Below are 144,179 nucleotides of genomic sequence, written 5' to 3' on the forward strand. Positions count from 1 at the left end.
AGTTTCCATTTAAGATTTCAAAGTTACCCCCCACCCCACCTCTAGGGAATGGAGTGGGGGATCTTATTTGATGGCATTGGATAGATTTTTAAAAATTATTGAAAACGTATTTTTCAGTTTTTCGATCCGATGTTTAGTTCGCGAAATATTCGACCGTTCCACTACTTTTGGGACACCCTATATGTGTATCATATGTTTAACGTAAAATTGTGGCCGCCAAAAATGTCAGGGGACTACGCTAGGTGTCGCGTCAGTCATGCATTGAGCGAATACTATTTACTTCAATTTCATTAACAATAATTTTTAATTATTTTCATTATTTAAAATATACGTTTATCGGGTTTTCACCGACTTTAACAATCTTTATTTTTAGGATTTACCCCAGGCTGTGGGTGAAAACTAGGTCGATTTCAGGATATAGTTCAGGAATTTTTGAAACCTATCAAGTGTTGTAAAGGACGATGCCAGGAATAACTTCTACTAAAATGTAACCAAAAATATTGTGCGCTTTTTTTTATATTGCGATTTTCATTTGTTAAATTTGCAATGTTTAAAGATTTTTAATTTTGCAGCTTAGGATATTGATTTTAGAGAAAAACTTTTTAATAGAAAGTTGTAGTAAATTAAAAAACCTACAATTTGAGCTATGGTAAGTTTAATTTCGTTTATTGGTTATTGCAAAACAGCCTGCGAAAGGTCCAATATGGCCGTTTTTTACAATTGCATTATTTATTGTACAAATAATTTTTTTTTATTTTTTAAAGCTTTAAAATGAAGATCTTTCAATTCCAAATATAAAAAAGTTGTAAAACCAGATTAACGAATTTGTTGCTTAGATATTATAAATTGTTTATCCCAAGAGGTCAAATGTCGAAGGCTATAACTTTTTGAAAAAAAAAATCGTAGGGAGTTGGTGAAACTTCCAATCTCCTTCTAAAGAGTTATATTTTCATATTCTGATGTAAATAAATGCGTAAAACATTTTTAAACCTCTAATTTTTGGGTTTGACAATAAGGGGGCAAATTTCGTTATAAACGTTTAGAGCTGAAGCGGCCCTGTACATCCTATGAGTTTTTAACTTACAGATTATTGTTGCTGAAGACGAAACGAAGATTTATAAAAAAAATAAAAAAAATCTACGACCAACTGAAGCCGAGATAATTTTTGGGTTTGAAAATAAGGGGGCAAATTTCGTTATAAACATTTAGACCTGAAGCGGCCCTGTACATCCTATGAGTTTCTAACTTACAGATTAAAGTTGCTGAAGACGAAACGAAGATTTATAAAAAAATAAAAATTTTTGTACAACCAGCTGAAGCCGAGTTAATTGTTTTTTTTTCCTTAAATCGTAGTGCTTTTATTTATAACAATTAAGAAATTATTTTACAGTCATTGATTAAAGAAGGACATATGTTATCTTAAAATAAAAATTATTATAAAATATAATTACATTTAATTATTAAAAATTCTTTTTAAAATCGGTGCTTTTGCGAACGGTCGATTTTGCAAATCGCTCGGCTCGCTTCAAATCCGCGCGCTCGGAAAATTTTTACGTAACTTGTATTAAATTTTGACAGAAAACAATTTAGTAATATTACCATTATAATATACAGTCTGTTTACCACTGTATTTGTTTTTCTTGATAAACTTTTATATGTGAAATCTCATTTCTGAAGAAATAATATTACAAAAATTATATATATACAGCCTACAGTGTCTACTTGAGTTGGAAACATATGGGAAACTTTTTTATTATTAATTTTACGAAAAAAAGTTATTCTTTATAAAAAGTTCTGCATGCCCCAAAACCTAAGATTCAATCATCAGATGTCAAATTTTCTGAATATTATACGAGGTATGTCAAAAAATATGAACTTCGTTCAAGAGTAAAGTACCTTTATTTCTCTCAATATCGAAAATGCTTATTCTGAAAAGTTGTTTGGAAATAAAAACTAAGCTCAAATATGCAATTACATGCTTCTAATTGGAAAAAAATATTTTCCAAATTTTTCTCAAATTTATTGATACTAACTTCGTTTTGATTCATTACACATACGATAACTCTTTTATTATTACTTTTACGAAAAAAAGGTATTCTTTATAAAAAGCTCTGTAGGTCATAAGGCCGAAGATGCAACCAACAGATATCACATTTTATTAATTTTATACGAGTTATGTCAAAAAATATGAATTTCACTCAAGAGTAAAGTACCTTTATTTTTCACAATATTGAAAACAGAAAACAGTTATTAAAAAAGTTGTTTAGAACTAAAAACTATGTGTCAATATGCAATTACATCCTTCTAATTGAAATACTGTGAAATATAAAGGTGCTATAATATTGAGCGAATTTCATATTTTTTGACACACCTCGTACAAAATTAATAAAAGTTGATATATCATGGTTGTGTCTTAGATTTTAGACCATGCAAAGCTTTTTACGAAGAATAACTTTTTTTCGAAAAATGAATAATAAACGAGTTATCATATTTGTAATAATTAAAAACAATGTTGGGTATCCTTCAATTTGAGAAAAAATTTTTTTTTCAATAAGAAGCATGTATTTGCATATTTGATCTTAGTTTTTAATTCCAAACAACTTTTTATCATAAGAATTTTCGATATTGAGAGAAATAAAGGTACTTTACCCTTTACCGAAATTCATATTATTTGACATACCTCGTATAATATTCAGAAAATTTGATATCTGATGATTGAATCTTAGGTTTTGGGGCATGCAGAACTTTTTATAAAGAATAACTTTTTTTCGTAAAATTAATAATAAAAAAGTTTCCCATATGTTTCCAACTCAAGTAGACAGGCTGTATATGAAATATATAACTATATTTTTAATTTTCTCATTGGTATATAAATATAATAATAATAATGTTACTTCTTATTATACAATATAAAACTTTTGCTTTTTTTAGTGACTATCCGTTTTGGATGTTCGCCAACGGATAGTCACTACAAGAAGAAAAATTTTATATTGTATAATATCCTTATTCTACAATATAAAACTTTTTCTTCTTGTAGTGACTATCCGTTTTGGATGTTGGCGAACATTAAAAACGGATAGTCACTACAAGAAGAAGAAGTTTTATATTGTATAATAAGAAGTAACATTATTATTCAGTGGCGGCTCGTGACCTCAGTATGCGGGTAGGCAACACACACATATATGTATATATATATATATATATATATATATAAATAAATAATAAATAAGCAAAATCATTGGCTAATACTCGTAAAGTGAATGTGAATTTAGTTGGAAATATATAAAATGATGAAGGGTCATCATTCCATACATTTCTGTGCAACTATATACACCGGTGTTTCGGCCTATTATATATATATATATATATATATATATATATATATATATATATATCAAACAAATGAAATAGAGAATGTGGAAAAATCCCCTTACGAACAATTCACACATTCACCATTTCAGTATGTGAATTGTTCGTAAGGGGATTTTTCCACATTCTCTATTTCATTTGTTTGATTTAGTTACGTTTGGTCGGTAAACCAATAACTTAGATCTTTTGATCACTGAGTGTGTTTCAAAGATTTACATCTTTTATATATATATATATATATATATATATATATATATATATATATATATATATATATATAGTTTTACTAAGTTTTATTATATTATATATACATTTTTCTTAGGTTCTATGTACATTTAAAAAAACGCTGATTTAAAGGACTTACTTCTTGACAAAACTCGGAAGTGAACCAGTTCGCGTGGTGATGTATATATTGTGTTTAGCGAAATGACATACACACCCCCGGGACAATCCCGGTCCCTGCCAAATCGACCCCCGACACTATTCGTCCGAAAACTAGAGTGCCACGAGTAGATTCGGGAAGAACCCTTCCTTACCACCCCCTGGCTCATCCGCCAGGTCGTCACTCGATCTCGCGTCACCCGAACGTCTAGTTTCCTTATCCCATGATTACATTTGGTGAAGGAAACTATTCAATTCGCGCTACTCAGAAGAATAGGGCATTTAAGAAGCCCCTCTATCCTCTGTCACTAAAATTCGAATTCGCTGGTGTGTATCCTGACCGCAGTATCCCACAGCCCTTCGGCGGATTGTGAGATAAACCATCAACCAGATGTCAATACCTATATTATTATGTTCGAAAAGTTTAGGACCCTGGCCGATCTGAAAGGTGAAAAGCTGAAAAAAAAACATTTTTTTGGGGGTATCGAAGTACCATTTTTTGTTTTTATATATATTTTTTGTATTTTTATATTTTATTATTTCAAACCAAAATGCCTTATTTAAAAATAGTTTTATTACCTACGATAGATTAAATTAATGCGCCTGTCTTTGGTAGAAGAAAACTTATTTATGATTATGTCGTAAAATTGTTCGTTTTTAGACAAAATCGAAAGGAAATCTTTTTCAATTGACAGTAAAGACAAAGCTGTCAGTCGATTTTGTGACATAGCATTTCTTAGATAGGTTTTAATTCTTTTTAAACAAGAAAAATTGCGTTCAACGGAAACGGAAGTTGCGGGTATAGTAGCAATTAAAACAAATAATTTATATGCTTCAGGAAATATTTCAATTAAGTCATTCTCGTTAAAATATTGCAAAATTTTAAAAACATTTAATGTATAAAATTCTTTATCTTCGTAAATGACACATAGCTCATTAATTAATTTTTGTTTATTAAATATTCCAAAATATTGTGTTATTAAACTATTTATTAAATTACGTGGAAAACTTTTTGAAAAATTTTGAAAATGTGAAGAATTTGCAAGGCTAAAAAAATGTAATTCTTTTAAATCTCTAAAGCGAACTTCAAGTTGCATAATAATATTATCTATAATTTCAAAATATAAAGCTCTATATTTTGTCGTCCGGTCAACATCGGACGACTGTTTTATTCTTTTAGGCGGGTTTAAGTTAAATTCTGATACCCTTGTTTCAGCCACAGAAAATAAATTATTAAAATCCTGATCATTACGAAGTTGTCTTATTCTTCCCAAGGCTATATCTATTTCTTTTTGACAGAAATTTATATCTAAGCATTTCAGTTGTAAAATTTTGTACAATATGTCAGTTATATTAAATATTTTATTATAAAGGCACAGAAGAAAAGCAAACTCAAAATTTTTTAAATTTTGCAAATATCCTCGAGCACTATTTATAGATTCGGCTCCCGAATTTTCGTCTTCAATAATTTTATTAAACACTGAAATTAACTCATTCTATTTTGAATTAAGAACGTTTACAATTTTCGACTTTGAAGTCCATCTAGTTTCAGAGTTTGTTGGAATACTTCGATTTAGAATTGAATTCAGAATAAAGGTTCTCTTCGCCGAATGATTAAAAAAACCAGGAATTGATGTAACCGTTGCAAAAAATATCCTACAATTTCTAATACATTTTGAGCCGTCTTGCAATACTAAATTTAATCTATGAGCGCAACAATGTGTAAAAATTTCTTTTGGAGCATCTACTTTAATTTTTGATTGTAATCCGTTTAAAGAGCCGGCCATTACACTTGCACCATCGTAACATTGAGCAATTAATTTATTTTTGTAATCATATGGCTCAAGCACGTTTGAAATTAAACTATATAGAGCGCCTGCAGATCTATTCTCGCTAATATCAAAAAACCCTAAAAATCTTTCTGTTACCTGACCAACTTTGTTAACAAAACGGATTGTTAAAGTACACTGTGATTTTTCGGTTATATCAGTAGTATCGTCCGCTAGTATAGAAAAAAATTGACTTTCATTAATTTCTCTTGAAATTTCATTTTTTACGTAATCGGCAAGACAATCTATTAAATCATTTTGTATTGTTTTTGACAAACCCGTGAACGCCCCTTCTATTTTTTTAACATGATCCTGGATTTCCTGATCGCGTTTAACTACTAAATTAAAAATTTCTTTAAAATTACCCATGTTTGAAGAATTATGGCTCTCATCAACTCATCACGACCGCGAAATGTAAGTTCTTGTTTTGCTAACAGAATTGTAACATCAATTAAATATGTTAATAAAATTCTATTTTTTCTAACTTCTTCATTATATATCTTATTAGAGAGAGAAATATGTCCAGCTAAAGCACTGTCAATAGTTTGTTTATTTTTTTCTAACCGTTTTAAACCTAAGCAATTGTTTAAATGTTCTTTCGAAGATTCATGTTTTTTTACACTAGCTGATAAATTTTTCAGATCTGAATATCCCTGACTCACCCAAACATTTTGCTTCATATTTGAGAGCAACAGACAAGGCCAACAAAAAAGTGAATTTTTAAAATAACTTCCGCTTAGCCATTTATGGTTTTCATACCATATTGTTTTAAACGATCTCGAAAATGGTCGATTGTCTTTTGTCTTATCTGTTGATAAAATTGTTAAATTTGGTAAAGGCCGGCCCATTGAAATAATTTCTGATCTTTCTTGATTTTGGCGCCTTGAAAAAGGCGTCTCGATCAAACTGCATATTACATCGTTTAAAATATTCATATTCAATGACTAATGTTATTCCACCAATAAAACTAACACACCTACGTTTCCACAACGTCAAATATTACTTATTTTATTTATGTATGAAATAATAACTTACTCTTCGAATAAATTGATAAGTTAACAATTAACCTCGCTTTAAATTATTAATTATCTATATAATCTAATAACACAATTCGTCAGTTTAACTTTAAATTATCCAAATTGTATTGAAACACAATACAAATATAATGGATGACTGACAAATAACTATTCACATATTTATTTGTCGTTAATATATTAATATAAAATTAAAATGCCCTTCAATAGACCGATCTCAAATTTACCTGTTTATTATTCAGTTTTCATAAACAAATTTAAATTGTCCTACCTATTTTTGTTGAATACTTAACCTACTAATAACAGCCAAATTCAAAAAAAAATTTTTAAAACAGTTTCACAACACACCATGGAAGCAACTGATAAAGTTTTGTAGGTTCGGCTACAAGATTCTGTGCCTATCCACTTTCAAAATTCGTAGAAATCGGGCCCGTACCAGGCCTTTAGTTCGTGTAAACAAAGAGAGATCGCACGTCAATTCGATGTTGGCGTCGTTCTATTTCAGGCTACGTTCAGGAGTGCCTGACCAAGGAATAATAATGCACTTACTGATACTACAAGGAGCGTACAATAATTATAACTTCGGATACATTTTTTTTGGATATTTTTAAAAATAATTTGTATAATTTTTGCTTTTTTATTGTAGGTATTGTGTCAAAATTTATAAATTGCAATTTTGATATAAGTAATTTATATTAATAATTTATATTACTGTACTACATTTGAAGAGGGTAGGCGGCGCCTACTTTGCCTACCCCGACGGGCCGCCCCTGTTATTATTATTATATTTATATAACAATGAAAAAATTAAAAATGTAGTTATATATTTCATATTTATATTATTATATGTATCATTTTTGTAATATTATTTCTTCAGAAATGAGATTTCACATATAAAAGTTTATCAAGAAAAACAAATACAGTGGTAAACAGACTGTATATTATAATGGTAATATTATTAAATTGTTTTCTGTCAAAATTTAATACAAGTTACGTAAAAATTTTCCGAGCGCGCGGATTTGAAGCGAGCCGGGCGATTTGCAAAATTCGGCCGCTCGCAAAAGCACCGATTTTAAAAATAATTTTTAATGATTAAATATAATTATATTTTATAATAATTTTTATTTTAAGATAACATATGTCCTTCTTTAATCAATGACTGTAAAATAATTTCTTAATTGTTATAAATAAAAGCACTACGATTTAAGAAAAAAAAAATTATCTCGGCTTCAGTTAGTTGTAGAAAATTTTTATTTTTTTATAAATCTTCGTTTCGTCTTCAGCAACTTTAATCTGTAAGTTAGAAACTCATAGGATGTACATGACCGCTTCAGCTTTAAATGTTTATAACGAAATTTGCCCTCTTATTTTCAAACCCAAAAATTATCTCGGCTTCAGTTGGTCGTAGAATTCTTTTATTTTCTTATAAATCTGCGTTTCGTCTTCAGCAACAATAATCTGTAAGTTAAAAACTCATAGGATGTACAGGGCCGCTTCAGCTCTAAATGTTTATAACGAAATTTGCCCCCTTTATTTTCAAACCCAAAAATTAGAGGTTTACAAATATTTTACGCATTTATTTACATCAGAATATGAAAACACAACTCTTTAGAAGGAGATTGGATGTTTCACCAACTCTCTACGATTTTTTTTCAAAAAGCTATAGCCTTCGACATTTAACCTCTTGGGATAAACAATTTATAATATCTAAGCAACAAATTCGTTAATCTAGTTTTACAACTTTTTTATGTTTGGAATTGAAAGATCTTCATTTTAAAGCTTTAAAAAATATAAAAAATGATTTGTACAATAAATAATGCAATTTTAAAAACGGCCATTTTGGACCTTTCGCAATAACCAATAAACGAAATTAAACTTACCATAGCTCAAATTGTAAGTTTTTTAATTCACTACAACTTTCTATTAAAAAGTTTTTCTCGAAAATGAATATCCTAAGCTGCAAAATTAAAAATCTTTAAAAATTGCAAATTTAACAAATGAAAATCGCAATATAAAAAAAGCGCACAATATGTTTGGTTACATTTTAGTAGAAGTTATTCCTGGCATCGTCCTTACAACACCTGATGGGTTTCAAAAATCCCTGAATTATATCACGTTTTTTCACCCACAGCCTGGTGTATTGGATCGATTACCACCCCGCGTATCAGCCATGCTAGCTACGCCACTGCATATTATTATATGTTTAATGCTTACTAAAATATTTAACCCAGCGATGGCTCCATTTTACAAATTCGTTATATTCTTCTGGTTTGCCATAGATTGAAAAGTCAAGCAAAGTATCTAAAAGCTGTTCCCAGTCTTTGTATAGATAGGTCATCTGGGCTACAATAAACAGCGTGCCTAATCCTGCAGTAAAAACAACGATATCTTCACTAGTATCTATTTCTTTAATTTGATCTAAAATTGCAAAACCGTGGTAAATTGTTAATACACTAAGCATCAAAATTAACGCACAACCTTAAAACTGGGACATTTTTGATGTCTCGTATTTCCTAAACCTGTTGTCCGATTTTATTGATTTTTTTAAAATGTTATAGCTTTATTCTTCAAGAATATCTATGTAATAATATTGTTGCTAAACAGATAAGTGTCATTGTATACCGGGTGTAACAATGATAGTGTGTTTTTTCCTTAAAGTTTGGAACACCCTGTGGAATATTCTAGCGTATATAAAATATTAAAATTAAAACTCAACTGTAACCTTAGGCTTTCTTAACATTTTTCTTTTTGATTTATTCTCTTATGTTGGATAATAAAAAAGTTAGGTACTTTAACAACTAGGAATGTTATTTATCAATACAGGGTGTTTTTAAATAAGTGCGACAAACTTTAAGGGGTAATTCTTCATGAAAAAATAATGACCGTTTTCTTTATAAACATATGTCCGCAAATGCTTCGTTTCCGAGATACAGGATGTTGAATTTTTTCTTACAAACTGACGATTTATTTATTGCTCTAAAAAACCGGTTGAGATATGCAAATGAAATTTAGTAGGTTTTAAGAGGTAGTTGTTGCGCATTATTTTACATACAATTAAGAATTTTATAACGGGATCCGTACAGTGGAGCCCCGATAAGTCGGCCTCCGATAACCCGGACCGATTTTCATCAGACAAAACAAACATTTTTCAGTTTGACTGAGTTTTTTACCAAGAAATAAACAATACTATAGTGTACAACTTACGTAATTTAGATGTACTCTGCATATGTATTTCATGTTTTTGCAATTATTATAATTGAGTTTATCTCGAAGTATAGTGTATTTTCTTAATTCGTACCATATTCTCCGGCTAACCCGGATCGGCCGCGGTCCCGATTAATCCGACTTATCGAGGTTCCACTGTAGTAGTAGTAGTAATAGTAGAGTGAGATTATAGTAAAGTTACATTATTTTGAGAATTTTTAAACCATCTGGTAAAAGTTACCGCCATAGAATTGAGTCTGACCTGACAGTATTAATTAAAATTTTTAATTATATTTTTTAAAACATACGTAAAAAGAATCACTGTATAATACTTTCCAGCAGCTTACAAACATTATTGAACTGTATTCTCTCAGTATTACATATAGTGGAGTCACTGAAGGTTTTCACCTCCGATTTCGTTGAAGGTTCATCGATTTTCATGAAAATTGGTGAGTAGTTATAAGATACTTCAAGGAACAAAGGTGACATGATGCCAACTTGCGCTTTTACCCTGGGGGTGGATGCCACCCATTCTCGGGGGTGAAATTTTTTTCATTAAAAATAATACCAGAAATCGATAGAGGGTCAACTCCTAAGCAAAATTTGTTATATAAAGTTATCAACATAAATCAATACTTTTGAGTTATTAAATATCAAAGATTTTATTTTATCTTGAAAAAAATGCATGTTTTAAAGCTGTTTTTCACGTATTACTCAAAAACTATAAGCTTTTGTAAAAAAGTTATTATAACCAAAATTAAAGATAATAAAAAATGTAATCTTCCACTTAAAGAACTAAACTAATGTTATTTCAAACTGAGTTATAGGTAATTGATGTATATTTTTTTCGACGAGTACTCAAATCTAAGTATTCAAGCTTACATAACGGGAAAACGATGCATTTTATAGAATATACTTGTAAAACACTTCTCAAAGTACTTCGGAATACCTATCAAATGAGCTCCAGTAGAAGTTAATATCATCAAAATTAAGCAAGTTGTGATGAAAATAAGAGAACCCTTTCGATTTTTTTAGGAAAAGGTGAAAAATAAAACATACGCCATTTCCACAAAAATTAAAATTTGTAGTAATCCTCACAAGAATTTCTTTAGGTTAACATAGTTAATAATTTCAACAATTTTGACCGGTTTAGAATGCATATTTTTGAAAAAAAAAAGATATAATTTAAAAAATCAGAATTTTTAAAATTATCGTACTTTTCATTTTCTTTTGAAAATAACTCCAAAAATACTCAATATACGTAAAAAATGATATTTAACTAAATTTTAGTTTTTTCTGTTCCAAATACTCTACCCATTTTACTATTTCCATAGAGTAAAAAATAACCGAGATAGAAACGTTCAAAATTTGAATTTTGCTGCGATAACCATGTAACCGGGGCCATTTAACATTTTATTTTTAAAAAAGTAAGAGATTTAAAAGACTACATTTGACGTTTTTTAATAGCTCTTGGAATCAACTTTTAATTAGTTTTTAGGTGGAGCTGATATCTTAAAAATTAACGGAGTTATTTACAAAAAAAGAACAATAACATTTTTTGGATAAATTTTTAAAAGATAAATTAGTATGGTATAGTTAGATCCAAACCCAGACATCCAAAGTGAAAGTTATCCTCCAAAACCAAATTGTTCTATATGGTCCACATAATGTTGTTCTGAAGCTATTTATGTCCACATAATGCAGTGGATGTGGTTACCCATATTAAAGGAGGAAGTCAATAGAAAGAAAATACCACAATTAGTAAATCAGTAACATATCGAGTTAGTACATATTTAGTATTTTAGTATTATTTAAAATTTAAAATATCAAGTCAGAATTTGGTATTAGTTTTGAGAGTAAACTAAATGTAAACCCAAATACTTACGATGTCGGGATAGTATCACGAGGTTTTTTTCCTGGTTTTCCCTCGTGATTTACTATGGAATCTCTAACGCGAGAATTTCAGTGCCACCGTTGCATTTGGTTGTCTTTTTAAAGACAGATCACATGCTATGATTTTTTGTGGCGGATATTCTTGAGTTGGGATTGATTTCATGTAATCGAATGAACTATCTTTTAGTAAAGTCGTCCCAGGAACGCAACTCATCAATATTGGCAATATCATTTTAAAGTCATCTACTTTAAAATGTATAATACGTGTCTGAATTGCCGATATAAATGAGTCAGATTAAATAAATTATTAGCAGAATTTTTTACTAATCAACAACATTTTTGTTTATTTAGTATTATTTTGTATTTTGACAACGACACCCGACTTGGCCGTCGAAACGTTATTAAAATCATTTTTAGGTAAAATTGTGGCTTATTTCCCATTTGAATATACTTGGTCCACATTATGTTCAGAAAAAAGTCACACCATTTTGAGCGTCGGGTTTGGGGGGGGGGGGGAGGGGGGAGAAATCTGCAAATTCGTAGTTTTTTACGTTTTTCGTCAATATTTCTAAAACTAAGCGGTTTAGCATGAACAACCCTCGACTCAAAATTGTTCTACATTAAATTTTAAATAAAAAAGGCCCAATGCATAACCCTTCTAAAATGAACGGTTCCAAAGTTACGGAGGTAGTATAGTATAATTGGTCCAAAAAAAGGCCTAACCCAGACATCCAAAGTAAAAGTTTTCCTTCAACACCAAATTGTTCTATATGGTCCACATATTATTCAGTAAAAAGTTACACCATTTTGAGCGTCCGGTTTGGGGGGGGGGGGGAGATGGGGGAGAAGTCGGTAAATTAGTAGTTTTTTTAGGTTTTTCGTCAATATTTCTAAAACTATGCTTTAGCGTAAGGAATGTTCTATACAAAAATGTTCTACATAAAATTTAAAACAAAAAAGGTTGTATACATAATTGTTATAAAATCAACGGTTCCAAGGTTACGGAGGGTGAAAAGTGGAGGTTTTCGATACTTTTTATATTTACCAATTTCTCCCCCCTCCCCCCCCCCCCCAAACCCGACGCTCAAAATGGTGTGACTTTTTTCTGAACATTATGTGGACCATATAGAACAATTTGGTGTCGGAGCATAACTTTCACTTTGGATGTCTGGGTTTTTGGTATAGTTATATCATAAATATTGCCCAAAAAATATAAAAAGTATTGAAAACCTCGACTTTTCACCCTCTGTAACTCTGGAACCGTTGATTTTATAACAATTATGTATAGAACATTTTTTGTTTTAAATATCATGTAGAACATTTTTGTATATAACATTGTATACGCTAAAGCATAGTTTTAGAAATATTGACGAAAAACTTAAAAAAACTACTAATTTACCGGCTTTTCCCCCATCTCCCTCCCAAACCGAACGCTCAAAATGGTGTAACTTTTTACTGAACAATAAGTGAACCATATAGAACATTTTGGTGTTGGAGGAAAACTTTTACTTTGGATGTTTGGGTTAGGCCTTTTTTTGGACCAGTTATACTATAATACCTCCGTAACTTTGGAACCATTCATTTTAGAAAGATTATGCATAGGGCCTTTTTTATTTCAAATTTAATGTATAACAATTTTGTGTAGAAGGTTGTTTATGCTAAACCGCATAGTTTTAGAAATATTGGCGAAAAACTTAAAAAACTACGAATTTACCGATTTCTCTCCCCTCTCCCCCCAAACCCGACGCTCAAAATGGTGTGACTTTTTTCTGGACATTGTGTAGACCATATAGAACAATTTGGTGTTGAAGGATAACTTTCACTTTGGATGTCTGGGTTATGCCATCATTTGGATCAACTATACTATACTAAATAGTGAAACATTTTTGGTGCATAAATTTTAATGCTATCAACTTGTTCAAGGGCTTTATTTGATAGATATTTTTAAGAACTTTGACAAATTTTTAATAAGTTTATGTTATAAAATGCATCATTCTCCCGGTATTTAAGCTTGAATACTTAGATTTGGGTACTCGATGAAAGAAATATTCATTCAATTACCTGTAACTCGCTTTTACTTAACATTGAAAGGGTTTTCTAGTAAGGAGGTTATTTAACTTTTATTTAACCTCAATTTTGATAATTATAACTTTTTTGTAAAAACTTATAATTTTTGAGTTATTTATGAAAAATCGGTTAAAAACATGCATTTTTCTCACGAAAAATTAAAATCTTTGATCTTTAATAATTCAAAAAGTTTTGATTTATTTTAATAACTTTATATAACAAATTTTGCTTATAATTTGTCCCTCTATCGAATTGTGGGGTTATTTTTAATAAAATAATTTTCACCCCCGAGGAGGGGTGGCATCCACCCCCAGGGTAAAAGCGCAAGTTGACACCATGTCACCTTTGTTCCTTGAGATATCCTCTAACCACTCACCAATTTTCATGCAAATCGATGAAGGTTCAACGAAATCGGAGGTAATAGCTCATATCCAACTTCAGTGACTGCACTAATATAAAAATTAAGAGGGTGATTTTAAGAGGCTACAGTAGCGCGTCATCAAAATGGAAAACCCGTTCCAAGATTTATTTCCCCGTTCTTTAATTTTGAATATTTTGTCGATATATTTGGCACACATATTCGTAATATAGTAAAGAATGTCGGTACAGAGCCCAATTTGAGAAATATGTTAGTATGAGGAAATTACTCTATAACTTCTTCTTCTCTTCTTCTTCACGCGACTAGGATTACTCCTGTTTGTCTGCCTCTTATTCTGTTTCAGTTGTTGTTGACTGTACATTGTCTTTCCACCTTTTCGGCGGCCTTCCAACGGGTCTTCTGCTATACCACTTGTTGTTTTTATAGATTTTCGCTAATCTATCTGGTTCCATCCGGTTTACATGTTCGTTCCAGTTTTTCTTTCTTGTTTTTATCCAACTGTTAATATTTTGAATTTTGCATCGTTCTCGTATACTTCTGTTGCTTTGTCTGTCTCTTAATGATATGCCCGCTATTGATCTTAATACTTTCATTTCGATATTGTTAATTTGTTGTTTCGTCTTTCTTGTATCGGTCCTTGTCTCCGCTGCATATGTTAGGATAGGTCTTACTGTGGTCTTGTATACTTTTATTTTGCTGTCCGTGGTCAGATATTTGTTTCTCCATATGGTTTCTCCTCGGAGGCAACCACTTACTCTTGCCACTTTTGTTGCTTGTGTTGTGGTCTCTGTTCTCTGTTCTCTACTCTATAACTAAAGTACAATATTAAAAAAACGAGCCTGTACCGTCATTAAGAAGAACAAAAAAATACATTTTCTTCAAATAAACTTTTTTATCCCATGCCTAGATTTTGTGTTATCTTGGAACTACTACTAAAATTTTTTATCTCTAACAAGAAATATAATATATTCTAACTGAATGACTAATTAGGCAATATAGTCTAGGCGCCAAATAGAGGTCACCGTGTCCTTTTCAATTCTGATGGACAAACTCAACGGTTTCTTATGGATTTTTGGCTGCTGATTACGAATTTCGAGGGTGGATTTCGATCCGAGTGGTCAAAAAATTGTTATAAACAATTTAATTGTTTATAAATTGTTTATAAGGCTCTGGCTCGTAAACTAAAAGAGATAAAAAAGAATCTTTCAAATAAAATTTGTTCGTTAATAAAAACCGAAGAAAATAACGTTTACCAAACTTAAATCAAACAATTAGAACTCAAGATGTTGTAAAATTAGTGCACAATGCAAATTGCAAATTGCAAAATAAGTATTTTTCGAAGCTTTATCGATAGTAACTCGGCTTCTACGCACGCAAATGAGCCTTAGAAGGTCTCATTTTAAAGCCTCATTAATAGGCCTCCAAACAAAGTTTGTTAGATTACTTGATCTTCATTTGTTTTAAAGTTATACCCATTTGAAGTAATAATTTTCTTAAAAACATTGTACATTAATTTGTTTATAAGGGTTTCAAGCAAATTTATGCTATAAACATTTATACTTTAATTAACAATAATGATAGAAGAACTCAAAAGAAACATTTTGAGCTTAGAAAATGTTTGTAAGTTTATTTTTGGCCAAGATATCGATATTTTAATAGTGCGCTCTGAGGCGCCAGATCGGCTCACCGCGTAAAGGTTCACGTGCTAACTTCTCGATGCAAATTATAATTTCTATGTATATATACGTTATCTATATTTTTCATTTTTGCAGATCCTAATAAAATGTTATCATATAATTCTTATAATTAAATCATCATACTGTACCTCGTATCACCTTTCATTCTATTTACTGTCTTCTATGTTTTGTACTAAATGAGAAAAAAAACATTAGGGAGTTTTTGTTGTTACGTAACGTACGCATCTCCGTATACGTAAAACAACTAACGTGTCGTAGAGGATGAATGTTAAAATAGGTAGTTTTTGTAACTGCCTTAACGTAACGTAAAGCAAATCGTAAAGTCATTTTTAAATTCCGTTGACATTTAAAAAAATAAAACAATGTTCACACAATATACAATTAATATACAAATGTAAAAAAAGATAAACGAATGATGAAATTGTATGGTTTTAATTGCTTCTATTTAAATATAAAAATATTATTTTTCCTTAGGTTAAAATTGTTTTATTTTTGTTTATACCTACTTTTTAGTTGTAAATTATTGTATACCTACATCAGAATTCCAGTAGGTATAATGTAAATAGTGTGGTAATATTTATTTGAAAATTTTACTGAAACTAGGTCATTTGTTTATCTAGTTATTAATTGTGGTGATCACTGTATTTCTTAAATTAATACAAGATTTGTTTGTTTTGCTTTATTAATAGACAACTTAAAAACAATAAAATTTTAAATCTATTATGAAGCTCCAATTTCCAATTACAAACACAGAATAATTTTACTCAAATAGACTAAACCAATAACCAATATAACCTTAAAATGTTTATAAACAGGTAGTACGCTGATGAAATGTTCATTTGGTAGGTAATCGGGCAAGATCCTCGTGTGCATTCGGTGATTTTCGGCTCGATAGGGATGCGTATGAACCTAACGTACCAGCCCGTAACCTTAGGTAATACGCAGTAATACGTATCGCGATACGGGAGTTCAACCATTAATGCGCAAGCGTATATGTCAAAAAGATGCGTTACGTTTACGTATTTGTGTGCACAAAAACTCCCTATTGAAAACTAATATTTCAGAAATAGAACTTAAAAGTAAGTTGATATTATTTATTAATACTATTTTTACAAACTTTTTGTTTCATGCATCTGAATCGAGATATACAGGGAATCTCAGCTTTTTACATCTGCATAAGTTCTGAGAGCAATTTTTACAGTTGCATGGTGGTACTAAGTCTGTTCTTGTAGGCAGTAAAACTAAAACTTTCTGGTGCTTCAGAGTCTAATTATCTATATTATGATATAGATATAATCTATATCATATAGATATCCAGTGGATAGTGGATAGTATCCACATAAAGTGGATTCACGTCTTTGCAGCATCATCAAGGCACGTCAATTGTGTGTATGCCGCCACAACATAAATGCTCGTTTTATATGCAATGATGATGCTGCAAAATAACTCGATCCATTTTTATATGGACATCACATATTGGCTCATTTGCATGCGTAGAAGCCGAGTTACGATCGATAAAACGTCGAAAAATACTTGACTGTGAGCCGATTGCGCCTCATAGCGCGCCATTAAAATATCGATATCTTGACCAAAAATAAACTTACGGGCATTTTCTGAAGCTCAAATTATTCATTTTGAGTTTTTCTATCATTATTGTTAATTAAAGTATAAATGTTTATAGCTCAAATTTACTTGAAACCCTTAAAAACAAATTACAAATGTACAATTTTTTTAAGAAAATTATAACTTCAAAAGGGTAACACTTTAAAACAAATGAAGATAAAGTAATTTAACAAACTTTGTTTGGAATGCAATTAATGAAGCTTTGAAATGAGACATTCTAAGGCTCATTTGCATGTGCAGAATGCGATGCTGTGGAAACCGCGTAAAATAAAAATAGTCATATTTTCAACGTATTAAAAAAATCATTAAAAAAATCATTTTTATCATTCCGAAAACATTTTACTAAAGTGGAGTCATTTTTGGCTTATAAACAATTTGAATAACTTTTTTAATATTAGCTCTACACTAAAACAACTTTAAAATAATAGATTAAAACCTATTCTCAGTCCTACAGGATATACGTGTAAAATTTAATAAAAATCGGTCAAACCGTTTCGGAGAAGTATGGTAACGAACACTGTTACAGGAGAATTTTATGTATATAGAAGTAGAAGTAACTGTGAAATAAATAATAAAAGTGGCAACATTGACAGCAATTAACATAGACGAAAAGTTGTTTTTTAAAAGTTCGTGTAAAAATACCAGCTTTTGAAATCCCAAAGTAGATTTACTCTACAGTCAATATTAACAAAGCTATTCAAATTATTTTTAAGGCAAAAATGATTTTACTTTACTAAAATGTTTTCGTAGTGATAAAAATGACTTTTTTCGATTTTCTTAAATGATTTGAAAATATAAGGGTTCTTTTTCATGTGGTTTCCAGAGAATTGCTGTATAATTATTTTTTCTGAACAATAATATTGCAAAAAAAACCTCATTGAGATAAACAAATTGAATAAAATTTAAACTTATTGACGAATCGTCTTGAAATTTTTTGTGAATAATATTTACTGGTTGTCTCAATAGGCCTGGATCCCGCGTACCAAAAAAAAGTTGATTAATAGCAACCTGAAAATTTGTTAATAGCTTAACGGTGTCTAGGCGGACAAATTTTGATGTACGGGAACACTGGAACAGGGGAAGTTTTAATTGTGGAACAGTTTAAAAATTTGGAACATCAGGTTACGAAAACGTCCCATATATTTTGTCGGACAGAACATCCAATTGATTTGTTACCCTTTCATTAAACTCTCAGGCAAAAATCAGACTGCTTTTACTAACCAACATGATTCCTGTCATTTGACATGTTCTTCGTGTTCCACTCACTAAAATGCCCAGTTGGTGATAAATACCAGTCTGATTTTTGTATGAGAATTTAATGAAATGGTAATAAATCAATTGGAAATTCTGTCCGACAAAATACATGGGACGTTTTCGTAGTCTGACGTTCCAAATTTTTAACCTGTTCCACAATTAAAACTTCTCCTGTTCCAGTGTTCCTATACATCAGAGTTTGTCCGACTAGAAACCGTTAAGCTATTAACAAATTTTCAACTTGCTATTAATAAACTTTTTTTGGTACGCGCGATCCAGGTCTTACAACTTTTCATGCAATATGAGCATGCAATAATGCATATATACAATATTTTCGCAAAAGTTATAGCAAATATTTTACTTTCAAAATTTTAGTCCTATTTTGCAATTAGCGAAGCAACAACCCATATAGCACAGCTCATCTTTCTTCTTCTAAAAGTGCCTATCTTCTGGAGATGTTGGCGACCACATTGACCCATCTTATTCTATTTACGGCAGCTTGAAATAGATCAGTTGACGTTAGACCAGTCCACTTCCTAAGATTGGCCAGCCAGGATATACGTCTACGTCCAGGGCCTCTCCTGCCCTCAATCTTGCCTTGTAGAATCAACTGCAGCAGTCGGTATTTTTCATTACGCATAATGTGGCCGAAGTAAACCAATTTTCTGTTCTTTACGGTGTTAATTATTTCTTTGTCTTTTCCTAGCCTCTGGAGAGTAGTTATATTAGTTGTGTGGTGTATATATGAGACCCTCAACATACGTCGGTAGCACCACATTTCAAACGCCTCTAACCGTTTTATGGCATCTTCTGTCAGGCTCCAGCTTTCAACTCCGTATAGGAGGACACTAAAGACGTAACATCTAAGAATTCTTATGCCTATATTGATACTAAAAGACAAGTTGCAGAGAATTTTCTTAAGACTGTTAAAAGAGCTTCTGGCTTTTTCAATACGAGTTTTTATTTCGTAGCTATGATCCCAAGTATCCTTAATGTATCCTCATCCTTAATGTAGCTCATATTTAAGATATCTTATTTACAACCAAATATGGTCTTAATTTCTTGAGACTTTTAAAAGATATCTTTAAAACGCCAAATTTAAGATATCTTTTAAACATCATATTAAGACATTTTCTCTTAAAAATAGGGTATAATTACGAATTTATAAGTTATGTTAGGTTAGTAAAACATTTAAGACAAGAGCTGGTAGGTTATAATTAAGAAAAAAATCTTACAAATAGGTTATAATTACGAACTTAAAAGTTAGGTTAGGTTAGTAAAACATTTAAGACAAGAGCTGGTAGCTAAAAGACAAACTCCAAATAAAAGCTTTTTCACATCAGTGACTTCAGTGGTAGGTATTTCCCATATCTTGTGATGAAGATATGGTTTTATTTGAGGGATATTTAGAAGACTCTATAGATTTTAATATTGCAGTAAGTTTAGATTTAGATTGTTATATTATTAAAGTAAAAAATTTACTTTGTTATCAAGTGTAAATGCATGTCTCCTAATTCAACAGCTTACCTTAACAATATGCTCTTAAAAATATATTTTTTAGGTAGGTATCGGAGCTTGTTAAAGTAGGAGGATCAAAATCCTATGATTTTGTATCAAGAGTTGGAAAATTAATTATTAACAATGAGCAAGCTTTAAGTACAGTTGGCTGGGATAAAAAGGCAAACAAAAGTTTTGTGATACCAGAATTGCAAATCTGATAATTGGTGAAGCTTATTCTACATGTACATGTAAAATTTTAAAAGCAATAAACGTATTTTTAGAACCTAATTATTTTTATTAAAAGTTTATTTAAAATATTTCATAAAAAATGTAAAGAAAGCTATCCTAAACACCTTAATAATAGACAAAAAAGACATCTTTAAGATGTAAGAATTTGTAACATCCGTACATCTTTAAGACGTCGTAATATCTTTACGGAAATACCAGACATCTTTAAGACGTCTAAAACATCTTTAATGAGTTATCTTTTAGATTTCTTTAAGATGTCTTTGTGTTATTTGGGAAATGATCGAATCAAAATTAAAAAACTGCCATTTTGAACCTTTGCTGATTTACTAAAAGATGAATGCTATAAATAAGATATTTAATTACTGTATTTTACCTGTAGCGATTTAAACGAAAAAACTGCCATTTTTGACACTTATTTGTTAATAACTAAAATTCTCGTCCGAACTGTGACGGGGGCATTTTTGTGTTTATGATGTATTAGGTATATGGTACCCAAAAAACCCATTTGCAACATGGCTGCTCAAGTGTCCCGACAAAAACGTTATTTCTCTGGACTAATGTGTACCGACTTTTAAATATCAACTCACCGTATGTAATTTTGTAGAAATGACTCAAAGCTCCAAAAATAACGAATACTGTTGTCAACCTTACTAGGATACAGCGATAATAAAAAGTTTGCAAATCTTTTTTGTCTTCAAAAGTAGGAACAATCGAAGCAAAAAATAAACAATCTAATGCTGCTTGGAACGGTTTACAACTTTTTTCAGTCATAATGTTTTCACTTTTCACAATCAATGAGTCTCAGTCCTTTATATTTTTCTGATACAAAAAGAATATTTTATTATAATGTTTTTGAGAACAGTGTCACTACTAGGTACCTTAATATTTTATGTTGTGTTCAGGTTTTTTCTTTAGAAAATATCTTTGCGGAAATTGTCTCATTGTACTTACAACCTGTTTATGATTACAAGGTATTTTATGCTCTTTTATTAAAGAGAAAACTCATCTAACAGAGTTGTTTTCCAAGTTATACCATTATGTTGTCATTCACTTTAATTAAAGAGAAAACAAATAATACACAGTCCAAGTTTTATTATATTTAATAAAAGAATTCTAAAGACTTCAATTGCAAAAGTTTAGAACAACAATTTTAGGAAAAGAAGTAAGTACATTATTTTTTTTTTGTTTTTAAACATAATCACCAATCGATAGAGGTGATTTAGGATTTTGAATTGGCTTTTAAACTCGATGTTAACACATTGACAGACAGTGGGAACAAGTCGCCGTTCCGTAATAGAAATGACGTAACTGCAAAATTGTCAATTCCTGTTTATTGCGTAATATTAACTTCTAAAATACTGTATACAGATGATACAAAAGCGACAGAACTGTAACTATGTGCTGAGCCACCAGAGGGTAGTTGCGTCGTTATTGAAATATGCACCATTTTAGACCTTGTTTCAGATGAAGAATGACGCAACTGCAAAAAGGGTTGAATGGGGGGATTAAATTAAGATAATGAAATTCGAACGATTAAGGATAAAAATAAAAGCCATCATTGTAACAATAAACGCCATATCAATGCTCCTGGAAGATTACTCCTCATTTAATCCCTATTTCAAATATTTAAAAATCGTTTTTTGCTCTCCTGAAAAATTTTGTTATTTCCAGTTACGTCATTCTTATTCCGTACCGGCCGTGATGTTCGAAAATTAACACTAACGTATGTCCCTAAAGTTTTCGGAAAGTTTTAGATTTAAAAGTATTATTGATAGGAAGCATTGGATCAAGTTGCCATTGGAAACCAATGTTGGTAAACAACTTGAAAGATATGAACAATGTCAGTTTTGACAAATACGGTGCGTTAAGATGTCACACAAACTTAATATTATTAAGTTTGTGTGACATGTTTATTAAGTATTTATCCTTTAGTTGGACATGTACCAAACGCAATATTGTAAAAATTTTTAGTTCTCAAAATATTTTTGCGTCAACGATTTTCCAGAAAATTAAAGAATGCGAAAATGATATACCATGCCTTAATTTGCTCAAAAATGGAACACCAAAAGTTATAACTCCTGCTCGGGAACAGAGATTAATTCAGAGTATGGAGAACCAATTAGGAAAGTCTATGCGAAATGTTGGCCGAAGTTATGATGTTTCACGAATGACTGTAAGTAGAACAATTTCTAGAAATAATTTAAAACGATATAAAAGAAAAAAGGTCGTAAGTACACACCACCCCAGTTAGAAAAAATTCCTAGATGTGGCCGTGCACTGAGACGTATTCATTTGCCTGGTAAAATGCTCATTATGGATTATGGAAAGTATTTTACTTTATCCAATTTCGAAATGACGGGCAACGACGGATTTTATATACGCAATGTACAAGATGCACCTGACGAAGTTAGGTTTAGGGGAAAAGTGAAATTTCCCGATAAAATTTTGGTATGGTGTGCCATCTCAAAAGCTGGTATGTTTACAACAACCCTCCAAATGTGCCTCAGGTGAGGCCTATAGAAGAGTTTTGGGCTGTTTTGAATCGAATGGTGTATAATAATGGCTGGGAAGCCCAAAATGAAGATCAGCTAAGGCGAAGAATACACACTATCAATATTTTTGAGAACATACACCTGTTGGCCGGTTTGACCATATAAATATTTGCCAGAATAATAATATTTACAATATTTTAAGGAACAAATAAATATACCAATGACATCAAATATTTATATTTACGTCGTTGAAAAATACTAACCTAGAATTACAATTGTCATTTTACCCGTTAACATTGTGAAAGTACTGTCATGATACATTACTTTTGTGTGAAAATATCTTTTGTGTGAAAATATCTATTCGCATTTTACGTAACGTCAACGTTCCGTCAATTATAAATCTATAAGTTTAAGTCGCTTTAATATGGAAGTACCCGTCAACAAATACATAATTTTCGAAGTTCTATGTATAATAACCATGGACGTACGTTTACTTCTATCACTTCGAGCTTAATGTGTTAGAGCGAATTCGACAAACTATAACGCAATGAAAGAAGGGTTTGGGATAAACTACAATTCGTAGGAAATTACAAAACATAAAACAGTTATTATATTTAGTTATTATTCTTTCTTTAATGTTTATTGTCTATTGTTTTTAAATAATGTAATACATGCATTTCTTACTGCACTTTTCTCTTCTTTTGTTTCACGTCGAGTTATTTAAAAGCGTCAAATAAGAATATGACGTCTTTACCATCTAAAACAAAAAATAGTGTTGGATTGGTGTGAAATAAATATAAAGAAACAAGTCAAAGTTTTTAATCTAACAAAATATAAAATAATATTAAATTATAAACCATGTCTAAGAAATTATTAGAAGACGGAGACTGGGAAGGCCGAAAAAAATGGAAGTCCTAGCTGACGGAAGGGAAACGGCATTAGCTGTAGACAACCCTTTATATATACATATATATACGCGGAGTCAAACGCGGAGTCAAACCCGGAAAACAACAGAAAGCATATATATATATATATATATATATATATATATATATATATATATATATATATATATATATATATATATATATATATATATATATATATATATATATATATATAAATAGATGAAATAGAGAATGTGGAAAAATCCCCTTACGAACAATTCACACATCCACCATTTCGGGCTGGGAAAAATTTTTTCGAATAGAATCAAAGATCCAAACACCAGTTCTTAGAAATGTGTTTCGCCCTCTTCAACCTCTCTGGGCTCGTCGGTAAAGACAAGAGGTTGAATATCTTTAGATACATTCTAATCAAAAAACAACATTCGAGACATAGACATAGAAGGTGCGTAAGTCTACGGCAAATCCGACAATGACAGTCTCAAGCTTTAATTCCCTAATTACTTAAAGTAAGTAAAATATATGTTTAAAAACATAAGATGTAGATCTTTGAAACACACTCAGTGAACCAAAGATCTGTCATTGTCGGATTTGCCGTAGACTTACGCACCTTCTATGTCTAGGTCTCGAATGTTGTTTTTTGATTAGAATGTGTCTAAAGATATTCAACCTCTTGTCTTTACCGACGAGCCCAGAGAGGTTGAAGAGGGCGAAACACATTTCTAAGAACTGGTGTTTGGATCTTTGATTCTATTCGAAAAAATTTTTCCCAGCCCGAAATGGTGGATGTGTGAATTGTTCGTAAGGGGATTTTTCCACATTCTCTATTTCATCTATTTGATTTCGTACGAGTGGTCGTTAAACCAATAACCTTGGATCTTTGGTTCACTGAGTGTGTTTCAAAGATCTACATCTTATGTTTTTAAATATATATATATATATATATATATATATATATATATATATATATATATATATATATATATATATATATATAAACAACAAGGTTGAACTATTGGGGTAGCAGCAATCTCAAAGAAAACTCTTTATAATAGTTCCAAGCTTTCGAAAATGTTTATTTTCATCATCAGGGAAACTACAATCATAAATAGACAGTATTTAACAAATAGGCGAAATGAAATTAATAATAATTGCTATCTTTGTGTTACCAAAAATCCAGAACACCATAGTTTTCTCTCACTAAACCAGGTGTCGAGGATCCCCAAAAACAACAAAATATTGTTCTGAGAAATGCAGAGTCAATACTTTCACTAAAAACACTGCACATCACAAAACAATCTTACTAAAGAGTTACTTATATGTTATGTACTTACATTATTTGAGGATGTTTTTTGCTACTATTTGTTATTTGATATTTGCTACCCCAATAGTTCAACCTTGTTTCCTAACTGTTCAGCAAAGATTATATACCTGTTATATATATATATATATATATATATATATATATATATATATATATATATATATATATATATATATATATATATATGCTTTCTGTTGTTTTCCGGGTTTGACTCCGCGTTGAATAATTTTGGTTTTGAGAAAAACCATTATTTTGACGACGTTTCGGCAAGATCTCACTTGCCATTGTCAAGTCAGGTAGTTCCGCTTCTCGCTGCTGCTTGAAGTAAACTGAATTCTCACCCACGATACCGTCACTTATGTAGTTGATCCTGATGGGGCTGCTTGCCCTGGGCGAACTCTGGCTCTTGTTATTGGTCCAGTGTAGGTTTCACTCGCCGGAGGGATGTTACGCATAGAAGTTGCGGCCTGATTTATTTTGGTCTTTTTCTTCAGTACCGTTTTCCATGTTGTCGGAAGCCGTTGCGCATCATCTCTTTGGTTTAAGCCGTTGGGATTTCTTTCAATTTCTATCGATTCTCTGATTTCCCGTTTTCTTTTTATTTCGATGTTAGCTAACATCGTTGTTTGGTTTAGGTTTATTGTATGTCCTGTGTTTGCCACATGTTGAGCCAGGGATGACGTGGTTTCTCCCCTTTCGATAGCATTTCGGTGTTCTTCTCGTCTTACATGGATTCTTCGGTTTGTCTGTCCAATGTACGACTTTCCACAATCCCCACACGGAATCTCGTATACACCTTTACTTTCTAACGCTATTTTGGTTTTTGGTGTTGGTAAAATAGTTGAGATCTTTCTGTCCGTATTAAATATCGTTTCTATGTTGTGTTTTTTTTTTTATATATTTTAAAATTTTTGGAGAAATTGTTCTTGAACATGCAAGGTTTTCCTTTTATAAGAAAGACTTATCTAGTTTTCAAGAGTGTTTGTTCCGCTAAAAACATTGTTTAGTGCTAATTGGTGATAAACATTCGAACTTTGTGTTAAAACATTATACCTTTTTGTGTTGTAATTGTTGGTGAATGTAAAGGTGGGAAGCAACGTTCCAAAATAACGGTCAGTATTATTTCAGTAAATAAATAAATAAACAATAGATATTACGATTTTCACAAAGTAATACATGAGAAATATAATAAAAAAAATATAAAACACAAAAAATAAGAAAAATAAAAAATTTAAAAACCGATAGCGGTTTTTTGAAAAAAAAACTTGTGATGTTAATTTTTGTAAAAGTAAGACTTAAGGTAAATATAGAGTGAGTCAAAAATGACAGATCCATATAATTACACAAATTATCCATACCTGCAACCAAACCATGTCCCTACTGATAATAATGGTCAAATATTAGTGAATCAACCAATACCTTTGTACCAACCTACATCTTACCTAAACACGCAACCAATTATGCCATTATCACAAAAATCCATAAATGGATAACCCTTTAACCAAAACAACTTCCCTCCTGGAACAAACAACAGTTTAACTGCACCTGCAACTACTCAGGACAATGAATGGCAAACAGTGAACTACAAAAAAAGGCAAATAAGCCCTGAAGATAACAGGAACGCTAAAAGACAAACCAAAATAAAAGATTATTGGTTGTCTAAACCTAGCACCAGCACCAGCAATATATATAACAATCTCCAAGAAGAAGATGAGGATAAAATAGACCAATCTAAAACAGAAACGGAAAAAACAGAACCCAAACCACCACCGGTATTTGTATCCGGTGTCGAAGATATGAACCCCTTAAATAAACTTCTTATTGAAATTGCTAAAGATCAGTACACCTTAAAAGCCCTGGGTGAAAGTCAAGTAAGAATCCAACCAACTTCGAGTGAAGCATATACTACTATAGTGAAAGCATTGGACAGTAAAAAAACAGAGTATCATACATACCAGTCTAAACAAAGCAAGCCCTTTAGAATAGTAGTAAAAAATATTCATTATTCAACAAATCCTGCCGATATTAAACGGGACATAGAAGCTCTTGGACATGAAGTTCTAAATACAGGGTGTCCCGGAAAATAGTGCCTTTAAGGTATGGATATAATAAACAATTTGGAACAAAAAAGTCCTATACCATTTTTTTCTAAAGTTAACCGTTTCCAAAAAAAAGTTAACATTGTTTTCCATATACCTGTATTTTAATGTTTGGAAATTTTAATAAACTGGCAACATCGTACGCACTACGGAATAATAACATAAATAAGAACTCGTTTGTGATTGTGATTAACAGTATTTAAAATAATCCAACCTAATTAATACTTATGTATTTACTATTTGTTTACTAAAATTATTTTCTTTTGAAACGTATTGAAATACCTATTGCATAATTTTAAACGAATTACACATCTTTTAACATAAAAACACATCTTTTAACTGAACTAGTATTATGTATTTAGTAAGGTTTAAATGGGTTGAATGCTGAGTATTGCTGAGGGCTTTAACTGAATTACATAGTTTTAAATAGTTTACAGTGGAACTTAAATACACCAGATAATGTCTCAGTAATTTGTTTACTTGTGAACTGAAATAACTAAGTTGTACTTACTTGAACATAATTATTATACCGAGTAGATGTTTCAAGTAACCTTTCACAAACACCATTCATAGGTAATAACATAATAGGTAATACACTCACTATTCGAAAGCATTTTCGGCATTGACACTAAACAGGATTCTTTAAAACTATCTGTTTACTATCTATCTTCTATCTATTTATTTACATGGGACTGTCTATGCTTAAATTTGCGTACCGCACATAGTTGTCAGATTTAAATTTGCCTACCAAAATACATTTTAATTTTTTGGTCAAACGGTTGCATTTAGAAAAAAATGTTATAAGAGTTTTTTGTTCTACATGGTGACCCTGTATATGGAATGTTAAACAAAACAGCAAAAAAACCATTGCCCATGTTCTTTGTCAATCTAAAAATTAAAGAAAATAATAAAGACATCTATAATGTCAAGAAACTAGGACACCCGATAGTTACAATTGAAGCCCCTTATGCTAGAAGAGTTATTCCACAGTGCACCAAATGTCAGAGATTCGGTCATACAAAAAACTTTTGCCATAGAGAATCCAGATGTGTAAAATGCACAGGGTCACATCACACTTCAGAATGTACCAGTAAAATAAAAGATGAAAATGTTACATGTGTAAATTGTGGAGAACAGCATCCCGCAAATTACAGAGGGTGTATTATACATAAGCAACTTCAAGAGAAAATGCATCCAAAACTTAGAGAACGAAATGGACAAACATCTAAAGGAAACAGGGCTACAACACAAGGAATGACATATGCACAGGTAACCAATCAAAATAATCAACAAGAAGGTAACATTATGTACCAACAAAATAGTATAAGTCAACCTAATGATATCTCTGATCTAAAAGCAATGATGAGAGATCTCATTACGCAAATGGGAACAATAATGAATCTTATCACCGCTCTTGTCTCAAATAGGTCATAATGGTCCAAACACTAAAAATAGCATTATGGAATGCAAACGGCTTAAACCAGCATACTCATGAACTCAAAAGTTTCATAACCAACAATGAAATAGATGTCATGCTAGTTACTGAAACTCATTTCACAAATAAAAGTCACCTAGCCCTAGTTAACTACAAAATTTACTTTACCAACCATCCAGATGGGACTGCACATGGAGGCACAGCAATACTAATAAGAAACTCAATCAAACATCACGAACTGGAAAGATTTACAGAAAATCACCTACAAGCCACTACCATTGCAATAGAAGGAGTTACTGGAATCACCAAAATATCTGCTGTATACTGCCTTCCCAAGCACAACAATAAAAGAGACAACTATGAGATTTTCTTCAAAACGCTTGGAAACAAATTTATAGCGGGTGGAGATTACAACGCTAAAAACACAGTATGGGGTACGAGAGTTACAACTACTAAGGGTCGTGAACTACTAACTGCAATGCAGTGCAATAATCTAAACTACCTGTCAACAGGAGAACCCACATATTGGCCTTCGGACCCTTATAAAATACCAGACCTTCTTGATTTCTATATCACAAAAGGAATTGACAGTAAACTAGTCACAGCAAGATCCAGCTTAGACATGTCTTCGGATCACACTCCAGTCCTTATGAACATTTACTCCGATATAACTCAGAATCCAAATCCACCCGCTCTGTGCAATAAAAAGACCAATTGGGATACTTTTCAAAAAGTATTAGATGAAGCAATAAATTTAAAAATACCATTAAAAACACCTGCAGATATTGAATGGGCGATAACTAACCTCATAAAAACATACAGAAAGCTTCATGGGCAGCAACTCCAAACTACAAACAGTCTACAAGAAAAGAATCCTGCCCTCCAACTATAAAAGAAAAAAATTCAGAGAAAAGAAGGCTAAGAAGAAATTGGCAACAAAACAGAACAGTGAGCAATAAAAATAAATTTAATAAAGCAGCAAGGGAACTAAAAAAAATATTACTTGAAGTAAAAAATGATTCTATACAAAGATACTTAGAAGAGCTTACACCAACAGAAGCCACCGACTACTCACTATGGAAAGCCACAAGGAAACTAAAAAGTCCTCAGACACCAATACCACCAGTAAGAAAAAGCAATGGCAAATGGGCAAGAAATAACATAGAGAAGGCAGATGCCTTTGGTGGCTATCTCTCACAAGTCTTTCAACCAAACAGCTTGGAATCAACACCTGAAGAATTTGAGGAAATAAATAGAGTACTAAATGAACCTTACCAAATGGAGCTGCCCATACCGAAATTTAAGTACAATGAAGTTAAGGATGTAATAATGAAAGAAATTAATCCTAAAAAAGCTCCTGGTTATGATCTGATAACGGGTAGGATACTACAAAAATTAACAAAGAAAGGAATAACGGCAATATTACAAATTTTTAATGCAATAATAAGATTAAATTATTTTCCGCAACAACTGAAAATGGCAGTTATAATTATGATCCAAAACCAGGAAAAAAACTAGAGGAATTAACATCATATAGGCCAATAAGTTTACTGCCTGTGCTTTCAAAAGTGCTGGAAAAATTAATAATGAAAAGCATCAAGCCAATATTAGATAGCAAAAATCTCATACCAGAACATCAGTTTGGGTTTAGACAAGAACATGGAACCATAGAGCAAGTCCATAGACTAGTAAAACATATCAGCAACGACTTTGAAAATAAGCGATATTGCTCAGCAGCGTTTCTTACATAAGCCAAGCGTTCGATAAAGTCTGGCACAAAGGTCTACTCTATAAACTAAAAAACCTATTGCCTCATCCGTATTATGAACTTCTAAATTCTTACTTATCTGACAGATTCTTTTCAGTTAAATACCATTCAGAATATTCAGAATTACACCAAATAAAATCAGGAGTACCGCAAGGTAGCGTGTTAGGACCAATGCTGTACCAGCTTTTTACTGCAGATCTACCAACTTCAAGAACTACAATAACAGCAACCTTCGCAGATGACACTGCAATACTCGCCTCACATCATGATCCAGTAACTGCCTCAAGAAACTTACAAGCCAGCCTTAATAATATCCAAGCATGGTTAAAAAAAATGGAAAATTCGAGTTAATGAGACCAAATCAACCCATGTTACCTTTACACTAAGAAGAGGTATATGTCCAGCAGTGTTATTAAATAATCAAATGATTACTCAGAGAAATGAAGTCAAATACTTAGGTTTACATCTCGACAGAAGATTAACATGGAGAACACATATATTTACAAAACGAAAACAATTGGGTCTCAAACTAAGACAACTTTACTGGCTTATTGGCAGAAAATCACAATTAAATCTCACAAATAAGCTCTTAATATATAAAGCCGTACTGAAGCCAATATGGACGTATGGAATTCAATTATGGGGTTCTGCTAGCAATTCAAACCTAGAAATCCTACAAAGATTCCAGAACAAAGTTCTTCGAATTATAGTCAATGCTCCGTGGTATGTTTCGAACAACATAATAGAAAAAGACCTACAAGTTCAATCCGTAAAAACTGAAGTCACAAAGTACAGTGAAAAATACAAAAACAAAACTAGTGCTCATTCTAATCACTTAGTGCGCGAACTGTTTAATTACAACGATGAAGTGCGTCGACTAAAGCGTTTTAAGCCTACAGACTTATTAAACAGATTTAAATCAAATTAATTAACATTTACCACTACATTATTAACTTAGTTTGTTAATTATATGTTAAAGGAAGCCTCTCACTGGAGAGAATTCCTACATGTCATTTGTTCTTCTAATAATTGTCATAAAATTTACTTATTGTTACGAGTGATAACAGATTGTAAATTAAATGGACCTTAAAAAAATGTTGTGTTTTCTCAGCACTCTCCCTATTTTCTCTGTCGTACCCTTTACATATGGCAGAATGGTTTTGCCGATCGGTTCATCGTCTTCTGAAAGATGAATCCTTGCAAGAATATGTACTGTATATGAGGGAAATAGGTTGTATAGTATATATAGTGGAAAAAGTGATTATATTCAATATATTATTGGTAGTATACAGGACGATACTAGCAACAAAATAGTACTGTCTGGGGCAAAAAATTTCATGCAGTTTAAAGAAAAGGTACAAATGTATGAAAAAATACGAGCTGGTAAAAGAACGATGACGAAAGAAATGGTACCAGATACTGGAAGCCATAGAGATGAAACCGCCAAAGGAGATGCAAGGAAAGTAATCCATAAACCAAAAAATGAAAGAGCAGGGTGTTGTTACAATTGTGGAGATAGAGGTCATATATCGAAGAACTACCCTAATAAGAGCCAGGGACTCAAATGTTTCAGTTGCAATAAATTTGGACACACATCTAGTATGTGCACGCAAAGGCCAAGCACAAGCAGAGCCGCAGAAGAACCCAGCACGTCGACAAGTATCGCAACGATCGATGTAATACCCAGTAGCGCAGTTAAGCTCAATATTAACGGTGTAGAGCTGATAGCTTTATTTGACACTGGAAGCGAAATTACGGTTATCAGAAATGACGTGTATGAAAACCATTTTCAAGGCATTAAGTTGACCGCAGAAATTATAAACTTGCGAGGAATTGGTACTAATAGGATCTCGACATGGGGAACTTTTACGCAAATTGTATATGTTAACGATGAAGAAATGGAGTTGAAAATACATGTTGTACCAACTGACGCATCTCGATTCACGGCAATCGTTGGAAGTGATTTGACTAGAAAAGCCAATGTTGTTATAACGGATGGTGAAATAACAGTACAAAGAAAAGTAGACGAAAACTTTCTTATGAAAATATCACTAGACAGAAAAGAAGAGATTGAAGTAAGCCACATTGAAGACGACCAATGCAGAAAAGAAGTAGAAAGATTGATAAAGGAATATGAACCAAGAAAAATATTTTCAACGGAAATTGAAATGAAGATCATTTTAAAAGACGAGCAACCAATATATCAAAGTCCACGGAGATTGTCAATATTTGAGAAAGAAGACGTACGAGAACAGATACAAACCTGGCTAGATGAAGTAATAATACAAGAGAGCTGTTCAGATTTTGCAAGTCCGATTGTATTGGTAAAGAAAAGGACGGAAATACCAGAATTTGCTGTAACTACATATAGCAAATTAAACAAACGTGTTTTAAAAGATAGATTTTCTTTGCCATGAATTGAAGATGTAACTGATATAGCCTTCAAAGAGCTAAATATTTCAGTACGATAGATCTTAAAAACGGATTTTTTCACGTAGCCGTCGAAGAAGGAAGCCGTAAGTATACATCTTTTGTGACACCTGATGGACAAAAAGAATTTCTAAAATGCCCTTTTGGATTTTGCAACAGCCCAGCAGTTTTTCAAAGATTCGTCGCTCACATTTCTAGAGAACTCACTAGAAAAAAGATAGTAATGTATTACATGAAAGACGTCATTATTTTGAGTAATACCGAACAAGAAGGATTAGAGAGACTTAAAATAGTTTTAGGTAGAGTGAGAGACTATGGACTAGAAATCAAGAAGAAGAAATGTCAATTTTTGAAGAGAAGAATAGAATTTTTGGGATTTATAATCATGGACAATAAAATTGAACCTTCGGAAGAAAAATCGTTAGCCATAAAAAGATATCCGACACCAACTACCGTAAGACAAATACAATCATTTTTGGGACTAACTGGATATTTTAAGAAGTTTATACATTCTTATGCACTGGTCGCCAAGCCGTTAAGCGATTTGCTTAAGAAAAACTAACAGTTTACATTTGAGGAACCTCATATACAAGCTTTTCAACGATTAAATGTCTTTTGAGTAGCGGGCCAGTTCTGCAAATTTTCAAGTCGAGTTATGATTTAGAACTTCACACAGATGCAAGCAAATATGGATACGGAGCTTGTCTGATGCAAAAATCTTGTCTGGATAATAAATTTCATCCGATCTATTATTTGAGCAAAAAGACGACACCAACTGAAGAAAAATACTCAAGTTACGAATTGGAAGTATTAGCCATCATCCAAGCAGTAAAGAAGTTCCGTACTTATTTATTAGGTACTAAATTTAAAATAGTAACAGATTGCCACGCCTTCCTGAAGACGATGGACAAAAAAGATCTAACTACGAGAATGGCAAGCTGGGCTTTGCTACTAGAGGAATACGAATATGGAATATAACATCGAGCAGGCACCCGAATGTCTCATGTTGATGCTCTTAGCAGACATTGTGCTGTATTGCCAGAGCACGAACAAATAGAATGCGGAATTATCAAGAGGCTAAAAATATCGCAAGAAAAAGATGAATATATTCAATCAATGAAGAAAATATTAGAACGTGAAGACGAGTACAACAATTATTTCCCACAGAATGATATTTTATATAAATACGTAGATGGTAAAGAACTCATAGTTGTACCAGATGCTATGTAAAATGAGATTTTAAGACGGTCACACGAGATAGGAAATTTTGCAGTGACCAAGACGAAAGAAGTACTTGAAAGATGTCGATTGAACTATGTCAAAAAAGCAAAAGAGAAGATCAAAAATTTCATCACAAATTGCGTAAAGTGCATTTTAGGAAATAAGAAAGAGGGGAAAAGGAAGGTTTTCTAAACCCTTTACCGAAATAGGGACCACTTCTCACCTACCATGTTGATCACTTAGAACCCCTTTTGTCAACAAATAAAAATTATAAACATATTTTGGTTATAATTGATGACTTTTAGATAGTAGTAGAAGAAGTATTAGATTGTTTAGCTAGACAGCGCAACAAACTTTCGGGAATCCTAAACGAATAATAACGGACAAAGGAACGGGATTTACATCTAATGAATTCAAATTATATTATCAGGGAGAAAATATTGAACATCCTACCATTACTGCAGGTGTACCAAGAGGAAACGGTCAAGTTGAAAGAATAAATCGGATAATAATACCTATATTAACGAAACTATCTATTGAAAACCCAACCAAATGGTATAAACACTTAAGTAGAGTGCAAGAGTGCAACAAGCTTTGAATTCGACGTACCAGAGAACAATAGACTGCACACCGTTTGACATATTATTTGGAAAGAAAATGAGAAGTAAGGAAGACGTAAAGATTCAAGAATTAATAGAAAAAGAAGTTGTCGAAGAATTCTCTGAGCAGAGAGAAGAGATGCGAATTCATGCTAAAAAGCACATTGCAAAAATTCAAGAAGAGAATAGAAGAGGTTATGACAGGAGAAGGAGAGAAGCTAGAATATACAAAGAAGGAGACATAGTAGCTATAAAGAGGACACAGTTTGGACCTTGTCTGAAATTAGATAAAAGGTTTCTTGGGCCTTATGAAGTTACGAGGGTGAAGAGAAATGATAGATACAACGTTATCAAGGTAGGAGTTCATGATGGTCCGAACAATACGTCTACTTGCGCCGAGTATATGAAGCCATGGATCGATGGGAAATCGGAAGAATCCGAGACGGATCCTTGTCAGGAGGGCCGAGTGTAGATATTTTACAATACAATGAAATATTAATTTAAGTCTTATAAGTGTATAAGTATATCCATGCCCCACATATGCGCTCATATCGTTCGCCGCTAAGTGGAAGATCAAGGCGCGAGACGAGGACGGGAGACGGAGTCGAATATCACTATCAGCAGCCGTAACCCGTTGTCCTAGGTGAGAGACGGAAAACGACGCGACGCGATGCAATGCGTTGCGATACGATGCGACCAGCAATTCACGCGACGTGTGGCTTATGTAGCGTCGCATCGCGTCGCTTTCCATCGCTCAACCTAGGACAAACGTGACGATGTCAATTCATTCCTATTCTTAAGGCTGTATGACACTATGCATTTTCTTGTATCATTTCTAATATCGTTTCTGATATCGTTTCTTGTATACATTTTCTTGTATCATTTATTGTACGTACATTTGTGCCCTGTATGACACTATGCAAGTTCTTGTATCGAAAACTGTATGAAATTCGGCAAGTGATTGGTCGAAATTTTGTTCGTCCCCTGTCACGTTACATTGGTATGGTAGTACTGCGTCTACAGCTGATTTTAAGGATTTTATAAAATTTATAAACTTTTAAAAACAAATATTTTAATGTTATAATAACTAGAATTTTTACGTTGACTGTTGATTACTTGTGTTTTTTATTTTGTTTTGATATTTGTGCTAAAATATTTGCATTATAATTATCTTCAGTTTGATCCAAATTGGAACTTATTGTATTTTCCTCTATTAAAAAATTATGCAATATGAAACCCAAAGTTATTCTAAATATATGGTTATTAGTAGAACAGTAGTCCATACCAAACGGTATATTAAGTATCAATAAAATATTTATAAATAATACCTACAAAACACAAATAAATTCATCAAGACATAAATCATATGATCTCATTTTAAGCCGCCATTATGACATTTAGAAGTTTTACCAGCAGGTTTTACGTTTTTGCTCTTTGCGCAGAAATTGGCGCAGTTATTGTACAAGAATCTGTGCCTGACACAAATTCTTGTATCGTTTCTGATATCGTTTCTTGTATCTGTGTATGACACTATACATTTTTTTGACATATCAGAAACGATATTAGAAATGATACAAAAAAATGCATAGTGTCATACAGCCTTTAAATATGGGGAAGTATACGGCAGTGTTACCAGAAAATTCATATTTTAAACACTTATCTCGAAATTTATTTAGCGAAATAAATTTCGAGAGTTTCATCATTATTTATATTCGAAATTAAGAAAAATAATCCACGTTGGTTTAAAAAGTATTGTGGCTTATTACCAAGCACTTTCGATTATATTATTATTGCACCTGTTAAACCCAGTATTCAACTGTCAATAAGTAATTTTCAAAAACCAATTTCTATTGAGGAGAGGCTTTTACTGACTTTAAGGTATGTTAATGAGAAAATACTGGTACTATATTGTTACTATTAGTTTTTATTTACTTAATAAACTGTTGCGTAGCATAATTTGAATTGACAAAACCAATGGGGTGTCACACAGCGTCGCGCGTCGTGTCTCGTCGCGAACAAAACAAGTTCGCACTTCGTCGCGTCTTGTCGTAGACTGATTAATCTGAAGACGTAGGCCACACACAAATACAACCATTGATGAACCATTACTTAATATTTTCGCGTCGCGTCGCGTTGTCGCGTTTGTCGTTCACCTAGGACAGGGGTGTCCAACTTGCAATGCCTCAAGGGCCAAAACTAAAACCTTTGATGTTGTCGCGGGCCATATAATAATTTTGTTACAGGTAATAACAAAATAAGGTGAGGTATAAAAATAATTAAAACAAAAAAGAGTATTATTTCTTTTATTAGAAGAGTATTATAGAGTATTATAAAAGCAACGAAAAAGATGTATATAATTAGTGTGAGGACTGTGGTCGATCGGCTTCATCCACCAATGAAGAAATGTCCACCTCCAGTTCAGTTGTAGACAGTCTCATAAGATGACGTAAGGAAGAATCGGTAAGGTTGCTTCTGTTTTTGTTTTTTATGTATTTCATGGAGGAAAAGGCACTTTCACATGTATATGTGCTTCCGAACATTGACGTCATTTTCAGTCCAAAATCTCGCAGGTTTGGGAATTTCTCCTTTGACAGTAATTTGAAAAATTCAGGTCCCTTTTCTTGTCTGGTGATTAGGAACATGTCTGCTTGAAGATCACATAACTCAAGCTGTAAGTTGGGTGGTTGATCATCAATGGTTGCTCCAAGAGGGTTATTATAAAGTAGTACACTGCTTTTGAGACTTTCAATTTCTTCAAATCTTGTATTGAATTCATCAATAACTTGTTCAATTTGTGAAATGCAGGATGAAAACTCAATATTTTCCTCACCGTTGAATTCTTCTGCTATTTGCAGACAGCTAGGGAAGTGTGTCAGCTTGTTCTTTTCCAAAGCACGTTTAAACACGTTCAGCTTATTCCGGAATCCGTTTATCATTCCGATCAAATCTGAAACCGTCTGGTTTCTTCCTTGAAGACTCAAGTTTAACATGTTAAGATGATTAGTGAGATCTGATATAAAAGCTAACTGTCTTAAGAATTCTGGATCCTTAAACTTCTCTTCCAGTTCAGTTGTGTCAGATGAAACGTATTTGTTGAGGAATGCAGGGATTTCCTTTCTTATGGCAAAACATCGTTCCATGCACTTTCCTGCACTCAGCCACCTTACATGGTTGTACATTAGCAAGTCTCCATACTCAGCCTCTGTTTCCACTAAAAACTGCTTAAGTTGCCTGTGTAAAAGAGATCGATTTCCACCTCTAATCATATTTATAATCTTAATCACGGTTTGAAAAACTTGATCTTTCTTGACTGATTTTCCACATAAAGCTTCCTGATGTATAATACAATGAATTATTGGGCAAGTGAAACCATTCTCTCGAAGCAGACCCACTAATCCAATTTTTTTACCTGTCATTGATAGGGCCCCGTCTGTTGCTATGGCTGAACATTTATCAAAGCCTCCAATTCTGTCAACTGTTTTCTTCACAGCCTCATAGATGTCTTTTCCTTTTGTTGTTCCATAAAGAGGACAAATATCAAATAACTCCTCTTTACTGGTAAAATTATCAAAAGTAGTGCGCACAAATATTACCAGCTGACTAACATCGGTTTGATCAGTGCTTTCATCCAAACAAAGTGAGAAATATGAACTTTTCTTAACCAGGCTAAGCTTAGATTTTTCTACTTGCTCACCCATAGCAACAATCCTTCTTTGTATGGTTTGATGTGAAAGTGGCACTGATTCAAATTTCTCCGCCATTTTAGAATCACCGAAATATTTGGCCATTTCAACAGCACATTTTTTTATAAAATTGCCATCAGTGAAAGGTTTTTTTGCCTTTGCCAGCTCAAGCGACACGGCATAAGATGCATGCAAAGAATGCGTTTGAAAGTGTAATATTTTACTGAACATACCAGTTTGCTGTTTAAGCTTTTTCTTCAAATCTGCAACTAGGGCACGCCGACTTTCATTTGTGTACGTAGCATAAGTACTTATTTTCATGCACTGTTGTGTATTATATTCTTTAGGCACTGAAACGACATTCATGCACACTAAGCACTGCAACTTTCCATTATTGTTAGCAATCAAGTAATCACTCTCCCAACTTTCTTTGTAAATTCTGTTCTTACTATCAATTTTCCGTTTTACTGGTTTTACACTCATTATTGTATAAGAGGAATCAAGACAAAGAATTAATCAAGTTCACTGTTCACTAGCAACGTAATAGATTAGCCGACTAGCCTACGTGTCAGTAGCACACTGGCACGATGGCGGCTGACGACGGATGGTAAGCAGTGGGAGGTGTGGCCTGCGTGAACTGTGATGCGCAGTAATCAGTGCAGTTCTCATAGTGGTGGAGGACGATTGTGTTCGTTACACGTCCGCGAAGCGGCACGCGGTACAGTACTTGTGATGTAAAAACACTGCTAAACCATAAAATATAAATTAAAAAATCTTTTTTCACAGCGGCAGCATTTAAAGAAAATATATGCTTTTCGAAAATCTTACGTGGGCCACAACAAACAGCCTCGCGGGCCGGATGCGGCCCGCGGGCCGCCAGTTGGACAACCCTGACCTAGGACAACGGGTAAGACGTGTTTGTGCCTATAAACAAAAGCTAACCATAGTTTTGTAAGTGTTATCAATAAACATATTCACAAATTCACTATAAACGTATTACTAAGACGAAGACGTGTAGATCTAATAGAGAACGACGACGAAATAAGGAAAAATCTAAAGATCTACATTAAATAAATCTATGTAATTGGAGTGCACGCATCGGCGACTTTGACCCAAAGAAATTAGCAGAGTAAACATAAAAGCATATTAGTGTACTTACAAATTGATTTTTAAACTGAATACATATAAACAAACACATACAAGTTAAATAGGTACAAAAATAACTGGAGGTGATCAAATTAATGATTATTAAGTAATATCGAGAGAAAGCTACATCACCTGTCAGCTATTTATAAATAGCTATAATTGTCAGCTATAATAAACGAGATATGGGTATTTAAGTATTCCTTCTATTCAACCCCAGCAACCAGCAGATGGCTAACCAACATCTTGTAATAACAACATCCGCGCAAGAATAAATCCGTATTCCCCACTTATTAAAATTAAATCAAAAATAACTTAAATAAACTACGAGAGTGCAAGAGTAATATCTTTAGGTACCATTTGTAAATACTTTGTATTGGTAAAAATACCTACCATTACAAACAATCCATAGTTTATTGCACCCAACGGTAAAGCACTAAGATAAAGGGGTTGTTGACATCTTAACAGTATAAAACCAACATCTTTTTGTACCGAAGGAGAAGCTAGGTGCCAGTCAGAAGTACATATGTCTTCTCGAAGGGAGAAAGTCTAAAAATAAAACAATATGTCACATTATTTATTATTTAACTATTCTCTTTAAAAGAAAAGGCGCAAAAAGTCGCCTGTCAAAATTTTCAATGTATTTTAAATGAATTCATTTTTTTTTTCGTATCCTGAGAAAACTAATATGATAGCTTTAGCCATAAATGATATGGGACTTTCGGCTCCAATGCTATTTAAATATGATTCATTTTTTTCGAATCCTGAGAACACTAATAAGTATTTTTGAAAAGTTTAAACGCAGAATGAAATAGATTACGTTATTACCGATTACCTAGGGCCGTAAGTCCCTGAAGACTTCTATAATGTATATTTTAATAAGTTACAGGTTACAGGAGAGAATAACTAAGAGGAAATTTAGTGTGATTTTGAATTTTAAATATCTCATTCAGAAGAAACTTTTTATTGTTTATTCTAAGAAACTTTTGGCCCTCGGTATTTTGGAAAAATTTAAACACAAAATGAAATATTACGTTAATACCGAGGGCCGAAAGTCCCTTAGAATAAATTAAAAGATTCTTTTGAATTAGATATTTGCAATTAAAATTCATACTAAATTTTCTATTTTATTGTCACACCTGTAACTTATGAAGTAAAATAAACATTATAGAAGTTTTCAGATACTTTCGGCCTTCAGTAATAATTAGGGAGCGGATTTTATGCTAAATGCATATTGCATGCATATTTTGCATATTTGAGAACTATGCTAAATTTTGCATATTTAAAAAAAAAAACATGCATATTTTGTGCCTATTTAAAAACATTATTTTATGTCCGTTAAAATTTTTAATTTTTTAATTCGACACAAAATATTTCCGCGCACAGGCTGTTCTATTAATTCGATAACTACCTGAAGAGAGACGGCTCATTCACAGCCTTTTTATTTTTTCTTAGAAAATACCCGATCTTTACACAAAGTACGTATAGTGCTTATAGTACGCCGTTATAAAATGATTGTAGGATGTTAAAATGATGAAGGATGGTTTACCGGGAACTCCGAATTGTATTTACTTTTATTATATTTAGTAGGTACCTATAATTCTGGTGATTCTTTTAAATCCCCTACTGTTAAGAGAATTTCCAACTTTAACCATAGTTTTACGATTTTCTAACGGAAATTATTAACGAAACATATTAGGGGTGAATTCCATGATGTAAATGTACTAAGTAGCGTAAAAAAAGTATTCGTCAAAAGTCCTTTACGGGTCCAGTTGTACAGGAACAAATTACCTAATGTACCTTTACCTCCCGAACCAGTACTGACCAGGTTGGGAACTTGGTTGGAAGCTGCAATTTTTTATGCTGAACATTTTGTCGCAATTAAGTAATTGCTTTTAGAATTTACTGCCGAAGACAGTGCTGCTATTATAAAGGCACAACATATTTTTAAAACAACTTCATTGGCAAATCAGCTAACTTTTATCAAACGCATTATAATTTTATAGTAAAAACCATAAATAATTTAGAAAAGCGGAAAATGTCTTAAACAGTGTCCGTCGAAATAGTTAGAAATTTTAAAGCAAACATTTCGAAAGTTCCCGGTCGAATCGGTAATTCACTTAAAAAGAAATTAGAATTGGTTCTAGAAAAAAATCATGGCTTTAAATCTTTGAAGGACATATGCGAAATTTTTAATGGAAATTTTAAAATTGATTTTGGTGCAGAATTTTCGGCTTTAACAAGTTATTTTAAATACGCCCCAATTACTTCTGTTGATGTTGAAAGGAGTTTTTCAAGTTATAAAAATATTTTATCTGATCAAAGAAAATGTTTCCTCGTAAAAAAATTGGAAAAACACATTGTAGTGAATTATAATCACCGATATTATTGTTTTATTTTAAATAGGTAACTATTGGTATCAGTTTTTGTAAAAAAATGTGAATAAACTGCATATTTAAAAATTTATGGTTTTATTTGAAAGATAATAAATAAGATTGCCGCCTCCCCCACCCCCTATAAAAGAACCCCCTAGAATAGAATAGAACATAAAATTTGTGGTTTCTCTAAATGCGCATTTTTTGAATTTTTGTGCATATCTTGCGCATATTTCGTAATTTTTTACTGCATATATATGCGCATATTTCCTCAAAATTGATCGCATATAAATCCGCTCCCTAGTAATAATGTACCTAATCTTTCATTCTGCGTTTATAGTACGTTCTTTAACGGTAAAATATTGCAAAACCTCTAAATTTTAAAGAACCGCTTGGATTGACATGAAATTTGGCATACACATTACACATATCTAACAAGTCAAAGAAAAAAAGTGATATTGTGCCGATGTGTGCTTTTGCCCTGGGGGTGGCTTTCACCCCTTCTGGTGGGTGAAAAAATATACGTCCAAAGTAAGTCCAAAGCAGAGTGTATAGTATAATAGTAAGAATCTAAAGTGTGGATAAAAGCCGTGTTAGTACGATCGGTAAGTACGTTTAAACTTATTTAAAACCAGTAAACATAACCATAGAATCACGTTATCGGAATTGATTGGCGGATTGATAAGCGTTCGACGAGCTTTTGAACTTTTGAGGTGGGCTCGGCGCTTTTCGCGATCCGGAATCGTTCCACATGAACAGGGAAATATAGTCAGTTAAATTTAAAAATATATATTATAGAATAAATTTAGAAGATAACTCAAGGTGAAAACAAGAATGGATGAATTAAATGAATTAATGGAATTAGTAAAATCAGTAATGCTGGAGGTTAAAGAACTAAGGCAAGTCAATCAATACTACATAGAAAAATTCAAAGATATACAAACAGAAAACATAGAATTGAAAAAACAGTTGGTAGTTGTTCAAAACAGAATGGAAATTATAGAGAAAAAAGAAAGACAAAATAATTTAATAATCACAGGCTTAGATATAAACGAAACGGAGCCTGAAAAAGTTGTAGAAGAAACTGTGAACAACATTAAGAAATACTTAAAAGTTGAAGCTGAAATAAACCGAGTCACTAAGATAGGTAATAAGAGATATAAAGTAGAAATGGTAAATCTGAATAAAAAGAAGGAAATACTTAGCAATAAGACAAAACTTAAAGATGTTCCAGGGGCCAGAATATTCATTGACGAAGATCTAACTTACCAGGAACGTCGTATCCAGAAAATAATAAGGGAACAAGCAAAACTAGAGCGAAATCAAGGTAAAAACGTCAAGGTGGCATACAAGAAGATGATAGTAAATAACCAGGTATGGGTATGGAATAGGCAAAGCGAAACTTTAGAGGAGCAGCATGATCATAACAAAATCATGTACAATTCAAAAAACTGATAAGTGATCAAGTGGAATTACCAGTAACGAACCAGGCAACGAATCAAGGACATAATCTAGGTATTAGCGAAATAAACACTGTAGATATAGTAAACAAGGAAAATCAAATAACAAACAAAAGTAAAAAAATCAACATTGGAACTTGGAATATTAGAAGTCTAGCTGGTAGAGAAATTGAACTTGTTATGGAGTTCAAGCAGACTAATCTGAAACTACTTGCACTAACTGAAGTAAAGAAAAAAGGGAAGGGAGAGATGATGATTAATGATTGTACGTTAATGTACAGTGGAGTCGACAGTTCAAGATGGGCACAAGCGGCAGTAGGATGCCTAGTTAACAACGATTTTGTTAATAATATAAAAAGTTGGGAAGCAATTAATGAACGATTAATGACAATAAGAACCGACCTTGACGGAGAGAATATTTGGACTATTATAATTGCGTATGGTCCTAATGAAAATGATAGTAAGAAAAATAAAGATGAGTTTTGGGGTAAACTGCAAGAATTATATGAAAACAGTGCTAGTCCAATCCTAATAGTAGGTGATTTAAATGCAAGGGTTGGTAAGGAAGCACAAAAAAGCAATGGCGTCATAGGTAAATTTGGAGAGACTACAAAAAATATTAACGGTGATATACTAATGGATTTTTGCAGATTAAACTGTCTAGTTATAATGAATACTTTCTTTCAGCATAAAGATATACACAAATATACCCGAGTAGTTCCAAGCCGGAATGAAAAATCTATTATCGATTACATCATAATAGAGAAAATTCACAAAAATAAAATCCAAGATGTGAAAGTGACTAGAAATTCAGAATTAGGAAGCGACCATTTTCTAGTTGTTGGAAAAATAAAAGGAAAAGAGCAGAACACAAATAATACCAGAAATGCAAATATACAAGAAAAAAGATCTGTAAGATCACATAAATTAGCCAATATTGAAGTGAGAAACAAGTTCAACAAAATCACTGACGAAAATTTCAAAGAAAAATGGATACAAAGAAAAACCATTGAACAACAGTGGAAATTCTTCAAAGGTACTATTTCCAATGCTGCTGGTGAAATTTGCGGATATACAATTACTGGTGGCTCAAAAAAAAGGACTAGTTGGTGGAGCGAAGAGATAAAAATAGCTGTGAAAGAAAAGAAAGTAGCATGGAGAGCCTATCTAGAAAATAACAGTTCACATATGTATCAGAAATACAAAGAAGCAAGAAAGCTTGTGAAAGAAAAAGTTAAAAAAGCTAAATCGGAAGAGTGGGAGAGATTTGGAGAAAAGATGGAGCAAGATAGTAGGACAAACCAAAAATTGTTCTATAAAGGTCTGAAAAAAATGAGAGGTAAATCAGGTAGTACTGTCGTGCAAATAAAAAATAAAAATGGTGAAATACTTACCCAACCACAAGATATAGTTAACAGATGGAGTGAATATTTCAAAGAGTTACTGGAAGCAGATGAAACAGATGATGAAGAAGAACAAGAAGAAGAGATCATATATAGGACGGCGAGAAACGAGAGTAATGAAATAACATTGGAAGAATTAACCGAAGCCATCGCAAAAATGAAAAATGGTAAAGCGGCAGGAATAAATAATATCAAGGCAGAATGGTTGAAATATATGGGAGAATCTGCATTACACTACTTACACAAATTACTGATAGCAATTTGGAAACAGAAACGCATTCCAAAAGATTGGGCAACAGCAGTAATGGCTCCTTTATTTAAGAAGGGAGATAAAAAGGAATGTGCAAATTATCGAGGTATTTCCATGCTAAGTGTCCCGGCTAAGGTTTATGAACGAATACTGGAGATGAGACTGAGAAAGAAAGTGGAACATCAACTACACGATGCACAAAGTGGTTTCCGACCGAGGCACAGTGTCCAAGATCATATCTTTACTATAAGACAAATAACAGAAAAATTCCTTAATTTTGACAAAGATATATACATGTGTTTCATAGACATGGAAAAAGCCTTTGACAAGGTACCCAGACAGCACATTTGGAAAGCACTTGAACAGTTCGATGTTGGAGTAGAACTAATTGATGCAGTAAAATCCATGTACTGGAAGAGTTGGAACATTGTCCGAGCATTAAACTGTGAATCAAACACATTCGCTACTACACAAGGAGTAAGGCAAGGTGGAGTTTTGAGCCCACTGCTATTCATTATACAGGGTGTCCCAAAAGTAGTGGAACGGTCGAATATTTCGCGAACTAAACATCGGATCGAAAAACTGAAAAATATGTGTTCAATCATTTTCAAAAATCTATCCAATGACACCAAACACCAACCCCCACTACACCCCCTGGAGGTGAGGTGGGGGTAACTTTAAAATATCAAATGGAAACCCCCAGTTTTTCTTGCAGATTTTAATTTGTTACATAAAAGTAAGCAACTTTTATTCAAGACATTTTTTCGAACTGTGGATAGATGGCGCTATAATTGGGAAAAACAATTTATCCTGATACCATAGGTAAATTATAGAAACGGTCTAATATCTCACGAAATACACTTCCCAATGAGAAACTAAATAACAGATTTTTAATCTTTTTCGAAAACCTATCGAATAACACCAAAAATGACTCTCCAACCCACCCCCTGAATGTGGGGTGGGGGGTAACTTTAAAATCTTAAATAGCAACCCCCACTTTTTATTACAGATTCGGATCCGTCATGAAAAATTAAGTAGCATTTATTCGAAACATTTTTTAAAATTGTTAATAGATGGCGCCTTAATTGGAAAAATTCGATTTTTTAGCGCCATCTATCAGAAATTTTAAAAAATGTTTCGAATAAATTTTGCTTAATTTTTTATGACGAATCCGAATCTGCAATAAAAAGTGGGGGTTGCTATTTAAGATTTTAAAGTGACCCCCACCCCACATCCAGGGGATGGGTTGGAGGGTCATGTTTGGTGTTATTCGATAGGTTTTCAAAAAAGATTAAAAATTTGTTTTTTGGTTTCTCATTTGGAAGTGTATTTCGTGAGAAATTAGACCGTTTCTATAATTTACCTATGGTATCAGAATAAATCGTTTTTCCCAATTATAGCGCCATCTATCCACAGTTCGAAAAAACGTCTTGAATAAAAGTTGCCTACTTTTACGTAACGAATCCAAATTTGCATGAAAAACTGGGGGTTTCCATTTAAGATTTTAAAGTTACCCCCCACCCCACCTCCAGGGAGTGTAGTGGGGATTGGTGTTTGCTGTCATTGGATAGATTTTTGAAAATTATTGAACACGTATTTTTCAGTTTTTCGATCCGATGTTTAGTTCGCGAAATATTCGACCGTTCCACTACTTTTGGGACACTCTATATATATGAATGAAGTAATAGAAAAATGCAGTAGAAAGTCCCGAAAATTAGATTTAGGTTACCATCGATTAAAAAGTATAACGATAAGTGAATGTGTATTTGCAGATGACATTGCATTAATAGCAAGTTCAGAGAAATCTTTGCAAAACAACCTAAATTTATGGACGAGAGAACTTGCAGACAAAGGAATGAAAATAAATTTAGCAAAGACCAAAACTCTACTTATATCCAAGACACCCAGAGAAATCCATATAAACCTAGACGGAAATTTAGTAGAACAAGTGGAGGATTTTGAATATTTAGGAACTATAATAGATGGAAAAGGAAAAATGCAAAAAGAGCTGAACAACAGAATTGCTAAAACATCACGACTATATCACTCCCTGAATTCAGGTTTCATTAGCAAAAGAGAAATTAGCAAGAAGACAAAAGTGTCAGTATATAAGACAATATACCTCCCTACTTTGTTATATGGAAGTGAAACATGGACACTAACTGAACGGGAGAAGAGCAAGATACAATCTTCTGAAATTAAGTATTTAAGAAGAGTAGAAGGAGTTACGCTAATAGACAAAGTAAAAAATGAAACGATAAGAAACAACCTAGATGTTGAGAGTGCCAACAAAGCAATAGAAAGATCGCAACTAAGATGGTTCGGTCATTTAAATAGGTTAGATCCACATAGACAAGTCAAGGTAGTTTGGGAAGCAAAGGAAATTGGTACAAGGAGAAGAGGAAGACCGTGTCAACAATGGAACGATGCTGTGGGAAAATCATTACAAAGCAGAAACCTCACATGGGAGGAAGCCAAGAGAAGGACATCCAACAGAAAACTTTGGAGAGAGATGATTAGGAAGTAAAAGCAGATTTCTCGACACCTCACGGTAAAAGAGAACTGGATTATATATATATATATATATATATATATATATATATATATATATATATATATATATATATATATGCTTTCTGTTGTTTTCCGGGTTTGACTCCGCGTTGAATAATTTTGGTTTTGATAAAAACCATTATTTTGACGACGTTTCGGCAAGATCTCACTTGCCATTGTCAAGTCAGGTAGTTCCGCTTCTCGCTGCTGCTTGAAGTAAACTGACATTGCTGACTGCTTGAAGTAAACCAGTTTACTTCAAGCAGCAGCGAGAAGCGGAACTACCTGACTTGACAATGGCAAGTGAGATCTTGCCGAAACGTCGTCAAAATAATGGTTTTTATCAAAACCAAAATTATTCAACGCGGAGTCAAACCCGGAAAACAACAGAAAGCACATATAGCTCCCGCGGAAACTTCAAGTGTAACATATATATATATATATATATATATATATATATATATATATATATATATATAGCCCGCAAAAAATTGAAAAAAATTGTGTATATTTTAGGTCTCTATACCTGATAAAAGCAGAGTTATAGCTAATGAAAAATAGGTTCATATTCGTTCAATTCCAAATGGAATATTTTAACGTGAAATAACCAAAAAATGAAGCACTTTTTGGGGAAAACTCATTACAAATTATTTAGTGTTTAAAAAAATTTCATTTTTGTTTTATAAAAAAAATTTCTAGCATCAAAAGTAAAAAAGTTACACTCAAAATAAAGTTAGTTCTTTTTTTTGGTAAGAAATCGGGAAAATCACCTCCTAATTAGTATCTCAGATGAACTTAATCGTTACCACTTCACAAGTTTCTTTACTCGTATATATATTGTTTATATGATCTGTAAGTCTCATCGGTTCAAAGTCCTTATTTTTGCAAGAGCCTTAGTTAAAAGGCCTTGAACGAGTCACTGATCACGAGTGTATGCAAATTTAGAAACACCAAATTTTAATCAATTTTTGTCTTACAGAAAAACAAAAAAATACAAGATATTCAGAAAAGCAATACTGACTTTTTTATTTTTTGAGAATTTTGGTTTCTCTAACAACTTTGAAGTTATTTAAAAAAAAACATATTTTTCAAAATTAAAAATTTTAAAAATTTTATTTTAAAACCAAATTTTTTCAAAAATAAGCACTTTGAGTCAATGAAACTTACATATCGTATAAACACAACATAAGAAAAATAATTTGTGGAGCGGTAATGATTAATTTCATTTAGGTTGCCAATTAGGGGGTGATCTTCCAGACTTTTTTTGGCCAAAACAAAAGGGAGCAACTGTATTTTGAGCGTAACTTGCTTAAATTTGATGCTGGAAACTTTTTATAAAAACAGAAATAAAGCTTTTTTAAACACTTTAAAAAGTTATAACAGGTTTTCCCAAAAAAGTGCTTTATTTTTTGGATATTTCACGTTGAAATAGCCTATTTGAAATTTGGCGAATATGAACCTATTTTTCATTGGCTATATAACTCTGGTGCTACGAGGTCCAGAGATCTCAAGCGTAAACTACACCATTTTTTGTAAAAACTTTTTTTTCGACAAAATACTTACTTTTGAGTTATTTGCGAAAACCGTCTAAAGACGTGGTTATTTTGTTGAAAACTGAACATATATTCACTCGCAAATAACTCGAAAAGTGTTGACTTGGCGAAAACTCTATAGAACAAAAGTTACTTAAAATTAGTCAGTATATCTATTTCCGGACTTATTTTTGACATATATTTTTTCACCCCCAAGAGGGGGTGAAAGTCACCCCTAGAGCAAAAGCACACATCGGCACAATATCACTTTTTTCTTTGACATATTAGCTATGCGTATGCCAAATTTCATCTCAATCCAAGCGGTTCTTTAAAATTTACCGCAAAAACCGTGAAAGAATGTACTATTAAATTGTTCAATAATATTTATTAGCTTTCTCAGGATTCGAAAAAAATGAATAGATTTAAAACACATTGAACATTTTGACAGGCGACATTTTGCGCCTAATAATGCATTAAGGGATAGGCGCAAACTTTCGGCTCCATTGCTATTTAATGGGATTCATTTTTTTTTCGAGTCGTGAGAAAACTAATAAGTATTTTTGAAAAATTTAAAAGCAGAATGACAGAGATTACGTTATTACCGAGGGCTGAACAGTGGCGGCCGGTCAGGGTCGGCAGGGTCGGCAGTGCCGACTCACACATTTATAGATATAAATTTTTTTAATATTTGTATCTGTGAAGTAAAAAAAAATCTGTCAGATAATACAGACTAAATTTTATTCATGGTTTTTAAAAGGATTTGATCAATCCGAGCGTTAAGTGATCCCTGCGCATAAAAGACTTCTCAAAAAATGAATGATCTGAACCATTCATCTGACTTTTCGGCTAGCCGTACCCAACTCATCCGTAGCTTGACGATTTACAAATTTACACGTAAACGAAATAACAAGTTGATGAGCAAGCGAAAGCGAACATAAATACATTCTCTCCGTGGGCATTAAGCGGCCAGGTACGGCACTTTTAAATCTGCCGGTCGGTGTTTCATTTGGAGCATCGCATCGGCAGAAATTGTCAAAAATAATCACGCCATTTTACGTCGTTTGATATTGTAATTTTTTAAGTTGTCAGGAATTATCATTTAGTAGACATGATGAATCGAAGCATTTGTTAAAAATTAAAGTAATTATAGAGAATTAATAAAATTGTTTTAGAAATATTTACTTTCTGATTCGAAGTGTATTCGTAATACAGAATACATATAATCAAATAGTTACATTTTTAATAACGTTATTGAATCTGAGATTTAGAAAACCATTTGCTTCTCGCTGGAAGTAGATGAAACTTCTGATTATCATGTCATTTACAATTATCAATTATTGTTGTTCGATACGCGTTACGTGGTAATATTTATGAGAGGTTTTTAGGTTTTAGAGACGTGAGTAAAAGCAATAAGGCAGAATATATTTTTGGTGTTTTAAAGAACAGATTAATAGTTATTTATGATATAAGTGTTTAAAGTACACATTTAAGGCACGCATGTGAAAGTTTGCAGAATGAGCGATAGCGATTTCTGCAATTCACATGAGTGCCTTAAAAATGTACTTTTTACTACGCATATCATACAATATTTTTTCTACAAACATAATTACAGGACAATATCTACAAAAACTTTTACTTGAACGTGACTGACATTCCATTTTTATATTTTTTTGACATTACATCAAAATTGTCTATACGGTCAATACGAACTGCAGTGCCTTAAAAATATTTTAAAGCACTAGTGCCTTAAAATAGCATTTTTAACGCTCGTATGGAGTGCTAAAAATTGCATTTTTAACACGGTTGTAGAAAAAAAATTTTGATATCAAAAATATATTGGTAGGGCAAACTGGGGCAATCTTATGACGGCGTTGCTGTGATGTGTGGTGAATTGAATGGTCTCCAGGCAAAAGTTAAAACTATTGCATCACAAGCTTTATTTACTCACTATACTATGATGCGTATATAATGAATTTAGTTTTGCATGTTACGTGTAAAAAAATAATGAATATCGTCTTTTCTTGCCAGTTTAGCTCACGGATTACTGCTTTAGAACAAATTTGTTTCGAAAAAACTGCGAACAGTTTGTCAGACGCGATGAAATTTTAAATCTCGGTTAGTTTTATCTAAGCAGATTATCTCTAGTAGTTTTAGTATCTGTAGCAGATTTTCGTGAACAGCTTTTAAAAGTTTTTAATTTTATTATCGAAGGCGACGATTTTGAAAGAGGCGATACCTCGATCCGTGAAGCAATCGGTTTGAGAACTTTATTAAATAATTACTCTTTTAATATTCTTTTAAATATTTTTAAGACAGAGTTGGCCCAAGATATTCATTGTTGTTCAAAATCAGTCAACTGACATTATTAATTCCAAAAATAGAATACGAAAGCTGGTGCAAAATCTCAGAGATTTCCGTAATGATAGTAGTTTCCAATATATACGCAGTGACGTTTTGGATTCGCTTGATATTTCCGAACCATCCCAAAAAAGACACCGACATGATACATATCTCGAAAAACGAGTAGGTATATCTTGAAATTTTGGATACCTACTAATATGCAAATAGATACTCGTTTTTCGAATTTTGAAGATTTGCAAATTTTTGACCTCTTTTACGATTCAAAATAAAAAAGTTCCATTTGCCAAAGAATTTCCAAGATATTTATTATTACAAGTTAGGTACTTAAAAATTATGCCGATCCAAATATTTTCAGAAAGTGGGATAAGTTACAAAATATGTATGTATAATTCTATGTAGTAAGTACTGCAATTCATTACAACAAACTGTTCATCAATTTTCTTATTACCACCAATTTCTGCCTCAAATAAACGGGATTTATCTTGTCTCAAAAGAATCAACACGTATTGTCGAAACACCATGAAACAAGAGAGAATGTCAAGTACGTCAAATAAAACAAACCAAAAACAACAAAATCTCCTATGATGATTTAAGCCTTTTAGTTTGATGGTATACCTATATGAGGAGACAAAAAAAAACCTTGCCGACCCTGTCTCCAAGGCCACGAGCCGCCACTGGGCCGAAAGTCTCTGAAAACTTCTATAATGTATATTTTAATAAGTTACTGGGATGAAAATAAAACAGAAAATTTAGTGTGATTTTTAATTTTAAATATCTCATTAAAAAGAAACTTTTTATTTATTCTAAGGAACTTTCGGCTCTCGGTAATAACGTAGTCTTTCATTCTGCGTTTAAATTTTTAAAAATATTTATTGGTTTCTTCAGGATTTGAAAAAAATTAACACCATGTCCGTGGTAATATTTTACAAATCGAACATTCGCTATCTTTGTCATACAACGCACTCAGTCGAACAGAATGTGCTGACAAGACAGTGTCACTTTAAGATATTTCACACGGCTTCAGGAATATTTTGAGCTGTATTGAATAAATAATATTGATGGGTCTACCCCAAAATCCCGACAGCCAAAATCCCAACAGCCACAATCCCGACGGCCAAAATCCCGACAGGCCAGAATCCCGACAGGTTTGATTTTCTTTTTTACATATAATTTTTCATTTATTTCTTGTTTTTTGTTTATGGCCATCTGTTTTTTATTTTTTGTTTCTAAACAAAAGTATTTACCATTTAATATGAACTAATTTTCTAAATACAATTTCTAACATGGGTATATGAAATTATTGTTTTTGCCAATATATAGTCCAATAATATATGTACAGGGTTACGCAATTGAACTGTTACCTATTCAAACGACCATGATTTTTGGTGTGAAATTATTTTTTATTGATTCAAATAACAAAAATGTGTGAAAATAATAAAAATTTCAGAATTCACTCATTTTAGCTCGATGTGGCCATCTTTTGCCTTACTATGGCCTTCAAACGATCAAAAAACGAGCTGCATGCTGCACGAATGTGATCGAATGTGATCTTCCGGTATTTTGGCCCATTCACGTATAATTGCTTTCTTCAGCGCATCCATACTGGCATAATTTTTAGTCCTCACCTTGCTCTCCAAAATGGACCAGATGGAATAGTCCATCGAATTTGTGTCTGGCGAATTCTAAAGCCATTGTGTGGATGAAATGAAGTGTGGAACATGGTTTTTTAACCATTCTTGGTTCACACTAGCTTTATGAGACGGTGCTGAGTCTTGTTGGAACATCCATGGTCTACAACCGAAATGTTTGCGTGCCCACGGCTCTAAAGCAGCTTCTAAAACATTTTTCAGATAATAAGTTGCATTGACTTTGACACCAGATTCAATAAAAACGATTGGAGAGCGTCCATCGGTGGTTACAGCTGCTCATACCATTACTTGAGATGGAAAATTACTTCGGGTAGCCGTTCGTAGGCTCAAACTTTCGTAGGTGCATTCGGTCAAGTAAACATGATCATTTTTGATAAACATGATCATTTTGAGAGTTTATGAACTGCTCAATAGGGAAATTTTTCTCATCAGAGAACACTATATTCGGAAATTCGCCACGTTCGTGCAGGCGTAACAATTCCTTTGCTCTGTCAAGCCGAACTTTTTTTTTGCTTTGATGTAAGATTGTATGCTTTTTGGAACTTGTAAAGCTTGACCTTGAGCTCCTTTTTCAATATTCGTTGCATGCTTCGCTGGGATATTTTCAGTTCTTTGGCCATTTGATTACCACTACGACATGGATTTCGCTCAAGTCGAGCCTTCACTTTCCAAACCATTTCAGGTGATAATGCTGTTTTTTTTCGTCCACCACCATAGCGTTTGGCAATGCTACCAGTATCATTATAACGAGTTATGGTGCGATACACAAACATTTTATTCACTTTGAGGTGTTTGAGCTGACGATCAATAGCTGGTTGTGATTTTCCCGCCAAATATAACGCAATCACACTATTAAATTCCATTGCGAATAACTTTTGTTGTATGTATAAAACTTAGATGCAAATGCTTTTTTGACGGCTTATTAAACGATATACTGAAGTGTTATCAGGCCAACTTTGACGTAGCTGTCATTATCGATTTGCCAGATATATCGATGTGAAGTTGGTAACAGTTCAATTGCGTAACCCTGTATAATCAAACCCTGAATTCAAGTTTACTTTCATATGTACAGTACGTAAATCGTACAGCTGGACATATGCAATGTACATTAAGTTGAGTGTGGCAACTGCGCTAATCTGTGTTAGTTGAAGCTTGTGTTCGAGTTCGAGTTCGAGTTTTAGAATAGAGTTGTTACAACGAATAGAATAAGTGAATTTGTAAGCAAGAATGTCCATAAATAACTCAAAAACAAAGATTATGATTAATGAGTTAATAATTTTACTTTAATTTTTAAAATATTTTTTATTTAAAACTAATTACACAATTTTCTTATTTACTCAGGCCAAAAATATTCAGCTACTATATTGTCATGTTTTGACGTTTATTTGTGTCAGTCGAAATTAATATAAACGAGGATTGTGACTTCACGAACGGCGGTCTTTGCGTGTCGTAAGGGGTCAAAGGCAAAAGTGTCCTCAAGTGGCTACCATAGTATTTTGAGGATACTTTGACCTGTGACCTCTGATCGGTCACAATCCTTTGAGTAAAGTAAATTTCTCCTTTACAAACATATCTAGCCGTTTTCACACCACTTGAGGTAAGCCAGCCAGTGCGTTGATCTTTTCTATTGTGGAAAGATCGTCCCCAATAGGCCTACAGGAAACCACACCTATTTTTTTTAAACTCGTATGTAGAATTTTCTTTCATGAAAAACGTGTGAATCGAGAGAGGGAATTCTGCTACGTAAATCTACGTAAATAATTTAAAGTTATTAAAATGCAGTTAAAAACCTTTTAAAAATGTTATTGTGTACCTACTAAGCCCAACGAAAAACGAAAAATTATTATTCAAACTAGTTAAACACAAATAAATAATTAATTTAAAGTAATTGAAAATCGAACAATACATTATACGGTACAAAATAATAAGTAAACTAAATGAAAGGTTCAAATAGACCACCTTGCTTTGCAAGACAATAACCTAGTCTATTATAAAATGCTTGCTTCACGTTTTCAAGCTGTTGTGGCGTAATCGTAGCACAAACGTTTCTTATTTTATTTTCAAAATCCTCTAGACTATGTTCCCTCTCGAGATCGTTGCCATAGGTGGTGGATTTAATATTTCCCCAGAAAAAGAAATCCATGGGAGCCAAATCGGGACATCTTGTACGCCATTTAATTTGGTTGCTTGTTCCGCTTATAATGCGATCTTGAAAAAATAATTTTTCACGATACGCGCATTATGAACGGAGCAGCCATCATGTTGGTACCAGACATCTTCTAAACGTACATCTGGGATATTCTGAATAGCTGGAATAATGCTATCTTGTAAAAGAGCAAGATATTTAGCTGAATTCGGAACTCACTCAATGAAAAATGGACCAAATACATGGTCACCTCAAATATCGGTCCACACAGTAAGTTTTTGAGGGCGTTGAGTCCGATGTACAATGCTTCTATGTACATTTTCCTGAGACCATACCGCGTTCTGGAAGGATTGTGATGACCCCGTACAGAAAATGACGATTCGTCGGTGAAAAGAATGTTTTTTACAAAATCATCATTTTCGTGAGATGCTTCCATTGCAGCTTGACAAAACTCCATTATACGATAACGATCTTCGGGAAATAACTCCTGGGTTCTTGAGTATTTAAAACTCTTAAAGCTATATTTTTTTAGAACTTTATGAACTGTGGTATGCGAAACCTCCAACTCTTTGGCGACACTTCTGGTGGTTCTGGAGTTATCTACCTCAATTGTAGAACAAATATCTTCATCCCTTCTTTCGATTTCCTGCTGACTTTCCGGGGACATCTATTTTCTTTTGTGACATTTTGTACAATCTTTTAAGCAATATTGTGTTTCAAACTATTTATAACATTTGCAATTGTTTGTCTACAAGGTATGGGTCTAGTTTCGAAAATATTAGCAAATAGATCTACACATTCTGCCAACGAATTACCTTGACAATAATACCATTTAATTATTTGCATCTTTTCTGGAGAAGTATAAATAAACATTTTAAACAATACTCTTCGGTTCGGGGTTCAGATGACAAACCAATAATACTTGACGTTTAACGAATTTTGAAGTTAATGCTAACATCCAGGATAAACAATTACTGACAGTTTGTATTTGTAGCTCAGTTGCCACAATTACCTCAATATAATACAATGTATGGATTTATGTATCTAAATATATACGATGTATGTTTCCTATGTCCAGCTGAACAATTTACGTACTGTATAATAGATATTATCATGTCACTTACAACCTTCTATTTCAGTAAGTATAGCTTTTATATTATAAAATGAAGTGTTTAAATAATTTTTTCTTTTAAAATACATAATAATTAGTATCCGTACTTATTAGTAAGTAATAATTTTTCAATTTCAATACTCTATAATATGATTTGGTATTGCATTTGAAAAGGAAACAATAAATATTCAAAATGTAGTGGTCGGAATTCTTACTTCTGCGAGGATTGTTGCATGTCGGGATTTTGGCCTGTCGGGATTCTGGCGTGTCGGGATTTTGGCCGTCGGGATTGTGGCTGTTGGGATTTTGGCTGTCGGGATTTTGGGCGGCACCGAATGTTGATAGTGTATTTGATAAATAAATAATTTAAGACGTGAAATTAATAAAAAGTTATTTATTGTTTATTATTTATGAAAGATCCCAAGCAGAGAATACACCAGGATACATTCTGTGATCCAAGTTTTTTGTTGTTAAAGATGTTCAAAATTTATCTAAGCGTTCCATAGTAACAATATATTATTATAAAATAAGTGAAAAATAATAATTATTATTATAAAGATCACTTTATCACTTTTCCTCTTTTCTCGATTAAGTATTAGTTTTTATTGCATAGTATATAAATTATTATAATCCCTGAATACATAATTAGTGAAAAAATTATCGTATTAATTAACGGAATTAATAATTTAAGCGATTATACAAGTAATAGTTATTTATTCTCATAGTTATCTAGGAACATTCAAAAGTCATCTCTAAGTTAATGGTGACAATTTCATTATCAAGTAATATTTATGTACATATTCATACCAGTGACAACTTTACTATACGTTATTTGCCGTGTAAAGAAAGAAAAAATAGGGATAGCGGTAAAATTTTTGCGCCTGCGCTCTTAATAATAGATACGCATAATACAGGGTGAGCCATGAGGAACTGTACATACTCCTAACTCGTATAGAGGCCCCTATGGGGAATAACAAATGACCATTAAACAGTGTCTGTTCCCATTGTTTAATAATATACAAGGCGAGTTTCGCATTTTGACAGAAATTTGTATTCGTCATAATTTTTGAACGGTCAGATCGATGTGTCTCTTATTTTGGTCAATTACAACTGATTTATTCAAATAGAAAAAAATCAGGTCCGGCTTTTGAAAAATTAGTTCGTTTGGGTCTTAGAAAACATTTCACCCTGTATACGCTTTTTGAAAACTCTAATATGAATTTTACAAAGTAGACAAATAGGCAATTAAAATGGCATATTTATCTTTTTCCCCACACGATTACTTAATTTTTTATAAAAAAATCAAATTTGACTATGAATTAAAAGTTTGGTAAAGTGAACCATAGATTTAAAAAAATTAACTTTTATTACAAAAATTATTTTTTAAACAAATATTGAATTTATGTTACCACCCAATCAACTGATTTATTCAAATTAGAAAAAAATCAGGTCCGGCTTTAAAAAATTAGTTCGTTTGGGTCTTAGAAAAAATTTCATCCTGTATACGCTTTTTGTAAACTCTAATATGAATTTTACAAATTAGACAAATAGGCAATTAAAATGACATATTTATTTTTTTCACCACACGATTACTTAATTTTTTATTAAAAAATTAAATTTGTCAAAATCGCAATTTTACCATAAAAATAAAAAAATCAAACAAGGTTTTTCTTAAAATTAAAAGTTTCACCATTTTTTTTTTCTATAACACGTCTAGATCTAAGACTCCCCATAACACTTCTCTTTGGACTCTATAGTTTAACATAGACGGGATCAAATAATAATTTTTGCGATTTAACTTTGCAATTCACGAATCTGCAACTTTTACGAGAAGAAGACTAGAAGTCTACAACAATTTTCGTAGTCTTCACAATAGGGATGTTCACTAATTTTTAAATATAGATAAATTCAATAGATTACAAGGTGTATAAAAACTTAACAATCATAAAACTGTTTAAAAATGTATATTTTTTAAGATAAATGAGTTCATAATGTTGATTTTCTTGGAGGCTAGAAAAACGGTACCCTGCAGCGAGGCTACGGTCTGTGACGTCAGCAGTCGTAACATCTTTGATCGACGACTAGTTTTGTATACTTATTTACGAAGTGTATTTGAATGTGCGCAGTTTTTTACGTATTTGATTATTAAAAATGAAGCCAAATAAGTGGTGTTTTGTTTCTGGGTGTGTAAATACATCAAAAAACAGTTCTGACAAGATTTTCATGACCGTTCCAGCCAATTTAAAACAGAAAAAGAAATGGTTTGTTGCAGCTAGAACTTAAAATAACTAACTTAAAGAACTAACTTAATAAAATAAACATTATAAAAGTTTTCCAGAGACTTTCGGCCCTTGGTAATAATGTAATTGTTCTTTCTGCATTTACATTTTTCAAAAATAATTATATATTAGTTTTCTCAGAATTCGAAAAAGATGAATGAATTTAAATAGCATTAGACCGAGATTTTGCTCCTACCCCCTTAAGGAGTAAATGAAAAAGTTTCGGGACCTCAAATTTGTATTCCTTAAACTGGAAAATTCCTAAAAACGGGATTCTGATAATACTTACAGTGAAAGTAAACCTTGAAATAACTACATGTGGATGTAGGTATGACTTTATATTATATTAAAATCATTAATAATTTAGTGAAAAGATTGGTTAAAATGAAAATGTATAATACCCAAGTTCAAAAATATTTTTTACCTTGGAACAGTTGTCAACTCGAAATACGAAACAACCGAAATAAGATCTAGAGTTGAAAAGGACAGAGCTAACATTTAACAACATGCATGAGAAATATTTTCACCCATTGCGACGTAATATCTCTCTCACTAAGAATGCGGCTGCTAAAATGTTATTATTTCCGGTCTTGCTATATAGCGCAGAGGCCTGGACAATAATGGAAACATTAATGAAAAAGCTAGAGGTATTCGAGATGTGGGTGTACCCACGTATTCTCAAAATATCCTGGCGACCCACACCAACGTACAGGTATTGCGTCGAATGGGAAAACAAAAAGAAATCTCTTTTACAATTAAGAAACGAAATCTAAAATATTTCGGTCATCTCATGAGGCATAATAAATATCGTATACTCCAACTGATAACGTAAGGTAAAATAGAGAGCAAACGCGGACCCGGAAGAAAAGACACTCATGACTTAAAAACTTACGCCAATGATTTGGACAAAAATCGATCGAGTTATTCAGAAACGCTGCAAATGAAATTAAAATTGCCATGATAATAGCCAACGTCCACAGCGGACAAGGCACATGAAGAAGAATAAAAATATTTTTAATACACCTAACCAAGGTAAGGTAATAACCAGCCAATGTATTTATACAATATGCATGCATACATGCATGCATACAACTTTCTCTATTTTTTTTTGTGGAGTATTAAGCATTTATTTTTTTAGCTTAAAGAAGACACGGAAAATTATATGGAATATACACTCAGTAAAGCTGTGGTAGATTTATTTTTTTACAAGATGCCAATAAATCATACACCATTGTTACATCTACACTACAGTCGGTAGTTTATACGAATCGGCTTTCTGAAAACCTTCTTCCATTTTATTTGTTTATTTTTGTACCACCCAAAATATGTCCTTACAAACAGTCTATCCACTTTAAACTAAACAAACTCACTATAAAACTCCACTTTAACCCTGATAAAACAAGAAGAGAACAAAATAAAATGACCTGAAACGTCAAACAGGTAAACAATAACACTATGAGAATGGCGCGCGCTTGGTGTATGCAACTAGTGACGTCAGGCCAATAGAGAAGCGTTCTTGAAATTTAAAATAATGCTAGATTTCTAATAAAGATTTTTTATAGAAAGGCTTTTTCAATTTTGTTGAAATTTTAGACAATTATTCCTAGGGTGTTTCTTAATCGTTTTACATGTTTGAAATGACTTTTTAATTTTTTGTGAACATCCCTATTGGTAAAAGATATGTGCTGTAAAAATTTCAGAAAAAAAATATTAAAATGGAACAGAGTTGTAGCGAGTTAAACCGTGATTTCATTTTTTTTATTTTTAGGTTAAAATTCCGATTTTGACAAATTTGATTTTTTAATAAAAAATTAAGTAATCGTGTGGGGAAAAAATAAATACGCCATTTTTAATTGCCTATTTGTCTAATTTGTAAAATTCATATTAGAGTTTTCAAAAAGCGTATACAGGGTGAAATTTAAGACCAAAACGAATTAATTTTTTAAATCCGGGCCTGATTTTTTTCTAGTTTGAATAAATCAGTTACTTGGGTGGTAACATAAATTAAATATTTGTTAAAAAAATAATAATCTTTGTAATAAAAGTTAATTTTTTTTTTAATCTATGGTTCACTTTACCAATTTTTTAATTATTCATAGTCAAATTTGATTTTTTTATAAAAAATTAAGTAATCGTGTGGGAAAAAATAAATATGCCATTTTAATTGCCTATTTGTCTAATTTCTAAAATTTATATTAGAGTTTTCAAGAAGCGTATACAGCTTGAAATTTTTTCTAATGCCCAAACGAACTAATTTTTTAAAGCCGGACCTGATTTTTTTCTAGTTTGAATAAATCAGTTGATTAGGTGGTAATAGTGTAACGATTGGCCAAAATAAGAGACACATCGATCTGACCGTTCAAATCTTATGACGAATACAAATTTCTGTCAAAATGCGAAACTCTATTACTAAACAATGAGAGCAGACACTTTTTAATGGTCATTTGTTATTCCCCATAGGAGCCTCTATACGAGGTAGGAGTATGTACAGTTCCTCATGACTCACCCTGTATATGTTTATATGTATTAATGAAGAGTTTTAATATCCTTAAATTATCTTTGATTTAAACTATACTTTTGCTGTTTTTGTTTTTCTGTCTTTTTTTAATACGCCGCTTACTATCTGACTATCTTATTTCGCATTTTTATATTATCTGTACTGGCTATACGGACCCTGTTGACTGCCATTCTATGTAAATAGTTCTGCACTACTGTATTCAAGCCATTACCTCAAGTTCCTAATAGCAAACATAGAAGAAGTAACTAGAAGAACAGAAAATGAAGCGGAAATATTATTAACTATTAAAAGATGAAAACTTGAGTATTTAAGACATGTGATAAAATGGAGATCAATTATTACAACTGATTATACAAGGCAAAATTCCAGGAAAGCGAAATGTGCGAAGATGAAGAATATCCATAAAGAAAGATGTAGAGCACGTAAGAAAATTTAAGTACCTGGGAACCTGGCTATATGAAGACTGGATGTCGGAGATGGAAATTAAATGTCGGATAGAAAGAGCCAGAAGTGCATTCATAAAATTCAGAAACGTCTTTACGAGCTCTGACTTTGACCTGAACCTAAGACTAAGATTCACGAAATGCTATATGGTCGGTGCTCCTATATGGCACGGAAGATTGGACTTTAAAAATAAACACAATGAATAAACTAGAGGCATTTGAGATGTGTATTTATCGACGAATTAAAGTTCCGTGGTCCGTACGAATAACAAATGAAGAAATCCTGAGACGTACTGGTACAGAACGACAACGCTATGTACAAATAAACTGGGCAAAACGGCATACCTGGGGCACGTAATTGAAGAAAAGATCGAATGATCTTTTCATCCCTTCTCACCCCTTGATGTCCACTCTACAATTATTAATGCTGGACTATCTGATCATGAAGCAGTTTATACGAAGTTTAATATCTCCAGCAAACCCTTCTCGAAAACCCGACGTTTAGGCAGGATTTTTTCCACCCGGAACTTTCGAAAATTCCAAAATTTATGCTTAACCTCTGAGTGGCGCTTTCCTGCCATGGACGTGGATAATAATTTCAGTGAATTCTTAGATAAGCCTATCTGTATCTTCAATAAAACATTTCCTTTAATTGCAATTAAGCCAAAACATCACAAACCCTGGACTACTAAAGGTATCCGAATATCTTCCAAGAATATGCGTTCTCTTCTCTATATCAAGAAATTAAATACCAACGTCTCTATCACTGACTATATCACCAAGTACAGGGCAACCTATCTTAAACTTATAAAATCAGCTAAAAAAGTCTACTACCAGAACCGTCTGGGAAGCTCCAAAAGTGTTGCAAAAGAAACTTGGTCCATAATAAACGATCTTCGAAATAAAACCCACACTGCTCAAACATTTTCCCTTCCAGACCCTGAAAATCTAAATGAATACTTTGTTAATGTGAGTAAAAATATTACATCAACTATTTTGCCACAATAAGATCCCATTTCCTATCTCCCTAATTCAAGAAAGGTCTCGAATTCATTCTTTATAAAACCAGTCGATAAATCTGAACTGATCCAAACAATCAATAGTATCAAAAGCAAATCTTCCTGTAGTACTGATGGTCTATCGATAAACATTTTTTCTAATCTTCCAGAAAATGTGTTAGAAGTCCTCATCTCACTAATTAATGATTCTTTTGAGAGAGGTAAATTTCCAGAGTGCCTGAAGACAGCCATCATTATTCCTCTTCATAAGGGTGGTGAAATATCTAATACCTGCAATTATAGACCTATTGCACTACTACCGGTACTCTCCAAAATTATTGAGAGACTCATAAAAGCCCGACTTATGTCCTTTCTAGTTGAAAACAACATTTTATCACAAAGTCAGTTCGGCTTTTTAAATAATAAATGCACCACTGATGCCATGTTTTCTGTACTACACGAGGTTTATCAAGCACTGAACAATAATCTTCACACTACCACCGTTTTTTGCGACTACGCCAAAGCTTTTGATTGTGTAAATCACAACATTTCGATAAAAAAACTAAATTTCTACGGAATTCGAGGCATTTTTTTAGATTGGCTCCAATCTTACTTGGATGATAGGAAACAACTGGTTAGAGCAAATGATACAGACTCTAGTCTCAAAAACATTGTATGTGGGGTACCTCAAGGTTCAGTATTGGGTTCTCTACTTTTCCTTATCTTTATTAATGACATGACTAATTTAAAAATCGATGGAAAAATCTTTCTTTTTGCTGATGATACCAGTATCACTTGGAGCAACTCAAATATTGCAACTCTTCATGCTACTATAACTTCTGATCTACTTACAATAAAAACCTGGTCTGACTCAAATTTACTCTCGTTTAACGTAGATAAATCAGTAGCATTGTCTTATAAAGGAGCTCTTCAACCCTTACCTCTTAATAACAGCCAGATCAGTACCGTTGATTCTGTAAAATTTCTTGGTATTTTTTTAGACAGCAACCTTAAATGGTCCCTCCATATCGATTTGTTACGGAAGAAACTCTCTTCAGCTTGCTATGCTATAAGATCTGTTTCGAATGAACTCAATTTAGCATCTTCCAAAATAACATATTTTTCTTTGTTCGAGTCACATCTTCGTTTTGGTCTTCCTTTTTGGGGTTCTGGTACAGCTGCCCAATTCAATGTTATTTTCAAAATACAAAAAAGAGCAATAAGATATGTTTTTGGCCTCAGAAGAACAACACATTGCAGAAGTTATTTCAAAGATCACGGAATTTTAACACTTACATCTTTGTATATTTTAGAAACTGTTTGCTTAATTCGTAAACATCTACATGTCTTTCCACCAAGACCTAATCATGACTACTTCACGAGAAATTCTACGTTTGACGTCTATTTGGCGACCCCGTCCTCGGAGTTAGTAAAGAAATCGATATTATATTCCACAAAAAAAACTGTACAACCATCTCCCCCTACAACTAAAATCTGCACCATCTTTCCCCAAATTCCGTAAACTGACAAAAGCCTACCTGTCTGAAAGACCATATTATTCAGTAGAAGATTTTTTTAGTCAATAACTAAGAAATTACAGTACCAATTGCACAAGTAGTATTTTTATTATTTTTTTTATCTATATTTGGGTGTCATATGCAGCAGCTTAACTTTTTAACTTTTAAACCTTTTTTATTAACTATTAGGTAGACTATGCATTTGCAATTTATTTAAATTTTTGCAATTGATTATTTCTGTTTTAACTTCATTATTATTATTATTATTATTTAAATATATTGACGATTTATGTAATTTTAGTAAATTGGATTGTTACTGTTTTGTTTGTTTGACTATTTATAATAGTCCATGTGGTGAGACCGCTCCCGTCTGGAAAAATTTCTGATTCGGTTTCTTTGTGAATTTCTATTCAAAAATGTCCCCTTTAAACAAATCTGAAGGGTGCCGGGCGGAATTTTTGGGCAGAAATTGTTTAAACAATTTTTTAAGCAAATACAAAAGATCACGTTTTTTTGCTCCGGAACATATATTTTTAAGTTTTGTCGATCATTCTGAACAAGAAAGGTCTCTTCTAAATTTTCTCAAAAATTGATAGTTTTCGAGTTATAGGCGATTTAAAATCTGAAAAATGGGAAAATACGCATTTTTGAGGCTTAAAAACTCATATTCAAATTAGTATTTTTGAGGTTGCCAGATACTTGAATTGAAGACTAAATATTCAGCTTCCAGATTCTGAAGAGTGACCGCGTCTAACTTTAATTTATACCGTTGTTTTTTAATTGTTAAATATGAGTGTTTATCCGATTTTTTTGCCGGTGCGGCGCGCTCCGTTTCAAAAATCTCATATTTTACTCCGAAAAATATTTTATCTAGATTGTTTGGGACATTCTAAATAAAATAAGTATCCCGACATTTTTCTTAAAAGTTAATAGTTTTAAAGTTATAAGCGATTTAAAATCCTAAAAATGACAAAAAACGCAAACCGCTTATAACTTAAAAACTATTAACTTTTGAGAAAAATGTCAACAAACTTATTTTATTTAGAATGTCCCAAAGAATCTAGGAAAAATATTTTTCGGAGGAAAATAGGAGATTTTTTAAATGGAGCGCGCCGCACCGGAAAAAAAAATCGGATAAACACGCATATTTAACAATTAAAAAACAACGGTATAATTTAAAGTTAGACGCGACCACTCTTCAGAATCTTGAAGATGAATGTTCAGTCTTCAATCTAAGTATCCGGCAACCTCAAAAATACTAATTTAAATATGAGTTTTTAAGCCTCGAAAATGCGTATTTTCGCATTTTTCAGATTTTAAATCGCCTATAACTCCAAAACTATCAATTTCTGAGAAAAATTACAAGATACCTTTCTTGTTTAGATTGACCCAAAAAATCTAAAAATATATGTTATGGAGCAAAAGAATGTGACCTTTTGTATTTGTTTAAAAAAATTGTTTAAACAATTTCTGCCCAAAAATTCCGCCCGCACCCTTCAGATTTGTTTAAAGGGGACATTTTTGAATAGGAATCCACAAAGAAACCGAATCAGAAATTTTTTTCAGACGGGAGCGGTCTCACCACATGGACTATAAGCTTTGTCGATAAAATTGTAAAATTTTTTATGGCAATAAAGCATATTTCTATTCTATTCTATTCTAATGAAGAAGCGGCGCGGGCAGGTAGAAAATATCATGGCTCCGTACTGTCAAACAATGAACAGGGTTTAGAAACATAGGAGACCTAATACACGCTGCAAGCGATAGAGAAAATGGTCACACGTGATCGCGAACATCCATTAGTGGATTGTATAAGAAGAAGAGAAGTTCAAAAAACTAACGGACTAACTATACACATATTATGTATATACAGTTATATAATTTTTATGGGAAAAATTTAGAAAATTAATTTATGTCAAAGACCACGAGATCATAGATTTTATCGCCCTGTATATGGCCAAAAATTGTAAATAGTATAATTTAGTTAGTAAACAGTCTTTCGCGGAAAGAGTAACAGTTCTGTATTAATTATTCTATGAACGGACTTATACAATTAATACGGTCGGATTAGAATGTACATGTATTCGCTTTAAAGTGAACAATAGGACCTTTATAAATGCTTATTAGAAGGAAAGGCGGTAAACACAATAGGGAACTTGCATAAATTTTTAAATATTAAAATGATATTAAAAAACATAAGGTAACATGATCTTAAAACGCTTGCATGCGAAAAAAACAAATATTTTTAACCCGTACGCTAATTACGACGCTTTGAAAATGCTATAAAATTCAAATATCTTAGGAGGCTCTTGAACGTCCTTCTATTGGTTCGACGTCACGGGCCACGGTCAACCGGGCTAGCTAGTCGGAAACAACGCGATTCGGGTAGGTATCACGGGTATATTACATTTTAATCGTCTTTAATGAAAAATTTCTAGGTATTATTTATGTTCATCTTATATATTGTAATAAGTAGTTCCCCAATCAGCTTAGTTTTAAACTGAAATTGATAAAGTTGAGTGCTACTTTGTAAAGAGTTTAAAACGCATAATATGACGGACGAGGGTTTTTCAAAAGGTCAATCTGACTAACTTACCTACCGTTGATGTCTTCATCGTGGCAACTTTTATAAAAAGTAGTGAAAGCTATTCTGTTGAAGAAATGCGAGGCAAATAAGTAAGAGTTATTAATAAGCATGTTTAAACCGTTTATAACAATAGTTTGGTACCATTATATTATAGTATACGGTTTACCCCGAGGGTTTGATCTACCTACCTCTAATCGACGGATTTCGTATATCCTGGAAAAGATTACGGTGTAATTTGCATTATAATAAAGATTATATTTTATTGTAATGTTTATTAGTACCTACTGGAGCCTTTCATTATTGTGTTCAAAGCCTTCTGAGAAAAGATTATGGTGATTAGCAGACGTACCGATAGAACGTGTACATAGCCAACAAAATCCTTCTTTACAAAGTTAATAATACGCATAAATAAGAAGAATCATTATTGTAATTTTACAAGTTAAATATCTTTATCATCTCAGCTTATACTTACACCGCATCCCTCGGTAGACCGCAAGCTATAGTAGAAACCCGACTGTAGACCGCATACTATAGTAGCACCAATACTTTTTAGTTACTCTCACTTTTATTACTAAAAGTTTTGTTTATTTTTAAGTTACTTGTTTCTTCTTTGTTTTTCAACACAAGAAACGACAAAAGTAATTTCATAAAAAAGAACTTTTTGATACATGTCAACAGAGATAAAATGTTAATATTTTGCCTGTCACAGAAAAAATCATTTTTGCCACAGAGTAAAACAAGATATTTCAACTATATTATTTTTATCTATGGGCAAACTGCATTAAATGCAATAGCCCACCCCGAACGGACAAACGATACGAGTGGACTGTGACGTCAGACCCCAGGTCTCGCTTTTGAAGTTGTTTAAAACGGAAATTTTAGGCGCGGAACTTTGATTAGATGTTGTACGTACACTATTAATTGTTAAGACGTAATATTTTGAATATAACATTTTAAATCATAAATTAAAAATTTTATGCAAAAAAATTTTTTAGTGCAAGTTCCCTATTATATATATTGTTGAGTTTTAGAATATCAGGTTTTTATAGCATGTAGAAACACAAAGTTGTATACAAAAATAATTTGTTGAGAGGATGTTTTGTGATTGGCGACAGAGACGGATGGAAGGATAATAGAGTGTTTGAGTCTGACTTGGAGGAGGAAAAAAGTTTCACTGTATAATGAAGATCTGAGGAGAGCAGTCCAGTTTTTTGAAAAGTAAGAAGTCTGTGTAAAGTGGTGAAGTTGGCGGCCTTGTAAGCAGAATCGTGTTGAAACGAAATCGTTGATCGAGTTGAGAAGTTAAATCTCCTTGTGTCCGAAGAGATTCCTGTTTCTGTCTGGAACAAGTAGCCGGTTGGTATCATTTTGCACAAGATATCGAGCAGAGAGAAAACTGAGGAGAGATTTCGAGCGAGTGCTGCTGTTTGTTTGTGAAGCAGTTTGGACGAGAAGGATCGTTCGCAGCATCCGAGGGGCACGTGTGGGAGAATAGAGGACTACACAATCCATGAGAAGAAGTAAAGAAGAGAAAAAAGGTTAGTCAGATTATTTGTGAAACGGAAAGAGTTGTTTTGTATCACATACCATATTTGTCTATTTTTTATTGACCAGTTCTATAGCAAAATTTAGTCATTCATAAATTCAAAGAAAAAATAAGTAATCTATTCAAAAGGTAAAAAGTAAATTTTGTTTTTTTTTTTATATAATACAGTCCAACCCGCTTATTGGAATAGCCTTCGTGCCAATCAAAAGTATTCCTATAACCGGGATATTCTAATAACCGATCATTGGTGGCTAGTAGAAACGTTTCCGGACCTCAAATTTCTATTACTTAAACCGGGATATTCCTTTAAGAGGTATTCTAATAAGCGGGTTTGACTGTAGTACGAACAGTCTAACGAATTATTTAAATGAAAATTTTGTTAAAAAAGGAGATAGCAGAATTAAAGATTAATTTATTAGATAAGAAATAGTTGCAACAAAATTGAGTTTTAGCATACATTTAAATCTTATATTTATGGTATATTGGATAAATAAATAATATTTATAGAATTTATATGACATTGAGTATATTTATTTTCCCTGTTTTATCCTGGATGAAGTAAGCAACTAGAGATACTAGAAGCCACAAACCAAAGGTAATACATTAAAATAAATTAGCCCTGATAATAAATTTTATTGGAAAGTTTTATTTAATTTTGGTTTTGTTTTCCATAAGTAGTAACTAAAATAATTAATTAATTAATCAAAATAAAAATATGCTGATCAATCTCATAACAGAGAGAAAATACAGAGCATAACAATACTTACAAAATTCATTAGCCTTTCTCCAGTGTGACATAATAGCAAAAGCGCTGCTAGCCATCCGGCGATAAAAAGCAAAGCTCCAAGCGGTTTGACTCCCTAAAACAATACAATATTAGACCATTTGTCCACCGCCGCAATGCAACTGCAACTCAACCACAAAAATAGTCACGTTATAGTTGCTACATAGTCAACTAGGTATCGACAAAAATGCTTTTATACTCTGGGCTAATTAGCAAAATTCATGGAAAAGTTATTTACCAGCAATTTTATTGCTGGAATCGAATTATAAGATCCTATATATTAATAATATAGGTATGCAAAGTCCGCAGATAGTGTGCTACTTTTTTTATTAACAAATTGGCGCCCCCAAATCGTGTTTTTTTCAATTATTGGTCTATAACTCCGAAGATTTTAACTTTACACCAAAAACACTCAAATAAAAATTCACCCCAATTTAATTCTACATAGAGGCATGTTTTTCCCGATTTGCTCCGATGAAAATTTTTCTCGGAAAATGTGGGTTTTCCCAGCAAAATCTCGAATTTTGAAATAAATTTTTTGGACAAGTAATTATTTATCAATAATTAAATAACTTGGTGAAATAAAAGGTTTCTTGGTATAGATTATAACTGAAGAAGCCGGTGAAAATTAAACGAATATTTTAGCAACAATTCAATTGTTAATTAACAATTTACAGTCGCAATAACAACCCAAATACTCATGAGACATTGATGAAACTTAGAAAGATAATACAGATGTGATGCCTATTTAATATTTTGTCGACAAAATATAAATTTTTCATTTTTTGCATAATCTTTAAATGTTTATAAAAATAGTTATAAACAAATTAACATTTCTCAGAAATTGTTTATTATATTCCAATTTTAAAAAATACTTAAAATGCGTATTTCAAAGGTCTTGAAAATGAATGCCTTAAAAAATATTTCCAACTATTTGCAAAAAAGTTATGAAACAGCAAAATAAATATACGATTGCTCCGTTGTTTATAATTTGTTTTAATTGTTTCAAAGCTTAAAAGTAAGTCTGTGGTACAATCTAATTACTCACAAAGAATATTAAATATTAGTTAAATGGTTATATTTTAATCAAAGATTAAAAATACTTTTTTTGTAATTTTTAGCGCGAAAGTAGGCTTGATACAGAGCCGGAGCTAAAATGTTCACTCGAAGCGACTGACACGCAGCATACATAATACTATAATTTTATTTATATCGCGCGGTGGTCGTCGCTTCGAGTGAAAATTTCAGCTACAGTACTGTATTAGTCTACTTTCGCGCGTGTAAATTACAAAAAAATATATTTTTAATCTTTAATTAAAATATAACCATTAAACTAATAATAGATATTTTTTGTAAATAATTAGCTTGTACTTTAAACTCACTTTTACGCTTTAAAAGAATTTAAAAAAATTATAAAGAACGTAGTAATCGTATGTTTATTTTGCTGTTTCATAACTTTTTTACAAATGATTGCAAAATAGTTTTAAAGCATTAATTTTCAAGATATTTGAAATACGCATTTTAACTATTTTTTTAAATTAGAGAATAATAAAAACTTTCTGAGAAACGTTAATTTGTTTATAACTATTTTTTTTAACATTTAAAGATTATGCAAAAAAATAAAAAAGAATGTGTGTGTACTTTGTACGCACGTAAGAAGATATTCTTCTATTATATAATAGGTAATTTAAACGAAGTAAATATACTTAAAAGGTTATTTGTACTTATTTTATTTAAAAATCAAACTAACTTCAACGCATTTAAAAAAATCATTAAAAAGTCATTTTTATCAATAAAAATAAATAAAAATGTATACCATTTTTATTGATTCTATTGAAACTAACTTTCTTATCTACCACTTTCAAAAAAGAAGAATATCTTCAAAAATTTTATAATAATATACTTACAATTATAAAATCTATAAAAAAAATAAAAAAGAATAACTTGCTTGGGGCTTGAACCCACTTCACGTCTACCGCGCCGTACGAAAGTTGACGCTATTTCAAACTGCACCAAACTCTCGTATACATCATGTGGGAATATACACAAACTAAACGTTTACACCATAAATTTAAATGAATTCAATAAAATTATTAGTTTGATTTTTGTCGAAATAAAATACAACAAAATATAGAGTAAGAAAATGATATATGAGATGAAGATTTGTAGAAAGTTTGTTCGTAATCAGATTATGTAAATTAAAGCATTGCCTACTAATAGGTAACTACATTATTTTGTTTACATTTTCCAAATAGATAGGTATTGAAACTATTAGGTATTTCCAACTGAAACATTTAGAATTACGTACCTGCGGCTTTTCAAAACTATTTAAAAAGTCACTATAATTATAAATTTGATTTTATTTCTGTCCACATATCAATAAAAACTAATATTATACAATATTTTTGTTTACCGATAACCTCCATATTGAACAATTATTGACAGATCATTTCAAAATTTCAACACCCAATCAGAGTCCGTATAACAACTAATACCATACTGTCGGTGTGCGCATGCGCGCGGATCAATCAAATTTTACCCTCAATCGATTCGCCGCTAAAGAAGAATATCTTCAAAAATTTATATTTTGTCGACAAAATGTTAAATAGGCATCTCATCTTTATAAGATTTCAAAGTTTGATCAGTGTATCATAATTATTTTGGTTATTATTGCGACCGTAAATTATTAATTAACAATTGAATTGTTGCTAAAATATTCCTTCAATTTTCACCAGCTTCTGGAACTATAATTTAAACCAAGAAGGCTTTTAAGTCACCAAATTATTTAATTATTGGTAGATAATTACTTATCTAAAACTTTATTTGAAAATTAAAGATTTTGTTGGGAAAACCCGCATTTTCCGAGGAAAATTTTCGTCGGTGCAGATCGTGAAAAACATATCTCTATGCAGAATTTAATTGCGGTGAATTTTTATTTGAGTGTTTTTGTTGTAAAGTTAAAATCTTCGGAGTTATAGAGCAATAATTGAAAAAAAAAACACGATTTTCGGGCGCCATTTTGTTTATAAAAAAAGTAGCACACTATCTGCGGACTTTGCATACCTATATTATTAATATATTTATAATCATAAGCTTCGATTCCAGCAATAAAATTGCTGGTAAATAACTTTTCCCAAAAATGGCCTATTCTCCGATAATATAATCAGCCCAGACTAAAGTTCGCTCACCGCAACTGGTCCGCAACTGATCGCGTGATTCAACTGACATGTGAGTCGTAAGTCCCAATACAAACGTTGTATGCACATTTTGTGGCTTTTGTAGGGATTATTTCGTGGCAATATTAACTACTATACAGTGATGAGCGTGCAAATAACCGGCAAAATAAAGCAAAAGATGGAAAACATACCTAATAAGCTGTGAAATAAAAGGAGATAAAACTATTGATATAAACGTATAAATTTACTTTACATTACACAGTTTCCCAACTTTAGACGTAGGTAGTTTTTTTATTACAAATACACCAGGGAAATAAGGTAAAAATATACCATGTTCGGGACACTTGAGCAGCCAGGTTGCAAATGGGTTATTTGGGTACTATATACCTAATACATTATAAATACAAAAATGCCCGTCACAGTTTGGACGAGAAATTTAGTTATTAACAAATAAGGGTCAAAAATGAGAGTTTTTTTTGTTTAAATCGCTACAGGTAAAAACAGGGTAATTAAATGTCTTATTTATAATATTTTTCATTTAGTAGATGAGCCAAGGTTTAAAATAGCGTTTTTTGAATTTTGATTCGATTATTTGTTGCTTCGGGTATTGTAAAATAAAACTAAAATTTCGAAAATAAAAAATTTGCTGTAACTTTTGCTGCTTTTGCGAAAATGAATTTAGGACTTTCATATTGCATGAAAAGTTGAGTCAAACAGCCCACACAATGCTCAAAAAATTTTAAGACGATGCGTCAGTTAGTTTAAATTTTATTCAATTTGTTTATCCCAAATAGCTTTTTTTAGCAATGTTATTGTTCAGAAAATAATAATGATACAGCCATTCTGTGAAAACAACATGAAAGAAGAATAGTCATATTTTCAACGCATTTAAAAAAATCATTAAAAAGTCATTTTTATCAATAAAAATAAATAAAAATGTATACCATTTTTATTCAGTTGCAATGCGAAGCCAAAACTGTCTTAATTTTTACTTAGATCAGAAAGTGCAGCCAGCACTCTTATCGACGATTTCACCTCTTGTTAGAGGTTCATCAGAGACTGCATAGGCTGCTTTCTCTGGTCCAGGTAAAAATTTTTGACATATTAATCCCCCATTGCAACTGACGAGAAGGTAGTAGGTGCGTAGCGGCATCTGCTAAATAAAAGACTAAGTTTTTCAGCCTAATGAAAATATTTGTAAATTAAATATTTTTAAAAGATTTTTTAATTGAAAAACTTATTGGCCCATCTTCCTGGTGACACCTCCAAGGCTTCTACAGTATGCAAGCCAAATGAATGCTGCAGTGAAGACAAAAGGGAAGGAATTCTACACTATGCAATTCACAACCCCCGTTTGCAGCGTGGTAAAGTTCCAACGGAAAATGGACCTAGTTACTCTATAGGAGTAATACTAATTAGTATTACTCCTATTAGTATTTAGTAATTACTCCTTTTAGTAATTACTCCTATTAGTAGGAGTACTATATTATTGAAGCTACACGCACCGGCACAAAATTCCGCCACCCAAAATTTTTGATTAAGTTTGACAATTTATAACTTTATTATTTATGCTCCGATTTTCAAGATTATTGCACCAATTTGTAGGTACATGTATTCGTATTGTTTGGTATTATTCCGGTAAGAAAAAAATTTGCGTGCATGTCATTGTACAGGGGTGAAAAGAAGCGTTGTATTTTCTCCTAATTTTAAAAAATTCTGTGGTAAAATAGAATAACTGATTTTGTTTCATAGTCCTGTCATATTTTCCTGGAGGCATCACCAACATTTTGTTTTTTGAATTATCCGAATATCTTTTTTCTTGTAAGAGATGTACCATTTTTTGTAAATAAAAACACTGATTGACTCATACAATTGAGGTTGGATTGGTAAGATTAGAATGGCCCGCAAGCAGCCCAGATCTCAATCATATTGAGCATTTATGGAATGAATAAAAAAAGCTATTTGCCGTCATCCTAGGGCTCCAGAAAATTTGGTACAGTTATGGCCCTGGTAGAGGAATACCGGGCTATTCCCCAGGCAAGGAAAACACATCCTTATTAGATGTTAAACAGATTGCGAGCAGTCGTTGCTGCAAGAGGTGGACATAACCGCTATTGAATTGTTTTGTTGTTTTTGTTTTGTTTTGTTAATTTTAGTGCGTTTGATACTTTTAATTAAATAAACCTTCAAAGCAGTGTTTTTAATTACAGCTCTTACAAGAAAAGAGATATTCAGATAATTCAAAAAACAAGACCTTAAGCGTTGGTTTCCTCGAAAGCGGCACCGACCAACTGCGACCGTAACACTGCGATGAATGACGCCATAAAAAACTGTACCACGCAAAATAATAGCGTTGGTTTCCAAGGATGCGTTGGAAGCCACCGCTTGCTTAGTTTGCACATTCCATTGCCGCTGTGAAGAACCTTGAATTTTTCACCGTAATCTGACGTAATTCATCGCAGTGATACGGTCGCAGTTGGTCGGTGCCGCTTTCGAAGAAACCAACGCTTTAGTGATACCTCCAGGATAATACAAAAGGAGTATGAAACAAAATCAGCCCTCCAATTTTTCCACAGAATTTTTTAAAGTTAGGAGAAAACACAACGCTTACATTCACCCCCCTATAATGCCATCTAAGCAAAAATTTTTTGTTACCGGAATAATAGCAATTGACATCAATACATGTACCTACAAACTCGTGCAAGAATCTTGAAAATCGAAGTACAAATAATAAAGTTATAGATTGTCAAACTTAATCAAAAATTTTGGGTGGCGGAATTTTGTGCCGGTAAGTGTATATATACATTTAGCCATATCTTCATTTTTTCAAATAAGATTTTTTGCATCTGGTTTTGGTAACACTTCAGAAAAAGTCACGCGTCGCCACTGAGAAGAATATACATAAATATAACCATAAACTGAACTATATAGTCAAACTATGTGACGTCACGGGTCGTTTGAACTATTTTAAGATAAAGAAGACTTTAAATTTGTACTTCTAAGTTATTATGAGTTTTTGAAGCGTGAAATTTTGGAAATCTCATTTTTATACAAAACAACATTATTATGTAATAAAAAAAATGTGCAAGTTCCCTATTATTTATTCTAATTAATGATGTCAATCGGGTTTCATTCCTTGCCGAAATATAGTAAACAACAATATTATCATAGTGTGGGTATAGTCAATGAAATAGGTTATTTAATATTTTAAAACTACTGCAACACGCTAAAATGCATACGAAAACATCTGTAATACAAAATTATATATATTCTAAATTCTTTAACATACTTATCTGTAGTTAATATTAAAAGGGGACCATTTGCGTTCAAAAACCATGTAGTGGTGTAGAGCAACAATACATTATATAGACCAGTAAGGATCTGTTTTTAGGTGGATGTGAGAGGTGGCATTCAGATTTTTGCGGATAAAGTTAGGTGATAACTTCGTTAATAATAATTGATTTATGCTCCTTCTCAAATGCCCGGAACATTAATAAAAAAAATTTAATATTTAAAAATTTCAAAAAATTTCGTTTTTTTCCTTTTTTTTGCTTATAACTTTAAAACGATTCATTTTGGAACAAAGTCGTATAGGAATAAAACAAAGATAATTAAATTTTCGATCAGATGCGATTGGTTAAAAATGTTTTAATTTATCACCCTTGCTGCAAAATAGCAATAAATATAAAATAAGGGGGCAAAACAAGCCTGTCCTCATGCAATGATTTTCCATCACTTAGGTTACACTTGGAACCTTCCTAATTCGCTTAGAAAATTTTTGTAATGCGTTAAAACCGTACACCAAATTTCATTGAAATTGACTTACTAGAATTTGAATAATAATTTTGCAATCTAAATTTTTTTTAAAACATTAAAATTTTTTAAAATCTTGCACAACAAAAACTAGAACATACAAAGATTTCTTAATTTTTTTACATATAAAGAAGCACTCCACCTATCTAATGCACTTTACAGAATTGAAATTGGATTGTTTAAGCAGCCTCAGCAATGTTTTAAAGTTATAAACAATTTTTTGGCTTATAAACAAATTAGTCCTGTGGCCAGGAGGGGGTGCTACGGGCTCCTTTATTTAGATGGACTTACCCAAGATTTCTATGTATTTTTTGACCCGTAGAACACGATTTTTTTGGGTAACAGTTTATCCGGATGTCGATCATCATTCTCTTTGTCTTGTCGGCTTCCCTAATTGCATTTCTCCACACAATTCTATCTTGGGTCATATCAATGTTAATCCCCTTTACCAACATGTCCTGCCTTATCGTCTCCCCCCAGGTCTTCTTTGGTCTTCCTCTCGTACTCCTTCCAGGAATCTGCACTTCAGATATTCTTCGTATTGCGTGATTAACGTCTCGCCGTTGAACATGACCAAACCATCTTAACCTATGCTCTCTCATTTTGACATCAATTGGTGCCACACCTAGACTTCCCCTAATATACTCATTTCTAATTTTATCCTTCTTTGTCACTCCACTCATCCATCTAAGCATTCTTATTTCCGCCACATGCATTAGTTGTTCCTCTTTCTTTTTCACTGCCCAACATTCAGTTCCGTACATCATAGCCGGTCTTATGACTGTTTTATAGAATTTTCCCTTCAGCTTCATTGAAATTTTTCTGTCACACAACACACCACTCGCTTCTTTCCACTTCATCCATCCAGCCTCAATTCTACTGCATGCATCTCCATCTATTTCTCCATTACTCTGAAATACCGATCCTAGATACTTTAAACTATTGCTTTTCACAATCATTTCACCATCCAAAGATACCATTTTATTTGTAGTAGCTCCATCTTTAAATGAACATTCCAAATACTCTGTTTTTGGCCTACAAAGTTTTAAACCTTTTTTCTCAAGAGCTTGTCTCCACTGTTCCAGTTTTTGTTCTAAGTCTCTTTCACTATGTTCTGTTAACACTACATCATCAGCATACATTAAGCACCATGGAATGTTACCCTGTAGTTTCGCTGTTATCTGGTCCAAAACTAATGAGAATAAATAAGGACTAAGCACCGATGCAATCCTACTTTCACATGAAATTTATCAGTCTCTCCCACACCTGTTCTAACACTAGTCGTTACTCCCTCATACATATCCTTCACAATCTTTACATATTCACCAGGGACTCCTTTCTTATTGAGTGCCCACCACAGAATCTCTCGAGGAACTCTATCATATGCTTTCTCAAGATCAATGAATGCCATATGAGCGTTTGTTTCTTTACTTCTGTATTTTCCCATCAACTGCCTTATAATGAAAATTGCATCTGTTGTTGATCTACCCTGCATAAAGCCAAATTTATTCTCGGATATTTCGGTCTCTTCACGGATCCGTCTATCAAGTACTCTTTCCCATAATTTCATGGTGTGGCTAAGCAGTTTTATAGCCCTGTAGTTTGTACATTGTTGTATATCTCCCTTGTTTTTGTAAATAGGTACCAGTATACTGCTTCTCCATTCGTCTGGCATTTGTAATCCATAATTCTATTAAATATATCTGCTAGCCACCTTGTTCCTGTCTCTCCCAATGCTTTCCATACTTCCCCAGGAATATCATCTGGTCCTCCCGCTTTTCCTTTCTTTATTTTTTGAAGCGCTTGAGCCACTTCCTCGTTGGTTATTTTGGTGACCATTGCTGCTACTGTCTCCGTTGACTCTACAGGCTGTCTGTCAAATTCTTCATTTAATAAGCTGTCAAAGTACTTTCTCCATCTCTTTTTGACATCAATTTCGTGAACTAATATTTTATTATTTTCATCTCGGATATATCTAATCTGATTAAAATCTTCTGCTTTCTTTGCTCTCTGTTTGGCTATTTTATATATGTTCGTTTCGCCTTCCCTAGTATCAAGTTGATCGTATAGGTTTGAATACGCTTCTGCTTTGGCTTTTGCTACTGCTACTTTCGCTTCCTTTTTCGCCACCATATAGTTTTGAAGATCTGTGTCGGATCTGGTTTCTTGCCACTTTTTATATAATTTTCTCTTCTCTTTTATTTTTCCTTGTACTTCGTTTGACCACCACCAAGTCTCTTTATCCTCAATCTTTTTTCCTGACGTTTTCCCAAGTATTTCAATAGCAGTCTCTCTAATACTACTGGCCATTTTTCTCCAAATTGTATTAGGGCTTCCTTTCATGTTCCAACATATTTTTTCTACTATTCTTCTCCTGAATAGACCTTCTTTCTCATCTTTCAGCAGCCACCACTTGATTTTTTGTGGTCCTCTCCGATATTTTTGTTTAGTTTCGCTTTTTACTTCGATGGCCAGAATAAGCAGCTTATGTTGTTGGCTTACTGTCTCACTAACTATTACCTTGCAGTCCTTGCATTCACGTATGTCTTCTTTCCTTATCATGAAGTAATCTATTTTGGATTGATGTTGTCCACTTTTGTAGGTAATAAGTTGAGTTTCTCTCTTTTTAAAGAATGTGTTAACAATCGCCATATCCAATGCTGTTGCTAATTCAAGCATGTCATCTCCAGCTTCATTTCTAGTTCGAAAGCCTAATCCCCCATGTATTGTTTCATGTCCTGTCTTGGTTTGGCCCACATGTGCATTGAAATCACCTCCTATTATAACTTTCGCCTCTGCTGGAGTATCACTCAGTACGTCTCCTAATTGATCATAGAAAGCTCTTATTTTATTCTCACCCAGACCTGTTTGGGGAGCATACACACACAACATTCAATACCTCTTTATCAATTACAAATTTCACTGACATCATTCTATCACTCGTTCTTACAACTTCTACTACGTTATCTTTCATTTCACTATCAGCAATTATACCAACTCCATTTCTAGTGTTACTACTCCCTACATACCACAATTTGTATCCTTCACCTAGTTCTTTCGCCCTTTGTCCTTTCCACCTAGTTTCTTGAATACAAGCAATTTGAACTCTTCTTCGTTTGAGCGCATCCATTAACTCCAAACTCTTACCTGTAAGACTACCAAGATTCCACGACCCTATCCTGATTTTTCTAACCTGCAATGGTGTTCCCCCTGAGATAGTCCTCACCCGGAAATCCGAACGGAGGCCCATTTTACTTCCGGTACATTTTACCTCAGGAGATGCCATCATTTCATGATTAATTATTTATATGGGAAATAAGCCACAATTAAAATGAAAAAAATAACTTTATTAACGTTTCGACGCCCAAATCGGGTGCCGTTGTCAAAATACAAAATATTACTAGAATAAACAAAAGTGTTGTAGCTAAGCAAAAAAAATTCTTCTAATAATTTATTTAATCTGACTCATTTATATTGGCAATTCATACATATATTATACACTTTAAAGTAGAAGACTTTAAAATGATATTGCCAATATTTATGAGTTGCGTTCCAATATTTTTTTTTTATAAAGAAACATAAAATATATTGAAACGAATGGGTTTCAATGAACACAAGAAAATGTCAAGTCACCAAATAAAACAGATTTATTTTCCAACAAAGTAATGTGGTTCCTTGTACAAAATCGTAAAAACAATATTTAATTCTACAAACAGGTATCAATAAAGGCAAAAGAAAATAAAAAAAATGATAATTGTTATTTTTGATAAAACTTTAACAAAATCTGCCTCATTATTCAGTTTCAGTTTCAAACTCAAAATCAACGTCACCATCATAACCATCTACATCATCTATAATAGCGTCATTAGCAAGCAATGATGTAAAAAAGTTTTGCTCGTTATACGGTAACCAGTATTTTTTTCAAACTGACTATAAAAAACGGTATCTAAATATATTTTGATTTATTACAAAACACCAAAATAATTATGTCTGACTACCTAATTTTTGTTCATCGAATAAGATGATTAGAAATATTATCGTGCAAATAGTACTTCAAAAAACATCTTACGTATTTCACTTAAATGATTATATATGTTTCTTTCAAGTAGTTTATGAGTAATTTAAATATTTCCATTTTATGACAACTTAGTAGATATTCTATACTAATTGGAAAATGAACTTGTGTTTGTCGTAAATTGTAATATAATTGATTTATATATCTCTCGTTAATTTTGCATTCCAAGAGAATATGGTTTAAATCTCTAATCGAAACATTATCACAAAAACATACTGATGAATTAATACGTATAAATATAACAAAACTAATAAATTGAGGTAAAAATAAAATAAAAATCTGTGGCTAACGGACTCGCATCCAAGCCATTTTTTCACACACACACACACACACACACACACACACACACACACACACACACACACACACACACACACACACACACACACACACACACACACACACACACACACACACACACACACACACACACACACACACACACACACACACACACACACACACACACACACACACACACACACACACACACACACACACACACACACACACACACACACACACACACACACACACACACACACACACACACACACACACACACACACACACACACACACACACACACACACACACACACACACACACACACACACACACACACACACACACACACACACACACACACACACACACACACACACACACACACACACACACACACACACACACACACACACACACACACACACACACACACACACACACACACACACACACACACACACACACACACACACACACACACACACACACACACACACACACACACACACACACACACACACACACACACACACACACACACACACACACACACACACACACACACACACACACACACACACACACACACACACACACACACACACACACACACACACACACACACACACACACACACACACACACACACACACACACACACACACACACACACACACACACACACACACACACACACACACACACACACACACACACACACACACACACACACACACACACACACACACACACACACACACACACACACAAAAACATCTTAGAAAATACGGAAACATTTAGGTACATACCTATATGCACATCACTTCGGATTCCATAAATATCATATTTCTGAACAAAGAACCAATAAGAAGAGAATCCATATTATTCCTACTAGACATTTTAGAACATGGAACCAAACAACATTAAAAAGTACCAAACCCCCACATTTCACTTAACTTCATTATTGAAAAAGGAACCAGGTAACATATTCGAGGTTATAAAATCCATATAAAAATGTAATAATTTGTAAACTTACCTGCTGTTTATTATGTGAATTGGCTTTTAAAAGATTTACATATTTGTTTCCACGCGACATTTTTATAAACTTTCAGATTATTTCGAAATCACTAAATCATAGTCTAAAAACTGTGGATCTTTGTTCTAAAATTACTATTTCGCGAACCTGTACAAGAACATAGACCTTTCGTCAATAGATGGCGCTACGGGTATTATTTAAGATTTATATTCTGTAGCTGGGTGCAGGGGTATTGTGTAAATCTATTTAACGACAGAAACCAATATTTCAAAATTTGGCGGTTGGTTCCCTGTTCTATATCTACATCCAAATGTAAGACCAAATATTTGCGATGTCGGGATAGTATCACAAGGTTTTTTCCTGGTTTTCCCTTGTGATTTACTATGAAGTCTCTAACGCGAGAATTTTACTGTCTTTACATTTGGTTGTCTTTTTAAAGACAGATCACATGCTATAATTTTTTTGTGACGGATATTCTTGAGTTAGAGTTGATTTCATGTAATCGAATGAACTATCTTTCAGTAAGTCGTCCCAGGAACGCAACTCATAAATATTGGCAATATCATTTTAAAGTCTTCTACTTTAAAATGTATAATATATGTATGAATTGCCAATATAAATGAGTCAGATTAAATAAATTATTAGAAGATTTTTTTTTGCTTAGCTACAACACTTTTGTTTATTCTAGTAATATTTTGTATTTTGACAACGGCACCCGATTTGGGCGTCGAAACGTTAATAAAGTTATTTTTTTCATTTTAATTGTGGCTTATTTCCCATATAAATAATTAATCATAAAAATGCCACAAGGAAATAGCTTCAGAACGCCATCATTTCAGTATTCGTATAAGTTTTTTTATATCACTGGAGAAGGTCTTTTCATTATTATGGCCTGAAAAGATTTTGTTTGGATATTTGATGCCTGAATGCCTTTTCTATCATCACCATACCCTGACCAGTTAACTATTTATGATTAAATCATAAATAGTTAATCTGCGCAATTCTTTTGTGGAAGAAAATCTCTTTGCAAGTAACATTTCGGCTTAATGATAAAGTTTTTATTTTATAACCACAGTTACTACAGAGGGTATTTCTGAAGAATTATTTCTTGTTGTTTAAAATATTTCCGGATGTCTTCCGGATTATCATCCGATAATTATCCGGATGTCGATAAGATTGTTATAAACAAAGAACTTGAGGAATTACATAACATCGATTTTTCGCAAAATAAAACATTTTTTTGTATTTCTTGGGTAATTCTAAGCAAAAAATGTTCTTACAAGTTTTTTCGTGGGATGCATAGTTTTCGAGATAAACGCAGTGGAACTTTCAAAAATTCGAAAAATTGCAATTTTTGAACGCGAATAACTTTTGATTAAAAAATAAAATAACAATTCTGCTGACAGCATTTGAAAGTTTAAGTCAAATTATACCGGTTTTAATTATTTGCATTGCTAAAAATTAATTTTTTTATTAATAAACAAAGCTATTTGTTTATAAGCCAAAAAATTGTTTTTAAGTTTAAAACATTGCTGCGATTTTAATTCTGTAAAGTCTATTAGATAGGTAGAGCCCCTCTTTATATGTAAAAAAATTAGACAACTTCTAAATGGTCTACTTTTTGTTCAGAAAGATTTTAAAAAATTTGAACTTTTTTAAAAGCATTTAGATTTCAAATTTATTATGCAAAATCTATTACATCTTAAATTTGGTACACGATTCAAGTATGTTACAAAGAATTTCCTAAGCGAATTACTAAGGTTCTAAGTGCCACCAAAGTGGTTAAAAACATTGAATAACAACAGGCGTATTTTGCCCCCTTATTTTGTATTTATTGTTATATTGCAGAAAAGGTAATACGTTAAGACATTTTTGACCAGTCGTATATCATACAAAATTCATATCTTTATTTTATTTCTCTACGACTTTGTTCCAAAACGAATCGTTTTAAAGTTATAAGCAAAGAAGGCAGAAAAAAATCAGACGTTTTTCGAAATTTTTAAATATTTTAATTTTTTTATTAATGTTCCGGGCATATTTAAGAAGGAGCATAAGTCAATTATTATTACTGAAGGTGTCACCTAACTTTATCTGCAAAAATCCGAATGCCACCTTTCACATCCAAAAATAGACGTTTTTTCACAGATCCTTACTGGTCTAATAATACAATACAAAAACAACTCAATTAGACCAATCAAGTTAGTAAAAAATAAGCCGTTTTTCGACATAATTGAAAAGACGAGGTTTGACAGTTGAACTGTGTAGTATGAGATATTACAAAAAGGCTACCGTCTTGGGATTCATCAATTTTTTAGTGGAACATTTTTTAAATAAACAATCAAAACGTCAAACTTAGTTTTTTGCTCATAACTTAAAAATTTGTTTATTTAGAAATTTGACGTCCACAGGTAACTTTTTCAGAAAAAAAAGATACATCGAATGAGATACACCAAATTAAAATCGGTTAATAAACAAAAAAGTTATTGCAAAACGGACGACAAAATCACTGTTTTTGAATATTGTTAATAACAATTTTATTGTTTATTAAAATATGTTTAAATATACCTAAACTTGAGGGCATTATGGTTTTTGAATGGTGTGCAGAAAATGGTCCAGATCTGTTAAATAGTTTTTGCAAAATTTAATTTGTTTATAAAATTTTTTGAAAAACGAGCTAAGTTCTGAGGCTGGTCCAGTTAATATGACTGAATGTATCTAAATAATCAGGGACTCATTTCCTTCGTTAAGATGTATACTAATACCCTATGAAAAAAAAAGTAAAAAAAATTACATGTACGTACACAAAATAATTTGTTAATAAATAGCAGTTTTTAAGCTTATAAACAATTACAATAATTTCGTAGAAATTAGATCAAATTAAATGGCAATAAAAAATACTGAAAGCTGGTTAAAATACACAACTTCTATAAAAATTTTTAGGTCCTACGACCCTTGGGGTCTGAGATAGCCCCTTTTTTTGAAAAAATCACTGTTACGTTAATTAACAACACTAAGATCTGAAATTAACCAATCTTGTATAAGAAAAGTCAAAGTTTTTAACAAAGTTTTTTGCAAGAAAAAATGTTAAAAATTTAAACAGTATTGTTATAAAAAAAAGAGTATATTGCGTTCCGACTAAATTAAAAAAAAATGATGGGCGCAGCCGAATGAGAATAAATTCGCGGACTAGCATTCGCTAGCGCTAGACCTTTGCAGCCCATTTTTAACATTGACAGTATACCGGATTTGAAGCTTAATATTATATTTATATATTTTGGTAGAGACTTGAATTTTATGATTATTATTATGTTGCACATTTATTTAGTAAAATTATATTTTAAATAAATAAATTTAAAAAATAACAATAAAAAGGCCACAAAGTCAAAATATGCAACAGAAAATAAGTTACGCGACCTTATAGACGAGTGGTACGTGGTACTCCCCCCAAAAATACGCTCATTTCTCGAGATATCAACCACGGTGTGGTAAATGGCTAATTTTGGTCTTACTTTATATTTTTTATGGTGCTGAAAACGAAAATGAGTTTTATTTTGAATTTTAGATGGGGAAACATTGTCAAAATCGCAATTTTAACCTAAAAATAAAAAAAAAATGAAATCACGGTTTTCTTAAAATTAAAAGTTACACCACTTTTTTTTCTATAAAACATTTTGTTCTCTGTACTCTAGATTTTAACTTAAAATTAATTAAACAGCTAAATTTCAAATTTTGTTACTCAACTTGTGCGATTAAACTTTGCAATTCAAGAATCTGCACCTTTTACTTCAAACAATTTATAACTTTCTTTATGACAAGACAAAAATATTGAAGCAGGTCCCATTGTCTTCAGAAAGGTGAGAAATATATACTATAAAAATATCAGAAAAAAATATTACAATGGAACAGAGTTGTAGCAAATTAAACTCAAAAAAACGTGATTTTTTATTATTTTTAGGGTAAAGTTGCGATATTGATAATGTTCCCCCACGTAAAATTCAAAACAACCCTAATTTTAGTTTTGAGCACCATCAAAAATATAAAGTATGACCAAAATTATTATCAGTATCTCGAGAAATAAGCTTTTTTGGGGTGTGCCGCTCGTCTATAAAGTCACATAACATTTTTCCTATTGCATATTTTAAATTAAATTTTTTTGGAAAACTTCTTCATAAATTATATTTTATTTCTGTGTTAATTAAAATTATAAACTAAAAAGTTTGTCACTCAACTTTTTTAAGTAAACATGAAACTTACGAAATCTGACGACAAAATGTTTAAACATTAACAACTTCTCTTTTAACGTGTTGAGTCATTTTGGACAAATCTCATTGTTATCTAAATGCTTCAAAGATAACACAGTAAAATTTTCAAAAGGAAATATTTACAGCGACCAAAAATACAGTGAGTTAAAATTGAAAAATCATCAAAATTGATTTTTCGCATTTTTGCATAAAATTTGATTTTTGAACATGTTCCACTAATTCTAGAAAAAAATTAACTCCATATTCGGATCCAGAGACCTCGAAAACATACGAAATGACGAAAATTTGTCATTCACCTTAAAGTGGATTTTTGTGGTCGGGATAACGTAATTTTAATAGTTGCTGCCGCATGCCGGTCGTCAACCGCGCCCACTATTCAGTCAGTCGACTACGCCCGCTATTTTTTACTTTAGTCGGAACGCAAAATACTCTGTGTTTATAACACTCCTATTTAAACAATTTTTAACATTTTTTCTTACTAAAAACTTTGTTAGAAACTTTGACTTTTCTTATAAAAGATTGGTTAATTTCAGCTCTTAGTGTTGTTAATTAACGTAAGAGTGATTTTTTCAAAAAAAGGGGCTATCTCAGACCCCAAGGGTCGTAGGAACTAAAATTTTTTTTTAAAGTGGTGTATTTTAACCAGCTTTCCGTATTTTTTATTGCCATTTAATTTGATCTCATTTCTATGAAATTATTGTAATTGTTTATAAGCTTAAAAACTGCTATTTATTAACAAATTATTTTGTGTACGTATATGTAATTTTTTTTACTTTTTTTTTCATAATCTGTTAGTATACATCTTAGCGAAGGAAATGAGCCCCGGATTATTGAGATACATTCAGCCATATTAACTGGACCAGCATCAGAAATTAGCTCGTTTTTCAAAAAATTTTATAAACAAATTCAATTTTACGAAAACTATTTAACAGATCTGAACCATTTTTTGCACACCATTCAAAAACCATAATGCCCTCAAGTTTAGGTATATTTAAACATATTTTAATAAACAATAAAATTGTTATTAACAATATTCAAAAACAGTGATTTTGTCATCCGTTTTGCAATAACTTTTTTGTTTATTAACCGATTTTTATTTAGCGTATCTCATTCGATGTATCTTTTTTTTTCTGAGAAAGTTACCTGTGGACGTCAAATTTCTAAATAAACAAGTTTTTAAGTTATGAGTAAAAAACTAAGTTTGACGTTGATTGTTTATTTAAAAAATGTTCCACTAAAAAATTGATGAATCCAAAGATCGTAGTCTTTTTGTAATATCTCATACTACACATTTCAACTGTCAAACCTCGTCTTTTCCGTTATGTCTAGTAAAAACCTAACTTGATTGGCCTAAATATTAATATCCAAATTAATCTTATGAAAATTGAACTAATATTCTGCTTCATATTTACATTATGGGCAAATTTGACCCATCCCTTCTTATTTCTGGCCAGCGTCCTTGCGCTACCCATGTTGTTCCCCTTTTTTCGAATATTTTTCCTAGGGTCCTATCCCATGTTTGTCGTGGTCTATCTTTCTATCTATATTCTTTGCGTTTTTGCCTGCCAAATTTCTTTCACCGGTATTATAAAATCCATTCTCTGATGACCACACCGAATTGCCTTCTTTTTAAATATCCTAAGGTCTACTATTTCCAAATATTCTCTTATTTGAGTATTCCTTAGTCTATTTCTTTTGGTAACTCCTGTAACTCGTCTAAGATTCATACATTCTAACACTTCTACTGCCTATATTTTAATCTTTTTTTTTTTTCGTTCTGTTAGAACTTACGACTCGCACACCAGATTAATATAGGCCTAATACAGGGTGTTTCATGGGGAAAGTAACATACGTTAACTGTAGAAAGAGGACACTTAGGCGGTCTGAAAATACCATACTTAATGGGTCTTACTTCATTAATAACAAAGATACTGGGTGTTTTATCTATTTTGCCATTTTCTTATTTGGTTCATAACTTTTTAACCACACTGTATATTTATTTTATATTGCGCACGGAAATATTGTTGAAGGTGTACAATTAATTAATTTATTTAAAATTGTAGAACATCCAGGTCCGGATTAAAAAATATTGGAAAAATGTTCCGACCCAAAGCAACACCCTGTACATTAAATTTTTTTAAATTAGGTTTTGAATTTAAAAAGATGATGAAAATCTAAATTTAGTGGTTGGTATACTTTGAATTTTCGGCAAAATGATTTTTTTAGTAAAATTTTGAATTTTGAATTCAGATATTATGCGAAATGCGAGAGCTGGAAGTAGAAAAAATTGAAATACGACTTACAACTTGTTAAACGCACTGTATATTTATTTTATATCTAACACCGAATATTCTCTAAGGTGTTCAATCAATCAATTTATTTACAATTATATTAAATCCAGGACCGGAGTAAAAAATATTGCAAAAAGGTTCCAACCCAAAAAACAACATTTGTATGTATATTAAATTTTTTTAAAATGGATTTTGCATTTGAAAAGAAGATGGAAAGCTAAATTTAGTGTTATACATTGAATTTTCGGCAAAATTATTTCTTTGGTAAAATTTTAAATTTGAATTCCGAAATTATGTGAATTGCGAGAGCTCGAAGTAAAAAAATTAAAATGTGATTTAATATTAATTAAAAGGTACCATTATTTAATCTAAATTGGTAAAATGTTAACATTTTAATGTTTTTTTTTTATGGCGACAAATAATTCATACAAATATTCACCTTAAATTAATTATTAATGAATAAATGATAAAGCGTCCACCAAAAATACATAATTTTAATCAACACACTATCTTAAAAATTAAAACAAAAACAGAAAAAAATTTCTGAAAAATAACTTATCAAAACTATAGTAGTTGTTCAAAATGGCCACAGCCTTGTTGAAGGCAAAATCTTGCTCTTTTTGTTAATGTCTGACTGACTTCCTAATCTCGTTAGGGTTATTCTTCAGTTCTTGGAAGGCGTTTCGAATCCGGTCAAGAAGTTCTTCCGTACTATTAATTTCCTCTTTATAAACTTTGGATTTTAGATATCCAAAAGTTATGTTTCAGCTAATTTTTTCTGTTTTTTTTTTTTGATTTTTAAGATGGTTCGTTGATTAAAGTTATGTATTTTATGTGAACTCTTTATTATTTATTCATTAATTAAAGGTGAATTTGCTATGAATTATTTTTCGCCATAATAAAAAAAAACACTGAGATGTTAACATTTAGATTAAATAATGCTATTAATTAAAATTAAGTCACATTTTAATTTTTTTTACTTCGAGCTCTCGCAAATCATATAATTTCAGAATTAAAATTCAAAATTTTACCAGAAAAATCATTTTGCCGAAAATTTGGCAATACGTAAACCGCTAAATTTAGTTTTTCATTCTCTTTTCAAATACAGAATCCATTTTAAAAAAATAATGCACAGGGTGTTGTTTGGGTCGGAACATTTTTCCAATTTTTTTTAATCCGCCCCTGGATTTTGTATAATTGTAAATAAATTAATTGATTGGACACCGTAAAGAATATTTAGTGTCAAATATAAAATAAATATCCAGTGTAGTTAACAAGTTGTAAGTCGCATTTCAATTTTTTTTCTACTTCGAGCTCTAGCATTTCTGAATTTCTGAATTCAAATTCAAAATTTTACTAGAAAAATCATTTTGCCGAAAATTCAAAGTATGCCACTAAATTTAGTTTTTCATCCTCTTTTTAAATGCAAAATCTATTTTAAAAAAATTTAATGCACAGGGTGTTGTTTTTGGGTTGGTATATTTTTCTAATATTTTTTAATCCGGACCTGGATTTTTACAATTGTAAATAAATTAATTTATTGCACACCTTAAAGAATATTTGCGTGCCAAATATAAAATAAATATACAGTGTGATTAAAAAGTTATGAACCAAATAAGGAAATGGCAAAATAGATAAAACACCCAGTATATTTGTTATTAATGAAGTAAGCCCCATTATGTATGGTATTTTTGAGACCGCCTAAGTGTCCTCTTTCAACAGTTAACGTATGTTACTTTCCCAATGAAACACCCAGTATATTGACTTGAACACATTATTCTTTATTTTTCTTGTTATTTTTTTTAGTTATGAATTTATTGCTCATTGCATACATAGTATCAGTTCATCGTTTTTGAATTATCTTCTTAATTTATTGTTTAATCTCAAACATTCCCTATAAAAACCCATAAAAACCCATAAAATCCTACCCCAATTAAAACCCAGTAGTATAAATCAAATGGGACGTGATATTTTAATCGATTTTACTAAATTGGTACACATTATATTTTGGTTTAACTTGCTATTGGATATAATTAAGTATATACAATTCTGTTAGGTATTTGTTAAAAACAACATTTGGACCCGTGAAAAAGTTGACCCAAATCTCTTTTCTATAAGACCGTAGTACAGAATAAAGGATGAGATTATTACATTATAAACCGCGTTACTATCAACATTGTATAAGACCCCTTCTGGGCAGAGGCGTAACAGAGGCCCCCGCAGCTTGAAGCTTGCGGGGGGCCCAATATTTCAGGGGCCCCATCTTGTCGTCTAATATAATGTAAAAATGTGTTGTTCTTATATTATTCTACGCATAGATATGTTTTAATAAAATTGTAGATATATTCGCTGATACAGGCGCACAAAGAAAGTTGTTCATCTCATAGATCAATACTATGTAATAATGTTATCTATTTTATTCTATATCAATAAAGATGAAAAATGTAAGTTGTCATAAATAGTACATGAATTCACTAATAGCCCAGTAAATGACCGTTTTGGAGTGTAATTGTCAGCGTCCCGACGGATTTGCTTGACAATTTGGATTTAGGTGCTACTTACCCTCCACTTCAAAGTTGTACTTATGCCTTTGGTTGCGTTGACTTGGGGGGGGGGTGAAGAAAATTACTCCTTCTCGGGGGTGAAACGAGTTGAAAAATGGATAAATTGACTGAATATAAGCAACTTTTGTTCTACAGGCTTTTTTATCTAAGTCAATAATTTTCGACTTATTGGCAAGTGAAATTGTTTATTTTTCAACAAAAAAATACGTTTTCAGGCGGTTTTTCGCAAATAACTCAAAAAAAAAGAAGTGTTATATCGAATTATATATTATCGAGAAATTATCAGTAGTAATTACACGAAAGCTCTAAAATTATCGATTTGTATCCCGAGTGACACTTTGACATTTTTAATTTCACGACCCGAAGAGGAGTGGAATTATGTCAAAGTGTCACGAGGGCAAAACAAATCGATAATTCGAGCTCGAGAGTAATTCAGTAAGATTATTTCATGAATAAAACTGTCTTTTTAAATCATTTTAACTAATATTTTATTGATATCTTCGCCTGAATATGTGCTAAGCCTGTTTCTTGTTGTTCTCTGTGACAAGTTGTAAAACATTAATAATTGTCATTAATGTCACTGAATGTATTTTTGCGTATCAACGAAGGTCACCTGACGTAAAATACTTGGTGACGAAAAATATCGCTGTAATTTTTATTCTTGCAGTTTTCTGTTGGTCAGAATCTCTATGAATGAAATAATTGAAAAAATATTTTTAGTAAGAATGTAGCTTATAAAAAAACAAAAAAGGGTGTATTCATGAAGTCTAAAGATATAGTAAAAGCAAAGTTGTAGCTCATGAAAAATTGTTCTGATTCGTCCAATTCCAAATTGAATATTTCAACGTGAAATAATCAAAAAATTAAGCACTTTTCGTGGAAACTCATTAAAACTTTTTTAAAATATTAAAAAAAGCTTTATTTTTTTTTTCATAAAAGTTTCTAGCATCAAAACTAAGCGAGTTACGCTCAAAATAAAGGTGGCACGTTTTTTGGTAAAAAAATCGTGAAAATCTCCTTCTATTTAGCACCACAAATGAAATTAATTGTTAGCGCTTTACCATTTGCTTTATTGGATATGTATTGTTTATAATATGATCTGTAAGTTTGACCGGTTTAAAGTTCTTATTTTTGAAAAAATTTGGTTTTATAGTAGAAAAGTTTTTTTAATTTGGAAAAATGCCATTTTTTCAAAATAGTGATACAAACAATTTATATCTGACAATGTTTTTTCTTCATTTATTTCAAGATAGATTTACTATATTCTATTTTGATAGTGTTATTTATCGTGGTCACTAAATACCCCAGAGTCTTTCATCTAAGTCATATTCGTGTTCAAAACCCCTAAAAATACAAGAATAATCCGTTTAAAATAATTTAGTACCGAAAACTTTCGAAACTCTAGAGCAGGGGTCACCAATTATATTTCCTGAGGGTCCGTTTCGAAAACCTATGACACTTCCGGGGTCCGAAGTTAACACTACCTGTCTGCTTGTTCCAATTCGGGAAACAAATCAGAAGGGTGCAGTGCGAAAACCCAAAACATACCTTTTTTGCTCCCGAAAATATGTTTTTAGCATTTTTGGGTCATCTTAAACATAAAAGATTTTCTGTCATTTTTCTCAAAACTTGATAGATTTCAAGTTTTAAGCTATTTATAAACTGAAAAATGCGAAAATAAGCATTTTCGAAGCTTGAAAATTCATGTGTACATTATTATTTTTGCGGTTGTTAAGTACCTAAATTTAATTGAGGTTTAAACATTCAATTTAAAGATTCTGATGAGTTATCGGGGTTTATTTCAATTTCGACCATTTGTTTTTATTTGCGTATTTAATTAGCACATTGGCAATAATTAATTGAATAAATAAATAAATCATTAAGAAAAAATATGTTAATAATAAATTATAAAATTTTAATAAATGTGGAGTATTTGTTGGGCATATTTTGCATAAGTACGTATCATATTATGTATAATAAGTGCGACAGAGACGCACCATAAATTGCGATGTGCGGCGTCTTAAAAGTCGAGTGGACTCGCATAATTAACAATTAAAATACAACGGTCTATATTGAAGTAAGTCCCGATTACTCGTCAGAATCTTGAAATTAAATTTATAAACTTCACTTAAGGCACTTTGCAACCTGAAAACTAATAATTTACATGAGTTTTCAAACCTCGAAAATGCGTAGATATTTTCACATTTTAAATCGATTATAACTCGAAAACCATCAACTTTTGAACAAAATGACAACAGACCTTTTTTTTTAAATACAATTTTCGGGGCTAAAAAGTAATTTTGAATTTGTATAAAAAGATTGTTTTGCCCGGCATCCCGGGCCCCTTCTGATTTGTTTAAGGGGACAGTTTTGAACAGGAATCATAAAAAAACCGGATCATAAATTTGTCATTCTTTACAAAATTAAATTATCAGTCAGAAAAATGACATTTTTTATTATGTACAACCTGTCTGAAGTTTGGAGTGAGTTTGGTGCAACTGATTCTCATTGGGGAGTTGAGATATTCATCTGTTAGCTGAGATCTGTACCGATTTTTAAAGTTCATTCTTGATAAAGCGGCTTCGCACACATAAGTTTAGTCAAACATAATATACAATTTCATGGCCAAACATTTTCAAAATTGCCAAACGCTATATTCTGAATTTAATGATGGTCCGCACAAAAGTAGCTCACGGTCCAGATGCGGACCGCGGTCCGCTAATTGGTGACCCCTGCTCTAGAGGATGACATGTTTTAGGCACCAGGTACTCCGGTGTCTGTTCTGATGGGATATTCGTGTTCAGCAACTTTAAAAACATATAAGTAATCCATTTGCATCAATGTAGTACCGAACACCCTTGAAACTCCAGAAGATGACGCCCCTTGCAGTGACCCCGGGCAGCAGGTGCTCTGGGGGTAGGTTCTGATTGCGTATTCGTGTTTAGCGACCTCAAAACCCTCGACATTTGCACCAATTTAATGGTGAAACCCCTCGAAGCTCCAGAAGATGACGTTCCTTAGTAGTAAACCTGGACACCAAGTACTCCGGTGGTCAATTCTGATGGCATATTAGTATTTGGCGACCCCAAAAACCTATGAGTAATCCATTTGCATCAACGTAATGCCGAATACCCTCGAAACTTCAGAAGATGACGTCGCTTACAGTGACCTTGGTTACCAGGTGATCCGGGGGTAGGTTCTGAAGGCGTATTCGTGTTCAGTGACCCCAACCCCCCCCCCCCCCCGAATAACAAAATTTGGTCCCTAGTATATTGATTTTGACATATTTATGCACTTTTGGATGCATTATGCATTTCCTCATTTCCACCCATTTTTGAATGCAGTAGAACCCCGCAAATCCGAACTAATTGGGGGGACAGCCTGTTCGGATTCCGAAAAGTTCGGATTATCCGAAAGTTAGACTAAGAAGCTAACGAAGATGATTTTTAAAAGATTTGGACTGCCACCGATCCCTTTATGAAACTCTATCCGCACGTTTATGCCTCCAATATTCTAAAGCTGAAAAATATTTAGATCACTGAAATATTAAATCGCTAACGCCAGTAGTTTTGTTTCGTCACGGGACATGGGAATTCGGCCATGTAAATGATTCATTTAATTTGTAATCTGGATATTGATTACACTATGTTTCTCACGTTTCTTATCTTTTTCAATGTTTTCGTTCATAGTATACCATGGAAAATATGTATTATGCACATTCCTTTATTGATTGTGTTTAGTCTAACTCGACGCTTTTATTCACCCATTAGTGTTCCAGTGTTTAATACTGTAGCTAGCATCTTACGTAATTATTTTCTCACATAATAAACATGTTTTTAAATTTTTATTTTGAATTTTTAAAATTTTTTTTCACCTTCCGTTGGTTCGGATTTGCCGAAAGTTCGGATTTGCGGGGTTCGGATTTGCGAGGTTCTACTGTAGTATACAAAAAGCATAAAGGGCGCTTTACAGCTTGCAATTCTACCTGCAAGACGCAACAAAGTTGCCTAAAGGTATGCGCAGTATGTCGTCAGTTGATTATTGCATGCAACTTCTTGTAATTGCGCGATAATCAGTTTGGTGCCATTTTCTCTGCAAGTTTTCATGCAAGTCTAGTCTAGGGGAATTTGATTTTTCAACAATATCAAATGTCATTGACACGGATTCACGAATACATGCCGATCAGCTGTTTTCTGTTTGTGAAATATATCAACGATAACGATGGAAATGAATTAATAATGAAATGGTACTTTCTGAGATTATATAATTATTGTAAATTGTATATTAAGCTACGGAAGCTCTCTCCTCCAGCTAAGTACCTTAGGATAATAATTTGTGTTTCGCAAAAATAGTATCTCGAAATATAGATTTCTTTGTGATTATTTGTTCAATTTTTCCCAAGAGTTTATAAAATGTACATTCATTCCTAGAAAATTGGAGTCATTTTCATCATCTACTTGGATAAATTCTTCTGTTAGAGATACATTATTACCCCTCTTCTTGTTCAACTAAGGTCTTACCCACCATCTCAGATCTCGGCGTTCTAAATTAGTGACTAAAAGGCTGGCTGCAGCAATAATAATTACTTAAAGTTGCTGCTACCCAGTGGCGTAACAAAATCCGTCGGGGCCCCCCGCAGAATTGGAAATGGGGCCCCTTTAAAAAATTACTAAATACGACTTGTGTAACAAAAACTTGATATGTTATAGCCTAGTAAATGAACGTGAAATACGGTGATACCGTGTAATTTCCAATGTCACCACCTAAGTGGTCCAGTCAATAATTTTCGAGTTAATTACGGGTGAAAATATTCAACAAAAAAGAACAACGTTTTCATGCGATTTTTCGCAAATAACTCAAAAAGTAAGTATTCGTAAGTAAATAGCAAAAATGCAGGTTATACAAAAATGAAATCTATTGTCCCAGTAAATGCAAATTTGTAGCTCATGAAAAATTGTTCTTATTCGTCAACTGTAACAAATGTACTGTAAAAAAGTAAGTAAAAAAAGTGGTGTATATATTAGGTCTCTATACCTAGTAGAAGCAGAGTTCATAAAACTTGAAAATAGGTTCATATTCGTCAAATTTTATATCGAATATTTTAACGTGAAATGTCCAAAAATTAAGCAAATTTCGGGGAAAACTCATTAAAACTTTTTTAAAGTGTTTAAAAAAGTTTTAGGTATTTTTACTTTTTATAAAAATTTGAATATTACACAATACAAATTTTCAAATACAGTTAAAGCCTTTTTTGATAAAAAAAAATTGTAAAAATCTCCCTCTATTTGGCACCCAAAATGAAACTAATCATTACCGCTTTACAAATTACTTAACTTTTTTTATATGCCATGTAAGTTTCACCGGTTCAAAGTGCTTATTTTTGAATGGATTTTATTTGAAAGGGCTCTAACCAGTCACTAATCACGAGTGTATCCAAATTTTGAACAGCCATATCTTAACCAATTTTTGCCTTACAGAAAACCAAAATATAACCAAAATATTTAGACAAGCACAATCTACATGTCTTTACTCTTTGAGATTCTTCGTATCCCTAATATTCAAGGGCGGGTCCAAGGCCGATTTTCGGGGGGAGCCATGAACTTTTTTTTATGATACATGCATAGCTTAGGTAACCTCCCACTTAACCTCGTTCAGCACAACCTTTACTACCATTCAGTATAAAGTTAAAAACATTTTTCTCGTAGCAAGCGTGATATTATGTGTTTGAAACTAAAAACATTTGAACTGCAAATATTTAAATTTATATTTTAAATTCTCGAGGGTGGGCTCTCTGTATCCGCCTTTGCTAATACTTTTTAAGTTATTTTGAAAAATGGGCATTTCTCTAAAATAAAAAAAATTTTTTTACCATAAAACCCAATTTTGTCAAAAATAAGAACTTCGAACCGATCCAACGTAGGGGGAGATTTTCACGTTTTTTTTTAGCAAGAAAAGGGGCCAACTTTATCTTGAGCGTAACTCGCTTAGTTTTGATGATAGAAGCTTACTATAAAATGCTAAAAAAATGTTTGTTGGTTATTTCACGTTAAAATATTCGATTTTGAAATTGAACTAATAAGAACACTTTTTCATGAGCTACAACTTTGCTTTAACTGTGTCGATAGAGTTCATGAATAGGTACACCATTTTTTGTTTGTTTTTTTATATAAGCTACAGTTTTGCTAAAAATATGTTTCGGTAGTTTTTCGATAATATTTAATTCGATAATATACTTAAAGTATTTTTTGTTGATTTGAGTTGTTTTTGAGTTCTTTGCGAAAAACTCTCCTGAATACGTGGTTTTTTGTTGAAAAATAAAAATTTTCACTCGCAAGTAACTTGAAAAGTATTAACTTAGATAAAGAAGCTCTATATAACAAAAGTTGCTTATAATTTTTCACCCCCGAGAAGGGGTGACTTTCACCCCCCAAGTAAAAGCAACCAACGGCACAAGCCCCACTTTGAAGTTGAGGATAAGTAGAATCTAAATCTAAATTGCCAAGCAAATACGCTGATAATTACACTCCAGAACGATCATTTACTGGCCTATTAGTGTATTCAGGCACAGTTTATGACAACTTACATTTTTCATCTTTATTGATATAGAATAAAATAGAAAGAAAATTAATAAACTACTACATTATTACATAGTATTATTCTATGAGATGGACAACTTTCTTCGTGCACTACTATCAGGGAATATATCTACAATTTTATTAATACATACAATACATACATACGATACATTGTATCTATCTGATGGGCAACTTCATTTTCAATATTGCATTGCTTAAAAAATGGGGCGTATGTATGCGTAAAATAGTGTAACAATAACACATTTTTACATATTTATATTACACGACAAGATGGGGCCCCTCGCTTATTGGGGCAAGCATCATGCTGCGGGGGCCTCTGTTACGCCCCTGTCCTTTTTCCTTTTATATTTGGCTATTTCTGATAGTCTTAGCATTTCGAAATTTACCAAGTTAAATAAACAGCAATAAAGTAATTAAAAAAAAAACAAAAGTTTATAAGTTAGGTTAAGGGTAAAACTTTCTACATTAATTGCATGCAAGCCGGGTTGCAAGCTGTAAAAGACCATGCAATAGACTTGTATGAAAGTCTTGCATGCAAGAAATTGCAGCAAGTTTTCTTGCAAGCTGTAAAGAACCCTTAACAGACTTCATCTCAGTGTTAATATGTCGGTTTCACCATATAGTGTTATTAAGGCATTATGTCAGTCACGGAAAAGATGGAGTGACAATATAATATGAAAGCACAATCTAAGAAACCAAAAATAGGCAGAATTGCCTAACAAGAAAGTAGAAAAATAAGAAATATTTAATATAAGTTAGATACCCATTATAAATTTTAGCAGCACTCATTACAATAATTTTGCTCAATTTTATTTTAAAGGCTTAAATATAGTAAATTTTTTGGTAAACAATGCTTAGTTACTCTATTGAATAAAATTTGGACTAGTACTTAAAAACAGAACAAAACTTACATGTAGCAGTTGATTCTCTGAGCAAGCAATAACGAATGCAGACACTAATGTTACAAAAGAAATTGTCCTCTTTGCTAGATATGAAAGTTTACTTCCCATCCTAAAAATTTTCAAAACAATATTAATAAACTTAGTTTTATAATAACTACTATAAAAATTAGAAGAAATTAAATACTAAGAAAATGAAGGAAAAGTAAAAAGAAAAGAAAGTAAAGGACAGAAATGAAAATCAAAAAGTAAAGAAACTAAAGGAAAGGAAGGAAAATAAAGAAAAAATAAATAAAGAATAACAAATAAAGAAAAAAAAGAAAGAGCAGAAAAGAAAAAAACAACGGAAATGAAAAGAAAAATGTATATCAAGAGATACAAATTAGATACACTTATTACGAACAGAGCATATATAGTGAGGTTCAAAATTATGGAATAAATTCATTTTTTCGAGAATAGGTCACTTTGGAGAAAAATCCCGAGACAGGTCGATTTTTATATTTAAATTATGATTTTTTGACATTATATGCCATAATATACCATAAGGTATTATGGATTTAATAAGCGGAAAATATCATTAATAAAGAATATATTTACAGAAGAAACATTTTAAATTATAATTATAAATATTTTTATTAATATTTACAACGAAAACTTTTCGTTTATAAATTCGCAAAGTCTGTGTGTTATTGCGTCGCCGCTCCTGCAATACTTAGAGTAGATTTATCGATGGATTCTTATGTAGTTTTGTCTTCTGAATCCGAATCTGAAAACGGCATTTCGATATCTCTAACCGTCTTCGAGATAATCGACCTCAAAATCTAAAATGTGACGTAACAATCCTTTTATTTTCCGCCGACACACTAAACGTCAGCTGAAATCGTTTATAGTAAGTAGGCTAGTTTTTTTAATCTGAATTTGTTAAGCAAAGCATAGGTTATTTACATTTGAGTTTGACATTTCGTGAATGTCAAACTAGATTTTAAATTAAGTATTATTAAAATGTCAATGACATTTGATAGTGAATTTAATTATTATATAAAATAAATAAGATGTTCAAAAATACAACTTCAGTATAATATTTTGAAAGCAATAATTTATTAACTTTAAAAAGGTTTATACGAATATACGACCTCCCCTTGAATAGGACTACCTAATGATAAATAGACTGTTCCATTTGTTATGAAATGAAAATTGTTATTATAGTCGGTTCGCTAAACTCAGACACAACTGGCTAGTGATTTTAGTAGGTAATTTTTTGTTTTTTGCCAATTTTGCCGAAATTGGCAAAATTACTAATTATTTAGTAATAATTATTAACTATTTAGTAATTACTTTTTTGTGGCATTGGCAAAATTACTGACTAAAATCACTAGCCAGTTGTCTGAGTTTAGCGAACCGAATATATGGAATATATGTTGTTTGGAATAAAAAATTATGGTCTTTTATGTGCAATTACATTATTCTAATAGAAAAAAATATTTGAAGATTTTTCTCAAATTATGAATACCAACAACATTTTCATTTATAACTATTTTATTTTTAATTTGACGAAGAAAAGTTATTCTTCATAAAAAGCTCTTCATGGTCTAAGATTTATGATGCAACCATCATATATCAAATTTTATTAATTTTATACGAGGTATATAAAAAATATTAATTTCGATCAAGAGTAAAGTACCTTTATAATTCACAACATTTAAATTAGAATGATATAATTGCACATTAAAACATAATTTTTAATTCTGAACAACTTTTCATAATAGCAAATTTTCCATATTATGGATTAAAATACGCAAATAAACAAAGTTCTCGTTATGATATGATAATGCTCGCATTTTCAGCTTGTTATTCGATTAATTTTTACCCATCTTACCTTATAATGTGATTGTGATATTTCACCCAATATCCCAATCCGTCTGGTCTAGACCTAATATTTTTATCACTTATTATAGCCCGAAAATGGCTGCTCAAGTTTATAAAATGCATCCTCAATATCTCAACACATTCGAACGTCAAATACACAAGCAAAGCTGTGGGTAATAAAACAAATACTAAAAATAAAATATTAAATCATTAACAATTTATTAGGGTGGCTACAGTAGCGCCGTCATCAAAATGAAAAACGCGTTCCAAGATTGCGGATTTAATTTTGAACATTTTGTCGAGATATGTGGCACACATATTCGTAATATACTAAAGAATGGCGGTACAGAGCCCAATTTGAGAAATATAATAATATGTGGAAATTACTCTGTAATCAAATGCAATATTAAAAAAACGAGCCTGTACCGCCATTAAGAAAAATAAAAAAATAAACTTTCTTCAAATAAACTTTTTTATCCCATGCCTAGATTTTGTGTCATATTGTAACTATTAAAATTTTTTATCTCTAACAAGAAATCGAACATATTATATCTAAATAACTAATTAGGCAACATAGAGAAATAGTCACTGTCATTTTGACAAACCGGAGTGTGTAATAGCACGATTATCTTATCTGTTCTGTTATCTATATCGATATCTATTCAGTGCAGTAGTGTATTATTTTAAGAATTCGTTAGTGTTAATCCATAGGGAAGTAGTGTTTATTTTATAATAAGTTTATTATATTTTTATGTAATAGAACTAAGTTGTTGGACTATTTGAAAAAATAGATCATCGTTAATTGTGAGTTTTACTTATAGGTAAGTATATTTACGTAAACATATTTTGAATTCTATATGAGTATATAAAGTTTTAGGAGGATTTCTTATTCTAAAAATATTATCAATAGTTTAAAAAAAATGGAAAAGTTCCTTTAAAGTTCTATTTTAAAAAAGGGTTGAAACTAGTTGGAGTGCTTTTGGCGCTCTATGAGCTAAGCAAAATAAGATGGCTCTTGTTTCGCTTCACAACGAAATGTTTATTATTTGATTCAATAAAATTGTGTTTTGACTAGGAAAGTTTTGGGGTAGTTCTGATTTCTTTCACTATATATGAATTTTGGGCTGGTGAGTCCGAATATGAGGTTTGCAGACAAAATTTCTTGCCGGAACATTGAAAAAATCGCGAAAAAAGCGAAAAATTTCAGCTTTTTTCCGCTTTTTTGCTCAAATCTCGAAAAGTATTAACTTTTAGTAAATGGTCTGCTAACAGAAATTAAAGTACTTAAAATTATCTACAAATATCACTATTTACTTTTTTTTAGACGAACCATTCGGTCTAATGTACAAGTTGAAAATTGCCAATTTTTAACGGTCTCGGCAAAACCCACTTTTTACATTCCAAAATTTTATTTTTTATTAGAATGCTATCATTTTATAGATTTCTCCTAGTTTTCTGTACAAATAATAAATGTTAGTTCATAAGTATGCTATGTCTCTCGTGACAGCTTCCATGAGTCCATTCCGTCCTAAGAGGCCGGAAATGTCTCTGCCTTTCCCTTAGAACCACAGAAGATCAAGCACAGATGGAGTCACAGTTTCAGTTGGTGTGAACATTTCCTTCGGATCTGTTATATTGATTTCTGATAAACCTTGAGGTTTTGTCCTTTTAAAATGAATTAGTTGAACAGCTCCCTGACTTCCATAAACCTCAGGCGCGGGTTTCTTTTTTATCCGAGGAATGGATTGTTTAGGGGCTACTGCATGTTTTGGTCCAATACAAGAAATGCCACATATGACGTGAAAAGTGTGGTATTCGTCGATTTTATGTACTTTAAAATCAGCGATATCGTACACCTGCTGTGTAAAGCACGGCAGGTCAATTTTCTGCGGATCGCCTGCGAATGCTGACACTTTCAGGCGAACAGCTTCTGTATAAGATGAACAAAACCCCAAAGAGGAAACTACATCAACCTATTTTCTTGAGCCCTACTTTTTGTAGAGAAAACGTCCAACCCTGCAAGGAATGGTGAGACCAACTATCTGGGCCTTACTGCAGCTACAAGACTTTGACCAAGCGCGTTGCTTATGTGGAAGTGTCAGCAATCGCAGGCGATCCGCAGAAAATTGACCAGCCGTGCTTTACACAACAGGTGTACGAAAACGCTGATTTTAACCCTTTCTATGCCAGGCCTTAATTTGCATGTTGGTCCCTCAATTCCAAAGATTTTTTCATGATTAGAGTCCCATTGCCTTAATATATACGTCGCATATAAATAAACAAATAAATGACCAAAACATGTTTTTTAATGAGTTTTTTTAACCAACTTAAACGTTTTCTTTTCAAAAGCACTCATCAGAGAGCAAAACCAACTTGAAAAAATGTACCTAACTTAAAAAAAAATAATGTAATGTAAATTAACATTAAAAGTTTTCTTTTGTGTGGTACTCCTCAAAACATGACACTACGCAAAGGCCGACTCCGCATCTTGCACACATGTATCTCGATTCGCTTCTTTTTTTTTCTGGTCTTTTCTGTGGCTACAAACGCTTCACCTTCTAGCAGCTACCTATAAGCGTTGCCACCAGTGCTACAATATAGCATATATCTAAAATATGTAAACAAATATATACGGCAATGCGTCCGCATGACCTGTCTTAGGTGCCAACATATTGAGGCTTTGGGAACAATAATCTAACATTTTCGGACATATTTCTACGGCATTGGGACACCAGTGAGTCTAAAATTTTATAAGCAACGCATATTTTCGGCTTTGGTAAATTGAGACCATAACACCTTGAACGTATATATACGGCATATACGGCGGCTGGGAATACAGACCCACTTTTTCAAAAACATATATGCAGCGTTGGGACAGAAAGGGTTAACGTACATACAATCGACGGATACCACACTTTTTACGTCATGGGTGGCATTTATTGTATTGCCCCAAAACATGCAATAGCTCCTAACCAATCCATTCCTCGGCTAAAAACTAAACCCGCACCTGAGGTTTATGGAAGTCAGAGAGCTATTCAAGTAATACATTTTGAAAGGACAAAACCTTAAGGTTTATCAGAAATCAAGGTCCGAAGGGAATGTTCACACCAACTGAAACTGTGACTCCATCTGTGCCTGATCTTCTGTGGATCTAAGGGAAAAGCAGAGACATTCTCGGTATTTTAGGATGAAATGGATTCATGGAAGCTGTGAGAAGAGACATGCCATATTCATATTATGAACTAACATTTATTATTTGTACAGAAAACTAGGAAAAATTTATCAAATGACAGCATTCTAATAAAAACTAAAGTTTTGGAATGTAAAAAGTGGGTTTTGCCGAGACCGTTAAAAATTGGCTATTTTCAACTTGCACTTTAGACCGAACGGTTTGTCTGAAAAAAAAATAAATAGTGATATTTGTAGATAATTTTAAGTACTTTAATTTCTGTTGACTGACCATTTACTAAAAGTTAATAGTTTTCAATATTTGAGCAAAAAAGCGAAAAAAGCTGAAATTTTCCGATTTTCTCGCGATTTTTTAAATGTTCCGGCAAGAAATTTTGTCAGCAAACCTCATATTCGGATTCAGCAGCCCAAAGTCCATATATAATGAAAGAAATCAGAACTACCCCAAAACTTTCCCACTAGGGAGCTCGTAGAGTACAAATTGACTGAATCAATTGTTTTATTATTATTTCGTACAAATACCTATGTTAACATACAATTTTCACCCATTTTGGTTTATTTTTATAAATATTTATTTACTAATAATAAAATTATTGTTTTCTACTACTTGCTTTTAGCGCACCTATAAGTATATTGTCAAAATAATGATCTTAGATAATGTCAAATATTGCAACTGTTGCCAAAGTTTGGCAGAACTTTTGAAAAAGTTATTGATGACGCGTAACTGTATGCTCTTAAGTCGTTAAAATTACTTAAACTAAATATTAATTCGTCGTCTCCTTGCCTTAGAAATTTAGTATGGTATAGTTAGACCCACACTTAGACATCCAAAGTGAAAGTTATCCTCCAACACCAAATGATTCTATATGGGCCACATAATGTTCAGAAAAAAGACACCATTTTGAGCGTCGGGTTTGGTGGGGAGAGGGGGGAGAAATCTGCAAATTCGTAGTTTTTTACGTTTTTCGTCAATATTTCTAAAACTAAGCGGTTTAGCATGAACAACCTTCTACACAAAATTGTTCTACATTAAATTTGAAATAAAAAAGGCCCTATGCATAACCCTTCTAAAATGAACGGTTCCAAAGTTACGGAGGTAGTATAGTATAATTGGTCCAAAAAAAGGCCTAACCCAGACTTCCAAAGTAAAAGTTTTCCTTCAACACCAAATTGTTCTATATGGTCCACATATTGTTCAGTAAAAAGTTACACCATTTTAAGCGTCCGGTTTAGGGGGAGATGGGGGAGAAGTCGGTAAATTAGTAGTTTTTTTACGTTTTTCTTCAATATTTCTAAAACTATGCTTTAGCGTAAGTAATGTTCTATAGAAAAATATTCTACATAAAATTTAAAACAAAAAAGGTTCTATACATAATTGTTATAAAATCAACGGTTCCAGAGTTACGGAGGGTGAGAAGTGGAGGTTTTCGATACTTTTTATATTTACCGATTTCTCCCTCCTCTCCCCCCCCCAAACCCTACGCTCCAAAAGGTGTGACTTTTTTCTGAACATTATGTGGACTATATAGAACAATTTGGTGTTGAAGGATAACTTTCACTTTGGATGTCTGGGTTTTTGGTATAGTTATATCATAAATATTGCCCAAAAAATATAAAAAGTATCGAAAACCTCGACTTTCACCCTCCGTAACTCTGGAACCGTTGATTTTATAACAATTATGTATAGAACATTTTTTGTTTTAAATTTCATGTAGAATATTTTTGTATATAACATTGTTTACGCTAAAGCATGGTTTTAGAAATATTGACGAAAAACTTAAAAAAAACTACTAATTTACCGGCTCCTCTCCCATCTCCCTCCCAAACCGGACGCTCAAAATGGTGTAACTTTTTACTGAACAGTATGTGGACCATATAGAACATTTTGGTGTTGGAGGAAAACTTTTACTTTGGATTGTTGGGTTAGGCCTTTTTTTGGACCAGTTGTACTATACTACCTCCGTAACTTTTTAACCATTCATTTTAGAAAGGTTGTTCATGCTAAACCGCATAGTTTTAGAAATATTGGCCAAAAACTTAAAAAACTACGAATTTACCGATTTCTCCCTCCTCTCCCCCCCAAACCCGACGTTCAAAATGGTGTGACTTTTTTCTGGACATTGTGTGGACCATATAGAACAATTTGGTGTTGAAGGATAACTTTCACTTTGGATGTCTGGGTTATGCCATCTTTTGGATCAACTATACTATACTAATTGTAAAAGGCAGAGATTAAGGATGTTACCAAAAAGTGGTTTCATGAGAAGTTTAATGGATATCGCTACCGAGCGTCCGATACCCAGAATTATTTTCATAATTCTGCTTAAGAGCAAACAGTAGCGATCAACAGGTAGCAACAAACGCGTTCCAAGATTGTGGCTCTAATTTTGAATATTTTTTCGAGATATTTGGCACACATATTCGTAATATAATAAACAATGGCGGTACAGAGCCCAATTTCAGAAATATGTTATGGATATGATTTCTTTCATTATATATGGATTTTGGGCTGCTGAATCCGAATATGAGGTTTGCGGACAAAATTTCTTGCCGGAACATTGAAAAAATCGCGAAAAAAGCGAAAAATTTCTGCTTTTTTCCACTTTTTTGCTCAAATCTCGAAAACTATTAACTTTTAGTAAATGGTCTGTTAACAGAAATTAAAGTAATTAAAATTATCTACAAATATCACTATGTATTTACTTTTTTTGCAGACGAACCGTTCGGTCTAAAGTACAAGTTGAAAATTGCCAATTTTTAACAGTCTCGGCAAAACCCACTTTTTACATTCCAAAACTTTATTTTTTATTATAATGCTGTCATTTGATAGATTTTTCCTAGTTTTCTGTACAAATAATAAATGTTAGTTCATAGGTACGGTATGTCCCTTGTGACAGCTTCCATGAGTCCATTGCGTCCTAAGAGGCTGGGAATGTCTCTGCTTTTTCCTTAGAGCCACAGAAGATTAGGCACAGATGGAGTCACAGTTTCAGTTGGTGTGAACATTTCCTTCGGATCTGTTATCTTGATTTCTGATAAACCTTGAGGTTATGTCCTTTTAAAATGCATTAGTTGAACAGCTCCCTGACTTCCATAAACCTCAGGCGCAGGTTTCTTTTTTATCCGAGGAATGGATTGCTTAGGAGCTACTGCATGTTTTGCTGCAATACAAGAAATGCCACATATGACGTGAAGAGTGTGGTATTCGTCGATTATATGTACGTTAAAATCAGCGTTATCGTACACCTGCTGTGAAAAGCACGGCAGGTCAATTTTCTGCGGATCGCCTGCGAATGCTGACACTTCCAGGCGAACAGCTTCTATATAGGATGAAAAAAAAACCCAAATAGGAAACTACATCAACCTACTTTCTTGAGCCGTACTTTTTGTAGAGAAAACGGCCAACCCTGCAAGGAATGGTGAGACCAACTATCTGGGCCTTACTGCCGCTACAAGACTTTGACCAAGCGCGTTGCTTATGTGGAAGTGTCAGCAATCGCAGGCGATCCGCAGAAAATTGACCAGCCGTGCTTTACACAACAGGTGTACGAAAACGCTAATTTTAACCCTTTCTATACCAGCCCTTAATTTGCATGTTGGTCCCTCAATCCCAAAGGTTTTTTCATGGTTAGAGTCCCATTGCCTTATATATACGTCGCATATAAATAAACAAATAAATGACCAAAACATGTTTTTTAATGAGTTTTTTTTTAACCAACTTAAACGTGTTCTTTTCAAAAGTACTCATTAGAGAGCAAAACCAACTTGAAAAAATGTAACTAACTTAGAAAAAATAATGTAATGTAAATTAACATTAGAAGTTTTTTTTGTGTGGTACTCCTCAAAAGATGACATTACGCAAAGGCCAACTCCGCATCTTGCACACATGTATCTCGATTCGCTCCTTTTTTTTCTGGTCTTTTCTGTGGCTACAATGGCTTTCTGTGGCTTTTCTTGTTGTTTTTTAAAGTATTTGGAGGAACATAAGCGTATGGTTAGCTGTATTTTCGGAAATATGCCGTCAAATTTAATATGTTCTTGCTGCAGCAAATCATACAAACCAAATTTAATGTTAAAATGCTCGGTGTGTACTAAAGTATTTAGACATACTTGTGTTAACATTAGTGCAAATGAGCTTGAACTGATTAATGATGAAGAGAAGGGATGTGACTGGTCTTGCATAAATTGTAGACAAATTGGTAATCAGATTAAGGACTTAAAATCATTAATTCTCTCACTTCAGGCTGAAATACAAGCCCTAAAAAATGATAACCAGATTTTGAAATATTCTTCGAACCCACTAGAAATGGAAGAAATAATACAAGAAATCAACGAACGAAATAAAAGAAAACGAAATGTTATTTTCTTTGGTGTGCCGGAACAGGATCAACAACTATCTGAGGATCATCGTAAGATTAGCGATAAGTCTGAAGTTCAAAAAATAATCTCAAGCGTAAGTCCTAATGTGAATACTGCCAACATTAAGCTCTTCAGACTTGGGCAAGTTAACCAAGGGCGAATTCGACCAATTAAGGTCATATTAGATGATGAAAATGATGTATTTGCTTTAATACGGCAAGCTAAATTTCTAAGAAATGGGAACTACAAAAATGTGTCAATGTCATTTGATCGAACTAGAAATCAAATTAATTATTACAACAATGTAAAGGTTGAACTAAACAACATGAATGCGAGTGGAAATGGATCTTTCAAAATCAAGTATATGAATGGTATACCCAAGGTAGTGCCTTTAAACCAATAGAGCCCGACAGTGTTGTAGGATGTGAACTTAATGTACGTGGTCTTAACTCTAAAGTTTCAGAGTTTTATACTAGTGTAAGTGAGGGTGAATATGACATTATTGCTTTAAGTGAGACCTGGTTGAACAAGGATGTGTCCAGTCTAGAGTTGTTTCCTGATCAATACGATGTGTATAGAAAGGATCGAAAATTTGATGTTGTAGATAAAACCACTGGGGGAGGCGTCTTATTAGCGCTGAAGACGGAGATTAAATCGTCTGTTATCGATGTATCCACATACGATCTACAGTTTCCCCTAATCGATATGTTAGCTGTAAAATGTTGTGTTGGTTATAGAAAATTTTATGTTTTAGTTCTTTATATTATTGATAAGTTAAGTTCTGAAGACTTCGAATACTTTTTTGAATGTTTAGAACAACTGGATATATTTAATGAAACCATTGTTATATTAGGTGACTTCAATGTACCCAAGTTTGTAGATCAAAGCAGATTAGATAAAAAAACATCAACTGTATTAGATTTTTTAAGTTTATTTAATTTAGTTCAATACAATGATGTGCCTAATAACTTAGGTCGTTTGTTGGATTTAGTAATGTCATCAGAGAAATGTGATATTATTCATGATAATTCTTCACTGGTTAAAGAAGATGGTCATCATCCTGCACTTATGATAAAGATTAATAATTTGGGAAAAAAGGAAATTAGGTTTTTACCAAATTCTAATTCGAAAATGTATAATTTTCGGAAAGCAAATTTCACTTCTCTGTATTCTGAACTATTACAAACTAATTGGGACTTTTTAGATAATTACGATGATGTAAATATAGCATTAAAGCAATTTTATAATATATTGTATACAATAGTTGATAGATATGTTCCGGTATACAAAAATTATAAACATAAGTATCCAAATTGGTATCACTCAGATATTATTAAAAATATTAAACTCAAAGCCAAAAACCGTCAAAAGTATAGAAAAACAGGAAACGAAATATATCACATAGAATTTAAAAGATTGCGCAAAGTTATTAAACAGCAAATTAAAACTGCATATAACAATTACATTGAAAACATTCAAGACATTCATTGAAACAAAATCATTTTGGTCTTATGTACATACTAAAAATAAGTCATCGCGAATTCCAGGTGAAATGTGCTATGAGGGAAATACTTTTGATAATCCCCAGGATATTGTCAACGCTTTTAAAACATTTTTTGAAAAAGTATATGTATCTACTGACAATAATGAACCAGAGGACATCAGCGTTCAGGGTTTTAATTTACCAACCATTAATTTTTTGAAATTTGAAGAAAATGAAATTCTGGAAGCTTTTAAAAGATTAAAAAATAAAATGACGACTGGTCCAGATAAGATTCCAGCATTTCTAGTTAAAGATTGTACACGAATATTTGTCAAACCGCTTCAAAAACTGTTTAACTTGTCTTTGGAAACTGGAAAATATCCTGAAATATGGAAAGAGTCAAAAGTATGTCCTATATTTAAAAATGGAGTTAAATCTGATATATCTAATTACAGACCTGTCTCTCTGTTGTGTAACTTCTCAAAGATTTTCGAGATTGTTCTGTATAATCGTATATATCCGTGTGTTCGCGGCTATATTGCACCTTTTCAACACGGATTCATAGATAAACGATCTACCGTCACAAACCTGGTAGTGATGACACAATTTATTTCTGAAGTATTAGATGAACAAGGACAAATTGATGTCGTATATACAGATTTCTCGAAGGCATTTGATAAGGTGGTTCATCCGTATTTATTATCCAAGTTATCAAATTTAGGATTTTCTGTTAATTTAATTAAATTATTTGGTAGTTATTTAATAGGAAGGAGACAGTATGTATTCTATAATGGCTTTAAGTCAGATTTAATTCTGTCTAAGTCTGGTGTTCCGCAAGGCTCCAATCTAGGACCGTTATTATTTTTACTTTATATTAATGATTTGTTTCAAGAAATTAACTGTAAAAAATTGTGTTTTGCGGACGACTTGAAAATTTTCTGTAAGATCGACACTATTGGCGATTGTTTAGAACTTCAGCGTAACTTAACTGCTATTGATACATGGTGTACTAATAACAAACTACTATTAAATTCTGCAAAATGTAAAGTAGTGAGTTTTTGCAGGAAATTGACGACAATTAACTTTAACTATATAATTCAGAACTCTGTTTTGGAAAAATGTAATAGCCTCAAAGACTTAGGTGTCATTTTTGACTGCAAGTTAACTTTCAATTTGCATATTGAACAAAAAGTTTCTGAAGCTATGAGAATGTACGGTTTCATTATTAGGAATTGCAGAAACTTCACCAACATAACACCAATAAAATTATTATACTATTCTCTAGTACGTCCAAAATTAGAATATTGCAGTTTAGTTTGGTATCCTATATATAATTGTTATACAAAAGATATTGAAAAAGTACAGAGAAAACTTATAAAATATCTGATATTTAAAATTGATGGAATCTATCCTAACCGTGGATGTGATAATAATACATTATGTTGTAGAGTTGACATGGTTAGTTTAGAATTAAGGAGAGAAATTAGTTCATTAACATTTTTGTATAAATTATTACATAACAGTATTGACTGTAGTGATTTATTAGCACAAATTAATTTCAACGTTCCTCGAGTTAGATCTAGATCAAACGTTTTATTTAAGTGTCCAAGAGCAAGAACAAATATATTAGTTAAATCGCCTCTTTTTGTCATGTGTAAGAATTATAATAGTATTTGCAATCATTGTGATATTTTTTCGTGCTCACTTAATGATTTGTTAAAAATGGCTTCTCTTTACTTAGATTAGGTCTCTACTATTACTTTGTAGATGTTATACTAATGAATTATGTGATTTTTTTTTCTGTATTTGTCCTATAAATGGGAAACTGTTGGGCAATAAAGCTATTATTATTATTATTATTATTATTATTATTACAAACGCTTCACCTTCTAGCAGCTACCTATAAGCGTTGCCACCAGTGCTACAATATAGCATATTCCGCATGACCTGTCTTAGGTGCCAACATTTTGAGGCTTTGGGAACAATAATCTAACATTTTTGGACATATTTCTAGGGCATTGGGACACCAATGAGTCTAAAATTTTATAAGCAACGCATATTTTCGACTTTGGTAAATTGAGACCATAACACCTTGAACGTATATATACGGCTGCTGGGAATACAGACCCACTTTTTCAAAAACATATATATGAAGAGATGGGACAGAAAGGGAAATCGACGAATACCACACTTTTTTCTTCATGGGTGGCATTTCTTGTATTGCACCAAAACATGCAATAGCTCCTAACCAATCCATTCCTCGGCTAAAAACTAAACCCGCACCTGAGGTTTATGGAAGTCAGAGAGTTGTTCAACTAATAAATTTTGAAAGGACAAAACCTCAAGGTTTATCAGAAATCAAGATCCGAAGGGAATGTTCACACCAACTGAAACTGTGACTCCATCTGTGCCTGATCTTCTGTGGTTCTAAGGGAAAAGCAGAGACATTCTCGGTATTTTAGGATGGAATGGATTCATGGAAGCTGTGAGAAGAGACATACCATATTCATATTATGAACTAACATTTATTATTTGTACAGAAAACTAGGAGAAATTTATCAAATGACAGCATTCTAATAAAAACTAAAGTTTTGGAATGTATAAAGTGGGTTTGGCCGAGACCGTTAAAAATTGGCAATTTTCAACTTGCACTTTAGACCGAACGGTTGGTCTGAAAAAAAAGTAAATAGTGATATTTGTAGATAATTTTAAGTACTTTAATTTTTGTTAACAGACCATTTACCAAAAGTTAATATTTTTCGCGATTTAAGCAAAAAAGCGGAAAAAGCTGAAATTTTTCGATTTTTTCGCGATTTCTTCAATGTTCCGGCAAGAAATTTTATCCGCAAACATCATATTCGGATTCAGCAGCCCAAAATCCATATATAATGGAAGAAATCAGAACTACCCCAAAACTTTCCCACTAGAGAGCTCGTAGAGTACAAATTGACTGAATCATTAGTATGTGGAAATTACTCTATCACTAAATAAAATATTGAAAAAGGAGCCTGTACCGCCATTAAGAAAGACAAAAAATACACTTTCTTCAAATAAACTTTTTTATCCCGTGCCTAGATTTTGTGTCACATTGGAACTACTAAAAAATCGTTTTTTTTTATAACAAGGAATCGAACGTCACTGACTTGGCAACATTTCGCGCCTATGTGTATAAAAATTATTGTTTTTGACTTAGAATATAAAATAAACCAGGAAGGAGTACAATGCGAAATGACTTCGGGCCAGGAAGGAGGTTGCAAATGGCGATCAGCTGTCAGATTTGCTTTCTATCTCCAGTGACGTACCTTTGAAAGAGGGAAGAAAAGAAATTCTTAACGATTTTATTGCATCTTTGATGTTAAACAAACAGCTATAGATCAAGAGAAAATACGTATTAATATAATATTTTGTTGAAAAGTCAGTTAAATAACATTTTATTATACTAATAACTTCGGTTAATTGATTGCATATACAGGAGCTTTACCAGATGGTACGTCTATGCACACAGCTGATCCAATAGACAAACACCTTCTACCTCTTTGACAAAAACTTATGAGTCATCCACAGACCTTCAAGATGGCCGGTTCCGCTAGAAAGGGTACCCCCCGTTAAGATAGGCAAAATGCCCTCACTCCCAGAATTCAATTTTATTATTTTTTTACGTTCTATGCAACTAAAAAATGAGATAGCGCGGATTTTTAGCTCGTCACCCCCCTTGCCCCTCCCCCCCCACAGCCAAAAACGTAGATTTTTAGATTTAATTTTTTTTAGTTGGGTTGCAATTGATTTAAAAAATTAAAAAAATTCACACGTGTAGCTAAGGCTTTTACAAAATGTCTATTTTTTATGGACCCGTAGGTCGAGTGTACATGACCTCAAATTTTTTTCTAACTTTTTTAAAACCTATAACTTTTGTTGGAGGGGGCTGCAGGTCCAGTTTTTTTTGCATTTTATGTATTGTATCAAAAGCTATCTCTCTGATTTTTTTCAGATTTTTCCGTCAGGTGCGCCATCTTGAAAAATCAGGAAAACTGTATTTTTAGGGGGTTTTTAGGGATTTCCTCCATTTTATAGACTGCAACATAGATCAACTGAAGGTTTTTTTAATAGATTATGTATAATTTGAAATAACTGAGTATTTTAGGATTATCAAAAATTGGGCAAAACACCTTTAAACCCCCCAAAGCCATGTTTTTTTAAGTTATGTGAGGGTTTTTGCGGGCTTAATGATATTTTTTGAGATCGATAAAGCCTGAATATTTTTTTCATTTTTTTACGTTATATGTGATTAAAAAATAAGACTAATCGCATTTTTAGCCCACCACCCCCTCCCCTGCCCCCACAAAAACGTCAATTTTTCAATTTTTTTTTTTTTTTGTTTAGTTAAGTTGCAATTAATTTAAAAATTTTATGAGGCTTCTACAAAACATATCTATTTTTTATAGACCCGTAGGTCGAGTGTACAATACATAAAACCCTTTATAACCAATACATAAACTTTGAGTTGGTCACTTTATGACTTTCATAATAATAATTTTTAATCGAGTTGAAAATGGCTATTTTCGCGTTTGTCAAATTTTAAATTGCATGTAACTCGACAGCAGTCAATTTTATAGAAAAATCACAAGAGACCTTTTTTGCGCAGGTTGATCCAGAGAATCTAAAACAAATTTGTCCTAAGTGAAAAAATTTATTTTTTGAATTCGTTTAAAAAATTGTTTAAACAATTTTCCGACCGCGGTACTGCCTAGCACCTTGTGGATTTGTTATAAGGACCTGTTTTTGAGTAAGTTTGTGCAAAAAAATTAATCGGAATAATTTACCTAATGGGGACAAGCATACAGCATGGACTATTCGCATTATGAGCAAAACGAAGATGGTTTGGAAAACATTAAACGATAGATACTGTTGTAGATGTGAGTTGCGGAAACGGCAACATAACCATAGGCTGTTGTTCGCATGTAGCTGCCATAATATAATATTTATCGCATGGAAGATATTTTACAAAAATCATCAATCCAGCAGAATATCTTACAAAACTCTTTGGCAATACAGATGTTATACCTGTAATAGACCAAGACAGCGATGAAGACTTTAGAACTGTAAAGTGTAATACCAACGAATATACTCTCCGAATACTCTAAGAGTATATACGGAGCTATACAGGGTGAGGCAGATAAAGGGCCTATTAGAAATATCTCGAGAACTAAAAGTAGGAGAATCATGAAAATTGGAATACAGGAGTTTTGAGTTATGAACTATTTAATGAAAATATTTTGGTCTCTTTGCTACTTCCGGTTATACCGGAAGTTGATAGTTACTTCGTTTTTTAAATGGGACACCCTGTATATTTTTACATTTTTGAATTCTGCTCGATGTTTTCTTTCTAAAATATGAGGTTTTGTAATATTATACAGGGTAGTTTAAAAGATAATTACGGTTTTTTATAAATTTTGTAGCAAATTTCACACCCTGTAGAATTGTACTGATTTGATATCAAAAACTCCATTTATGTTCAAGTTATTTTTAATATAGTCTATTATTATTAAACATTAATAATATAGCGAAATGTTTAATTTAAGTATACAGGGTTGGTCGAAACTCGGAATGAGTATTTTCTGAGTTTTCTTAAATGGAACACCCTGTACTTTTGTATTGTAATGAAATGATATTTTATAGTACTTTTATATTTCTTAAGCATTCCCTATACCTAACTGCTTTAGTTTGTAAGTTATTCGTAGTTCCTTAAGCCAAACATTAATGGCAACAAAAAATACGTGAAATTTTATTACGTTTGCCGTGAAAATATTCAATCATAAATAATTTTTCGAAAATAAACACATATTAATCTCGACTGACCCTTAATTGGACCGCGTTATGTAATAACGGATTAACCGCCAAAAGTCCAAAATCGAGATAATAGTGCCATCTTGCAGCTAGGGTGCAAATCTATGTATAAAAATATGTTTTTTGTAAAATAATTTAAAAAAAGCTGTTTTTAACTGCCTGTATTAAGCGACATTTTTTATTTTATTAAAAAAATCTCACACTAGGATTTATAATATCGAACTAAACGCCAATAATGGTACATAATCCATTGTCATAAACAAAAATCCGCATCTTTGTAAGTGTATTAACGAATCAAGCGCCATGAATAGTCGGTTAATTCTTTATTACAAAACATAACATATCTACTAACGTTTAAGATATCGAATTAAAAGACATCCTTTGTCAGGAAACATCAGATTAAGCGCCAAATATGTCGCTTAATCCGGTGTTCGGATCCTTACTCATGCATATCTTAAAAAATCATTAACGTATTAAGCGACATTTGATCGAATAACTTTTCAAATATAAATTATTTTTAAAAAATTTTAAACACATGTAAAAGTCTATTTACATTTTCATTAATATATTAAATATGAAACATGTCAGTACTATATTTTAGAAATAGTACCAAAAACAAATTTAAAATATTTAAACCGATTTATCTCAAAATTACATTTTGGCGCTTAATCCGCTATTACATAACGCGGTCCAATTTATTAATACATACTGGTTGATATAATATCAAAATACCTACGTAGTTAAGATTGTTGGTGTGTTTAATATAAACAAAAACATGCAATATTCTATCTAGTTGGCTATGACTTTGACAATAAATATGCTTAAACATTTGCTTTGCTTAAACATTCTACTATTTTTGAAGTTCCAGTTGCTTTGCTACCATTATTAATATGAATTTTTATGAATAGTGAGGAACTGATTCATATGTTTTTTGTTCTAGAGTATAACAAATAAAAATGTACTACTAGCAATAAGAATTTATCATCAGAAATTCCATGATAGATGACAACCAAAAAGAGAAACTTTTCAAAATTTACTAGAGCGGTTTCAACGAACTGTACATTTAGATTACGAGAAATCTGATTGAACAAAAACTATTGTAAATGATTAAAATGAATTAAATGTTAGTGTCACTGAGAATCTGCATATTAGTAAGAACGTTCTCATAATCTAAGTGTCTAGTACGTCGAAATGATTCTAGTAAACTTTGAAAAGTGTCTCTTCTTGGTTGGCGTCTATCAGGAAGTTGCAGATGATAAATTCTTATTGCTAGTAGTACATTTTTGTTATACTCTCCTAGAACAAAAACTTTACTAATCAGTTGCCCATTACAAAAATTTATATTAGTAATGGTAACAAAGCAACTGGAACTATAAAAATAATACAATGTCTAATGTTTAATCAAGTTTAGTGTCAAAGCCATAGCCAACTAGGTAGAATATGGTTTGTTTTTATTAATATTTTATGCACCAACAATCTTAACAGTACGAATTTTGGTGTCTCATCCAATATTAATAAATTAAGCATCATTCTATATTAACATGTATTTATTTGCAAAAAATTATGTATGATTGAATATTTTCACGGCAAACCTAATAAAATTTCACTAATTTTTGTTGCAATTAATGTTTGGCTTAAAGAACTACGAATAACTTACAAATTAAAGTAGTTAGGTATAGGGAATGCTTAAGAAATAAAAAAGTACTATTAAATATCATCTCATTACAATACAAAAATACAGGGTGTTCTATTTAAGAAAACTCAGAAAATACTCATTCTGAATTTCGACCAACCCTGTATACTAAAATTAAACATTTCGCTATATTATTAATTGTTAATAATAATAGACTATAGTAAAAATTACTTGAACATAATTGGAGTTTTTGATATCAAATCAGTACAATTCTACAGGGTGTGAAGTTTGCTACAAAATTTATAAAAAACCGTAATTATCTTTTAAAGTACCCTGTATAATATTAGAAAATCTCATATTTTAAGAAAGAAGACATCGAGCAGAATCCAAAAATATAAAAATATACAGGGTGTCCCATTTAAAAAAACGAAGTTAGCATCAACTTCCGGTATAACCGGAACTAGCAAAGAGACCAAAATATTTTCATTAAATAGTTCATACCCCAAAACCACTGTATTCCAATTTTCATAATTCTCTTACCTTTAGTTCTCGAGATATTTCTAATAGGCCCTTTATTTGCCTCACCCTATATATTCTTTGGTAATACTTTCTTTATTCTTTTTATGGTGTTTTACGTGGCAGTAAACGTAAAGCAAAATGACATTTTAATAGGCAGAGCAGAGATATAGGTTATGTAGATGATACAAGCACATGTTTGAATAATTAGAATATGTATAATGTAAATGTAAGGTAATATTAGGGTACCTACTAAATACAAACTAATGAACAACGAACAAGATGTTTTGATTCACAAAACGACAAGAAGTATGATATATTAAAATAATGTATTTTTCTTAAATTGATTATTCTGTTTTATTTTTGTTTTTTGTATCCTACCTAAAAGATATCACTATGACATCTTTACTTTATACAAAAATATTGCAAAAATTTGAAATTATTTTGTTAAATTGTAGTTTACTTGAGGGCAAACTGAGCAACAGATATACTGAGAAAAAAATGAAAACGAAAAAATGATGATTTATTGGGCAGGTTGAGAGGGAGGAGGGCTAAAATTGAGCTAAGGCTTATTTTTAAACACATCAAACGTAAAAAAACGAAAAAAATATTCAGGCTGTATTGATCTCAAAAAATATTAGGCCTGGATCCCGCGTACCAAAAAAAGTTGATTAATAGCAAGCTGAAAATATGTTAATAGTTTAACGGTGTCTAGTCGGACAAACTTTGATGTAGGTATGGAAACAGAGGAAGTTTTAATTGTGAAACGTAATTTTAATTGTGGAACGTGTCATCCTGGCAAGTTTATGATTGTGAAAACTAGCAGGTTGTTTTTAAGTTTATTCAATAGCAAATTATATAAAATATCCCTAAAAACTCAGTTATTTCAAATTATACCTACATAACCTATAAAAAAACCTTGAATTAATCTATTTTGAAGTATATAAAATGGAGAAAATCCCTAAAAACCACCGAACAAATCAGTTTTGCGGATTTTTTAAGATGGCGCACCTTACGGAAAAATCTGAAAAAAGTCAGAAATATAGTTTTTGATAAAATACACAAAACACAAAAAAATAGACATGCAGCCATCACCAAAAAAAATATACGTACCTGTTAAAAAACAAAAAAAAAGAGGTTATAATATGTACACTCGACCTTCGGGTCCATAAAAATAGATGATCTCTAAAAGCCTCAGCTTGTGCGTGTGAATTTTTCGTAATTTATAATTTAATAATTATTAATTATTCTAAATGGGAAATAAGCCACAATTTAACTAAAAAATAACCATTTAGAATAGTTAATTACAAAAATGCCACAAAGAAATAGCTTCAGAATAACATTATTTGTAATTGCAAACCAACTTAAAAAAAAAATAAAATCGAAAAATTGACATTTTTGGCTGTGGGGGAGAGGGAATAGGGGAAGTGGGCTAAAATTGCGGTGAGTCCTAATTTTTTTAAATCATATAGAACGTAAAAAAAATAAAAAAAATATTCAGGCTGTATCGACCACAAAAAATATAATTAGACCCGCAAAAATCCTTACAAAACTTAAAAAAAACATGGTTTTTGGGGGGTTTAAAAGTGTTTCGCCCAATTTTTGAATATCCTAATATACTCAGTTATTTTAAATTATACATAATCTATTAATAAAACCTTGAGTTGATCTAAAAAAACAGTTTTCTTGATTTTTCAAGATGGCTCACCTGACGGAAAAATCTGAAAAAAAATCAGAGAGATAGCTTTTGATAAAATACACAAAATGCAAAAAAATTGGACCTGCAGCCCCCTCCAAAAAAAAGTTATAGGTTTTAAAAAAGTAAAAAAAAATTTGAGGTTATGTACACTCGACCTATGGATCCATAAAAAATGGACGTGTTTTGTAAAAGCCTCAGCTACACGTGTGAATTTTTTGAAATTTTTAAATCAATTGCAACCCAACTAAAAAAAAATTAAATCTAAAAATCTACGTTTTTGGCTGTGGGGGGAGGGGTAAGGGGGTGGCGAGCTAAAAATCCGCGTTATCTCATTTTTTAGTTGCATAGAATGTAAAAAAATTAATAAAATTTAATTCTGGGAGTGAGGGCATTTTGCCTATCTTAACGGGGGGTACCCTTTCTATTTTATATTCTAAGGTTTTTGATAGTATAAACGTCAGGTGTCAGTGTCGAATTATCAACGCACTGTTGCCTCACTTTTGAAAGTTCGCAGAAGTTTCGCAATCTTGGACCGCGTTTGTTGCTACCTGTTGATCGCTACTGTGGGCTCTTAAATAGGCAGATTCGTTTCGTTTCGATTCAGAGGTGTTCATGTAGCCCCACGAAGAGGTCTAGAGACCGAAACGAACGTATGGGGAATGGAGATGGTGGATCATCTCTAAACTGAAATGAAAAATAAGCTGTTATTAATTTTCATTTTACTCATATGTTGAGTACGTGGAATCAACTTTTGTTGGAATTTTTCCTGGGCGAATAGACGGAATGTGACTGCATATTGTAGAGTCCCTTTCGTCTCGTTTATTCGTCGTCTTCGTGCATTATAAATTGTAAAAGGTAGAGATTAGGGATGTTACGAGAAAGTGGTTTCCACGAGAACTTTCAGATTTATTGTCTAGGGCTGGGACTTCTCAATTTCGCTTTAATTGAAATAGTTATTTATGTACTAAGAGCATTGAGTAGTTTCTGATGAGTTCTATAGAACTGCATTTAAACTAGTCTCTTAAATTCTTCAACCATGATACTCTCCTTCTTCCTATACTCCTTCCGCCTCTTATCTTTCCCTGTATTATCAGTCTAAGCCTTTCATATTACTGTCCCCTCATTACGTGTCTCAGATATTGAAGCTTTCTTATTTTTATTGTATTTATTAGTTGGTATTCTTTGCCCATTTCTCGTAATACTTCCGTGTTCGTTTTTTTCTGTGTCCATGCTATTCTAAGCATCCTTTTGTAACACTACATTTCAAATGATTGTAGCCTATTTACAGGGTGCGCCAAACCTCTGGTTTTCTTTGATTACGGCTAAATTATGGGATATACAAAAAAATGTTTTTAACAAAATTAATGTATATCGAAACCGTCTATAATTTAAAATTATTTTCGATTATACAGGGTGAGTCAGAACGACGGTACGAACCAAAGTTGTGTTTTTTTTAATGGAATACCCTATATATTAAATCATTTTTGAATATATTTTTTAAAAATATTAAAAATTTGTATAAGGTATTATAGGCCTAAAGTTAACAATTTTCGAAATATTTACAGTTTTATTCAGAAAAATGGTAATATTCAAAGGGCTGTGAATTAGGCTTTCAAGGTAATAAACATTTAAATGATATTCCAAAAGTTTTTTTAGTATACTGTTATGTTTAAATAAATTAATATATTTGACATATAGCCATAGAGTATACAGTGTGATCACTATTTGCAAATACAAAATTTTCTCATTTTTTTTAATGGGACACCCTGTATATGAGTATTGCCTTTTGTAGTAAATATTACAGCCTTTCTTTTGGTATAAGGTTGTATGCACCTAGCATGTTTCGTTTTCTAGATATTAAAAAAAAAAACTATAGATTTTACGTTTTTGCGGATTTTTTATTAAAAAAATTTTTTGCAAAAAAAATAATTATAATCTGGTTCTAGAAACATCCATTAAAATATCAAATATGAAAATAAAAACGTAATTAAAGATTAAAATAAATCGCATACTAGTACAATTCAATTGAATTTAATAACTTAAAATTATTTTACAAAAAATTTTTTACCATACTAATGAATGCCTAAATTAGTTACTAAATTAAATAAACAACCAAATTTGATATCTACCCTAGAAACTTTTCTACCCTAGTAACTTTATTGTACCCAATTTTGTTAGTTAAATTGTGTATCAGTTTTTAACTTTTTAATTTACCTACATCTTGAGAACATATAAAGTATGCTTTGAAACAAATGAACGTTATAGAAGTATATTATAAAGTAAATAGTATCTACATGTAGTTGTGTCACAAAAGCTGGTAATAATTTTTAATGGTTTCGCCCAAAACAAATAATGTCATATCCACCAATTGTTCGGTTGAAAAATTGAAATTTAAAATATAAAAAATTGTTGCAAAAATTTCAACTACAAAAGTATTACCAGCTTTTGTGACACCAGTTAATACTATTTATATTAATAAATAATTTGGCTGATACATTTAACATTCATTTGTTTCAAAGCATACTTTATAATTATGTTCTCAAGATGTAAGTAAATTAAAAGTTTAACTGATCTTAGTCGTAAATACAATATACTAACTAACAATTAATTTGGTACAGGAAAGTTTCTGTGGTAGAAAAATTTCTAGGGTAGATATCAAATTTGGTTGTTTATTTAATTTAGTAATTAATTTATGAATTCATTAGTATCGTAAAATATTTTTTGTAAAATAAGTTATTAAATTCAATTGAATTGTACTAGTATGCGATTTATTTTAATCTTTAATTACGTTTTTATTTTCATATTTGATATTTTAATGTATGTTTCTAAAACCATATTATAATTATTTTTTTTGCAAAAAATTTTTTTAATAAAAAAACCGCAAAAACGTAAAATCTACAGTTTTTTTTAAATATCTAGAAAACGAAACATGCTAGGTGCATACAACCTTATACCAAAAGAGAGGTTGTAATATATACTACAAAAGGCAATACTCATATACAGGGTGTCCCATTAAAAAAAAGTGAGAAAATTTTGTATTTGCAAATAGTGATCACATTGTATACTCTATGGCTATATGTCAAATATGTTAATTTATTTAAATATAACAGTATTCTAAAAAAACTTTGGAATATCATTTAAATTTTTATTACCTTGAAAGCCTAATTCACAGCCCTTTGAATATTACCATTTTTCTGAATAAAAGTGTAAATATTTCGAAAATTGTTAACTTTAGGCCTATAATACCTTATACAAATTCTTAATATTTTTAAAAAATATATTTAAAAATGATTTAATATATAGGTTGTTCCATTAAAAAAAAAACAAAACTTTGGTTCGTACCGTCGTTCTGACTCACCCTGTATAATCGAAAATAATTTTAAATTATAGACGGTTTCGATATACATTAATTTTGTTAAAAATATTTTTTTGTATATCCCATAATTTAGCCGTAATAAAAAAGAAACCAGAGGTTTGGCGTACCCTGTATATATTATTGCCTCAGTGTCAAACTTTCATGTCCATATTGCAGTATCGAGAACACGTAGCATCTCACAGCTCTTACTCTCAGTTCTAATTTAAGGTCTTTGTTGTAGATTACCCGTACGCGCGCCAATGGTAAATATAAAATTCTTAATTGTGTGTCAAAAAAAGCGCAATAGAATAGTATAGTATATGGCTTAACACCCCATGTGGGATTTCGCCGCTTTCGCTTTCTAGATCCATTTTACGGGGTGGATCAGTTCCCAAGATCATTGTATTTGTTCACTAATATGTCTCCATTTCGTCCGGTCTTTGCCTTCTCTTTCCATTTAGTAATTCCTGCCCCTCTTAGGTCCTCCTCTACTTCAGTTAACCATTTCGACCTGGGTCGACCACGTCTCCTTTTTCCTCCTGGTTGCCGCAATACCATAGCTTTTGATACTGATTCTGGTCCTTGTCTCCATATATGATCCAGCCATATGGTTCTTTGTACTTTTATTTTCTTTACTATATCTTCACCATTTAATTCTTCTAAAATTTCTCTATTCGTTCTCCTTCTATATTCTTGTTCTTCGATTCTCACTGGACCCAGTATTGTCCATATTATCTTCCGTTCATTTATCCTTAATTTCTCTTCTTCTTTTTTTTTGTCATAGTCATCGTTTCTGCTGCATACATCGTTATTGGTCTTATTATTGTTTTATATACACACACTCCCGAACTTATTTGAAATCATCTGATATTTCTTATTATTTCGTGCGAATTTAGAAAAACGAACACACGAAGTCAAACATAATTTATTTTATACCAATTTAATAACAAATACGTAACAATTAAATAAAACAATAAAGTATTTAACAAACAAATTGAAACTAGTTGTTTTAAAGTAAATAGCATAAAAAATTTCAATTTAAAACTAATAATGTTTAAATTGTTTTTATTTGTTTTTTTATTTTTTTTTTTTTTTTGTAGTCAGTGTTATCACCTCTAGTGCTATGCAAGCTTTAGTTTGCATGGGCACGCTCCTAATCAAATTTCAACATTTTGTTGTGGTAGGTTGCTCCATTCTTCAAGAGCCGCTTATACTAGCCGTGCGGTATTTTGTGGATTATCCCGGCGAGCTCTAATTTTTCTTTTAAGCATATCCCACAAATACTCTATAGGGTTAAGCTCGGGTGAGCAAGCAGTCCACTCTAAACAGGGAATACCTTCTGCTTCAATGATGTCTCTAGTCCAGGGGTGGGCAAAAGCCGGCCCGCGGGCCGAATACGGCCCTTTTGCTTACTTTATCCGGCCCGGTGAAAAATACCAGCAAGCAATTTTTTTAATATCTTTAATGCGATTTCGTTGAAATAAACAGTGTTTATGTAGTGTTCATATAAATAATGAGATATATAAATAGTAGAGAGTACTATAATTCACAACAGCTGTAACTAATGCCTACTTTAAAATATGCAACATACTTTTATAAAGCGGGGATAAATACGTGCATTTCTCTTATTCTTCACGGCAGATTCGTCTCTATCTTCTGCTTTTCTTGTAGTGTCTGTGCATCTAGCCTGGGCCAGTCGCGAATGTTTTTCAACCCGAATATTTATCGTCTACCAGGACCCCCTTTTCCTTCCTGCAACAACTCGTACTTATCATTTGTAAGTAGGTATGTGCCCCAAATATGTTGTCTTTCTCCTTGTAATGGTGATCAAAAGTTCTGTGTCTCTTTCTATTCTGTGCAACACCATTTCGTTCGTCATATGATTGGTTCCTGATGGTATTTTCAAAAATCGCCTAAAAAGCCACATCTCAAAAGCTTCCAACTTACTCATTAAGTTAACATTAACACTCCAATCTTCGGCACCATAAAGAAGACTAGAGTGGATATAACATTTTACCATATCGTATTTGCAGATTGAGTCTTTGGTTACTTAGAAATTTTCTCATCTTCAAAAAGGCTGCTCTTTTCTTGACCGAATGTCTGATTTGGATTTTAGATATTCCCTAATCCAGATTCGTAAGTATTTTATTTTGTTTACTTGTTTAATATCTTTATTTTTTATCTGGATCCTTGTTACGGTTACGAGTAATATAATGGAACATATTTCTTTAAAAATTACTGACATATAATTACTGGGCACAAATTGTTCGCATGTACATATACCCAAGTAAGACAATTTATTATTACTATTATCTATTAAAGTCAAATTTCCTTGTCCAACTGGTGTAAAATGATACTTATAGTATCTGTCAAAAAAATTTCTTGGACAGGGAAAAAACTACAGCAAAAAAATTCGAATGTGCACAGCGTACATACTTAGTTACAGTCCTCGGGCCCGGGAGACATTTTGAAAATTTCATTTTGGCCCGCGCTTAAAAGTATTTGCCCACCCCTGCTCTAGTCACTCTAATGGTATGTGGAGGTCCATTATCATGCATGAAAATTAAATTTTCTCCTGTCGAATCTCTCCAGAGCCTAACTACAGGTTATCAACATACCTGAGAGCAGTTAAAGTTGATCGGATGAAAATTAAAGGAGTTTTTTTACGGACCACAATTCCTCTCCAGAACATTATACTTCACCTTGTATATTTGTAAACAGATCTGACAGTTTTCGTTCTTGCTTGTCTTCTTCGACCTCTAAGTACACGATTTCGTGGGTCATCTGATTTTACACCAATCCTTACTTTTTCTGAAAATAGCACATTTTGTAAATTCCCAATGTTCCAGTTTTGGTGGTGCAGACATCAATTAAGGCGATCAATCTTGTGCTGCCTGGAAAACTCGGGAATTCATAACTGTCTCCTGCTGTACATTTCTTGGCACGAACTCTTCTTCTTATCGGTTCAACTGAAAAAGTCACACCTGCAGCTTCCTAAAGCTACATTTGGAGCTGCAGGTGAGAAATGGTTGGGTGTTTTCCAGCTGATTGGACAACTAAACGATCGTGGCGAGCTGTTATTATTTTATGGCGACTTTCCCTTGCTTTATTTTTAAGCTTTCCTAGTTCCTGTTACCTAGCATAGGTTTTGGACAGAGCGCCCTGTGTTACGCATAGCTCTACAGCTATGTCCCTCTGAGAACATTACTTTCTCCACAAGACCAATATCTTTCCCCGTTGTAAGTTCTATAACCCCACATGAGGCATATTTTCGTTTTTGGACGCAAAAGTTAGTTTATATATTTTCGTTCAATTTGCAACTCAAGCAAATAACCTATACCGTACCGAGCTGTACTATCTGATTGTCTTATCGATTTGTTTATTTTCAATAGAAATATTTATTCTTCGCAACAATAACAAGTTTAACAAATACATGGTGATTCCATATAAGATTGGGTGTGTGTATATTCATTTTTGTTTGTTTGGTTAATGTTTTACTCTTTATTAGTTTTCTATTTGCTTGGTATACCCGGTTGTCGCGTTTATTCTTTCTTCGATCTCCGTTTTTCTTTCCCCTTTGTTGTTTATCATAACGCCCAGGTATTTAAATTTCTGTATTTCCTCGACTCTCATTAATATTCTTTTCTTTTTATTAATTCTTAATCCCATCTTCTTTCCCTCTTCTTCAATCTCCATTAATAATTTTTTCATGATTTTTCGTGTTTTTGTTACTATCGCTATATCATCTGCATATGCGATTAGTTGGTAACCTGATGCTCTTAAGTTTCCCTTGTGGATCTTTCTTAACACAAAATATACTGTCAGGTTAAATAGTGTTGCTGACAGTGAGTCACCTTGTCTCACTCCTTTATTTATTTCGAAATAGTCTGTTTCCCTTTTTGTGTTAGAATACTGATTTTTGATTTGTTCATTGGCATTTTTATTAGATTTCTTAGTTTTTTACTTACTCCTTGAAATTTTAGGGCTTTCATTATTTCCTTTCTCTTATTGAGTCAAAGGCTTGTTCAAAGTCTATAAATAATATTTCTATTTCATGTTGATGTTCGTGTGCTTTTTCCATGATTTGTTTAATGGTGTGTATTGCATCTGTTATTGATCTGCCTTTTACGAAGCCGCATTGGTATTGTCCTATAATATTTTTTGTTTCATCCGTTAACCTCTATTGTATTATTGACGATAATATTTTATAGGCAACGTTTAATAGTGTAATACCTCTGTAGTTCTTACACTCATGCTGGTCGCCTTTTTTATGGATCGTTTTAATCTGTCCAATTTCCCAGTCGTTCGGCATTGTCTCCTCTTTCCATATTTTTTTATTCAATTCATGTATTTTTTCATGCAATATGTCCCCTCCGTATTTTATTAGTTCTAGATTTATTCTGTCCTTCCCAGGTGCCTTTCCATTATTCCCCTTCATTATAATGTTTTTTACTTTTTTTAATGTTGGTTCCTGTGTGATCGTTTCTTCTTCGTCCTCGTCTTCTATTTCATCATTTATAACTGGTTCAATGAGTAATTCTTTAAAGTGACTTGTCCATATTTCTTTACATTCTTTCTCTTCCTCTACAATTTTACCTTGTTTGTTTTTTATTCCTTTTAGTTTACTTTGAATGTTCTATTGTTTTCTTTTATTTTGTTTTTTTGAATTTCTGTTATATTTTTCGTTCTCTATTTCCTGAATTTTTTAATCTATCCACTGTCGTTTTTGTTTTCTGTTTATTTTTTGCCCTCATTTCTCAATAATTCGTAGTTTTCTCTATCTTCTGCCGTGTTCGTTCTTATCCATTTTAATCTCGCTTTCAGTCTGTTTTCCATAATTTTTTGACATTCGATATTGTACCGTTTTTCTTCTCCTTCTTCTTTTTGCCAATGTTTTTTCTGCTGCTTCCTGTATGGCGTCTTTTATGCAGTTCCCCTCCCGTTTCACATCAACACATTCTTGATTGTCATTCATTACTAGATATTTTCCAGTTCTTCCTGATATTTCCTTCTTACTTGCTCTTCTTTTAGTTCTTCAGTGTCCCATTTCGTTTGTTTGCTTTTATTTTTACTCTTGCATGTTTTTTGCTTTATTTTTGCTGTTACCATGAAATGATCTGAGTCAGCACAGGCTCCTCTGTACGATCTTACGTCCTTAATTGATGATTGTATCCGCCTGTTTATCAAAATATAGTCTATCTGAGATTTAGTTTGCTGACCTGGTGATATCCATGTTATTTTGTGTTTGTCAGAATGTGGGAACTTTGTACTACTTATGACCATATATGTTCTTGTTGCTAGGTTGCATAATCATTGCCCATTGTTATTTGTCCTTTCATGTATTGTGTATCTCCCTGCTACAATTTCTGTTTATTGTTCTTTCCCTATTTGGACATTGAAGTCTCCCAGTACCATGATCGTGTCCTCTTTGAGTATCTTTTCTATTTCGTCCTCTATATCGTCATACCATTTTTCTTTTTCTTCTCTGTTCGCATTTTCTGTAGGCGCATATGCGTTTAGTAGTGGCATATTGCTTGGTTTTGCTTCTATGCGCAAGTATGCAAGTATATATGTTTTTTTTTTGTATTTTTTGCATGAAAACGAAGCGTCGCATAAAAAAAGGGAAGATAGATTTTTTGTCACAAATTGAACGAGGAATTCAACAAAGATTTTTAATCTGAAATATCTTAGTGACGTACCATTTTTATCTCTAAAAAAATATCAGACTATTACCCGTACGCGCGCCAATGGTGAATATAAAGTTCTTAATTTTATATCAAAAAATGCCCAATAACTACGTCTTAAAACCCCCAAATTTTATTTGCACACCTCAACCGGTTTTAGAGCAATAAATAAATCGTCAGTTTGTAAAAAAGTTTTAACACCCCGTATCTCGGAAACAAATGAAAATCGAATAACAACATATGAATTATTTTTAATTATTATATTATACAGTCTTAAAATTTGGATATATAAATTACTTACTTGAAGATACCATCTGAACAATAAAAAGTATATACTGTACGTACAAAGGAAGTTTAAACGGTATCCATATGGGAAGAAATGTTCCGCAATTGAGATCTAAATGACTCTCTTCATTCATTTTCCTACACATAGGCATTTCCCTAATGCTTAATAATGCGTAAATACAGAAACCTCCTATATAGTAAGCCCCTTTAAAAGTAAAACATTTAAAAAAAGTAACATTTTAAGAATGATAAACATTCAGTATTATAAGGTAAAGATTATTTTATAGGTTGGAAAGAGGAATAACCGAGGAAATGCAGGAGCTTCTCATAACTGTTGAGGGACCTTAATTACTACAGTTCCGGTGCCTTAATTACTCCAGTAATTACTAGGCGGTGGTTTCCGATAGACGCTGTAGGCTGCGTAAAGTGTCACGCCGGCGCCGTAGGAAAATTGTTAATTTTCGTTACTTTTAATAAACTTTGAAGGACAAAAACTATTCTACAACCAAAAATAGTTCGTAGGCTGCGTACAGCGTGTATTGGAGACCACAGCCTTAGGTTTCTTACGTTAGAATTTTATTTTATTTATTGGCATTTTCGTTTTCTTCATTTTTAGTTAACTATTTTCAAATGTTCTATGGTTTGTTTTTAAACCAGGAGGAGTAAATTAAAATGACAGATTTACACCCAAGAAAGTCACTAGGAAGATCACCAAATACATTTTTTTGGTTGATCATATCGCCTTCGACGGTAATCCATACATATTCTATTATAAAAATACGGCACTTCTTTTTCTTCTTCTTCAGGTGCCATCTCCGCTGCGGAGGTTGGTAATCATCATAGCTATTTTAATTTTTGAGGCAGTAGCTCTAAATAGTTGTTTTGAGCTGCATCCAAACCATTCTCTGAGGTTCTTCAGCCATGAAATTCGTCTTCTGCCGATGCTTCTTCTGCCATCTATCTTTCCCTGCATTATGAGTCGCAGGATGCCATACTTCTCGCCCCGCATCACATGTCCGAGATACTGTAGTTTTCTTTCTTTAATTATAAGTTCAACTTCCTTCTCTTATATACGGGCACTAGAGAGTTCTAAAAATCATTGTCTTTTATATAAAAGTAGACTAAAAATCTAAAAATTAAAGGGATAATGCAGAAAACAAAAAAATCGCCGAGATAACTTAATTAACCTATAAAATGCCAGCTGTATCAAAATTTCATAAATGTCATTAATGTCAAAATTTCATAACAGTTGAGTAAAATTTTCTGAGGTTGGACCAGTTACAAACAAACAAAGACAGTAAATTTGAATTACTCCCCTTGGTTTAAAAACAGACCATAGTTGTATTGCTACGTCATCTGCAAACAAGTAATCTGATATAGTCGGTTCGCTAAACTCAGACACAACTGGCTAGTGATTTTAGTAGGTAATTTTTTTGTTTTTGGCCAATTTTGCCAAAATTGGCAAAATTACTAACTATTTAGTAATTATTAACTATTTAGTAATTATTTTTTTGCCAATTTTACCAAATGTGCAGAATTACTTACTAAAATCACTAGCCAGTTGTGTCTGAGTTTAGCGAACCGACATATATTTGGTTTTTGTATCTATGCACCAAGGATATATCAGACAGAGTAGCCTACATTATGCTTAAATTTTAAAAAGAAACGTCTTTGAAAGTTATACAGGTATACGCACCAACAAGCCCATATAACGATGAAGACATTAAAAACTTCTAAGTACGAAGAAATCATGGAAGAAAACACTCGCTATATAAGAAAATAAAACTTAATTGACGCTAATAGTTGGAGACTTCAATGCCAAATTAGGGGGAAGAATAGACGAAGAAGAACCCAGAATAGGGCAATATGGATATGGTGAAAGAAATAATAGACATACATTAATGAACCACTTGGAGGAAAGACAACTTTTTGTCGTGAACTCGTTCATTAGCGAAAAACCGGAAAGAAGATGGACTTGGATAAGTCCCAACGGTAATACTGAAATAATGAAATTGATTACATCCTTACAACACAAAAAACCATCACAAAAGATATTACCAACGAATATATTATACTCTCCTATTCTTAGATATATTCTTTGATATTACAGTGAACGTAGCGTAGCGAAGTGGCGAATATTAATTGTATTTTGCTCCTGCATTAAACCTGTTTTTCGCGAAATGCAGAGTAAATCAATTATATATAACGCAAGAAGTGTCAAGTTAACTGAGTAATCTTTGCGCAGAACGAAAAATAATAAACAAAATATTAAAAGTGTGCTCCAAATTGGCAAAAATAAAAGGTAAGAGTAGCACATAAGCAAATAAAACGTCATCGATATTACGCTATTTTGAAGTGAACTTGTTCGATTGGAAAGCGGTATTGCCGACAAAGTCGACAGGGAAGTCCTGTAACTAGGGAGGATCGAAATAGTATGTATATATTGCAAGACGTTACACTGGAAGGGTCAAGTTTCTGAGGAGTCGATCCGAACGAGACCATTATTGCGGTGAAACGGACTATATGTAATGTAATCAGCAGAGAAGATAAAAAATACGAAAATAGAACTGCAAACGGCTTTTAACAAAAGTTGAAAAATAAGCAGATCTCCCTCCTATAGAAAGAAGAAAATGGAGGAAAATGTACAAAAATTTATGGAAATGATGGCAGAAGTAAGTTTAAAGATCGAAGAACAATTAAAAGAACTCAGCGAGATTCGTAGAGAGCAGAAAGAATATAGAGAAGAAATAAGAGAGCTAAGACAGGAAAATATAACATTAAGGGAAGAAAACACAAAACTAAAATAGGCAGTTTATCACATAGAAGAACGGCTTGAAAGTTTGGAAAATCAAAAAAGGCGAAAAAGTATAATTATACAGGGTTTGAATATAGATAAAAATGTCCCAGATATTCTAAAGCATGCAATGAAAAATTGTATGCAGACAGAATTAGAAGTAGATGAACAAATAGAGAAGGCTCTGAAGTTAGGAGAAAAAGTTGGTTTGGTTGAGCTTGAAAAGGAAGAAGATAAAAGAAAAATCATGCGAAACAAAAGCAAATTAAGAAATCGAGAAGAAAGTCTAGTTTATATCAAGATGACCTATCAAAGAACGACAGAATTGTACAGAAACATGTCAGACAAAAAGCGCAAGAGCTAAGAAAGAAAGGGAGAAAAGTGAAAGTAGGGTACAAGAAAGTATATGCCGATCATGAAGTATGGCGTTGGGATGGCATGAACCAAACGTTGGTGGTAGAGACCAAAGCAAAAAACTAAGCAACAGCAGTGAAAGGAAACAAATGACGACGAACAATGTAAAGAAGAGGATAACGAACTATGAAAATAAAACAAATCAAGACAGAAATAAAAAAGAAACGCCGAAAAATGACAAGATACAGTTAGCAACAGAGATAAATAAAACAGAAACGACGCAGGCAATGGACAAGGCAATAAGTAAAAATAACAACAAAAAGAAAACTAAAGTCAACTTGGGTACATGGAATGTAAGAGGCACATACGAAAGAGGAAAACTCAAAGAATTAATTAGAGAAATTAAAAGATATAATGTACAAATAATAACTTTACAAGAGACAAAACAATTCGAGACAGAAATAGTAGAAATAGAAGACATGGTATTTTTTAAAAGCGGGGAAAAATCCAGACGGTTAGGAACAGGTTTTATAATACAGCGAAAATGGAAGGAAAAAGTAATGGCATTCCAACCAATATCAGATAGATTATGCACAATAAGATTAAAAGGAGACAAACGAAATATAAGTATAATAAATGTACACTCACCGATTGAAGATGCCACAGAAGAAGAAAAAGATGAATTCTATGAGCAATTAGAAACAGAATATGATAAGTTACCAGGGTTTAACATTAAAATAGTAATGGGAGACTGCAACGCTAAAGTCAGAAAAAATATATATATACGAGCACATAATATGAAAATACAGTAAGCATGAGGTGTCGAATGATAATGGCCAAAGAATAATAGGCTTTGCAACAGATGCAAATGGTGATAAGAAGCACAAAATTACGCCGAAAAAATATAAATGAACATGGATTTCCCCTGATAAAAAGACAGTAAATCAGATAGACCATATTTTAATAGAGAAGAAACATGCAAACAATGTAATAAAGGTAAAAAGCATGAGAGGAGCGGACTGTAACTAGGACCACTACTAGGTGAGAGCAAAATATAGAATCGAGCATAACATAAAGAAAAACAATAAAACAAAATAAGGAATTAAAAAACAATTCAACATAGAACTATTAAAAGATATTAACATACAGAAGAAGGACGAAAGGGAATAACCAACAGACTAATCAGGGAACAAGAAACGTCAGACCCAAATAAACAATTGGAAAACATAAAAGAAGCAATCCTGAACACAAGTAAAGTAATCCTAGTGAAACCCAAGAGAAAACACAAAACAAAATATTGGTATGATGAAGAATGTGAAGAAGTAGCAGAAGCAATAAGAAAGGTACCAAGACTCAAAAATCTCACAAATAAGGAAGATAGCATTAGAGAATAATACAGAGAATTGAGAAAAATCATGAAAAGAAAATGTAGAAGCAAAAAGAGAAGATACAGCGAGAACAAACTGAAAGAAATAGAAGAAAAATTTTAAAACAAAAAGAAATACGATCATTCTACCAGGAAGCAAAAAATGGAAAGAGGATATCAGAAAAACAACCCATGCATGAGAGATGATAAAGGGATGCTGCTAAATGAACCGGAAAAAATAATGGAAAACTGGCAAAATTATTTCACAGAACGGCTAAATAAGAGCGAAATACAAAAGGAAACAAACGATGAATTTGAAGATGATCAGATAGCAATAGAAATATCCATAGAACAAGAAATAAAGAATAAAATAAAGAGCCTGAAAAATAACAAAAGCCCAGGAATAACAGAAACTGTCGAAATGATAAAATCAGGAGGGAAAAGACTACAAAAAGAGATGTATGACCTGATAAAAAGAATATGGGAAGTAGAAAAAATGCCAGAAGAGTGGACCATAGCAAGGATGCATAAAAAAGGTGATGCTATGCGAAAACTATAGAGGCATCGCACTACTAGAAATAGTTTACAAAATCTTGGCACAAGGTATAAGAACAAGGCTAAATCAACATTCGGAAAACATATAGAGAGAATACCAGGCAGGTTTTAGAAACAACAGATCAACGACGGACCAAATGTTTACCTTAAAAGAAATATAGACTACGTGTTACGAATATAAAACAGTACTATATGCTTTGTTCATGGACTTTAAGTAGGCCTACGACACACTAAACAGACAGATGTACGAACTGATGAAAGAATTGGGGATACCAAGTAAAATTGTCAGGATGGTAAAGATAACGATGGAAAACACAACAAATGAAATATAATGGAAAGGGTATACATCCAAAAAGTTTGAAACCAAGGAAGGATTACGACAAGGAGAGCCACTCCACTATCAACAACTGCATTCAATCCAACATTGGAAGGAATAATCAGGAAAAGCAGAATAAACATGCATGAAACGATATTTAAAAACGGCCACCAATGCATAGCATTTGTAAATGATATAAGAACAAGGCTAAATCAACATTCGGAAAACATATTGAGAGAATAATACCAGGCAGGTTTTAGAAACAACAGATCAACGACGGACCAAATATTTGCCTTAATAAAATACAGACTACCTGTTACGAACATAAAACAGTACTATGTGCTTTGTTCATGGACTTTAAGCAGGCCTACGACACAGTAAAAAGACAGTAGATGTACGAACTGATGAAAGAATTGGGGATACCAGGTAAAATTGTCAGGATGGTAAAGATGACGATGGAAAACACAACAAATGAAATAGCATGGAAAGGGTATACATCCAAAAAGTTTGAAACCAAGGAAGGATTACGACAAGGAGACCCACTCCACTATCAACAACTGCATGCAATCCAACATTGGAAGGAATAATCAGGAAAAGCAGAATAAACATGCATGAAACGATACTTAAAAACGGCCAGCAATGCATAGCATTTGTAGATGATCTGACACTATTAGCAACAAGCAAGAAAGAACTACAAAAGTTAATGAAAAATATAATAACAGAAGCCAAAAAATTGGGACTCAAATTAAATGAAGAAAAGACAAAGTATATGATAGTGGGAGAGGTCCAAAAAGAAAAAGAAAATAACATCTTAGTACAAATAGATGGAGAAAAAACATACTCGTTCAAAAGAGCCGAATAAATTATTTACCTGGGAGCCAAAATAGACGAAAATGGTCATGAGGAAGGGGTGATAGAAGCAAGAATAGCTAAAGGAAATAAAAAATATGGAGCATTACACACATTAGTGAAATCCAAATGCGTATCAAGAAAAACAAAAGTAAGAATTTATAAGACTGTTATCAGACCTACAGTAACATACGCATGCGAAACATGGATGCTCAAAAAGTCTGAAACAGACCTTTTAGAAAAATGGGAGAGAAAGATGCAAAGAGCAATATATGGAAGTGTGAAAATAGAAGGTCATTGGAAAAGAAGAACCAATAAAGAATTGGAAGAACTACATAAAGAGCCAACGATCACGACGACCATCAAAGCACAGTAAATACGATATTTGCGGCACATCGAGAGAATGGGAAGTAAAAGAATGCCAAAAATGGTACTCTCACGAAGACCATTACAAAAGAAAAGGAAAGGCAGGCCAAGGAAAAGATGGAAGGACAGTATGTACGAAGACCTGAAGAAAAGTAACATTGAGAGATGGATAGCATTGGACAGAAGGAGATGGAAGGAGGTAGCGAAGGAGTGTATAAAAAGACTGAAGTGTAATTAAATAAAATTGATAAGTTATATAAGACATATTAAGTTATTTATTATTTATTATTTATGTAACCAGAAATGTGAACATTTTAACCCTAGGCCTACAAGGTCTGTTGCGCTTAATAAATAAAATAAAGATATTACAGTACTGAACCGTTTTTCAATCATTAGCGATCCTAGACTTGTCAGAGCCAAACTGAGCATTAATAGCTGATTCGAAACAAAAAAGAAAATAGAAAATAAATCAAAACTAGATATGGAAAAACTTAAGCAAGCAAAACAGATGAATATAAACAAAAAATAAGTAAAAGTATACCGATCACTAGAGATTTGGAAAACAAACATACCAATGAAATAAATCAGCTATTAACCGATACCTACATTAGCAAAGGCGGGAAAAGAGGTAGCACAAACAAGAATAAAAAAGTAAAACAATATATCCTATAGATGGAATAAAAGAAGATGGAATAACACATTCCTAGAGATGGAATAACACATTCTTTAAAGAGAGAGAAACTCAACTTATTACGTACAAAAGTGGACAACATCAATCCCAAATAGATTACTTCGTGATAAGGAAAGAAGACATACGTGAATGCAAGGACTGCAAGGTAATAGTTAGTAAGACAGTAAGCCAACAACATAAGCTGCTTGTTCTGGACATCGAAGTAAAAAGCAAAACTAAACAAAAATATCGGAGAGGACCACAAAAAATCAAGTGGTGGATGCTAAAAGATGAGAAAGAAGGTCTATTCAGGGAAAGAATAGTAGAAAAAATATGTTGGAACATGAAAGGAAGCCCTAACACAATTTGGAGAAAAATGGGCAATATTATTAGAGAGACGGCTATTGAAATACTTGGGAAAACGTCAGGAAAGAAGTTTGAAGATAAAGAGACTTGGTGGTGGTCAAATGAAGTACAAGGAAAAATAAAAGAGAAGGGAAAATTATATAAAAAGTGGCAAGAAACCAGATCGGACATAGATCTTCAAAACTATATGGTTGCCAAAAAGGAAGCGAAAGTAGCAGTAGCAAAAGCTAAAGCAGAAGCGTATTCAAACCTATACGATCAACTTGATACCAGGGAAGGCGAAACGAACATATATAAAATAGCAAACAGAGAGCAAAGAAAGCAAAAGATTTTAATCAGATTAGATGTATCCGAGATGAAAATAATAAAATACTAATTCACGAAAAGGATGTCAAAAAGAGATGGAGAAAGTATTTTGACAGTTTATTAAATGAATAATTTGACAGAGCCTGTGGAGTTAACGGTGACAGTAACAGCAATGGTTACCAGAATAACAAACGGGGAAGTGGCTCAAGCGCTTCAAAAAATAAAGAAAGGAAAAGCAGTCGGACCAGGTGACATTCCTGGGGAAGTATGGAGAGCATTGGGAGAGACAGAAATAAGTTGGCTAGCATGTCTACTTAACAGAATTATGAAAGTTGGACAAATGCCAGGCGAATGGAGAAGCAGTATCAAAAAGTCTACTGAAGAAGCAGCAGTCTACAAAAACAAGTGAGACATACAACAATGTACAAACTAAAGGGCTATAAAACTACTTAGCCACACTATGAAAATATGGAAGAGAGTAATTGATAGACGGATACGTGAAGAAACCGAAATATCCGATAATCAATTTGGCTTTATGCAGGGCAGATCAACAACAGATGCAATTTGCATTGTAAGGCAGCTGATGAAAAAATACAGGTATAAAAAGACCAACGTTCATATGGTATTCATTGATCTTCAGAAAGCATATGATAGATTTTCTCGATAGATTCTGTGGTGGGCACTCAATAAGAAAGGAGTCCCTGGCGAATATGTAAAGATTGTGAGATATATGTATGAGGGAGTAACGACTAGTGTTAGGACAGGTGTGGGAGAGACTGATAAATTTCAGGTGAAAGTAGGATTGCACCAAGGCTCGGTACCTAGTCCTTATTTATTCTCATTAGTTTGGGACCAGGTAACAGCGAAACTATAGGGTAGCATTCCATGGTGCCTAATGTATGCTGATGATGTAGTGTTAACAGAACATAGTGAAAGAGACTTAGAACAAAAACTGGAACAGTGGAGACAAGCTCTGGAGAAAAAAAGGTTTAAAACTTAGTAGGACAAAAACAGAGTATTTGGAATTTTCATTTAAAGATGGAGTTACTACAAATAAAATGGTATCTTTGGATGGTGAAATGATTGTGAAAAGCAATAGTTTTAAGTACCTAGGATCGGTATAACAGAGTAATGGATGGAGATGCATGCAGTAGAATTAGGGCTTGATGGCTTGATGGATGAAGTGGAAAGAAGCGAGTGGTGTGTTGTGTGACAGAAAAACTCCAATGAAGCTGAAGGGAAAATTTTATAAAACAGCCATAAGACCGGCTATGATGTACGGAACGGAATGTTAGTGAAAAAGAAAGAGGAACAATGAATGCATGTGACGGAAATGAGAATGCTTAGATGGATGAGTGGAGTGACAAAGAAGGATAAAATTAGAAATGAGTATATTAGGGGAAGTCTAGGTGTGGCACCAATTGATACCAAAATGAGAAAGCATAGGTTAAGATGGTTTGGTCATGTTCAACGTCGAGACGTTAATCACCCAATACGAAGAATAGCTGAAGTGCAGATTCCTGGAAGGAGTAGGAGAGTAAGACCAAAGAAGACCTGGGGGGAGGCGATAAGGCAGAACATGTTGGTAAAGGGGATTAACATTGATATGACCCAAGATGGAATTGTGTGGAGAAATGCAATTAGGGAAGCCGACCCCGCATAGGGATAAGGCAAAGAGAATGATGATGAGATGGGATAAAAGAAGCTCATAGAACAAGATAAGAGAAACACAATAGATTACAGAGAGGTAAACAAAGCTATCAGAAGGAATATCAAGGAATGTAAGAGAGAAGTACAGGAAGAAAATATAGAAAAAACAACGGAACAAAATAAAAATTTGAAATACTTAACACTACAGCTTAGAAACATACAGATTAATAGTGTAAAGGATAAATAAGGCACAGAGACCAATAACATAAAAGAGATTATGCAAATAACACAAGAATATTGTAAGAACCTCCACAATACAAAACAGAAACCAACACAAAAAGTTCTTAAGTAACTACAAATAGAAATAAAAAGTGTCAATCCCGGCTTACAATAAGAAATCGGTAATCTGTAAGAATGAAATAAGAAGAGCATTAAGGAGATGAAGAATAATAGGTAATTCACAAGGAAAAGACGGGATAACTGTAGAAATGCTAAAAAATGGTAAGAAAATAACTAAAGAAGTTTTTTTCGTAGGTACTTATGAATAAAATACTAATTAAGAAACAAATGCCCAACACCTTCAACGAAGCAATAACACTATTTCTATTTAAGTAAGGAGATAAAAAGGATCTAAAGAATTACAGACCCACAACTTTGCTAAATGTAATATACAAACTATTAACCAAAATATTGACAAATATATTAATAACTAAATTACATGGATACCAGGTAAGAGAACAAGCCGGATTTAGAAAGAGCTTCAGTACAAGTGACCAACTTGTAATCTAAGAAGATATTAATCAAAACGAATATTATATCCCGCTATACATGGCACAAAACAGCAGAACACAGAACAGACTTAATACAGATATACCGACTTAATTACAAATATTAATAACAAAGCAACAATAACTATTAGACTTATCTCACCCAAGCTATTCAACCAAGCACTAGGAGTAGTCCAAGAAGGATCTGTTTTGAGATGGACGTTGAGACGTGACTCCAGAACTCTAGACTGCAGAAATTGCTTGGAATTAACCCATATAATAATAATTGAGTTATCCTCCCACTCAAAAACGTCCGGAACATTGTTTAAATAATCAAAATATCAAAAAATGAAGGAAAAATTCGAGTTTTTTCTTCGTTTTTTGATTATAACTTTAAAAGTATTCACTTTCGAGAAAAGTCGCACTAAAATAAAAGTTGCGTAATTAAATTTTATACAATACAAGGGTAGTTAAAAATTTTTAAAATTTTGCAAAAAGAATCATAAAAAAAAACAAGTACTCGCATTTTACGTTTTTCAACCATTTCTGCTAAACTTAGAACCTTCATATGTCACCCAGAAAAACGTTATGATATGATAAAACAATACTATAAATTTAGTTAAGATCGGTTCAATAGATTTTGCAAAATAATTTTTTTTTTGCGAAAGCTGGATTGAAAAATCCAGTATCCAGTAATTTTTCAATCCAGCTTTCGCAAAAAAAAAATTATTTTTTCAAAATGTTGCAGGACTGAAAACATAGCAGATAGCAAGTTAAATTTTTTTTACAAATAGAAGAATACTGTACCTTTGATTTGCAATTTGCAAAATTAAAATCGGTTAACTACCAGGGCGTCAGGATTTTTTTTAAATAAACATTAATTTTTGGTGCTACGCGCAGGACAGCGGTGTTCGATTCACACAAGTTGATTTCCATCAAAATTTCTTCCAATATTTATCTAATATATTATTTTCTTACTTGTACAAATATAGTAAGAAGTCACCAAATAGTGACGAAATATTGAGACCTAGAAAAAATAGAGTTTTATTTCATCTGACCGAATCGCCGTTAATAAAAAAAATATTATTTTCTCACTCTATATTTTGTTGTATTTTAATATTTTAATTCCACAAAAATCAAAATAATTTGATTATTGCATGTGAAATAATGTTTAAACAGTTGCATATGTTTAAAAATAATTAACTTTTATTCTTTAAGTTAAAATATATGAACAAAGAAAGTTTTTGCTAACAAAAATGGTTTTTCGAAGGACAAAGTATGTGTTTTTATTTTGAAATAAACAAATTTATTTATTTATATTCAAATGTAGTAAAAATTAAAATGTATCAATCATTATCAAAGGTCATTGGAATACCCAATCAGAGTAAACGTATCCGCTGTCCTGCGCGTAGAACCGTTTATTTTAAAAACATTCCTGACGTCGTGGTAGTTAACCGATTTTAATTTTGCAAACTGAAAATGAAAGGTACAATACTCTTCTATATGTCAAAAAATTTCAACTTGCTATCTGCTTTATTTTCGGTCCTGTAACATTTTGAAAAAATGAATTTTTTTTGCGAAAGCTGGATTGCAAAATTGATTTTGCAAAATCTGTTAAACGGATCTTAATGAAATTTACAGTATTGTTTTATTATATCATAAAGTTTTTCTGGTTAAAATATGAAGGTCCTAAGCAGTGGCGTCTTAAGCGGGGGTGCAAGGGGTGCACGGCACCCGGGCGGCAGGTTATAGGGGGCGGCAGCTGGATCATAACGAATGACAAGTTCCATGTTTACATACGCATATGCACAAACGCTTTTTTACTAAGATGTACCTACCTACACTTAATATGCTGTATATTATATAGCCTACTTTAAAGTGTACGCCACTGTCTCGGCGTGAACAAATCTGAAAGTTTTTAGAAAATACTCAATTTAGGAAGCTTCTTAGAACTGAATCAACAGGGGGGCGTCTGTGAATCTTAAATGTGTTTGAGCGGAAGTTGTTACCAAAAAAAGGTCAATCCTTCTCGGTAAACCTTTGAAAAATGGTAAAAAATCTTTTGTATTAAATATCTATTTACGTAGAATAGATGACGTTGATATATTTTCTCTCTACGAAAATTAGGAACCCTTTAGATGGGAGGAGACATTTTAACAATTAAAGAAATAGGAGTCCCATTGGTTTAATGGGGAAAGGACCGCCTTTCAAAGTTTATAAAAATCGGTTTTCTTAAAAAATTTTTAGTTTCTATCTGAAATTTGAATTTAAACCAGTGACTTCTTGAGTTCCTGCTTTACGTTATTTTAACTTTACTTGATTAAATAGTACAGTGTCGTGAGTTTTGAAAAACCGCAGAAGTGCCCATAGAGATACAGCATCGTCAAACTCAAGGTAAGAATGTTATTAAAGTTACTACCTATTAAACGAGGACTGTAAAACAATTCTTTTTGTACATTAATGAAACTCACGTCTGGCTAGAGGGTTGTAGTATTTTTATTTATTTTTTTAAATTATTGCAGATGGCTGATGGAAGACAAAAACTTTCTGGTTTCCAATATCGGAAACGGAAACTGGAAAAAGAAGAAAAAGTGAAAAAATGCACGAGTTCTATAAGCAAGTTTCTTCAGAAAGTTCAACCAGGACCATCAACAAGTTCAGATATGAATCCAGTTTTCGAAAAAACTGTTGAAGATACAATGATGGGTGTTACTGAAACTTCTACTGATACTCCGATGGAAGAAATTTCAGCAACGTCAGCATCGGAAGCAACATTAACACCGACCGCAGCAGCCTCGGTAACAACTACTGCATTTTCTGATCATATCAGTAATAATTCGAGTTCAGTAATGAATGCGAATATCATCGATTCATTGACAGATCCTGCCCTTTGGCCACAAAGTATTTCAGATAATGTCAAGCTCTCACTACTTGAAATAGCTCCGGTACAAATAAAAAATTTTATATTTCCATTAGATGATTCTAATCGATCATTTTCAACTACGTATTTTCTTAAGAAACTAGGAAATAATGAAACGGTTATACGGGACTGGCTCGTTTATTCTAAATCTAGTGATTCTGTGTTTTGTTTTTACTGTAAACTATTTAGCAGTGCAATAAATGCTTTTAATGATGAAATAGGTTACAAAGATTGGCGTCATTTATCGAGAAATATAGAACGACATGAAAAAAGTGTAGCACATTTTCAAAGTGTGAGACAATATGTTGATTTAAAACAAAATATAATGAAAGGAAGAACTGTAGATTCGATTAATCAGGCCCAAATGGACCGTGAAAAAAAAAGGTGGATGGCAGTTATTGAAAGAATTATATACATTATTCAGTTTTTGGCTAGACAAAATTTGGCTTTTAGAGGGCATACAGAAAAGATATTTCAAAATGATAATGGAAACTTTTTAAAACTAATAGAAAGTGTTTCAAAATTTGACAATGTTTTAGCAGAGCACATTAATCGCATTGAAAAAGCTGAACACCGCAATATGCCTCATTATCTTGGTCATAACATTCAAAATGAACTGATAACTGTAATAGGAGAAAATATCAAAAACACCATTGTTAACACACTGAAACATTGTAAATATTATTCTATAATTTTAGATTGTACACCTGACATAAGTCATGAAGAGCAAATTACAATAATTTTTAGATTTGTTTATCTTAACCCCTTAACAAAAAATGTTGAGATAAGAGAGCATTTTCTTGGATTTTGCTCTGTTACTGACACAACTGGACAAGGATTAATGACGTTTTTATTGAATTTTTTGGAAGGCTTAAATATTGATATTAATGACATGCGCGGCCAAGGCTACGACAATGGTGCCAATATGAAAGGCAAAAAAATTGGCTTACAAAAAAAAATTTTGGATATAAATCCTAGAGCATTTTATGTACCATGTGCAGCGCATAGTCTTAATTTAGTTGTAAATGATGCTGCAAAATGTTCTCTGGAAGTTACAAATTTCTTTGCCATTGTCCAAGAATTATATGTATTTTTTTCGGCATCAACATCGCGCTGGCAAGTCTTAAAAAAAGAACTGCCTACTTTAACTCTAAAATCACTTTCCGATACACGATGGGAAAGCCGCATTGATGCTGTGAAAGCCCTTCGTTTTAATTTAGAAAAAATTTATGATGCTTTGTTCTTTATTTATAGTGATTCAAATAAAGATAACGACACAAAAAATTTGGCATATTCTTTGATTTCAAAAATAAAGTCGTACAAATTTGTTTGTTCCTTGGTAACTTGGTATAATATTTTATTAAAAATTAATACTGTAAGCAAAATTATGCAGAAATCTACTGTGATACTTCCAGAGGCTGCTAAAATGTTAGAAGAAGTAAAAAAATATTTAACTGAATGTCGTACAGACTTAGCTTATAAAGAAATGCTTAATGAATCAAAAATTATTGCTGAAGAATTAGACTGCGAAATTAGTTTTCCAGCAGTTGGCACTGTACGACCTAGAAAACGAAGACCTATGTTTAATTATGAAGGAAGAGATGACGCTATACAAAATCCAGAGTTACACTTTAAAGTAAATTTTTACTTTTTTTTATTAGACACTGCCATAACTAAATTAGATGAAAGGTTCGAATTGTTAAGTGATCACAACAACTGTTTTTCGTTTTTACACAACCTTGATGCTTTTAAAAATTTAAATTCAAATGATAAATTAAAGTATTGCGCGGATTTGCAAAATAAATTGACAGATTTTCAAACTAAGCATTCTGATATAAATGCAGTCGATTTGCTGAATGAAATTGAAATTTTACCGACCTATTTAAAATCTACCTCCTCTGCAATTGATGTTTTAGGATATTTATTTAAAAATAACTTGATTAGCACATTTCCAAATTTGTCGATTGCTTTACGTATTTATTTAACATTACCGGTTACTGTTGCTGAGGGTGAAAGATCATTTTCCAAATTAAAGATTATAAAAAACTATTTAAGGTCTAGTATGACACAAGAAAGGCTTTCAAATCTAGCTATAATAAGCATTGAAAATGATGTTGACATAGATATTAATGACATTATAAAAGAATTTGCTATCCGAAAATCTAGAAAAATTGATTTTAGCTTTTGAAAAATATGGTCAAACATTAAATAATACCTACCTATTTCAAGATGTGTATTATTATCATAAGTATGTATTCGGACATAGGTATAAGTACGTAATTTTTTATAATTTGTTTTTACATCTGGTACATAATATGTATATACATATGTGACTTACTTTTCATTTAATTAAATATATATCTGATGTTATTAAATTGTGATATAACTAAATAAATAAAATTGTTTGGTTTATTTTAAGAATAGTTCTCTACCTATCTAGCTTCCTTTATGTCGTTCACCTTCTTCACGGTATATAGGAAATAAGTCTTATTTTCTAGGCTGTAACCTCCTTCAACTTATCGCCCAGAAGGGGCGGCACACAAGAGTTTGCACCCCGGCGGCAGGTGAGCTAGAGCCGCCCCTGGTCCTAAGTGTAGCATAAATGGATAAAAAACGTAATATGCGAATACTTGTTTTTTTTATGGTTTTTTCGCAATTATCGCTATTTTGCAACAAGGGTGACCATTTTTTTAAATTTTAACCAATCCCATGTTGTAGGAAATTTAATTGCACAACTTTTATGTCGGAACAACTTTTCTCGAAAATAAATACTTTTAAAGTTATAATCAAAAACCCAGAAAAAAATTGAATTTTTCCTTCATTTTTTGACATTTTGATTATTTAAACAATATTCCGGAACTTTTTGAGTGGGAGGATAATTCAAATATTATTATATG

At 32.3% G+C, this 144,179-nt stretch overlaps 1 protein-coding gene across 1 annotated transcript; it reads right to left on the reverse strand.

Moving 5' to 3' along the window:
- Positions 1-23,623: 23,623 nt before the first annotated feature.
- LOC126889584 (odorant receptor 47b-like) lies at positions 23,624-98,206 on the reverse strand. The gene is made up of 4 exons (XM_050657984.1): positions 98,103-98,206; positions 69,074-69,166; positions 39,972-40,127; positions 23,624-23,728 (listed from the first exon to the last, which is right to left on the reverse strand). The coding sequence occupies exons 1-4, from the start codon at positions 98,199-98,201 to the stop codon at positions 23,678-23,680; spliced, it is 399 nt and encodes a 132-aa protein (XP_050513941.1). The 5' UTR covers positions 98,202-98,206; the 3' UTR covers positions 23,624-23,677.
- Between the last annotated feature and the right edge of the window lie 45,973 nt (positions 98,207-144,179).

Source organism: Diabrotica virgifera, chromosome 8, assembly GCF_917563875.1.
Source record: "Diabrotica virgifera virgifera chromosome 8, PGI_DIABVI_V3a".
Lineage (NCBI taxonomy): Eukaryota > Metazoa > Arthropoda > Insecta > Coleoptera > Chrysomelidae > Diabrotica > Diabrotica virgifera.

Bases quoted from the DNA above. Each gene is read 5' to 3' on its own strand.
- LOC126889584 (XM_050657984.1), bottom strand. From the start codon at position 98,201: ATGGGAAGTAAACTTTCATATCTAGCAAAGAGGACAATTTCTTTTGTA. The intron at 40,128-69,073 runs GTAAGTATTGTT...TTTTATTTTTAG, and splicing joins GAGAAAGGCTAATGAATTTT to ACTTTCTCCCTTCGAGAAGA. The intron at 23,729-39,971 runs GTAGGTATTTTT...TTTTTGTTTTAG, and splicing joins ACTATGGATTGTTTGTAATG to ATGGTAAAGACGTCATATTC.